This window comes from Epinephelus lanceolatus, chromosome 6 (assembly GCF_041903045.1).
Source record: "Epinephelus lanceolatus isolate andai-2023 chromosome 6, ASM4190304v1, whole genome shotgun sequence".
NCBI classification, from domain to species: Eukaryota; Metazoa; Chordata; class Actinopteri; order Perciformes; family Serranidae; genus Epinephelus; species Epinephelus lanceolatus.
The window spans coordinates 2597230-2741408 of record NC_135739.1 but is presented as its reverse complement, the minus strand read 5'-3'; the positions used below and the strand labels follow the sequence as shown (position 1 = coordinate 2741408).

Here is a 144179-nt window from a genome sequence, read left to right as displayed (position 1 = left end):
TTGTGACCACAGAGCTGCTGCTATTGGTGACTAAAAACAAACCTGTCATGTTTTTGACACATGCAGCATACCAGTTCCCTAACATGAAACATGCACACAACATTAAATACTTCTTCTGATATGACTGAATCTGGTTATGCAATGCAATTGATAACAGTAGGGGATAGCACATTATGCATTTTATGGCTCACTATAACAGAATATTAGTGTTTTTTGAGGATACAAACATCTAAGATTTCAATGATAATATGACTTCCTAACTGGATATTCCGACAGTAATGTGTTGGACTTGTGTTCTACTGCAGTTTCAAATGTTTTTTAAGCCTTGGTTTATGTTCCCTGCTCAATATCTTTCATTTAATTCTTTGTTTCCTTTGTCCTTCAGATCTTCCAGAGCGCCCTAAAAACATTTCATGCATCTACAAGGTCAAAGATAAAGATAAGGGAGTCGTGCTCTGCACTTGGAACAGAGGACGAGATACTTTCTTGAGGAATAGTTCAGTGCTGGGGTGAGTTTTCAACAACAAAACAATCATATATTGTTTGTATCTACTGTCAAATGAAACTCGGCTTTGTTTGTTTCAGGGTGAGAACTGCATCTAGAAACGGCACAGATGAACCAGTGTGGTACAAAGCCTCCAGTAAGGGAACTGATTCATTGTCAGCTAGTTTCGACGTGTCCAGCTCTGTCCAGCTGATCTCTGTGTGGGTCCGAGCCGAAAATCCGCTCGGCACTGCAGAGTCCATCACCATCAACTACACACTCAGTGACATTGGTAAGACGGCAGCATGTTATCAGTCACCCAGTCACGTGTGTGACTGGATGCGTGGCAACTTCTGCACAGAGAGCGAGCTGTGTTTCATTAGATTAAATGAAACCACAATGATACTGTGACTGGAACTTGAACGCAGCTTTGCAGTGAGATGTGTCCTTTCATGCTCTAATCTTTATTTTTATCATGGTTGATTATCTCCCTCCATCCTCCCTTCTCCTAAATGATGACTACCCCTGCCAGCCAGTAATGATGCAGTTGAATTATATCTTTTCAATCACTGCTTTTACAGCACAAATATATCAGAAAGTCATCTTGTGTGCCTTTTGCAGCCTGTCCTGTGACATTTGCTCAAGTTTTTTTGTCTTTATTTTATCTGACTACTCTTGGCAGTGATGCCATCGACTCCTGTTCTTGGCCAACCGGAGTGCTCTTCTCGAGACTGCATCATCAAAGTGGAGCAATCCATGAGGACTCAGTACCTGGAGATCCAACACAGAGCAGAGGCTCAGGCGTGGACATCTTCTCCATACTCAGTAAGACGTCTTAACTCTTCAGATAGATGCAGATTTCAAACATTTGGGAAGTGCCTTGCACTTGAATATATGCGAGATGTATTGCAGAAGGAAACTTAAAATGATTGTTAGGATTTTAAGGTGGCGTTTTAGGAGGTATTTGTCTATAGTCAGTGTATTACCTACAATAGATGAGTTCAGCCAGCCCCCAGTTTGGAGAAGCAGACAGGATTACTGCCATAGAAGCTAAGCAATGGGGGCAGCAGCAAAACGTATTTTAGTCACCTAAAAAAATTAATATCAGTTTACGTGTACACTATATTATGAATATTCTAACTGCTTTACCTTAGCGTCAGACAGCCTTTCTGACGGGAAGTCATTATCTATGCATAGAAGCCATCCCTGGTGTAAAATGTGTGTGGGTTGCTAATTTGTCCTGTAGGGGGTCACTACTCTGTCATGGGTGTCTGTCAGTATAGGTCAGTATAGTGTTGCTAGACGGAGAAGCACACACAGTTTTTCGACCGCAACGCTGGGCCACGTCAAGTCAGGTGTAGCCTACGCTGCTCAGTGTGATGGTGAAAATTTGTACCTTTGGATGTTTTATGGACAGAGATTCACGGATGTTTGCATGTTTACATTCAAGAGAAATACATTATGCATCAAAGAAGGAGACAAGGTGGACTCTTTGTTGTCACTCAATGAGCAGCAGTCGGTTAGGTCAGGCGAGTGCGTCAGTTAGTAAGTAGCCTGTCTATGCAGCCCCTCAGTGGCTTTAAGTTTAAGCTTAGCTGCCACACTACGCTCTCTTCAAAGCCACCTGACTCCTTTGACAAAAACAGTAATTTTACCTCACAGAACTAGGGCTGTACCCAAATATTCGGATATTCGAATATTCTATGGGTAGGTATTCATTATGAAAATTTGGTATTTGATATTCGTTTTTTTATTACTTTTTCTTTTTAATTACCTTTTTTTTTTAACATTTTTTTTGGTGCTAAATGTAGTTGTTTTGTTGTTGGTAAATGTAGGTTATCAATAAAAATCAAAACTTTTAAATTGCATTGTTAAAAATGTGAAAATATAGTATAGCCTACCAACGGAGCTTGTGTGCACGGCACGCTTGAGCGCATCCGTCTGAGGCTGTGGATCAATGCCAAGTTTTACCACTTTATCACTATTCCCTCTAACTTGTAGCTGTTTTTTCGTCATCTTTTGAATTTAATATGAATTATGAACCCTTTTTGTCAACATTTGTTTCCCCCGTTTTGTACAATAAATTATTGTTTAAAGTTTGAACAAGTTTCTTTTGGAGTGCGTGACACAAGTGTGTTTTGAAAACGACCGCGGACTGTCACCTGCTCAACTCGTCAGTACCTTCGGATGCCATGACAGTAATAGCCAATAATGTCAAAATATCATTTACAGACTGATTTAACATACGATCACTGCTGCCCGACCTGCAGGTCCATTTGCGGGTCCCATGGGTTACGGGTCAACCCGTGCATCACTACTCAGCTCAGTCTATAAAGGCTGTACACAACAGTAAGGCTATAGACATTATATTCTATTCAGGCCGGCAGAACCAGCAGCGCATCGGCTCTACAGTGCACGGCACTGCTGATTAACCATTTTATTGCAGCACAGAGTGTCTGCCAGCAACCAATTACTTGCAGAGGCTTCCTACAACTTGTTTCAACAGATCCGATTTAATCAGCAGACAAATTAAACAGGATGATTAGCCAATGTGAAAATCAAAAGAACGCATAGAATAATGTACTGAAGGAGACTGTTGTGCCATCACATTTTTTTGTGGTTTGAGAGCAAAGATCCGGTCGCCGCTGTGCAAAACTCCGCAATACAATTAGGTCCGAAAACCCCGGTGTAGATTTTGCAGTTGCCCCCTGTCGTCAACAGTACATAATTTAGCTTCTGTGCCAGTCTTCCTGTCTGCTTCTCTAAACTGTGTTTCACATATGTTGATGCAACCTCTAAAAACATCCAACAAAGACTTTTTCCTGGGGAAAGTGAATTCTTGTAACATTTCCTCCGAGATTAATTTGATCTAATTTGTTTTAACCTTTTGTAGACCTGTTGTTGCATGGTTTGGAAATCTTTACTGTCCAATAACAACCTTAGAAGTCTTGTTAAACTGGTGAGTCAGATTTCAGAGAAGAATTTATGAAAGGCAGGTCCTTATAAGGGCGAAGGCTATATTGAACTGCTAGGACCTTTCACTCCTGGATGAGTTGAAGCTTTTCCCCTCAGGACGTTGTTGGGAGTACCAAAGGATTTCAACTCTCCGTCATCTGAATGTGTTTAACAGCAAAACACACCCAGGCTGCAGTCTTTGTACTTCCCTTGCACACTTTCACATTTGCACTCTTGTACATATGTCACCTATTTGGTGTGAAATTCCATTTCCCTGCTTTACCTCTATGATTGATTGTGTTAGTGTGTCATAGATGTGGTCTTTTGTATTCTGTTTATATGTACACTGGCTGCAAAACAAATTTCTGCTAGGGAGACAGCAAAGCTCACTCTAAACCTTGAACCCCAAGCCCTTTGAAGACATAACAGACACTGCGTGATATGACCTCACAGGTCCTCTGCTGATTCAAAATGAAACGGAGATGTGAGTGTCAGGATGATGTGCACAGTGTTGCACAACTCCCAAAAAGAAGCTGAAATTTGTGAAACTTGTGCTTTATCGGGTGTTCTTACAGTCTGATCATACATGGCACTTTAAGCCAGGCATACATCTTTGTTTAAGCAGGTTTAAATCAATTAAAATGACTTAAATTATTCTAAATTTGGCTTACAGGGTGTGCAGATGAGTGTGGTCCAGGTTAGTTCCTCTCTGGAGCCATACACGTTGTACCATTTCAGAGCCAGATCCAAATTCAGCACCGGCCTGTGGAGTCAATGGAGCGCAAACATTTCCAGCTGGACTCAAGAGGAAGGTAAGCAAACCTCCTGCATTAACCTGCAGCTACTGAGGGCTGTTCAAAGAGCCTGACTTAGTGTATTTTTGCACTTCCTGAGTGAACGCATCACTGATTCTGTCTACATGCACACAGTTAGATCTGAAGGGAGTATCTGTGGTGTCTAATCTCTGAAAGCTATCAGATGACACAGTAATGTTTCCTTTCTTTCGTTTTTTGAGGCAGTTATCAGCTCACCGCTGACTGTCTGCAGGGTACATACAAGCCACTGAAACATCCATTCATTAAACAGATAACACACAGTACGCACAGTAGCTCCTGCTGAGATTATAACAATATATTATAAGTTAACTGTACTTGAGTTTAACGTCCAGCCAGGGTGAAGAAAAGTGACGGTAGTGATGCTTCATAGCAAATATTGTAATACTGATGGTGTGAAGATATGAAGGTCTACCAGGTTTACATGATATGAATGTGCAGTAGTGACAAATCATCATCTTTCCTCGAACAACTAGCAGCAGCAGACGTCAGAGCAGAGCTGAGGAGACAGTCAATCAATCAATCAATTCAATCAATTTTATTTATAAAGCCCAATATCACAAATCACAATTTGCCTCACAGGGCTTTACAGCATACAACATCCCTCTGTCCTTATGACCCTCACAGCGGATAAGGAAAAACTCCCCAAAAAAACCCTTTAACGGAGAAAAAAAACGGTAGAAACCTCAGGAAGAGCAACTGAGGAGGGATCCCTCTTCCAGGACGGACAGACGTGCAATAGATGTCGTACAGAACAGATCAACATAAAAAATTAACAGTAATCCGCATGACACAATGAGACAGAGAGAGAGAGAGAGAGAGAGAGAGATGCAGGTAATGACAGTAGGTTACAACAACATTAATGAAAGTAATAATATTGTAGTTATAGTTCTGGCTACTGTGGTACAATATGTTGAAAGTATGTATTAATATCTGACAGTATACTTGTGTGACAATAATCATATGTGTATAATAACAGTAGAAGTATGACTAATGACTAATGATGGCAGCAGCAGCAGCAGGAGGCATCTGGCAGGACCACGGCAGCAGCACAACCACACACGTCACGCTGTCCAGGCACCGCTGCGATATGAGTTAATCTGAGAGACAGTGGAGCACAAAGGCTCCGGAGAAGAAGCCGAGTTAGTGACATCCAGAATGGCCGAGTTAGCAAGATGCAGTAATAGAATACAAGAGAGAAGGAGAGAGAGAGAGAGAGAGAGAGAGAAGGAGAGAAGGTGCCCGGTGTATTATAGGGGGGTCCTCCAGCAGACTAGGCCTAAGTCAGCCTAACTAGGGGCTGGTACAGGGCAAGCCTGAGCCAGCCCTAACTATAAGCTTTATCAAAGAGGAAAGTCTTAAGTCTAGTCTTAAATGTGGAGACGGTGTCTGCCTCCCGGACCGTAACAGGAAGATGATTCCACAGGAGAGGAGCCTGATAGCTGAAGGCTCTGGCTCCTGATCTGCTTTTGGAGACTTTAGGGACCACGAGTAACCCTGCGCTCTCAGAGCGCAGGGTTACTCGTGGGATAATATGGCACTATGAGCTCACTAAGATATGACGGAGCTTGACCATTTAGAGCTTTATAAGTTAACAGTAGGATTTTAAATTCAGTTCTGGATTTTACAGGGAGCCAGTGCAGAGAAGCTAAAACAGGAGAAATATGATCTCGTTTCTTAGTTCCTGTTAGTACACGTGCTGCTGCATTCTGAATTAGCTGGAGAGTTTTTAAGGACTTACTAGAGCTACCTGATAATAGAGAGTTACAATAATCCAGCCTAGAGGTAACAAAAGCATGGACCAATTTTTCTGCATCTTTTCGGGTCAGGATAGGCCTAATTTTCGCAATATTACGCAGATGAAAAAATGCAGTCTGTGAGGTTTGTTTTAAATGAGAATTAAAAGACAAATTTTGATCAAATGTTACTCCGAGGTTTCTTACGGTAGTGCTAGAGGCCAGAGCAATGCCATCTAGAGAAACTATGTCATCAGATAAAGAGTCTCTGAGTTGTTTGGGGCCAAGAACAATAACTTCAGTTTTGTCTGAATTTAACATCAGGAAATTGGTGCTCATCAGGTTTTTATGTTTTTAAGGCAGTTATGGAGTTTAGTTAATTGATTACTTTCTTCTGGCTTCATCGATAAATACAACTGTGTATCATCCGCATAACAATGGAAATTTATAGAGTGATTTCTAATGATGTTACCTAAAGGAAGCATATATAGAGTAAATAGGATTGGTCCGAGCACAGAACCTTGCGGAACTCCAAAACAAACTTTGGTACGTAAGGATGATTCATTACGAACGTCAACAAACTGAAAACGATCAGATAAATAAGATTTAAACCAGCTTAGTGCAGAACCTTTTAGGCCAATTAAGTGATCCAGTCTCTGTAGCAGAATTTGATGGTCAATTGTGTCAAACGCTGCACTAAGATCTAATAAAACAAGTACAGAGACGAGTCCTTTGTCTGAAGCAATCAGAAGGTCATTTGTAATTTTAACTAGAGCTGTCTCAGTGCTATGATGCACTCTAAATCCTGACTGAAATTCCTCAAATAAATTATTATCATGGAGAAAATCACACAGCTGGTCTGCGACTACTTTCTCAAGGATCTTTGACATAAAGGGAAGATTAGATATTGGTCTATAGTTGGCTAACACCTCTGGATCCAGGGTGGACTTTTTTAGTAGAAGTTTAATTACAGCTACCTTAAAAGACTGTGGTACATAGCCTGTTAATAAGGATATATTGATCATATCTAATAGTGTTAACTGAAGGTAAGACCTCCTTAAGTAGCCTAGTTGGGATGGGGTCTAAGAGACACGTTGATGATTTAGATGAAGAAATCACTGCGGTCAATTCTTGAAGAGAAATTGGGGAGAAGCAATCTAAATATATATTAGGTCTTACAGCTGTGTTTGAGGTTAGATAGGTACTATCTGAGGACAAGAGGTCATGAATTTTGCCTCTAATAGTTAGAATTTTGTCATTAAAAAAGCTCATAAAATCATTACTGCTAAGGGCTAAAGGAATACAAGGCTCAATAGAGCTGTGACTCTCAGTCAGCCTGGCTACAGTGCTGAAAAGAAACCTGGGGTTGTTCTTATTGTCTTCTATTAATGCTGAGTAATAGTTTGCTCTGGCATTGCGGAGGCCCCTCTTATAAGTTTTGAGACTGTCTGTCCAGATTAAACGAGATTCAGTCTTGGTAAAGGGTATTCACATTTTCTTCAGTGCACTGAACATGTGAATGACACTTGTATGTCTGTCTTCCTCATTATCCTGGACAATAGTACAATAGTGTCAAAGCCACACATGTGACTTCTGATCTTTTAGCCAGCCGCTGGTTTCGTCCAGGACAGTATGGGAACACCTCACAGAGATTTGAAACATGATTGAGGAAGCTGATGTACCACAATAAACAATTAGATGTCTTGTGAAAGTAATAACATCCTTTAATTGACGTGCAGTTGTGAGCAGGTGCTGATTTCAAATCTTCACCCTTTGTTGTTGTTTTTTAAATTGGCTTTTAGCTATTTATTGTTATTGTACTGCTGTATGTGTAGAACTGAGAACAATAACTGCGTCAGTTAATCGTTTACTCTAAATACATTTTTCCTTAAAACCAAATGTGTAAGGCATTGGCAGGACCATTGTGGTGAAGAGGGAGCTGAGCCAGAAGGCGAAGCTTTTGATTTACTGGTCCATCTACATCCCAACCCTCACCTATGGTCATGAGCTCTGGGTAGTGACTGAAAGAATGAGGTCACAGATACAAGCGGCTGAAATGAGTTTCCTCTGTAGGGTGTCTGGGCTCAGCCTTAGAGATAGGGGGAGGAGTCAGACATCCGGAGGGAGCTCGGAATAGAGCCGCTGCTCCTTCATGTTGAGGTGGTTCAACATCTGATCAGGATCCTCCTGGGCGCCTCCTGTTAGAGGTGTTCTGGGCACGTCCCACTGGTAGGAGGCCCCGGGGCAGACCCAGAACACACTGGAGGGATTATATATCTCATCTGGCCTGGGAACACCTTGAGGTCCTCCAGGAGGAGCTGGAAAGTGTAGCTGAGGAGAGGGACGTCTGGGGTGCTTTGATCAGCCTGCTGCCTCTGTGAACCGGTTTCAGTTAAGCGGTTGAAAATGGATGAATTGATGAAGTGAAGATTTCTCTCTTTGCGGATTTAATTTGATGTTACTTACTGTATGTTTAGGGTCACTGAGACCCCAGAGAGGTTTGACTCCCTGTGCGGCCTCCTATGAATACACTGTTGTAAAACCCCAATAACAGAAACCCTAATAGATTAATTTGAAGGGTAGTGCTGACTAAAAAGTACAGTCAATTCTAATCACATCCATAGAGTGTATGAACTTCAATTATATCTAACCAGACTTCACAGTCGGGCTCCTCAAACAGAACATCAGGGTTACCCTGCAACATCCAGCATTTCTGCAACATTTGGAGGTGAACTATGTTGTTTCTTGCATTGCAGCAGTGTAACTTATATTTAGGTCTCAGTTTTCCCACAGCACCAAAACTCACCAGCAGGGAAGCGTTCTACACACACATCATGTGACCTTAAAGTAACTCTGACAATATGAGCAACAACGATTTGTTCACTGTCATGGATGTTTATCAAGCTACCTTCAAGTACTTGTATTTGATTCCCATTTTTTTATTATCATGTTTAAAGGTCCAGTGTGTAGAATTAGTGCCATCTAATGGTGAGGTTGCAAATTGCATGTAGGGGATCTATGGTGGCTGACGCAAAGGCCCGAAGCGCCCTATCTAGAGTGGTTGGTTTGTCCATTCTGGGCTGCTCTAGAAACAACATAGCAGACTATGTGGACAAGAACCCACTTGCTGTGTAGATATCACAGCAAGGTTCATTCTAAGGTAACGAAACGCAGATAGCACAAGGCTTCTTGGAAGTATTACTCATCGCAGTCACACTGGAACTCATATAGGAAATGTAACAGAGCTGCAGACTGGTTGTTCGTCACTTGTAAAGGATTCTTTACGCATGTCTTTTCACTCATTGATTGATAAAAAACAACAACACCCAATTTGTGTCTGTTAAGTCAAGTAATACGAGGTTTAGTGTCTCCTCAGTCCCTCCAGGATGTTATGATGCTGTGATTGCAACAATTAGCGCAAATGCAGCCAGTCTCCGAATTCTGCACATGCCCGCAATATTGTCCAATCACTTTCATATCTATGACTGCATCACTACTATTTTTGCAATTTTCACTTTTCCCCACACTTTCACTGCAAGAAAAAAAGCCTATAAATGTTGCAACATGCATCACAATCTTTAGAAAAGCTTCATTTCAGGCTGCAAAAACATCCCGGAGGGACTGTCTAATGTATGATTTCAGGATTATGTCCAGTGACTGATTGTTTTATTGTTTCAGTTCCGGCCAAAGAGTTGGATGTGTGGTGTGCTGAACCCCTCTCTGATTTTAAATCCCTGAGAGTTTATTGGAAGGTAAGTTTTAAATCAAAAGTGAAAGCTTTCCAGTCGTTTGAATTCTGAATGACTGTAAATGATAGTACACGTAACACTGTCGTACAGTTTCGTGTGTTTGAAAGTTTGTAGCCCACGTGTTCCCTCTCCCCATTCTCACTCTGCGTGGGCGTGCGGTGTTGTTGCCATAGTAACACATTCTGATCTTCCTGCTTCACTACTACTTCCTGCACAAATTAAAGGTCATCCCTTGACCACTTCTGAGGTGTGACACCCTCACACACACACACTCACACATCCCTACCCTCCACACACACACACATACACTCATTTAATGTCACGTAAAGACAGCAAGAGATAAGTGAAACCTGACGGCAGACACTACAGTTTCAGTTTACAAGAAAAGAGGAGCTGAACAGAAATGATGTGTCCTTCGTGCTGTTCTCTCAGTGTGTTGATTTTAAGCATCTTAGAGCCAATCGTCCACATTACTGCTCATGTTCTTCACCAGAGGTCAATACATGGTGCCAAACTCAATCACTCACTTTAAAACATCTCTGTGACTGCAGGAGCTGAACGTTTCCATCGCTAGAGGGAAAATCATAGAGTACAAAGTGAGAGTTGACAGCCAAAGCTTTGGACTGATCTTCATCACTAACATTAGCGCCAACACCAGGAATTATTCAGTCCCGTTCTGTGCCGACTGTGAAGTCACAGTGTGGGCGTGTAACTCCAAAGGGCCGTCACCTCCAGCCAGAATTACAGCCCATCACACAAAAGGTAAAAAAAAACAAAGAGCAAACTTTGTATGAATGCTTGTGTAATGACGTAATGTTGTCAAAAGGTTACAGACAAATATGAGATGCATCAGTAACACTAAGGGTGAAGTCAGTGTCTGGATGATTCTCTCTTGCAGTGAATGTAATGCAGTTCGAGCCCCCTCAGGATGTGCAGGTATCTGCCGACAGCCAAAGTGTCACCATCTCCTGGAGGAAGCCTGACACTGCACCGCTTGACGCAGTGTACGTGGTGGAGTGGTACCCAGAGGGCCACAAGCTGGAGGAGCTCAGATGGGTCAGGCTGGGCAGAAATGACAACCATGCTGTTGTTACAGGTGGGACACGTACAGTTACAGTAAATACTTTTTCCACCTCCTGTTTCTCCTGTTGCTCACTGTTGTACTGAAAATCACCATCTGTCTTTATGCAGATATTAAACCTTTTGAATGCTACGAGGGAGCAGTGCATGTTCTCTATAATGGGAGCTCAGTGAGCAGGACCAGGTTTACAGGTGTCAGCACTTTGCAGTCAGGTAAGATCTATAGGAAGACTTCATACAGAAAATCACCATTTGTGTATCAATCACTTATCCTGTGATACACTGAATTCAATTCAATGGATCTTTATTTATCCCGAAGGAAATTCTTGTGCCAGATAATGCTCCAAGTTACAGTAACACTACAGTAACCACAATTTGAATGATTCAAAACCAGTACCAACCAGAAAACTAGTGGGGCCCTCGGGTCAGGGTGACACACTGGGGCCAGTTTTAGAACAATGGAGTATTAAATAACTGGTAAAATACACAAATATACAAGATAGAAGTGTTTTCAATGAGCAAAAGCAAAAAATAGTTGTTGTTGAAAAGTAGTAATGCTCATCGTATTAATTGATAGTGCACCTAATGTAGGTGAATGTTGTTGTCAGTGTCCTTTATTTCAGCTCTGCTCCCTACAGCAAACATCTGTTACCAAACTCTCACACATCGTGTACAGTATAACCGAGGTCTCATTTCCCCAGCCGTATGCTCAGACTTTATTTGCTGAAACCTTGCTGTTTAAAACACTTGTGCAAATGAGTAGTGCACGTGGCAGGCATGTGCATTTGAACTCTGTGCGTGTGTTCCACTGAGCAGAGTTTTAACGGGCATGAGACTGTTTTGCAGAAGTTCTTTTAAATAGTAAGGTTTTTGAGAACATGTTTTTGGGAAGTACTGAGCGGTGTTGTAGTCCTCAAGATCAGTCATGATCTTGTGACCACCTTTTGAAGGTCTTGTCACAGTCTCTACCTCATTTTTTCTCAGTCCCTCGGTCTCAGACAAAGAGGACTCAGAATTCTTTTCCAAGACTGGTCAGGACCACAACTGCAGGATATCACTAAACTGCCTGTGTAAAGAAGAAGTGTTGAATGAAGATGGTGAAGTGGATTTTAGCTACTTAGAGTTCCCACAAGGCACGGTGGTGCAGTGGTTTGCATTGTCGCCTCACAGTGAGATGGGGTGGGGCCTTGTGGGCCTTCTGTGTGGAGTTTGCATGTTCTCCCCATGTCAACATGGGTTTTTTCTGGGTGCTTCCTCCCACAGTCCAAAGACATGCAGGTTAATTGGTGACTCTAAATTGTCCGTAGGTGTGAATGTGAGTGTGAATGGTTGTCTGTCTCTATGGGCTCTAGTTTCCCGGCGCGGCGCAGGGTAGCGAACCCCGCACAGAGCTAGTTCCGAGCAGCGCAACCCGAGCCGCACTCAGTTTGGTAGTTTGGCAGACTGAGGTGCGCTGAGATGGGTGTGGCGGCGCAGCAGGGGGAGGTGTCGACAGATCCAGCTTGGCGCAGTGACAGTTTCGTGCCAAAAGGCTTCGCCGAAGGTGCGCTAAAAGCTCGCCAGCTGAAACCAGGTCTACTGTCAGCGCAGGCAGAGCGCAGCTGGTATAAGCCGAAGTTTGGCTGACCGGCGGACAGTGCGCACACGTCACCAAAACCTCACAGGCAGGTTTCCAGAATATCAGGCACATTAACAATGCAATAAATACCCAAAAACCACTATTCAATGCAACTATCTGCAATCAGCACATAAATGTATCTCTATATCGACTGTCCCGTCATATCTGATGTCAGATCAAAGGGGATTGGCACGTTTGGCATGTTTGGCACGTGTAATGGAAACCCAACCTGATTTGATTAACACAGCTGCAAACTAATGAGTTCACATCCCTCTCAGCCAACCACAAACAGCCACAGCATCAGATAGGGAGTATATATTCAGCATCTGTCATCTTAGAAAAGTCAAAAGAAAAGAAACAGAGTGAGACTGCGAGAGAGAAAGAGAGAGCACATTGATTTACAATTGTGGTGACCTCCTCCCAGGCTACCTTTGCATCATCAGCCCGTGGAGGTCTGCTCGCAGTTCCGTATATTCGGACACTGTGAGCTTGGACGACCTGGACCAAAACATCAGTTTCCTCCTGGGAGAAGTTTGGCCGTCTGACACTGCTGCTCTCTTCTGCCATGACGAATAGAGTAAACTCTCATTACACCTTCGTGCGGCGCATTTAAGGGCGAGGAGAGGGGCTCATTTGATTCGTGTGATGTGTGTAAAACCCACTCCACGCCTTCTCTCCTCCCTCTTTCCAACTTGCGCCGGTAGGAGGGACGGAGGTGGGAAAGAGGAGTAGCTCGGTGTGCCAAACTTACAAAATCCGCCTGGCTACACCCAGTTGGCGAAGCGCAGGTGCGCTGTGCCCTCGCCTCGCCCGGTCTGCGAAACTAGAGGCCTATGTGTCAGCCCTGTGATAGTCTGGTGACCTGTTCAGGGTGAACCCTGCCTCTCACCCAGTGTCAGCTGGGATAGGCTCCAGCACACCTGCGACCCCTAACAGGATAAGCAGTTACAGAAAATGAATGAATGAATGAATTCCCACATGCAAAATTCCCCTCTGCACTTCTCTCTGATTGGTTTATCATGGTACACATATATAGTCTACAGCAGTGGTTCCCAACTGGTGTGGCCACAGGGTCCAGATTTAGTAATTAGTTCAAGGTCCACATAGTTTAATACATTCAGCATCATCCTTGCATTTGGTCATGTTGTCTAGCTAGTTTTCTGTCTCTGTCAAGTATCTTTCCTTTAGTCACTCACTCTACAGCAGGAAACAGCACTACAAAATAAAAGCTCACTGTTCTTAAAGTAAAGTGTGTTTTTTGCAAACTTGACACATTCACGAGTCACTTGTGGTCCATTCAAAATGAACCACTGGTTACAGTATATTACTGTAAAAGAGGTCATTTGTCTTTATGGGAATGTGGATCTTTTAGATCAATTTTAAGGAGTGTTGGTGGTTTGCATGTTCCACATTTTATCATATGTGTGTCATGCAGTGTCGGACTCACACTGGTGTGGTCTTAGTCGTGACTCAACCCCTCAAAGCCTTGGTCTTGTCTCCATATTGATACACTCTGGTCTTGGTCTTGGCTTGGTTTCAATTTAGGTGGTCCTGATGACAATATTGGTACTGAGCACACAACTGGATAACTGAGAACTGGGTTATACTGTACACACTGTGTGAGCTTGTAATAATCATGTTTTATATAGATTTGCCCCCCCTTTACTCCAATTCATCAAGAGTTTTCTTCCTTCATGGATTTCTCATTCACTGTGGAGGCATGCGAGAAAAACAAAGTGTTCTTCGTGAATTCAGTGTAACACTGCTGTACAAATAATCATATGATGGGTGAAGTATTCCTTTAACAGTCTTGATTCAATAGTTTAGGAATTGTTTGAAATATTCCTTCGTCATCCATCCTGTTGAGTCTTTTTGGGCTTTACTTGTTGTTTGCAGTTCCAGCAGTTGTTCCATCGGTCCAAGAGACTGTTGAGGGAAACGAGGTGACAGTGACCTGGAACGATATTCCCAGGGGTCAGCGTGGAGGTTGTGTCACCAAGTATACCATCTATTTAGAAAACGACAGCGGATACCAGCAGGCTTGTAAGATTCATTTAGCTTTATTGAAACTTGTTGTACACTGAGATGATGGCATGGTCTGTGTAGCGTGTACTCTTTGGGTGCAGACAATCACATGAGTAACTTCAGCCTCTGCTGTGTGTATATGACTGTGTGTTTCAGACTCTATACCAGCATCAGAGAGGAGGCATGTAATCAAAGACCTGTCTCCAGCTGTCTACAGCCTGTGGATGACTGCTTCAACTGCTGAAGGAGAAGGAACTGCAAGTCCAAATGTCAAGTTCTTCATCCAGCGTGAGCAGCTTTCCAAGTTTCTTTAAAACAATAGTTTTGTTTTAGTTCCTAATGTCATAAAAAAATGTCATACTATACTATGACGTTTTTTTAATGATATTTTGAGAACATGCTATACTATGACGTTTTTTATGATATTTTGATGACATACTATACTATGACGTTTTTTATGATATTTGGACGACATACTATACTATGACATTTTTTATGATATTTTGACGACATACTATACTATAACGTTTTTTATGATACTATGAAGTTTTTCTTGATTTTTGACAACATGCTATCCTATGATGTTTTTTCATGATTTTTGATGACGTACTACACTATGAAGTTTTTCATGATTTGTGACGACATATTATACTATGACGTCATAGTATAGTATGTTGTCCAAATATCATAAAAAACGTCATAGTATAGTATGTCGTCCAAATATCATAAAAAAACGTCATAGTATAGTATGTCGTCCAAATATCATAAAAAACGTCATAGTATAGTATGTCGTCCAAATATCATAAAAAACGTCATAGTATAGTATGTCGTCCAAATATCATAAAAAAACGTCATAGTATAGTATGTCGTCAAAATATCATAAAAAAAACGTCATAGTATAGTATGTCGTCAAAATATCATAAAAAACGTCACAGTATAGTATGTCGTCCAAATAAAATATCATAAAAAACGTCATAGTATAGTATGTTGTCCAAATATCATAAAAAACGTCATAGTATAGTATGTCGTCCAAATATCATAAAAAAAGGTCATAGTATAGTATGTCGTCCAAATATCATAAAAAAACGTCATAGTATAGTATGTCGTCCAAATATCATAAAAAACGTCATAGTATAGTATGTTGTCCTAATGTCATAAAAAAATGTCATACTATACTATGACGTTTTTTTAATTATATTTTGAGAACATACTATACTATGACGTTTTTTATGATATTTTGATGACATACTATACTATGACGTTTTTATGATATTTGGACGACATACTATACTATGACATTTTTTATGATATTTTGACGACATACTATACTATAACGTTTTTTATGATACTATGAAGTTTTTCTTGATTTTTGACAACATGCTATCCTATGATGTTTTTTCATGATTTTTGATGACGTACTACACTATGAAGTTTTTCATGATTTGTGACGACATATTATACTATAACGTCATAGTATAGTATGTCGTCCAAATATCATAAAAAACGTCATAGTATGTCGTCCAAATATCATAAAAAAAAGTCATAGTATAGTATGTCGTCAAAATATCATAAAAAACATCATAGTATAGTATGTCGTCAAAATATCATAAAAAAACGTCATAGTATAGTATGTCGTCCAAATATCATAAAAAACGTCATAGTATAGTATGTCGTCCAAATAAAATATCATAAAAAACGTCACAGTATAGTATGTTGTCCAAATATCATAAAAAACGTCATAGTATAGTATGTCGTCCAAATAAAATATCATAAAAAACGTCATAGTATAGTATGTCGTCAAAATATCATAAAAAACGTCATAGTATAGTATGTCGTCAAAATATCATAAAAAACGTCATAGTATAGTATAGTATGTCGTCAAAATATCATAAAAAACGTCATAGTATAGTATGTCGTCAAAATATCATAAAAAACGTCATAGTATAGTATGTCGTCAAAATATCATAAAAAACGTCATAGTATAGTATGTCGTCAAAATATCATAAAAAAACGTCATAGTATAGTATGTCGTCCAAATATCATAAAAAACGTCATAGTATAGTATGTCGTCCAAATAAAATATCATAAAAAACGTCATAGTATAGTATGTTGTCCAAATATCATAAAAAACGTCATAGTATAGTATGTTGTCCAAATATCATAAAAAACGTCATAGTATAGTATGTCGTCCAAATATCATAAAAAACGTCATAGTATAGTATGTCGTCCAAATATCATAAAAAAACGTCATAGTATAGTATGTCATCAAAATATCATAAAAAAACGTCATAGTATAGTATGTCGTCAAAATATAAAAAAACGTCATAGTATAGTATGTCGTCCAAATATCATAAAAAAACGTCATAGTATAGTATGTCATCAAAATATCATAAAAAACGTCATAGTATAGTATGTCATCAAAATATAAAAAAACGTCATAGTATAGTATGTCGTCCAAATATCATAAAAAAACGTCATAGTATAGTATGTCATCAAAATATCATAAAAAAACGTCATAGTATAGTATGTCATCAAAATATCATAAAAAAACGTCATAGTATAGTATGTCGTCCAAATATCATAAAAAACGTCATAGTATAGTATGTCGTCAAAATATCATAAAAAAACGTCATAGTATAGTATGTCGTCCAAATATCATAAAAAACGTCATAGTATAGTATGTCGTCAAAATATCATAAAAAAACGTCATAGTATAGTATGTCGTCAAAATATCATAAAAAAACGTCATAGTATAGTATGTCGTCAAAATATCATAAAAAAACGTCATAGTATAGTATGTCATCAAAATATCATAAAAAACGTCATAGTATAGCATGTCATCAAAATATCATAAAAAAACGTCATAGTATAGTATGTCATCAAAATATCATAAAAAAACGTCATAGTATAGCATGTCATCAAAATATCATAAAAAAACGTCATAGTATAGTATGTCATCAAAATATCATAAAAAACGTCATAGTATAGTATGTCATCAAAATATCATAAAAAAACGTCATAGTATAGTATGTCATCAAAATATCATAAAAAAACGTCATAGTATAGTATGTCGTCCAAATATCATAAAAAACGTCATAGTATAGTATGTCGTCAAAATATCATAAAAAAACGTCATAGTATAGTATGTCGTCCAAATATCATAAAAAACGTCATAGTATAGTATGTCGTCAAAATATCATAAAAAAACGTCATAGTATAGTATGTCATCAAAATATCATAAAAAAACGTCATAGTATAGTATGTCGTCCAAATATCATAAAAAACGTCATAGTATAGTATGTCGTCAAAATATCATAAAAAAACGTCATAGTATAGTATGTCGTCAAAATATCATAAAAAAACGTCATAGTATAGTATGTCGTCAAAATATCATAAAAAAACGTCATAGTATAGTATGTCATCAAAATATAAAAAAATCATAGTATAGTATGTCATCGAAATTTTTTTAGAACTGCTGATCGAGGATCTTTGTTTCAAAATGCTTTAAAATGTTCAGTTTAGTTGTTAAATTCCTAAAAAGTTATCCTGAGGAGTTGGATCTCAAAATGTCCCCACCCCACCTGAAAGTCATGACAATGACAACTCTTTATGTCAAACAATTTAATAAAAAAAAACATATATGCGGTTGTTTTGCCTGGTTTATTCCTCTCAACAGCCTTTTTGCAGCAGAGGTGTCAAATGTATATGCTGCGTCTTACATCTCTTTTTTTCACTGTCACTTTTGCAGAGGAGACCCAACTGTCCCCCCTGATCGTGTGTGCAGTCGCCGCCCCGATCGCGATGATTCTGGTGTGTTTGTGCCACTGTTCTGCGGTGAAGGAAAGGTAGGACACCAACAGCAGCTCTATGTGGATTTATCAGTGAAAGCAACTCACAAGCTCAAAGCTTTTATTGTTTGTTCATTTACAGTTGTGCAGAAACACATAACCATTGTTGTCACAGAAATGTTGCAGCAATAAAAATACATAATTACACTGCCATTAAACCTGCCATGCTATATTGCAACCCCCCCCCCCCCCCCCCCTCCCCCTCAGGTTCTGGGTGTATTTCCAGTGCCTCATGCTCGATAATGTGCCAGATCCTGCAAACAGCAAGTGGGCCAAAGAGTGTACCCAGGAGAAGGTAATGTGGATCAGATACAAACAACTGTAAGTTACAACTCACTGTTCGTAGTTTAATCCTGAACTTCTCTTCAAAACAGGGCAAGATGAACCTCCAGCTGCAGCTGAGCAACTCCACTGTAACCGAAGAGGAGCAAGAGCCCATCCTGGTGGAGGTGGAGGAGCTGCCCCAGCAGAACAGTGACAAATGCACATCTATGGGCACCTCCTCGCAGCTGCCCTCACAAACCAGCCTGAGCCCCACAGCAGAGCCGGCCACACTGCTCTACCCTCTGACCACCTACATCAAGAGCTTCTCCCACGACTCAGACAGCTCCGACCATACGCAGACCTCTCTGGACACCAACACGACCGTGGACTACATCTCATCACACGGCCCGGGAAATATAGACGAGGAGGATCAGGAGGAGGACGAGTTTGAAGAAATGCTGGATTTCTTCCCCAGTCAGAACATCTTTGTAGAGCCACTGCGGTTTGAGGGGAAGTTGACTCTGAACGCGGTCAGAATTGACTGCAGTGACTTCTTACAGGACAGTTAGTGTTCACCTGAAACCAGAACTCTTTGATGAGACGAGGTTTAGTGAAGACAGGACGCAGTGGCCGGAGGTGGCGACTGGATCCCGCTTTCTTTCAACACCAACTACCTCCTTCCTCACTGAAAACTGTAACAAAAAGCTCTGGCTGAAGTCGTCCAGAGCAGCTGTGCACTGATCATTTCTGACTGGAAAAATACTTATTTCATGCATTACAATTGTCTTCTCTTCAGAGCAGCGTCGGACACACTAATGCCATGAGCGGAATGAACACAGTACAGTTTGCACGACAGAGTATATCAGATATTGTCATTTGTGCCTGTCTAAAGCAAACAGTTTGAAAACATATAACACAAACATCCATATGCTGGCAGCACTCATTGGCCAGTACCAGGACCCTGAAACTCAAGCCGCTAAATTGAATTCAGCTCTCATTCATTTTATTATTTGCAGCTGTTTTTTTCCTACTGTAACATATCAAACCTCATGCATACTCTTATCATAGCGTGCATCTATGCTACCTCAGTCTTAGCTCATCTAAAACAGGAGAAAGGTACGTTTGTTAGTGGTGCATGTGGGTGATATTGGTGACAGATGATTGGTTACTATTTTGCTAAAGATCAAACTCAAGATAAATCAATTCTAACACTCTTATCTGCATTTTTAAATATCTGAAAACAAGTGTTTGCAGCCATGCTAGCAGCTCTGTGAGACTGGACACAGCTAAATGCTAACATGCTGATGCTGAAGAGGTATAATTCTCTTGGTTTAGCGTGTTAGCATGCTACACTGTGTCGGTTAGAGCTCACACTGCAAAGCACAGCAACCTTTTGTAGCTATTTGGCTGTAAGTTTACATTTTGAGCTGATGATGGCGCCACATGATCACCAAAGTTATCCTGCAGTTGAGCTTGAATGTTCCAGATTTCACCTTATTCCACGCAGAAGCTGTTTGCAAATTATCTTTAAACCAAAAATGACAACCTGCTGGTGGCGACAGATACACAGGTAGAAAAATCAGGGGATTGTTTTTACTATATTTGCACTGATGCATCTCAGGTATGTGGGCACAGGGACGCTGCTGTGCTGTATATTGTTTTTTGTACATAGTGTTAAATAGTCTATGTTGCATCAGCTGAACTCAGAAAAACGCTTTCTGACTCTGCTTTGCACAAAGATCTACATTAGAATTACAAGCTTGATTTGATTTAAATCACCAAAGTAGGGTTCATCCTCTGGGGACCATAAATGCCTGTAAAAAATGTTGTTGCAAAAAAGATTCTATGTATAGTATTTTTCTTTGGTCGCTTTAATTGCTTCATTTAGTCACACAGCTGTAATGAGAATGATTTGTTAATTTTAATGTGCAAATAAAGTGATTTAATCTCTGTTTGATTATCTGTCTCTTCTGGTGGAAAACGTGCTGGTCTGAAACAGGGTAAACTGACTGACCTGAGGCCTGTACATCTTAGCCAGGATATCTTTTCATCATCTGGTTTGACAAACCTGTCACATCGGCCGTCTGAATAAACCGTGCAACAAAGCTGTTATCAACTAGTTCAGTCAACTGAGTTGTTGTGTGTTCATGTGAAAGAGGCGGGGGTGTTGATTACGAGCGACATCATCAAAAGCACTAGTGAAGGAGGCTGCTTCATATCTTACTATATAATGAGGAAAACTCTGTGTGTGTGTGTGTGTTCCACATTTTTCTCCTCACTGACTTGGTCAATCCATGTGAAATTTGGCACAGTGGTAGAGGGTCATGGGAGGATACCAATGAAGCAATATTACATCAATTGGCCAAAGGGGGGCGCTATAGCAACCCATTGAAATGTCAAACTTTGAATGGGCATATCTCATGCCCCGTATGTGGTAGAGACATGAAACTTTGCACAGAGATGCCTCTCCTCATGAGGAACACATTTGCCTCAAGAACCCATAACTTCCGCTTATATATAGATTTTCCGCCATTTTGAATTTTTTGAAAAACACTTCAAATGGATCTCTTCCTAGGAAGTTTGAGCGATCTGCATGAAACTGGGTGAACATAATCTAGGGACCAATATCTAAAGTTCCCTCTTGGCAAAAGTTGGAAAACTTACTAAAACTGAGCTTCTATAAGGCAATGAATATTGCGGAGGGCGTGGCTCATCACATAAAGGTGTATAACATCTCAAGGGTTTCACCCATCACCACGCAACTTTGTAGGCATATGACCACACATAATCTGAGGGGACCCCTCCATTATTGACCCCATCAAACAAAATGGGGGCGCTAGAGAGCTCATTTCTTATCTAGGCCTAACCGCCATATGGATTTTTACTAAACTTGGTAGATATGTAGAACAGGACGCCTCAAGGTGACTGGAGAAATTTAACTCTAATTGGCAACTGGGTGGCGCTATAACAACAGAAAAATGCTTCAAAATGGCTAAAATGCGACCGATCGCTGTGGCTCCCCCTGTGGACCAATGTTGGTGTTTTCTAATTTTTGGTATCAATCAATCAGTCAATCAATTTTATTTATAAAGCCCAATATCACAAATCACAATTTGCCTCACAGGGCTTTACAGCATACAACATCCCTCTGTCCTTATGACCCTCACAACGGATAAGGAAAAACTCCCCAAAAAAACCCCTTTAACGGGGAAAAAAAACGGTAGAAACCTCAGGAAGAGCAACTGAGGAGGGATCCCTCTTCCAGGACGGACAGACGTGCAATAGATGTCGTATAGAACAGATCAGCATAATAAATTAACAGTAATCCGCATGACACAATGAGACAGAGAGAGAGAGAGAGAGAGAGAGAGAGATGCAGGTAATGACAGTAGCTTACAACAACATTATTGAAAGTAATAATATTGTAGTTATAGTTCTGGCTACTGTGGTACAATATGTTGAAAGTATGTATTAATATCTGGCAGTATACACGTGTGACAATAGTCATATGTGTATAATAACAGTAGAAGTATGACTAATGACTAATGATGGCAGCAGCAGCAGCAGGAGGCATCTGGCAGGACCACGGCAGCAGCACAACCACACACGTCACACTGTCCAGGCACCGCTGTGATATGAGTTATTCTGAGAGACAGTGGAGCACAAAGGCTCCGGAGAAGAAGCCGAGTTAGTGACATCCAGAATGGCCGAGTTAGCAAGATGCAGTAATAGAATACGAGAGAGAAGGAGAGAGAGAGAGAGAGAGAGAGAGAGAGAGAGAGAGAGAGAGAGAGAAGGAGAGAAGGTGCCCGGTGTATTATAGGGGGGTCCTCCAGCAGACTAGGCCTAAGTCAGCCTAACTAGGGGCTGGTACAGGGCAAGCCTGAGCCAGCCCTAACTATAAGCTTTATCAAAGTGGAAAGTCTTAAGTCTAGTCTTAAATGTGGAGACGGTGTCTGCCTCCCGGACCGTAACAGGAAGATGATTCCACAGGAGAGGAGCCTGATAGCTGAAGGCTCTGGCTCCTGATCTACTTTTGGAGACTTTAGGGACCACGAGTAACCCTGCGTTCTCAGAGCGCAGTGTTCTGGTGGGATAATATGGCACTATGAGCTCACTAAGATATGACGGAGCTTGACCATTTAGAGCTTTATAAGTTAACAGTAGGATTTTAAATTCAATTCTGGATTTTACAGGGAGCCAGTGCAGAGAGGCTAAAACAGGAGAAATATGATCTCGTTTCTTAGTTCCTGTTAGTACACGTGCTGCTGCATTCTGAATTAGCTGGAGAGTTTTTAAGGACTTACTAGAGCTACCTGATAATAGAGAGTTACAGTAATCCAGCCTTGAGGTAACAAAAGCGTGGACCAATTTTTCTGCATCTTTTCGGGTCAGGATAGGCCTAATTTTCGCAATATTACGCAGATGAAAAAATGCAGTCCGTGAGGTTTGTTTTAAATGAGAATTAAAAGACAAATCTTGATCAAATATTACTCCGAGGTTTCTTACGGTAGTGCTAGAGGCCAGAGCAATGCCATCTAGAGAAACTATGTCATCAGATAAAGAGTCTCTGAGTTGTTTGCGGCCAAGAACAATAACTTCAGTTTTGTCTGAATTTAACATCAGGAAGTTGGTGCTCATCCAAGTTTTTATGTCTTTAAGGCAGTTATGGAGTTTAGTTAATTGATTACTTTCTTCTGGCTTCATCGATAAATACAACTGTGTATCATCCGCATAACAATGGAAATTTATAGAGTGATTTCTAATGATGTTACCTAAAGGAAGCACATATAGAGTAAATAGGATTGGTCCGAGCACAGAACCTTGCGGAACTCCAAAACAAACTTTGGTACGTAAGGATGATTCATTACGAACGTCAACAAATTGAAAACGATCAGATAAATAAGATTTAAACCAGCTTAGTGCAGAACCTTTTAGGCCAATTAAGTGATCCAGTCTCTGCAGTAGAATTTGATGGTCAATTGTGTCAAACGCCGCACTAAGATCTAATAAAACAAGTACAGAGACGAGTCCTTTGTCTGAAGCAATCAGAAGGTCATTTGTAATTTTAACTAGAGCTGTCTCAGTGCTATGATGCACTCTAAATCCTGACTGAAATTCCTCAAATAAATTATTATCCTGGAGAAAATCACACAGCTGGTCTGCGACTACTTTCTCAAGGATCTTTGACATAAAGGGAAGATTAGATATTGGTCTATAGTTGGCTAACACCTCTGGATCCAGGGTGGGCTTTTTTAGTAGAGGTTTAATTACAGCTACCTTAAAAGACTGTGGTACATAGCCTGTTAATAGGGATATATTGATCATATCTAATATATGAGTGTTAACTAAAGGAAAGACCTCCTTAAGTAGCCTAGTTGGGATGGGGTCTAAGAGACACGTTGATGATTTAGATGAAGAAATCACTGCGGTCAATTCTTGAAGAGAAATTGGGGAGAAGCAATCTAAATATATATTAGGTCTTACAGCTGTGTTTGAGGTTAGATAGGTACTATCTGAGGACAGGAGGTCATGAATTTTGTCATTAAAAAAGCTCATAAAATCATTACTGCTAAGGGCTAAAGTCATGGTATGGTATGCTGTACATAATCACGGAAACTGTCAGTGTGTCATTCTGTCTGTCCCACGTTTTTCTACTCACTGACGTGGTCAATCTATGTGAAACTGCACATAGGCATTGAGGACTGGCATAGGTAGAAGGTGACAAAGCTACCAATGGCTATGGACTAGTGATGAGATGAAACGGTACTGAACGTGTCTTTGACGGCGAGACAGTAAAATGTCAGTGGCGTGGGGTGTAAAAAAAACTGTTATCCTGCAAGAGAAAATGTTGAAACATTGAAAATGCAATCCAGAAATTCACAGCTCACTGTACTTAAATTACATGTCAGTATCTCTACGTTATATTTGGCGTTAGTATAGAGTATATTTTGCTATTTAGTTGGATGATGTATGATGGAATGTGTCACATTAACACTTAAAACTAACACCAGAGTGTTTCTGCTGTTGAAGTAAAGAGTGGAAAAGTAGTTCATGACTGATGACGTCTGTCTGAGTGAAATGTTGCATTTCTAATAACTAAAGCTGATTAACATTGTGTGGATTAATTTACTTGTAAATCGTCTTTCTTTCCAGGTGTCTCATTATTTTGAGCTGCAGTGATTGATTTAGAGCATAAAATAACATCACTGTGGACTAAAATAAACTAAAATAGACCTGAAATGAAATGATTTTAGTGACCAGTGACAACAAGTCAGCAGAATCCTCACATGCACTTTGTTATTCAGTATTATTCCAGATGACAAAATTCTAAAGTTGTTGAGGGTCGTGTAAACAGCATATTTTGTTAGATGGGTATTTTGAAGTAGGCTTTCTTACAAATGGAGTATTTTCCAATTAAGACGTGGGATATGCCGATATTACTGAGGTTTTAGGAGCATTCTTTGGACATGTACAGTGCTTTCAGAGCATGCGTCTCAGTTTAAGTTTTTCCTGTAGTTTGTAATCGGTCTACAACGCGTAGTGTGCAAACCAACTAACAGTTTGCAAAGCTGGGGCTGCGATATAAGATGCAACACACCTACTTTTAAACATTTTTAAAGACTATATAGTTTTGGCATATGCCCATCGCTGACATTCTCAAGGTGTTTAAAGAGAGGCTGTGTTCACTGTAGAGTGATACCACCACCAATAGAAAACTTAATAAAAATCTAATTTTGGCAGAATCACAACAGCTCAGGGAGCTCACCTGGTTTGTGTTGACATGAAAAACAACACGTTAGGACATGTTGACTGAATTATGCAGAGCTGCATCTAAAAAGTATGAATGGAATATTTATCTCCATCTCCATATCTATAGCCACTCCTAGTTTACAGGAGTATTGTAGGCGTTTTTCTTTCAGAATACGGGCAAAAACCAGAATATTTTGTGCGTGTAAACTGATCGTGTCTCTGGATCCAGACCTTCGAGTCGAGCTTGCACACACAAAAAAAATCCTGAAGCAGGAGACCATTTAACAAGCTTGCTTAAGTAAAGACACGTGTAAACGCTCACTCTGAACAGAGCGAGGGTACTCGGAGATCACGCGTGTGGATTATATGCAGTTGTGAGCAGAGAAGCAAGCAGTAAACATTTTCAGATCCACTTTGCCTGGGTTCAAGTTAACATTTAAAAAAGTGACAGTGCAAAAGATTTATCGACCATCTTTATTTACCGACAGAGGTCTCTAATAGCAGGGCTAGAATTCACACATTTGTGGAGCACTTCAGTTGTTCCACACAATGAACAACTGTATTTCTTTCAGAGCAATTATGCAGTGGTGCCACTGTGGAAGCTACAGGGCAAGTCAACAGTGGAGGAAAATATCAGCACAGAACAGACTGCAAAAACAAACTGAAGCTGGGCTGATTTTACACCTGTGGAAGGATGCTCGAGGGGAGTGTGTAAACAGCTGGAGAAGGTCTGAAGGCTTCCAGACGACTAAACCCACGTCTCAACTGTGTGAAGACACTTCCTCTCCAAATCACTCTTCAAAGTAAAAACAAAGGCATTAATTGACTTGCACATGGCTGGTAATCAAAGATGAAATGAGCAGGGAGGAAGAGAGATCAGATGGTGAGTAACACCCCAAATACATCAGAAATCAGAACACATGAAGTAACTTTCAGCTTCAAATTAATCCATGTGACAAATATCTCGGGATCAATGCAAATTTAGGAGAGTAATCACCAATGAGTTCCTCCAAAATGACCTAATGTTCCTCCTTCAGAACATTTCAGTACAAAAAAACCTTAATACAGATTCAGGCTCCATTTCATCAATGCATTCAAATGTAGGCAGCAACGCTTGACCAAAGATCAAGGTGTGTCCTATTTGCACCATGTGAAATACAGTCTCTGAAAGTATTTATGAAAATAGTTAAGATTTACAGGCCGAAGATCATAGAAGAATAGACCTCCTGTATAAAATATAAAACAATACCCCAGTGCTAAAGAAAAAACTCAGTAAATCTCAATGAGTGAAGCTGCAACTTCAGAAATACCTGGTGCAGCAGAGCTTATGAGCTTGGGTTGGAGCTCCACAGTGCTTATTTCAAAGCGAGCAAGCAATGGCTTCACACCAAGCTTAAGACACCCTTCTTATGCTTACACTTCGAAATGCATATTTTCAAGCAGCAATTACAAAAATTTATCAATGGACAATGCATAACCTCTGAAAAAAATACTGTATGAAAACATCCCTGCTACTTTGTTTCCAAGTACAAAACCTCTACCAATAAGTTGCTCCAGAGTAGCAAGAAGTCCTTTTCTTTTTTTGTTATTTTTTTTTTTGTTAATTTCTGTTTTTTTTTTTCCATCTTCGTTTTGTTTTTATTGGGTAAAACTCAGTCCTCAAGTTGAGTGCCATAGTTAATGACAGTCTTCTCCATCATTTCACTTTGCTGAAGGATCCAGGAACATGCAAGCCTCGTAGTGGAGGTGCTCAGGGGGCTCCTGTAGGCCTGAGGGACAGCAGCCGGGGCTTAGGCCAAGGCTGGGAAGGCCTCTGGGTCGTCCACGTTGGGCACAGACACAGATGACTGAGGGAAAGCAGACACGAAGGAGGAGTTAGAATATGCAAAGCATGAAAATGTTGATAAATCAGATGATAAAATACAGACAGATGCAGACAAACAATTAGGGCTGCAACTAACGATTATTTTCATTGTTGACTAATCTGTCGATTATTTCTTCGATTAGACGACTAATCATTTCATCGAAAAATGTGTTAAAAAGTTGAAAAATGTCGGTCTGTCTCTCCCAAACCCCAAAATTACGTCATCTAATGTCTTGTTTTGTACTCATGCCAAAGGGTTTTAGTTCACTGTCATGGGAGAGTGTGTAAAGCTGCCAATATCTGAACATAAGAAGCTGCAGTAAGAGTATTTTGGGTACTTTTATAGTACTTTTCTATGAAAAATGACTCAAACCGATTAGTCGACTACTAAAATAGTCACCGATTATTTTAATAGTCGATTAGTCATCGATTAGTCGACTAATCGTGGCAGCCCTAATCTCAATATTATGCTGTGTCAGGGTGTCTACATCTTCAGACAGTTTAATGCTTCAAAGACCACTTTAATCCAAATTTAGGAGAGGTCATGTTTTACTTAATTAAGCGTCGCAGCACTGCAGGCCAGCAGTATACATGTGGTCTTACGCAGAGATAAGTGTTAGAGTTAAGTTAATCTGCATTTTGCCGACAGGTACGTGCAAGTATGAAGTTAAATGACAGTATTAAGTTTTTGTTTTTTTTTTAATAGATTTGTAACATTAGAAACATGGACTTACACGTAAAAGCTTCGCTCATTTTCACAAAAAGAATTAAAATTAGATAAAATATTTGAAGCAGTTGAGACCTCACAAATTAAGGTTTAATGTTAAACCCTAAACACAGGTTTTGAGTATTTTCTCGAGTGTCTTGCCTTTTTAGTTATACTGCTTAATTTTATCTTTATTTTTACTTGTACATATTGTTTTGTATTGTATTATTATTCCAGTTTAGCTTTCTTGAGCTCTTAAATTGTAAGACATTATACTAGGTGAGAGGGAAACAGCACTTCGATTCTCTGCATGTCCTGCATGTAATTGGCAATAAAAACCTTCTGAACTTAAACTTTAAGACTATTTAATGACTTTTAAAGACTTACTGTTATACAATTAAATTTAAGAGTTGATTCTAAAAACATTGTAAATTTTTTTTTTATATTGTTTATATTTGTTTTCTTACTTTGTTTACCAAAAAAATCTTGCAAGCACTTTTATTTCATACTCAGACTGCACAGAAAGTGGTGCTATGATGTTTGATGTTAGAGACTTAAATCAATACATGTGGATCCCACTGATTTGACTGCTCTACAACTTTTTGTGCATATGATGGTTTTCTCTTAAACTATGACAGTTTTTCCAAAAATCATATTGGGGGGTGGGGGGTGGGGGGAAATCAACGTGTAACCATTATGATACGCATCATATTGTGAGACTGTTGACGATACAGTTTATTAGCTGCTGGAGAGTTGAATTTCCCTTCAGGGATGAATTAAGTTCTTTCTAGTCTCTTCTATTATCAGTGCAGATACTTGGGTGCTAACACACAGCAGCTAAGCTTCCCGTCACATGATCTACCTTGTCAGTCCTTCCTCCACGGGCCGGCCTAGTGGCTTCGTCCCTGGGAGCACCACCGGGTGCACCACCGCGTCCGCGGCCTCCCCGGCCACCACGTGGTCCACCGCGTCCACGACCTGGACGGCCTAAGTCTCCAAAATTGATCTCCAGCTGGGACGTAATGTCATTTGCTGGCTTCCGGAAGTGGTGCTCCTCCTCAGGCTGATTTGAAAAAAAGGTAAAAGCAAATTATAATTCATGTGTATCTAAAACGTTGGTTTATTTAGTTTGTGTAAGATTTGAGTTCCGAGAGCGTGCAAGAAGAGAAGAGATTGTACCTTGTGCTCCTCCCCTGGAGACTCAATCAGGTCTTCTTTCTTATCCTGTGTTGGAAAATAAGCAAAACATTAAAACAACATTCACCTTTCGCTCCATCTGCCATCCTTACTGACTCAATGTGGCTCTGGACTCACTTGTAAATGCCATCAGTGTACGTCTGGCCTGAGTAAGAGCAGTAAACATTTGCCAATTGAACAGTTTCAATCTGAATTCTTCTACGTGTTGAATTAAAGTGCAGAGTGAAGGTGTGACAAGTGTTTCCCGCACAGAGAGATGAGAGCCAAACTATGAGTCAGTGACTGATGTTAGTTTTGCTTTCAACTGTCTTAATTTCTAGTCTGTTGCCTAATACGGTCTCTGCATGACATCTCTCTTACAAATACTGAAACAAACAAGAGTCAAATAAATTTGCACTCATGTCAGGAAGCGACAACGTTCACCTAGACCTGTGGCTGGAGTGGAATATGTGACGTGCAGGTGTTAACGACCTTTGGCATATTTTTTAGCAGCTAATTTAGACAGTGACACTTGTGGTAAGTCTGACCACTCTAAAGTCATTCACAGGAAACTGATACAAGACCTGCCTCTCTGATCTGCATGAACAGACAGCTTTGACAACACAGATCGATTGTTGGGGTTGCTGCATTTATCTAGTACGGTGTACAAAGTCAAGTCTACCAAACTCATCGCCAATATGAAATATGGATGTATTGAGCACGAGCAGAGCCATAACTTTGACTCACCTCTGCCTTTGACTTGTGCAGCACAAATCCTTTGTTCCAATCAGCTCCCTCATTGGCCTTGCGGATGTTGAACTCCACCTTGGCCCGCTCCTTGTCCTGCATGGCTTTCCATTCATCCAGAGTCATCTCCTTGGGGCCTTCTTCCTTCACTTCCTCAACCTCATTCTCCCTTCAACACACACACAGATGCACAGTATCACAGAATTAATGTTTCATATAAATTCAGGCTGGTGGAACAAAAGTGACTTTGCAGCCCAAACAAAATCTAAAGCCCCTTTCCCACTGAACAAAAACCCACCAACACCCGTTCACATCTGGCTTTTGTATTTAAAGGTTACAATCGGCAATCACTCCCAGGCCAAATGACTCTGCAGTGGTCACATGAGTATTTATCTGCTCAAGCATCAATCAGCTCTTATCAGCAGTGATGGAAATACAACACTCAGATGGCTGTGCTTATTTTAGCCCCTACGCTTAAACAAAGCACTGGACGGCCACAAACACTGTCTGTCTCCATCCAAGCACTCAAACATCATTTGAAATGTAGTTTAAAGGGATAGTGCACCCAAAAATGAAAATTCAGCCATTATCTACTCACCCATATGCCGAGGGAGGCTCAGGTGAAGTTTTAGAGTCCTCACATCTCTTGCAGAGATCCAAGGGGAGAGGAGGTAGCAACACAACTCCACCTAATGGAGGCTGACGGCGCCCCAGATTCAAACGTCCAAAAACACATAATTGAAACCACAAAATATCTCCATACTGCTCGTCCGTAGTGATCCAAGTGTCCTGAAGCCCCAACATAAAAAGTTGTTTGGAAAAATGTTATTTGAACTCTGATTTTAGCCTCACTGTAGCCTGTAGCTCTGACTGCCTCTCTGTGCACTGCGTTGACGTGTGTGCGCTTGTGCGAGACATGGGCACCGCCTTCATGTGTGTTCATGTGCTTTCACTGGTCTCACACACAAGCGCACACACATGAGCTCGGTGCACAGAGAGGCAGTCAGAGCTACAGGCTACAATGAGGCTAAAAACAGAGTTCAGATGACATTTTTCCAAACAACTTTTTATGTCGGGGCTTCAGGACACTTGGATCACTACGGACGAGCAGTATGGAGATATTTTGTGGTTTCAATTATGTGTTTTTGGACGTTTGAATCTGGGGCGCTGTCAGCCTCCATTAGGTGGAGTTGTGTTGCTACCTCCTCTCCCCTTGGATCTCTGCAAGTGATGTGAGGACTCTAAAACTTGACCTGAGCCTCCCTCAGCATATGGGTGAGTAGATAATGGCTGAATTTTCATTTCTGGGTGCACTATCCCTTTAATCATTCATTCATTTTCCGTAACCACTTATCCTGTTGGGGGTTTTTGGTGTGTGTGTGTGTGTGTGTGTGTGTGTGTGTAGCCTATCCTAGCTGACATTGGGCAAGAGGCGGGGTACACTGGACAGACTCTGCAGGGCTCATCTTTGATAAATTACAGCAAAATCAAAATCTCTTCAATTTATTCTTTGGAATAAATAAAAACAAAACACCAACTTACTTGTTCTCAGAGTCGGCAGGTGGATGCTCCTCTCCTTCGGGGTTCTCTTCAGTGACGTTTGATTGGTCAAGCTCGCTGTTAAGAAAATAAAATCTCATAAGGCTTGGTATTGAGAACCAGGGAAATGCTATGAATAAATATAATTTGTCATTGTGCTTACTGATTGCTAAAGTTTGGACCTTGTTGTGGACGACATGTTGGGCAAGCTACATAATATATTAATTTTACTGTTTAACTAAAAAGAATGAGGAAATTAAAATCATAATATTCACTTTATGACAACTATTTACGGCAGCATAAATATTGGCTTCAGCCAAAAAGTCTTATTTAACACAAAGCCATGCAATAAATCCTTCATGAAGGTTATAATGTTGAATCTTTCGACAGGTACTGATTCATCTTCATTCATTGTGTATTTAACTCTGCTGTAGTTTGTGGTGTTGTTGAATTGTACTGCATTATACGCAGGTGTTTCTAATATTTAGTCCTCTCTATTTAATGAATGACTGCAGACTGATCATTAGTGACAGTATCACACAGCACAGTTAAAACACCACAGACTGAATTCTCCAAAATGACCGTGATGCTGAATCAACACCTCCAAAACAGATTAAACAAAAACTGATTATCAGGAAGAATTTATTAAAGGATTCCTGCATTAATTTTAGTGCCAAGTTAACTGGCAACTGAGCACATTTTGACTTATTTTCTTTAAATGATTTAACTATTTGGAATAATGCGCTGTACAAACAAAACACACCTATGATATGCATTCACTGTCCCCAAGACATACAGTAGGAGAAACCTATTGCATGCATGCAATTCTGTTCTCAGTAAGGAAGTGTTCATGTGTTCTGTTCCTTCCCATCCTTCAATCATGTAAAGTTTCTGTAGTTTTGCTGGTATAAAAACTTACTTAAGTTCATCCTTGACGGTGCCCCAGTTGTGAGATCCACTTCCACCACGCTTCTCCTCACCTTTCAGACTACTGGAAGAACATTAGCTTTAGCCACGATTACGGAACAAGCACTATATGAAAACACACGCCACCTTCTTCAGCACACCTGGCGCACATTAAGAATATTTACATTTATGTTAGGTCAATATAAGAAGCGAAAAAGTACTTACGATCGGTCACTGCCACTGTGTCTATCGAATTCACGTTTTCCTCTGGAGTCAAAGCCATCGTTGCGACCCATGCCGCGGCCTCTGCCTCCTCGGCCGCCTCTGCCACCGCCCCGTCCTCTCATCGGCCTGTCGCCAATGGGTCTAAGGAGAGGGACAATCAACATGGTTAAATCCCTGTCACAGCTTGGGGCAAAGGCAAGGCATTTATAGGCTTTATTTCTAATTTGTAAATTCACTTGAGTTTTCTTTCCGTAAGGTGACAAAGTGGACAGCACAGTTACCAGAAAATGACAATACTTAGCAGAAAACCAGCACATTCATGCAACAGGTGTCATTAATTAACTTCAGTTAATTGAGATGATTAACATTAAAATCTACTGGAAAATAAGTGATTATGGCCTTTATATAAAGTTTGATGTTGGCAGTTGGTCGATATCTACATTTGGACATTTGACTTCTGTTTTTTGTGGCTGTTTTTTTTTTTTTTTTGGAATTTTACACAAGTTAACTGATGAGATAAAGAGCTGTATGCGCCTATAGTACTCTGGGCAAAACTCTAATAAGCCTTATCATTGTAAGCAACGCCTTTAACAGTTGCTGCCCATACCCCACCCCCAATGACTGCTGCTTTTGCCTCATGTTAAGCTAGAAAACACAGAGTCAAAACAGGTGTAACCGTAGTGGATTCGCTGTACTTTATTCATTTATAGTTGTCTATTTAAAATCATATTCTGATTAGAATATAAACTCACTTTTCCACAGAGAATTCGCCGCCCTCAGGCTTCTCACCACCTTCACCAGCAGGCCTCTCAAAGCGCCGTGGTGGCCGCCTGTCCACTGGCCGTCTGTCTGTAGGGGGGCGCCCCTCTCCCTGGCCGCCCTGGGGTCTGGAGCCATCGCCCTCCGGCTTGCGGCCCATTCTCCTCATGCCGGCACCTAGGATTGACCACAACAGGAGGATTAGAGGACCAACAGCACTGTTAGACCAGGACCCACTGTGGAGCCCCAGACAAGAGAAAGAAGAGGAGGTGATTGTTCTGTTGAAATGGAGCAAATAATTCCAATTAACGCACAGAATTTAAGAACTAAGGCAGCCTGTAGGGTCCATTTTTTAAAGACGTGCAACTTTCTTCTGTCTGCATTTAACCTCATCATCGAGGAGTGCACAAAAGTCACATAACTTAACACAGAGGTGAGTAAAGTTGTGTTACAAAAGCATGATCGCTCATTACTTCCTGGTCTGATTGAAAAGTGTGCTGATCAGTCAAATCACCCGGTCACTGTCACTGTGGCTGGAATGAACGCTTAGATAGTATTTAACCCTGCATGGCACAAGCATGGTCGACTGTCAGCAGCCCAGTGTGACACAACAAGTCCCACCCATTGCCAGCGACCAAAATAGACACACTCCACAGCAGCAGCTGGGTGCACCATAGTCAGCGCACCTGTCTCATCTTCTCTCGAGCAAACAGATATGAGACCACTTGGCAAACCCGCAGGAAGATAATGGTCAACTCACTGCTTCAATTCTGCCTGTCACTTAATAAATCTAGATCAATATAAACACGCTGCAACAGCGAAGTGTACAGTTTGAGCTGTCTTTATAGGCTACAGGATAAAATTTATATAATAACGTCCATATAAACTAAATAGCAGCGATATGAAACTAAAAGGACTGAGGCGGGTCGATCACATGCACTGAGCATGTATTGTGCGCCAATGGGAAGTGGCAGTTTGGAGGCTGCGCTTTTAACACGCCCCACACTACAACCACGAGGTGCATCACCATGAGAGCTGAGCTGCTCCTAATGTTTGACAAATACACCTGCAAATCCACCGCGGTAACGTTAGCGCACTGACCTCACGTTACTTTGACATGTTGTGAGTCCATGTGGAGTATTTTACTAAACCGAAGAGGCCAAATCTCAAACTATTTTAAACCCAGTAAAAACGACCTAGTTTTGAACAACTCTGGGTGAAATGTGCAACAAGTGAGCTGACTGGAAGCCGCCACTTTATGGAGTATTGATAACATTTAAACACCTGGAGGCCACTTTGCCTCGTTAGCCAGGCTTTCGGGTTCTGCCTGTTCAACAAGGCCGGTGGGGGTGGGGGACAAGCCAAAACAAGTTAGCCTGCAAACTGTGTTTAACCGAATAAGTAAAGTCCCGATGCATCAACACGTTTGAATACATGTCACCGTCCCGACACAGTGACAGCAGACAGCGGCACAAAAGCAGCCATGCGGACCTCATGTCACGGCGGCTTATGAACCACTGCTAGCTAGGAACAAGCAACTTAGCCCGTTAGCCTCAACATTTCTCCTGCTGCTTCACGAAGCGCTGAAACACACAAATATATCTCACCATCTTTCTTGAGTGGGACGGGTGCCTGGGTCTCCTCCTTCTTGTCAGTCAGTGGGGTCTTTCTGTCTTTTTGGGACTCCTTTTTCGGCTGCTTGGCAGCCTGTGCTGCCGTCTTGGCGGCACCAGGAGCAGGAGCCTCCTTCTTCTTCACTTCGGCTTGCTTCAGCAGCTCAAATGGATCCGACTCATCGTCAAATAACTGGTCGAACCGATTGGTTATGGCACAACCAAAACCTTCTTGCATTTGTCCGGGCATGATGGCGCCCCTTCAGCAGGATTTTCCTCCGATTCTACGAGGCTTGGTGCGAACACTTCGCTAGATGAAGCCACAAGATGGCTGGGAAAAGGACCTTCTTCTCTTCCGGCGCGATAGACATCCGGGACCTTAGTATTGGCGCGGGTGGGGCGTGTAGTTCTTTTTGGAAATGAATGCGGTTGACTTAAATGCGTCATAGACCAATTTTAAACTACACTACCCACAATGCCAGTCTCTCTAGTGTTGCTAGCCCTGTTAGCCACTGTAAAGACAAGCATGGGCTCCCTCACACACTCTTGTTTTGATCCCCTTAGAAAAAACATGGCTTTTTAACAGCTGGCGAAAACAGTTTGTCGGGTTTAAACTAAAGCGAGTTGCACTGATGCACGAGCCCTGTTTGATACACACATGATACCTTATCAGACATGTGAAGGAGACAGCAGGTGCATCTTCATCTAAGTGGGAGGATGAGCTGTGAGAAAAGTTCAACATGGTACTCAGTAACTTCTCACTAAATACACAGTGTTGTTGGGAAGTAACTAGCTGCATGTAACTAAGTTAGAAAATAAATGTAATCAGTTGCAGTTACTGAGAAAACATCTGTAGCCTAATAAAGAAAGTGCTGCACCAAACATCACAATAAGGCACCAACAGAACACTGTGCCTGTGTGATTATGGTGTGATTACACTAAATTACCAAAAGTAAATAGACTTTTCTGTCCGTACAGCCTGCTGTGTGTGGGTTACCTTTGGGATTTACATGTTCAAATATTAAAGTTGAGTTGGAAATTCAGGTGTCCACATACTTCACACTGACAGTGTGCATATATCTCGTATGGTAATGAAAAACATTACAGCCTGGAGGTTTGATAATAATGTACTTCAATGTCACACACTAACATTAAACAACTGGAGCCTCAGGTTTTACAAACTATTCATATGTTGTAAGACTCACAGTTTCAAAACTATATATCTTCAAAAAGGGTCACTTTTATTGTCTCAAAGAAATGTTAAAAATGATCCAGATACAATGAGAAGGGCGGGAAAAAAATTCTTTGGCTTCAGTTTATGTAAGCAAATTATTTTAAATATAATTTGAAAACGAATGAAAAAAATGTTCTAAATTTGCGTTTAAATAAAAAGATGATAATAAAATAAAATAATGCTGCCACTTCCTCCTGGTGATGACATGTGACTTCATCACAGCCACAAACTGTTGTGCCTGCTGCCAGTACATCCAACAGGCTCAGGGGCAGCTTCATCCCACAGGTAATGATAATATTAATTATATCTGCTGTGCAGCGATGGGTCGGGTCCGGCATTTTTAGGCAATTCTGAGCAACAAGCAGAAGAATTGGAAGACATTTAGGAATTTAGCAACACAATGTGCCGTTTGCATCAGCTGAGGCTTGAACTCACAACCTCTGAAACTAAGAATCAATTTCTATCTCACTGAGCTAATTAATCAGTGACAATTCATGTGTAGCTTCACTAATTGACTAAGCCAGATGTGCAGGTTTAGCAGCCGTCCATGCATGGAAAAGCAGATTTCAAACCACTGTAAAAAATTCACTTATCAAAACAAAAATCTGAAAATACACATATTGCATCTAGACAGCATGGAGATGTTGGTAATTTGTTTGTAACAATGATTGATTTGCTCCATAAGTGAAACACTGATGTTTAAAATTGCCATTTTTACATTGACTCCAATTGTTCACATTAGAGCAAAATTCAAAATGCTGTCAAAAATTCAGTTTTTGAGATAAAATTCTGAAATTTGCCACACATCATCTACCATGACTCTAGAATTTTGTCTTTTTTTCATGAACGTTGAAGATTTATTTAGCAAGAATTTATATGTTTACAGTACCGTTTACAGTCAAACATTTTGATGCACTGTAGGCTCAATTTTTTGATAAATCAAAAATCTGAGAAACATAGTTTGTGTAGGACAGTCTGAAGATGCTCTGTAGCAAGTTTGGTGTCAATTGAGCAAAAATTGTGGGAGGAGATAGGTTTAAGAAGTTTTACAGTTTTTGAAAAAAAAAACAGAGTGATGAACTTCATAATTTTTAATAGGTTTAAATGTACAAAAGTTTCTTCAGTATTTGGGGCTACAGTTTGATGAAAGTTGTGAAGTTGTAGCACGTATGGTTGATTTGTTATGAATTTTCAAAGTTTTGAACTTTAGACGCTTGCTGTAGCGCCACCATCAGGACTATTGGCTTGAGTTTACAGCTGAGGATATCTGGCATGAGACTGGGTCCTGGCAGCTTAGCTGCCCAGACCCTAATAATAATAATGATAATAATGATAATAATAATAATGAGAAGAAGAAGAAGAAGATATATTTTATTAATTTGCAGGGGAAATTCAGTTTTCTCACTCTGTTGTCACACACACACACACACACACACACACACACACAAAAACAGGACCTGAACATGCATTAAATGAGGAGATGTCAGAGTGAGGGGCTGCTCATGGACAGGCGTTCCAAGCAGTTGGGGGTTTGGTGTCTTGCTCACGGGCACCTCATCAGCGCCCATGAGGTGAACTGGCACCTCTCCAGCCACCAGTCCACGCTCCATATTTGGTGACCCTCTGGTTCCCAACCTAAGTCCCTATGATGGACTGAACTACTGCTGTCCCAAAATTACAGTTACAAATCAAGACATTGGTGATTGCAAATATGTGTACCTTAGAATAACATTATTCTGTTGCTTTGCATCCTTTCACCAATGGCTGCTTTTGGCAAACCCTCTTTCCTGACCTTCTCAGCTTTATTGCCTAGTGTAAACATTTAGTAGAAAAGTAATCAAAAGTAATCAAATGCAATAAGTTACATTACTTTGTAACTAGTAATATGTAACTTTTACATTTCAAAAGTAATCTTGGGCAGTGCAAAGCTTGTTTACCAGCAGTGAAACTGCAGCAGGCATTTATGATTCTTGGTGTTCCTGACAAGACATCTGCAGGTTAGTTAATGTAACTGCAGTCAGTCGCATGAGACGTTAATCAAAAATGTAACAAGTTAAATTAATTTCTTAAAGGAATGGATTACTGAACGGGGTCCAAAATGTCAGGGCCCCCCCGGCCTCCACCCGCAAGATGTCACTCAAAGAGACACATACCGATCAGAGACTTAAAATAACCACAGAGAAACATGAAATGCTACAAAGAGACACAAAACAATTATAAAGACACACAAAAACAACTACAAAGAGACACAAAAACTTTCACAAAGCAACAAAATAAACACAAACACAACACAAAACCAATACAAAGAAACACAACATGACTTCAAAGAGACACAAAGTGACAACAAAAAGACACAAAATCACCACAGAGACACAACTTAATTACCAGATGAAACAAAACAACTACAATGAAACACAAAACAACTACAAAGACACACAAATTAATTACAAAGCAACAAAATGACTACAAAAAGACAAAAAATACTACAAAGAAACACAACATGACTTCAAAGAGATACAAAACAACTACAAAGAGACACAAAGTGACAACAAAAAGACACAAAATTACCAGAGACACAGCTTGACTACAAAGTGAAACAAAACAACTACAGACACAAAAACAATCAAAAAGCAACAAAATAAATACAAACACAACACAAAACCAATACAAAGAAACACAACATGACTTCAAAGAGATACAAAACAACTACAAAGACACACAAAAACAACTACAAAGAGACAAAAAGTGACAACAAAAAGACACAAAATCACCAGAGAGACACAACTTGACTACCAAGTGAAACAAAACAACTACAAAGAGACACAAAAACAATCACAAAGCAACAAAATAAACACAAACACAACACAAAACCAATACAAAGAAACACAACATGACCACAAAGAGACACAAAACAACTACAGAGAGACAAAACATACTACAAAGAGACACAAAATGACTACAATGAAACACAAATCAATTACAAAGAGACACAAAACAACCACAGAGACACAACATGACTACAACGAGACACAAAACAACTACAACGAAACACAAATCAATTACAAAGAGACACAAAACAACCACAAAGAGACACAAAACAACCACAACAAGACACAAAAAAACTACAACGAGACACAAAACAACCACAACGAGACACAAAACAACTACAACGAAACACAAATGAGTTACAAAGAGACACAAAACAACTACAACGAAACACAAATCAGTTACAAAGAGACACAACATGACTACAACGAGACACAAAACAACTACAACGAAACACAAATCAATTACAAAGAGACACAACATGACAACGAGACACAAAACAACTACAACGAAACACAAATCAATTACAAAGAGACACAAAACAACCACAAAGAGACACAAAACAACCACAACAAGACACAAAAAAACTACAACGAGACACAAAACAACCACAACGAGACACAAAACAACTACAACGAAACACAAATCAGTTACAAAGAGACACAAAACAACTACAACGAAACACAAATCAGTTACAAAGAGACACAACATGACTACAACGAGACACAAAACAACTACAACGAAACACAAATCAATTACAAAGAGACACAACATGACAACGAGACACAAAACAACTACAACGAAACACAAATCAATTACAAAGAGACACAACATGACAACGAGACACAAAACAACTACAGCGAAACACAAATCAATTACAAAGAGACACAAAACAACCACAACGAGACACAAAACAACTACAACGAAACACAAATCAATTACAAAGAGACACAAAACAACTACAACGAACCACAAATCAATTACAAAGAGACACAAAACAACTACAACGAAACACAAATCAATTACAAAGAGACACAAAATGACAACGAGACACAAAACAACCACAAAGTGACACAACATGACTACAGAGACAGAAAAACAACCATAATGAAATAAAATAACTACAAGACAATAAACAACTACAAAGACACACAAAAACAGCCACAAAGAGACTTTGCAAAGACACACAAATGAAATGAAAAGAATCTCTCAATTTTTCCAAACTGACTACAACGTGACAGGAAACAAATTAAAAAAAGACACAAAATAACCTCAGTAAGACATAAACATTTCCTCAGAGACCCAAGCGATTATTAAAAGAGACAAAACCACAGAAAGATTCATATCAACAACAAAGAGATGTAAAACCACACACATCTTGCTCCAGCAGGAGAGGTGGAGGACAGAGAGCTTTACTTGCCAGTTGGATTTCAATGAAATAGAGATTTGTCTCTAATTATAAGGTCAATGGGATTTATTGATATATGTAGGCTAATTACAGTTTAGTTTTTGTGCAGAGTCCATTTTGTTTAATAACGTCAAAATGAGTTTATTCCGCCTACACTTGGATTGTTCTCTCACACATACTCTGAGTTCAGGGGGCAATAAACCCGATCATTTATTTTCTGCTTGTCACGTGACTGCACGAGGTGGCGCTGGACTGGTCCAACCCACCGGGTGATGCCAGTCGGACCGACAGTCCCTCCTGATCGCACCTTTGGGAACTCAGCCGGGTGTTTTTCCTGCGCGTCCGAAGATGACATCTCCAGTCACCAAAGCCATGATAGAGTCGTACGCGCTCATGGTCATGGTGATGGGCACGTTCTTCGTCTATCTGTGCGGCATGGTTTGGGCTTTTTGCAACCCGAAACTGAGTGGAGAGGAGGAGGAGGAGGAGGAGGAAGAGTGTGGGACGGGGAACCAAGCGGCGGCACACGGGGACCACTGCTGGCTTTGCGCTCCAAATCCTCCAGAGCGGAATTTCAGGTGCGCGCACGTGCCGGCACCGCCGTACACCGCGGAGGGGCTCACACAGACCACATATGTAAACTTCTGGGATGATACTGACAGTCTGCTGTCAGACTGCACCGCATTCTGCCGGGAGGATCATGGCATTAACAACCAAATCGGACAGAGTCCCTCCTGGAGCGCACAGGCTGAAAAGTTGGAGATCTGACCTGCCGTCTGTTTGTGTTGATCACCTCTTATGATTTAACTCTTTCCAAGGTGAATGGACTGAAAACAAGTGGACGAGAACAGTCAGTGCTCAGTGTTATTTTTTAATTTTATTTCAAACCATCACAACACACATACTCATGGCTCTTTGTTCTATAACAGACGCTTTAATTCATGCTGATAGAGTCACTGTGACTTGTTAATTAGTGCTGTGAATTCAGGCTTGCATGTTGCTGTGTCAGGACACAGTTATTTTTGTGAGGTCTGTCTCCCAGGTGACCGGCCAGACAGGAATAAAACACTCTCCATCCCAGAAGTGTGTCATACGCAAGATGATCCGGGTCCTGCAGGACTACTGTGACCTTGCTGCGGATTCTTTTTGTTTTTCCTTCAGTTTCTTTCTTACTTCAGTTTCAAGTTGCAGCAACTTCTCGTACAAAGCGTCTGATGTATCCAAGTCAATATCCATCTGCAAAGCAGAGCAGAAGACACAAAGTTATTACTATTTAAAGGTCCAGCGTGCAGGGTTTAGGAGGATATATTGGCAGAAATTGAATATAATATAACAAGTATGTTTTCTTTGGTTGATAATCACCTGAAATTAAAAATTGTGTTTTTGTTACCTTAGAATGAGCTGTTTATATCTATATAGACAGTGAGTCCTCATCCAAGGAGATTGCCAATGTTGCACTGACTCACGTTTCTACAGTAGCCCAGAACGGACAAATTAAACACTGGCTCTAGAGAGGGCCTTTCGCATTTTCACAATAGCAGTTAGCAGCCCCTCTGAAATGAGAGCACTGGAGTGTTTTTACCGGTTTAAATGACCATGTCTGTTTGTTTTAGAGAGGAAGAGACCTCTGCGGATAATTCAGCTCCCGGTAAAAACCTCCCGAACGTCTGGATGTAAAATTATCAGAGAAAAACGTGAGTACAAATTAGCAGGCTCTGGCTTGCAGATCATCTCCAATATACCAAAGAGCACAGCAGAAACACTGATTTGTAATTTGAAACCAGTTACTCAGTGTTTCAACCGGTTTAAATCACCGGGTCAGTTTGTTTCGGAGAGGAAGAGACCTCTGCGGATAATTCAGCTCTCCTCCTGAATGGACAGTATTTCTTCCTGTACCTTGCGTGACTGTGTGTAGTTGTTGCCCAGCCCAGATGTTAAGCTGTGGTACTTGGCTTGAGGGTCCAGTGATTCAGGCTTTTGCTTAAACAGCCAGAACTGCAAGAGAGAGCGGCAGTGATGAATTAATTTGTACTCAACGTGTGTAAAAATGTTCAAATGTTTTTTTACCCACCAGGGCTTCAGCTCCATTATAAGGGGTCAGGGTGAACGTGTTGGTGAAGATTCTTATCTGAGATCAGGGAAGAACAATTAGTTGAGATATGAGCAAATCATTTCAGGTGTGTGCGTGTTAACAGTTTGTACTCACAAGCCAGAAGACAGGCATGAGCAGCGTCCAGAGGAAGGCTGGGAAGGAGGGCAGGATACTGTAGGTCAGATTGGTCATCACAAAACCAGGACAAATGACAGATGAGTACAGACCCTAGAGAGCGTGACAAAATCAGGATCACAGTTACCAACATCATAGGAGATTAAAAAATAAATCAATAAAATAAGTTCGCCTGCAGGCACAGGTGATAAACAGCATGTGAGGTGTGTGTGAGCGCCGACCTGTTTGTTGTAGTGTGTGTTGAGCGCCAGGCTGAGCAGGTCGGAGGCGTATTTGGAGGAGCTATAAGGTTGGGTGCCTCTCTGGTGCTGTATGTCTTCAAGGTTAAAAGCTGAGCGATGAGCGTTACTGGAGGAGGTCCAGATCAGCTGGGACGTCGCGCCTGCTCTGCACAGAACTGGTTCCAGCTCCCTGATCTGGGCCGTAACAGGAGGACAACACAGCATTACAGCATTCATTCAGAGAAACATCCTAACTCGTCAGTCAGGGGAAACATCAGCAGTTTTCAACCTGGACCCAACTGTCCCACGTTTTTGTATCAACAGCCCTTCTTATACAGAGATCCCACGATAGGGCCGCATCGAAGTCCCTTCATGAGACCGTCGATGTTTTATTACACAGAACCAATCAATGGCGGCATCATGCCACCCCAGTGTGTGATTTTAGACAGCATGCCGGCATCCCGGAGGCAAAAGAGGCGTGACAGGCATGATAGGTGTGACATGTAACACGTGATCTTCACACAGACCTTACTGTTGTTCACTTAAGCCTAGTTCACATTACACAAGTTCACCCTGATTTTGTGTTGCAGAGACTATCGTAATCTTTTGAGCGTTCATACCGTATACTGACGTGTTTGTGTCATCGGGAGTCTCGCCAACTGTGTTACGACCTGTGTGTGCACACCACAAGATTTCTCCACAGACCCCTCGCCGACAGAGCCCCAGATAACGCGGTGACATCACCAAACTACAACTGCGACTTTACAAAAAAAACAAGCCCAAAGTCGCGGCTAATAAGCAGACCTGGCAACCCTGCGGTTTGTCCTCCTCACATTTCTTCCGTCCTCCTGCGTGCTGACGTGGGACGTATCCCGCCTCTCATTGGCTGATGCTCTTTGTCAGTCGCGTCAGACTTCTCCAGTTTTCTAGCATGCCAGATATCCAGTCCCAGTCGCAGACGAGGGGGCGACTTGCTCGTAGATTTGTCCACACATGAGGACTCGTCGTGGCAGACTATCTGCTGACTCACCTCCGACCCAAGATCCTCTGCGACGTCAAAATCACGGTGAAAATCGTGTAATGTGAACTAGGCTTTAGAGGACATTTTCAGCAGCTGTTCTTCTTCTTCAAGTTAGCTGCTAACTGCTGTTATCTACTTTTAAAATCTCCCAGCGTTGGATCGCACACATAACACGTCATCAAAGTGACACACTCGTCCTGTCCATAGCCCTATTCTATTGGCTGTCCCATTTAAAAACATATGACTCTTATTCCCTCCGTTGTCGGCTTAAAGGCAAGACAACTCAGTCCCCACATCATACCGTTTATAAAGAACGGTGAGGAGGAATAACAGCATGACATTCCCCCCTTGAACAGGCAGTGTAACAGGGACTTAAGTGACTAATTAAGACAAAAACATTTTGGGGAAGCGGCAAAACAGGCTGTAAATATAGCCACTCAAAGCATGTTTGCATTGTCAATGTATATCCACTAAAAGTACTTGTTTTTGCCACTGACAGGCTCAGATAGACGGAAAGGATCCCTACAGTGGAATGGTTTTCCTTACCTTTCACTGATCCGCTCTGTTTGTTATGTGTGACCAAGTCTCGCTCAAAGAGAAGTCTTGTTCTTAAATCTGGCTGACTATTCCACATTGTTGAAATCAGCTATACTCAGACAGGACATTGAAAATCTTTTGGATAACACTTAGCTACACTTTCTGCCCTCCAACAGAGCAAACTTTTCCCGACACTCCTCTCCCCAACTCTCACTAACGTTTCAGCTGTTGTTTTTTTGCAACAAGTTACCTCTCACAAGATTTCAGAACGAGACTTCTCCTTGAGCGAGACTTGGTCACAAAAACAAACAGACCATCCATGAATCCATTTTCAACCGCTTATCCGAAGCCAGGTCTCTGGGGCAGCAGGCCGAGCAAAGCACCCCAGACGTCCCTCTCCCCAGCAACACTTTCCAGCTCCTCCTGGAGGACCCCAAGGTGTTCCCAGGCCAGATGAGATATATAATCCCTCCAGTGTGTTCTGGGTCTGCCCCGGGGCCTCCTACCAGTGGGACGTGCCCAGAACACCTCTAACAGGAGGCGCCCAGGAGGATCCTGATCAGATGTTGAACCACCTCAACTGACCCCTTTCGATGTGAAGGAGCAGCGGCTCTACTCCGAGCTCCCTCCAGATGTCTAAGCTCCTCCCCCTATCTCTAAGGCTGAACCCTCTCTAAGGCTGAACCCTCAGCCTTAGAGAAGCTCATTCTTTCAGTCACCACCCAGAGCTCATGACCATAGGTGAGGGTTGGGATGGAGATGGACCAGTAAATCAAAAGCTTTGTTTCTGGCTCAGTTTCCTCTTCACAAAGACGGTCCGGCGCAGCGCCCGCATCACTGCAGATGCTGCGCCCAACTGCTGATCCATCTCACGCTCCCTTCTACCCTCACTTGTGAACAAGGCCCCCAGATACTTGAACTCCTCTGCCTGAGGCAGTTCTCCCAACCCTAAGGGGGCAATCCACCATTTTCCGGCAGAGAACCATGGCGTCAGACTTGGAGGTGCTGACTCTGACAAACAGACCAGCGAAAGGTAAAGAAAAACATTTCATTTCTTTAAAGGTTCATCTCTATAATGTTGTCAGACACTTGCAATAACAATCTGAGCCTGGCAGAGACAAAAACACTTTAAAAGGATGTAAACTGACTTCTCCAAATGCCCCGATATGTACAGTGAGCATTTTAATATGATAAGAAGGTAATCATCTTTAAACTTTACATTTTTTTGCCCCACTGGTGGTGAGAGTCTCTCAATTTTTCATCCATCCAACACTTTTGAAGCTGCATGGCTGATGATGCTCACAAACAAATCATACATTTCTTTCAATTTTACCCAACTATTTTATGATTTAATGCCTAGCTCTTGCATTTCCTGTCCATTTTCACTGGTCCAGATGCCATGTCTGAAAAACAGATGAGATTATTGTATCTATGGATAAGATCACACTGTAGACACTGTCATCTCTTCCCACATAGATACCACTAAAATTCCTGTCAAACTTCATTAAATGTTTCAAAAAGACCGTACAAACCCATGTGTCACTTCAGCAAAGACGGATTTCTATTCAAAGTCTAAACAGGAACTTTGAGACGGGTTCTCTGTGACAGCAATTTAATACACACCAGAATTCATCTGCAAACACACAGTAAGCAGAATCCTGTCTGCAGTGACCTTATGAACAGTACGCACTGTTAATTTTTAATGAGCATCGTTGCTAAGTGACAGACGGATCCTGTATCACCTATATTTATTCCAGCAAGGGTAAACAGCTGACAGGAATTCCTCTCCTTGCAGAAAACTGAAGGAAACTTTTGTTTTGTCTTTTGTCGTGTAGATCAAACCATGAAATGAGGTAATTCAGCAGCCAAAATAGCAGTCACTCACCAACAGGAAGTGACCAAAGAGGTTGGTCGCAAAAACTTCTTGCATGCCGTCAGGGGTGACACAGTCCTCCTGCGTCAGAATTCCCTCACCAGTGGCGAACATGGCGATGATGCGGCTGCAAAAAAAGATGTCATAGAAACTTGAGCTGTAGAAAAGCAGCACAGGAAATAAATGTTTGAAAGAAGAAGTTTTTAAAACGACACTGTACATAAAAAGGTCAAAGTATAAAAAGCAATCGATGCAGTCAGGTGTTACTGATGCACACATCACAGGAGATCATTGGCAGTCTTAGACTCTGAGGGCCCCGGGCAAAGAAGCCCATTGAGGTCAAATGGTAGCTAGAAGGGACTTTGGGTTTTTTGGGGGAAGCAGCAGTGTTTGGTGCATTTACAGGAGGTTTTAGGGGGTTACAGTTGTCATTGCCTGGTTTGCCTCGCTGCTAAAGATGCTGCATGTAAAATCAACAAAGTACCTGGAGAAGAGGCCTTTGAAAAAGGCTTTTACATCAAACTGTGGGTTTGGCATGATGCCTGCGTTCAGGTAGAGGTAGTCCAGCCGGTTATACCTGCAGCAGATAGTCAAAGTCACACATACTCACCTCGATAACACACAGAAAGCAATGTGTCGACAACATAACCTGATCAGTGCTGATAACTACATGAATATGTGCTGCTGTGAGTCCGTCCTCCCACCTGAGTTTGACCTCCTGAGCAGCAGAGAGGACAGAGGCGATGCTGCTGGTGTCCATCTGCAGCAGTGCCACCTGGGCTGAGGGGTGAGAGGTGAGGAGGGCGGAGCGAGCTGCCTGAGCACGCTGCATGTTCCTGCAGGCCAGACACAGCTGGAGACCCTCTGTGTCCTCAGAGAGGAGACGCTCACACAGCGCCAGGCCAATGCCACTGCAGGGACACACAGTGTTAACGTGGTGGGGAGTGACCCGGAACATGTGCTCAAGGTACTAAATGTGAGTTTTTCCATTTACTTAAACTTTAATTCAGAGGTAAATACTGTACTTTTTACTGCACTACAGTTATTTGATTACTTTGCATATTTAGATTCTAAATATAAAGTACAACAAGTTCAGAGACTATGGTAAATTATTATAGGTTGCCTCAGCACCTGCCTTCAGGACATCAGGAGTTGGATGAGCAGGAACTTTTTGAAGCTCAGTAGCAGCAGAAGTGAGGTCCTGCTCACTGGCTCCAGAAACACGCTGTCCAAAATCCAAAGCACCTTCGTCCCTCACATCATTATTGCTAACTTCCCCGTCCCCTTCTCCAGCCAGGTCAAGAGCCTCGTGTCATTCTGGACGACACTCTTTCATTCGAACCCCACATGAAAAATATTACCCAGACAGCTTCCTTCCACCTCCGCAACATTTCCAGACTCCGCCCATCACTGTCCCAGTCCAGCACTGAAGTCTTGGTCCACAGATTTGTCACATCTCATATTGACTATTGCAACGCAGTTCTCTCTGGAAACTCATTAACAGGCTTCAAATCATTCAAAACTCTGCTGCTGGATCATCACCTGCGCCATATCATCTGACCACATCACTGCCATTCTCATCCAACTACACTGGCTCCCTGTTCAGAACCAGAATGACCACAAAAACCTTCTGCTCACCTTCAAAGCCCTCCATAGCCGAGCCCCCACCTATCTCTCTGACCTCCTCCAGGAGTACACCTCCTCCCACTCCCTATACTCTTCCTCTGCTGATCTCCTGACCATCCCCACCTCACGCCTCAGCACCGTGGCTGCCAGGGCTTTCAGCTGCACTGCCTCCAGGCTCTGGAGCTCCCTACGTCTGCACATCCAACAGTCTGACGGCATAACATCCTTCAAATCCTGTCTCAAAACCCACCTGTTCAAACTGGATTGTGTGTGTGTGTGTGTGTGTGTGTGCCCAATTTGCATCTCTTGTTCTGTGTGTTATTTTATGCATTTTTGGGTGCACTATCCCTTTAAGGAGCTACATTTTGATGCTGATAGTATTTTCACACTGGGGTACTACTTTTACTTCTTTAGAAAATCTGAGTACTTCAAATGTCCATCACAACAGCCGAGACAAAGCATCTAGAGAGGAGACTTTAAATACAATACTGACCAAAATAAATCCACATACATGTACTGTATGTACAAATATTAACAGTACTGAATATGCAGTGTTTCTCAACATGCTATTATACAAACTTAACTTGTTGTGCAATGCAATTTTTCTCTTGTATCTATTATCTTGTTTCCCCCCTGTTGCTGCAGCTCACTGAAACTCACCAAACTAAACTAACTAAATTGCAATAAAGCATTTTAATGATACCGCCATTCAGACAAGGTCTCTATTGACGAGAAGAGTCAAATAAATAAATTAAATAATACAATATCCATACTTTGAATAATTACCAAAAGGTTAATAAAGGTACTGGTGGAAGAAGTACTCAGATATTTTTTGCTAAGATGCTCTGTCACAGGTAATAGTCCTGCAGATATAGTACCAAAAGTAAAAATATTCATCATGCATAATGGGCCATTTCACAATACATATAATTAATTATTAGATTGTAATTACTGATGCATTAATAAGTGTCACCAGTGTTACAGCTGGTGAAGGTGGGGGTAATTCAAACACTGATGGGTTGCTTAATCTATAACAATACGTCATCATTTATTAGTTCATTCATATTTTGTTTAGTAATTTAAAGTTATCAAACAAATGTAGTGGAGTAAACAGTACACTATTTGTCTCCAAACTGTGGTGAACATTATAAAGTAGCATTAAATGGCAGAAAGCCTCAAACCTGTACATGATGAGTTATGTATCTTTAATGTCTCGCGTCACTCACGATGCCGGACTTCAGGTTTATATTAAAACAATAAAGACGGTTATTACCTGTTTGCTCCCGTCACCAAAACCACCTTGTTCATTTTTTTCTGCTCCAAACTGGAAACAAACCTCAGACACAAAGTTTTTATCGCAGCATCAACAACTTGTCTGTCCGGTCCCGGAAGTGTTTCACCCCGATGGGAGTCACTCCTTCGCCCCGCCCCCTTCGTGCTGTGATTGGACACAGCAGCAGCACTCAGCCAATCAGAGCCTCACTCCAGTCGGCTCAGCTTCAGGCGCCGCCCACACGGTAATAATTAATATGTGCTTATGAATAAAGCAGCAGCTGTCAGACAGGTAGAGTTCCCTGTTTGAATTTTATTTGTATTTCGTCTATCAATGTACAACACTTGTTTATATAAAAACATTCTCACTGAAAAACATTTGAGTACAAATATGTAATAAAACCAATCATGAATCCTGTCAGGGTGCCATTACATTTTTACAGCTATACATCCGCCCCCACTTCTTTTATAACACAGAGGAATGTAAAAAAGGCTTCTTTTATCCGATGAGAGTCATCATGTGAGTGTCATATTTAATTTACATGTACAGATTTTTGTCCTTCCTAGATTGCAAAACACAGAAAGATAAAGATGGTTTCCACACAGAGGTTGAAACGAGCACGACTGAGTGTCTTTTATGACGCTAAGTGGGACAAAAGCCTCTGATAAGAGAGTTGAGCCTGTAAGTACAGCTGAAGTGGTGAAACAGTGGTTTGCAGGAAGAAGTTCAAGCTGTTAGTTATACACAGAAATATGGCAGAGAGAAGAGGAAAGAATCCAGCATACGTCAGTTTAGAAAAAAGAAACTGACAGTCGAAAACCTGCAGATGAATCATGAGCTGTGTTTCATGAGATAAGGGACTGTTTGTTATTTATGATGGCGCAAAAAGAGGGAGGCACATCAAATCATTTTTTATGCACGGGTGACCGCTGAGGGGAGGAACACACAACTTTAATAATTGCATTTTGTACTTATTTTAAATACGACCTGAACCCTAAAACCTGACAGCAGGGTTTTTTTAAAAAAATGCCAAAATTACATCATGTGTCGCAGCCACAACCTGTAAAAACAGGAATTATCGCCGCATTTTAAAAAATCTCTGACTGTCACTGTACATATTATGTGTGATGAACACCTGACAAACGCTTCCGTCAGGATGACGGAGCAAATCTACGCGTAAAATAATGACGTTTCATCAAATCACTGCGTCATATTCTGCAGGTCTCATTTAAAATGTCACCAAAAATAAACCATTTGTACAAAATGGATCCTGTAAAAAACAAAACAAATAAAATCCCATTCAATTCTGCACCCCTGCATTTATGACAGCGGTGTTAAACCAAGTCTATTTTATAAACAACAACAGCCTCTGAGCCACATTACTGATATTATTCCAGCTGCTGCGGCCACAGTCATCCAGGTCATTGCAGTGCTGTATCGCAGGCAAACGGACGTGCTTGAGTTTCACCTCTCATCCAAGAACCTTCATCAGTTCTGCTCCTGTAATCAGACAGCTTCCTTGATGCTTTTTCGAATTCCCGTTTCAGTCGAAGCGCATTCAGAACTGAAGTAGGGCTGCAACGATTAGTCGACTAATCGATGACTAATCAACTATTAAAATAATCGGTGACTATTTTAGTAGTCGACTAATCGGTTTGAGTCATTTTTCATAGATAAGTACTATAAAAGTACCCAAAATACTCTTACTGCAGCTTTTTACGTTCAGATATTGGCAGCTTTACACACTCTCCCATGACGGTGAACTAAAACCCTTTGGCATGAGTACAAAACAAGACATTAGATGACATAATTTTGGGGTTTGGGAGAGACAGACCGACATTTTTCAACATTTTAACACATTTTTCGATGAAATGATTAGTCGACTAATTGAAGAAATAATTGACAGATTAGTCAACAATGAAAATAATCGTTAGTGGCAGCCCTAAACTGAAGAAGCCTCTTGAATGAGAGGTGAAACTCAAGCACGTCCAGCTGCCTTCGATACAGCATTTAAGATGTTACGTGCACGTGGTTACGGTTTGTCTTTATACTCACATGTTGCTAATGCCGGCTGTGTGCGTGTTGTGATGTTTGTGTTTGTGTAGCTGTTTTGATGATAACTCTGACTCCCTCTGTGCTGTCTGCTCGTTGCGTTGGCGTGTGAATATAAAAAAATATGGTGGAGGGAGGCTCGTGCATTTTCCCCCGTCACTCAGGAAGACTCAAGGAAAAACGTTTGTAGCTCCAGAGATTAAAAGAAAATGCAGTCACATCCCAGCCACCCTCCTCCTCTGATTAATAACCAACAGTCCCTAATGTAAACTAATCTGAAGCAGTCACACTGTTCCAATCAAACACATCATTAACACTGAATATTCCTGTTTCCTCTGCATTTCTCATTTTAAAGGCGACACACTTTCTTTGTCCGCTGAGACAAACTATAAGCATCTGATGCATTAACTTGTTTGACACATTCAGCAACATCTTTTCCTCCATGATGCCGACTGTAAACATACTGTTGAACCCACACAGACCAAACCTGCACTCTCAATAAGCATCCTGCAACATCTGATCCATCATTAAAGTTTGTGATCAAAGCAAAAACAGTTTGCAGCGGGAGACGAACAAAAGAGAAAATCCTGTGTAGCAGTTTGTTTGGTGTTTAGATCGAAACGTGAGCTGGAAAGTTACTGAATCACATCAAACATGATACAAACAACTTAAAGAGAATATTAACCCACAAATATATCAACAAAACAAACACATATGAACATATAAATATTAATACAAAATATTGCTATTTGAGATTTAGACGTATCTGTTGAAAATACACAGTCATATACACTTCATGTTCAAATCACAGAAGGAAAACTGCAGGGAGATGAGATGACGGAGTGGCTGGATATTTCCTTGTTATTTCTAAAGGTGTGGAGTCTGTCTGAGAAACTGAGATGAAATACTTGGAATATAAAGTAACAGTGATGGTTGGCTGCACTTCCCCCTCTACATTCAAGCAGTCTTCCAAAAGAAAACACGAGAAAGCTCTTCGACAATGTTGCTATCAAACACCGTAACATGGGAGATCTGAACTCATATTAAAAAGGAAATTAAAATACATTTTCAAAAGTGCCGAATGTCACTTGCTACATTTAACTTTGGCTTCACCAACACGTCACAACCAAACCTTAATCACAATTCGGTGTGTGTTTCAGGGTTGGTGAATTATAAAACATAATACATTTTTCTAACAATACCTGTATGTCTATAAAACATCTTAGCCAACATGATTGTGCCAATTAAACTGACACACTAAAAGTCTCTGGTTGTCCATCTGTGTAGAGAGGAAGTCCATCAAACAGCGTTTCCCAAATCGCAGCTTGGAGCCCACAAGTGGCTCTCGCCTCGTTTCTCGACTGAAACAAGATAGCTTAAACCTGGATTGTGTCTGAATCATGGTCTCCTCTTGCTTTGCACCGTCTCCTCCAGAGATGAGCAGTCTAGGAATCACTGTCCTAAACATCGGCCCCGGCTTAAGGCTGCATTTCCGCGAGGGCTCGGTGTATTTCCTGGAAGGAGGGCCGTTCCTTTGTGTTCCTCCTCCAGCAGCCCAGCATGATCTTGTAGAGCGAGTCTGGACACAGCACCGGCTGAGGCAGGTAGATCTGCAGCACAGAGCACAAGAGGTTAAGCCGAGAGATTCACTGGTTTTTATGTGAAATAAAATGTTTGTAAGGACACTCACCTGTCTTTTCTGGTCCCTGAAAAACTCCCCCGTGTTTTCTATCACCTGCTCATCAGTGAGCTGAGAGTAGGGCTGCTCCTTGCAGAAGTTTAGTATCTCCCACAGGGTCACCCCAAACGCCCACACATCACTAGCTGTGGTGAACTTACCCTGCGCAACAAGAGACAGTGTCAACAGTGATTGTTAATATCACATAACAATATAGCACAAAATCAAGTTTTTTTTTAAAACTTAAATAAAGCTACATCTTTTGTTAAAGGAATACTATGCAGGAAATGTCTTTTACTGTATCACCAGTGAAAGTGAAAGCCGACCCCAGACTGAGTCTTTGTTTTTCCAGCACTGAGTCAAAAATGTTCACAGCTTCCTCTTAGACGTGTCCTGCCTACAGTCTGCCACCTGGTCGCTACCTCTTTATAAAGAGGCTAGCAAAACAAGTCTGATCTCCTACAGTCCCTGCTTAAACTAGAAAACCCTATTTCTATAATTATTTCAAACTGCTAGCTGCAGCTGCTTCATTTAACAAATAAAGTCTAAATATTGCTGCTCTTTCAATGACTCTATTACATATTGTATTTTAACACAGCTCTTATTGCTGTTGTGATCTGACGCTGTTGTCCTGTTTGTGTGTATGCTGCTGACCCTGTCTTGGCTCGGTCTCACTTTCAGATGAGGTTTTAATCTCATTCTCAATAAGCACCATGAGAGGAAAGTAAGACATTAGTGGCAAAGGACAGACTCTGCAGAAAAATACACCTGCACACACCTCTAGTGGGATGTCAGTGATTATAGAGAGGGACACAGGTGAAGTTGGGGACATGTTCCCACCACTTTCTGAAATGGCTGATTTTGTCCCCGTCACTTTTTAGAAGTGATTTGTTAAAAATGTTGTGAAACTAGTTTGCACCGAGAAATTATGTTAAATAATAAATGAGAACCCTTTGCAACATACAACGCAACGCAAATGTAAAATAATCAAATGTGCGTAGTGTAAGCTTTAGAGAAAATCCCTCCTCGCCAACTGATTCTAATATGACACAAAAACATCATCACCAATCAGTCACATGTACAAAAGCCTTGACACAAATCTTCTCGTCCAAGTTTCCATTCTTTCTCTATGAACATGACGACACATGAGAGGGTTTACAAGTTAATTAAACTGAAATGATCTGAACATTTAAAGAGGTTACTCCCCAAACAAAAGAGGATAGAAGACTAAATTATGCCCACAAGTGTTGACTCAGCACAGATAAATGAAATGAGGATCTGCAGTAGATTAAATATCTGAAAGTAATACAGAGTGCCTGAGAGCCTTACCACATTATATTCATCAGTATTTGTAGACTTGAATCGTCACCTGGTTCCTAAGTTTTTCTTTACTTAACAAAAGTTATTTCCACCATAAAGTGGTGCATCAAACTTCACCAGGATGCAGGAAATTAAGTGTGTGAATCTCCAATCTCTGCCCGTCTGTGCACCATTTTGTGTTTTTTCTGCAACCTCATACCAAACCCCCCCATTACATTGTCTGAAATCACAAATGTTGAAGACCATTTAAACATTTTTTTTTTATCTAAGCCCTCATGTCTCCAACACTTCTCAACGCTTCTCAACAGCCCGTGGAGAAGGACGACTCTTGTCTGAGTCCATACATTGTTTCATTCTGTTCTCCTGCAGAGTATAGCGTCAAGTATTGGTCCTTACCAGCAGGATGCTCTCCCATGACATCCAGCGTATCGGCAGTACCGCTCGGCCCTGGATGCGGTAGTAGTCACCACTGTACAGGTTTCTGCTCATGCCAAAGTCAGCTATCTTTATCGTGTAGTTTTTGCCCACCAGGCAATTCCGCGTGGCCAAGTCTCGATGAACAAAGTTTAGAGAGGAGAGGTACTTCATCCCCGACGCTATCTGAGCCGCCATGTAGATCAGATTATTGAAGCTGGAGAGCAAATAAACAGAGTCATGTGACGGGAACAGAACAACAGAATGACACACACAAATAGGTATATATATATATATATGTGTGTGTGTGTTCATCACCACTCACCTGACAGTAGGTGCGTTGCTGAGCAGAGCGAGTTGTCCCTCAGGCTCGTGGCGGGACAGAAACTGGTTGAGATCTCCGTTCTCCATGTACTCTGTGATCATACAGAGCGGGTCGCTGTAGATGCACACAGCCAGCAGGCGAATGATGTTGGGGTCCTTCAAACGTGACATGATCTTTATCTCTTTCAGGAAGTCGTTCCTGCCAAAACACAAAAAAAGGCGGGTGACTTAGTTCACACAGAGGAATCAGAATGATATAAACCTGACATTTTCATATCAACATTTATTTTCAGTTTCAGGTACAGGCTAAGAATGAGGTGTGTGGTGCAGATCACTCGAGCGTCTACCTTGCATTTTTGTTGGCGTCTGAACGAAGCATCTTCACAGCCACTAAAACTGGCTGGTCCTCGGAGATGTCGAATAGAAACTCTTTATTCATGAACTCCTGCATTCCCTCTGCTTCACACAGGTGCACCTGAGAGGAGGAAGATGAGGAAAGCAACACTTATAACATTTATTTGTTTGTGCTTCAAAGGTCTAGTGCGTAGGGTTTAGTGGCATCTAGCAGTGAGGACGAGGACATGTGCCACGTGTGAACTCCTGGTTACAATTCCTTCAGTGTTCATTGTTCAGGAAGTTTTTAGTGCGAGCTAAATTATCACCAGAGGTCTCTTCCTCTCCAAAACAAACAGACCAAGTGATTTAAACCAGTAAAATTTTGAATAAAACATTTTCATGTTACAAATCAGTGTTCTTCTGACGCTGTTCAGCTCATTGCGGGGGCCTATATAGAGCCAGTGTTTGGTTTGTCCGTTCTGGGCTACTGTAGACACATGCCGGTGCAACTGTTTATCGTCACGTTTCCAGCTGAACGATGCACCCTTCATTAAGGTGTAGGCTATAAATACAGCTGGAAGCTCTGGGACAAACTTCCCTCTCTGTGGTGGATGAAATAAAGTGTCCTAATTTTTCTTTACCATGGAGAAAAATAAAACGTACTCCCATTTTATGTGCTTCATACGCATTTAAATCACTTATATTGGACTTGTCATCCATGTGCTACTATTTACCTGGATTTTTCTATGTTAAACTTTTGTCACTAAAATAAATCAATCAATAAATAAACAGGACTAATACATAAATAATGAGGCTAAGTAAATAAATATATCAACAAATAAATAAATAAATATCACACATGAAGCTTATTTGGTGTCATTTCTCTTTTTCTTTTGGAAACATCTTCATGTTTTTTCACTCTGATGTTTATGAGCTACTCAGTTCCTGCAACTCTTTGCAGTAAAATAAACACGACAACCATTGTTCTATAGAGAAGGATATATTTGACCTTAAATACAATCGAAGCATTTCGGTTGTTAACGTCTGTAAGACAATATTTAATGTCAATCGTGTGTCGCGTGGAACTTCGAAATGTCTTCCATGACGAACACAAACATGGAGGGAGAGGGTGCACGGGGTGGTTTGGGAACAGATTCGCTCCCTGTGTAGATATAAATATCTCATTCTTACAAAACGAAAACATGATGATTCTTGTTTTCAGGTGATTGTACACAAAAGAAAATATAATTATAATATTCCGTTTCTGCCAATATGCCCCCTAACTCCTGCACACTGGACCTTCAGGATCATGTGAAAGTGTAAGAAAAGCTGCAGACGAATGGCAACGAGCACACACCTCTCCAAACTGTCCCTCTCCCAGCTTCTCTTTGAACGTGAGCAGCTTTCGTGGGAACTCCTCCACTGCCACATCCTTCCCCGACAGCAGGTCCATGGTCAGTGCAGGGATGGCGTACGTGTTGCCTCCGGTCACGCCTTGCAGGTTTACAATGTCTGCCTCTGCGTAGTGTGGAGCGCCATCCTGGACTGCGGTAGTGGTGGTGGATTTGGAGGCTGCGGTGCTCGTAGAAGCTGGAACACAATATGGAAACATGTCACTTTGAACATGAATAACCACGGATGTTTATTTGTATGCAGATGTGTGTGTTCACCTACCAGGCTCCTCTGAGCTCTGAGCGAACTCCGGCAGCTTGCATATGATGCGCGACGGCTCCTGATAGTCTGGGCCGAGGGGAAAGATGCGCTCGTAGGTGGAATTAGACTCCTGCTCGCTGGCTGTGCTCGACTGGTTGTGGTTGTAGGCGAACGTCTCGCTCTGTATTGACAAACTAGCAGTTAGTTCATCGTCCAGCATCCGGCGAGAGGCCTAAAATAAAGGACGCGGGGGTGAAGGAACAGATCTGACCAACTCCCGAAAGAAGGAAACTCTCAATGTCAACAGCAGAGGTGAGCTCACCTTCTCCAACATCTTCTGCCACACCTGCCTCCACAAGATGATGACGATGATGACCACCAGGATGAAGATGATGGCCACCAAACAGCCAATCAGAATCCGGGTGTTGCTGTCATCGACTTTGTGGGTAGGGTCGTCCTCTGGAGAGGGAACAGGGAGACACACCTTTTTAACACGGAGACAGCACCATACTGTATTTAAGTATTTGCTGATCCAGTAACTGAACTTAGTGATCGCTTTGATTTCATAATAATAATAATAATAACAATAAACTGTATTCATCCAGCACCTTTTAAAACACAGTTACAAAGTGCTTTACAAAACTGAATAAAAGACAAAGCAAATAAGATGAAGGCGATAAAAACAGAAAACACAAAACAGAGTGAAACACACAATAATACAGCAGTTCAAATAACCGAGAGGCAGTTTTAAATAAGTAGAATTTCTGAAGTGATTTAAAAGATGACACTGAGTTTGCAGCCCTGATCTCCTCCAGCAGGTCATCCCAAAGTCAAGAGCTCTGACTGCAAAGACTTTATCACCTCTGTGAATGAATCTAGACCTCTGAACAACAAGACGCGATGCATCTGAGGATTTCAGGGTGCCAGAGGGAACATAGAGTGATACAAGATCTGTCATATAACTTGGAGCGAGGCCTCTCAGGGCTTTGTAAGTAAGTATGTTTGTTGGAAAGGACTGATCTTATGCTGGAGATATTTCCGAGAAGGTGGAGGCTTGATTGAACTACCGAACTTACATGTTTGTCTAAACTGATCAAAAATGACACCAAAGTTTCTGCAGTGTGAAATTATTGAGCCACTGTCTGATATTTGAACCTGTTCTTGTCGTGTGATCAATATCTCTGTCTTGTCAGCATTAAGCTGCAGGAAATTTTGTCACATCCACTTGTGAATGTCACAAAGGCAATGTAGCAGGTTAACCATGTTTTGACATGGAAACAATAATAATAGTTAACATTTAAAGGATTTTTGTAAATGTGCTGCAAAAGCAGAATAATCCTGTCACTACTTGTGTAACTAGCGAAGTTAAAAATAGCCTCATTCCATTGAGGCGTCCCAAATTACAGAACCTGACACACCTGAATGGAAAAGAGCCAAGTCATTAATGTTATTAGTTCTACCTGTGCTTTTCCTGCTGTGACAAGCTGAGAGAAACCTCCTTTAAAGCGATTATCAGGAGCGTGGGACTGTTAGAGTAAATCAACCTTTTTATCTTTTTCTTTCACTCTCTTGTTTCTTGAAGCAGCAGAGACAGCAATGCAACTTCAGCCTCTCACATGACATCACAGGTATAACCGTGAGCACATAGACCAGACTTAATAAAGAAAAGCCAAACATCACTTCCACCCTCTCAGACCAATGTTGAAGGCCAAGTGGAAAGTGTGAAGAGCTGTTTCCCGCGTAGGTTCAGTGTTTTGAATGTTGACAGGAACGTGACAGTGTTATTTTACAGATCCTGACCGTCTCACTGATTTCTTGATTTTGTGATCTAAATGTGAAAAACAGGAGGCCAGGCAATCCTCTCTTTACAGCCTAACTAAAACCCAGAGTTTTGGCTGGAAATGTAATAAATGGTTTCAACCAGTAGAGGGCAGTCACCACGCATATTTAGAACAGGGTGTCCACAGGTTAAGACTTCAATTTAAGACTTTTTAATACCACTTTAAATGAAATTTAGACCAAACTTGTGATGGAAATACACATCAAAATTCAAAATGTACTCCTTCCAAGTACACACACTGCATGAATGAACAGTAAAAATGAGCCTGACGATACTCTCTGTGCTTAACGCTTTGCACCTGCGATTCCACCGCCCTGATCCCCATTTTACCACGTTTGAAACACCTTCGACACACAGCTCAGATTGCTTTGCAAACATTTCAAAGCACTGGCTTTAGTCACCACAGGTTTTTCCATAGCTTGCAAGGTCCTAGTTTAACAATGCAGACTCACTGCGTGATCTAAGGGCATCGAGGGGGCAAAAATAGTGGCATTGCGCACACACAGGTCGAAGTCTGGTACCCCGTCAAATAGTGTTTCCCTCCTGTTAAAATGATGTTTCCTAAAGATGCAATAACAAAAATTACATCGGTGATGTGACTAAAATACATTTAAAACCCATTTAATCTCAATTTGAGACAATACTTTTTAAGGTCTTTTATTTGTAAAGGTATTTTAAGACTCTTTAAGGACCCGTGGTCACCCTGTATAACACAATATGTAGAATCCAAAGACTTTGTCTAGGTTTGAACCTGGATCCACCAACAACACTAGATACACTTATACATTGTTCTTCAGCTGTAAAAAGGTGGTTTGAGGGTTTAGTTACACTTCAAGGAATTAAGGAATTTGTGTATGTTCCATGTACTCTTAGTTTAGCCCTCTACCTCATCCCTAATCTTAACATTTTATTGTGGTAATGTAGATGTATATTCCAGCACTTTTAAGGTCTGAAATTGGCACATTCTCTTACTGTGTTTTTTTGTTTTTATGCTGTCTTCCTGCAGAAAGAATTTCATCTTGTGGGACAGAAAAAGACCCGAACTGAAATGTTCTCTTACTGCTGATACGCTGACGGCATTTTTATGATGACATCACATCCATTTTTATTCACGTCTGCGAGGTAACTTTGTCAAATGCTCAGAAAAGGTTCTTGACAACAAAAGTTGACATATTGTTATTTGTTATTCGTCATTCATGTCCAGCCTGGTCTCGCTCCCAGGGTGTCAAAATACGCCACTTGGGGAATTTCTAGACAGCGTCATTATTGTGACGTGAGGCGTGTGTGTGTGTGAGACCCTCCAGGCTTTCCACTATCCAGTATAAACCCATTGCTTTATATTACACGCCCAGAGCATCGGACGTAGTTTAAAGAGTGTGAAAGTCGACTGAGGGTAGGCGGGAGAGGAGGTGGATGGGTCTGACAAACACAGGACTTGGACCCAGGAGACCGATGGTTGGGACCATCAAACAACATGAGTTGCAGCGTTTGTGCCACTCAAAGCTGACATCCACAATATTTTCCTAAATAAAATTAAGTAGTATTGTTGCCTAAATTGAACCACTGACCCCTTCTGCATCAGGATACAATGCAAAGTGCTGCTCCAGGCGTCATTTTCTTTTCATGTTTTTTTGGCCCACTTGCCCAGCGTTTTTCAGGGACAATGTTCACAACGAACAGCGACCAGTAAGTCGGTCGGTAAGTAAGTAAGTATGAAGTGGAAATAAGAGGTGTAAGACTTCACAGGGGTTACCATGGTTACGCATTCGCAGCTTGCGAGGAGACTCTCAGGAAGTGGCGAGGCAATAGAGCTCAGTGCAAATGGCTTCTCCAGGCATCATTTTAGGAACACTGGGACCTCCGCCCAAGCAGCAAAACACGACAAGTAGGGATGAGGTCACATCGGCATGCCACAGTATCATTATTATTATTATTATTATTATTATTATTAAATGTGCAGGTCTTAATCAAGTGTGTGGAGCGCTGGTGGACTCAAAAAAAAAAAAAACCTTCTCGGACGCTTCTACGGCAGATTAAACATGATGCAGTGCCTCATAGGTCGTTATACGTGCTAGAATTTACTGTGTGCTGGAGCCATCTTTGATTTTTTTCACCTGCCCATCAGACAGCTGCCAGTCCGCCACTGGTGTGGAGTGATCACTAACCTGGTTGTATGTTGGGTGGTATTCCTGTCTTGGGTGGAGCCAGTGTTGTGTTGTACATGGCTGTATCTGAAAGGTCAGACGGCACAGAGCTGGTCAGAAATTTAAGAGACTTTAATAGTTACTTTCTATTCCAAAGTCATACACCACTTTTATACAGAACTTCCAAATACGTGCAGAAGTATATGAATCTTAAAGTGTTAAAACTAGACAGATATACCACACACACAGTTCTTCGGTCTGTACCTGACTGGAAGGTGATCTCGCTGAACAACATCCAGGCATCAGCAAAGTAGAACTGGCACTTGATGGCACTGGCCATGTGATTGGCCAGGTTGACGGTGACGAAACGGGCGCTGGGATTCTTCTCGTCCTCCACGGGGCTGAAGGTGAGCGGCGTGGCCTCCCAGTCTGCCTCAGAGCGGAAGTAACACACCACCTGGCGGAAGGCCTTGACACGCCGTGAGTACATGTTGTTGCAGTGGACCTAGACACACACACAGACACATCGGGAGACTTTTAAAGCTCATGAGAGACGTAAAAAACACGACACTATGAGCTGTAATTATCAGGAGCCTCACCTTCATGGTGGTGAAGTTACGTATGCGGTCAAACTCAAACATGATTTCAACGTATCCACTGGGGAAGCTCTCGTTAGTCCAGCCCACATAATCGTACCCAGGCCACACATTATAGACGTGACTGTGTGTAAAATCATCCAGGCCACACACTCCATCCGTCAGCTGGCCCAAACCCTCCGTCATACTGAGAAACAAAGAAGAGGAACATTCTTTAAATTCAAAGTAAGCACTTCTGTTAAAAGCAGTTTTTACAGTGCAGCTAATCAACACTAGGTGGCAGCATTGTAAAACCAATTCTGTCTCCTGCTGTTGGCTGTGACATCGTAATAAAGGCCATTTTCTTTTCCCCCTGCACTGTCGCCTCCACTGTCTGTGTCATGGAGGACATTATTCACCATCCAAACACGACTGTCAACAACAGACTGATTGGTTCATTCCGGGTTCTAAACTTTGTAAGCACGGTTGACTCAGTCATTCCCATGAGGTATTGCCTAACTAAGTAAACCACCATGACCCACTCACCACCGCCTGTCTCTTTGCTCTCACCATGGTGACGGGGCAACAACAAGGTGAGGGGGAAAAAGCACAGATGAAGGATAAGAGCGATGATGAAGCATTGTAGTGGTGTGTGGAAAAAGAGAGGAGGGGGGAATTAAGGACAAACAGAAACACACACACATACATACACACACACACACACCTGTGGATGACAGCTCCGTCGTAGACAGAGTCGTTGAGATACGCAGGGTAAGAAGGCAAGTTCATCTGTTCTCCTGCTGGAGCGTTGTACGACACGAGACCATCTGTGAAGCAAAGGCAGTTGTTCATTCATACATATATACAATAATAACTCAATAACTCAAAACATTTTCTGTGAGTCCATCGTGCCAGGCTCATGCTGTGCAGAGCGGCATGGCTCAAAACCACAGGAGTCTGTTTCAAAATTGTAGTTGATATTTTTAAGATGCCTACAGCGACCCAACATGCCAAGTTGAATTACAGAGAAATATTTACTAAATAATGTACCAGTCATGGGTGGAATTTTCCATCATATGAAATACAAAAAAAGAAATGTGATATTAGATTTCTTAAATGAAGCGCTGGAACAAGTCTGAGCACAATATACAGTATATGTGATGTTATGAAGAAATGTTATTTGATATAAATGTTATTGATGTCCTTATTAACAGCAAGAAAGCACAAGAAATCTACAATATGAATGAAACTGCACTGTAACGCTTTAAAACCTGAGCAAAGTTTCTTTTAAAAACATGGGAAGAATGCGATGAGCAACATGAGAGGAAGACATGATCAAAAAAAAATTGCAATAAATTTGTAAAGAGAAAATTAAAAACAAAGAAATTAGTTGGAAAAAAAAGAAAGCAAAAATCAAACAAGGAAATGACCTTAAAAGACTGCTTAAAAATTATAATAATTCTGTAACATAATTTTTATAATCAAATAAATAAATAATATATAATAAATATTAAATAATATTCAATAAATTTTAAAATAATTTTCTGAATCTTGTTTTTTTTTGCAATTTGTGGGACATTTCTTCAATCAAATCACACCAACTTGCCGTCAGGATTCAAATGTTTAAATATTTGCAAAAGGTGCCTGAGAGTAAAAAAAGTGATGTTGCTCTAGGTTTCAAAGGGTTAAGTGGCACCAGTGGTGCTATGACGCTCTTAAAACTGCCATTGTTTGCTTGTTTTTATTTTGTCTCTTTTTCCTCTTCTGCTGCTTAGATTAGATCACAAATTTCACCAGATTTCCAAACTCAACATTTGACATTTCAGCACGTCATGCATTTTCAAGGGAAACGTGAAGAAATATTGTACATTTATTAGGCTAAACAATTTTGTTAACAGGACCTGTGAAACCTACCTGACAAACCCTCGAAATATATTGAACTTTTCAAAAACCTTCTCTTTGTGCTCAAATAGTCTAAATCAGCGTTAAATTTAAAAGGGAACTATACGCCCATTTTCAGAATTCATACATGTTACTCCTATGGTCTAACACATATTAGCAAACTTGAATAATTCTCTCCCAAATCCAAAAACTAGAGTGCTAAAACTCAAAGTCTGTTATCACCTTCATATCCCTCGTCTCTAAAGTTTTTGGTTAGATGCCTTAAATAAGGTCTGTGTTTAACACAAGCTTAAAAGACTTTCACGTTTTGCTCTACAACATAAAAAGCGTCAGTAAATACCCCACTCGAGAACTTTGCTGCTTCTATTGTCTTAAAAAAGGTGGTTGCTAACAACTGGCTAAATGAGAGTGTCATCACGCCTAATATGGCTTTGCAGCCTTGTTGCGGTGGTGACGTTGAGATCATGGGACTGAAGTGTAGCTGGTTTAAAGCTTAATGTTAGCTTTTCACTTCTGGTGATTGCATTTACGCTTCAAAAATCATAAAAGTGGTGTTAATTTGTGAAGATCAACAAGATAATTGAAGATTATCTTGCTGATCAAAACATTTAAGTATTATGTTTTTCTTAAAAACAGATTATTTTCTGCAATTATCCAAAATCCAGTGGAAAAATCCCATTGGCTTTTTGTCAAGGGAACCAGAACAACAATAACTTCCGGGTTGGCCTCCAAATAAACGTCCTCCTCACAGGACTCTAAAGAATAAAGCTCAGTTGGGTATAGAAAAAGAAAACAAACATTTTGTGGGTCCATATAATCGGTCTCTAATTTGAGAGTTTGAGACTTCTCTGTTTTCTAAGAGAGAATAGCTCGTGTTCAAACATATCAAGCTTTTGTAGGCGTGGAAATAACACCGTGGAGTTCTTAAGGAGGTCTACTTGATGCATGGCATGTACAAGATCATTTAAGATAAGTATGTGTGCACAAAATGCACATGATTTGGATCAGAGGAATGTTGTAAAATTTGAGGTCAAAGTGAAAATATAAAAGGAAAGTACAGCTCCCTGGATGGAAGCAGCAATTAACACTCACCAAATGCACACATATTAGTTATTAAATATTTAGCCACTGATATGATTTATTGTAGTGTACATCATTGTAAACAGCTGTGTCCTGCTTGTATAAAAAGGTGAATCAGCTGATCCTCTCTATCTTTATGAGCTCAAAGATAAGGTGGTGCCTCAGCTCAGCTCATCTTTGCTCTTGTCAGCCCTCACATATCATATCTTGTCTTTTTTTTCCTTTTCCACCTCAGCCACCCGTCTTACCGAGCCATTCACAGCCGTAGAGCTCCACTCTCATGCAGACGTTCATGGAGTGGTCTGTGACGGGCATGAAGCGGACGAAGCGAGCGATGATGGGCGGCTCGAGGTCCTTCAGTACAATGTCATAGGCGTTCCTGTTTCCTTCAATCACCTGCAGGTAATAGTAATAATAATAATAATAATAATAAGAAGAAGAATCAATTCATTCGGCATAGTGCATTTTAGACCAAAAACAAAAGTCACAAGATAAAGAGTCAAAGAAAGGACCATAAACCTAGAAAAAAATACAGGCAACTGAGGAGCCTAAAAGAAACACATCAAGAACGGGCACTAGACATCTCAGGGTGGGACAAAGGCCATTTTGAAAAGACAAGTCTTCAGTTGATCATAAAAGGTTTCGAAGGAGACAGCAGACAGTATATCTAATGGAAAAGAGTCCCTGAGCGTTCCAGTATTTCTCAGTACAGGTTAGTGATTTAATATGATGATCAAAATGCAAAGTCTGATCAAAAATAATGACAAGATGTCTTAAACTTAACCGTTTGGCTGAGGAAAGGGACCTAATACTGTGGACTATACTATCTTAAACAATTATCAGAACCTTCTTCTTATCTGTGTCAATCTGTACGAAGTTGTTAGACATCCAGTTCTTAAAGGCAATCAAACTGTTGTGCAAAATTGCTAATGACGTGCCCTAGTGGAAGCATATATATGGCAAATAGCATAGGACCCAAGATGGAACCCTGAGGTACACCACAGGAAAGAGCTGCAGTATCAGACCAGGAGAGACCAAGCAACACACATTTACATCACATTAGAGAAAATCGATTTATTGTGTTAGTCCAACTAAAACCAGACCCGTAAAACACATGTAAACATGTTAGTCCGACTGAAATCGTACTAAATCGAATTTCTCAAAGTCAGACTAATGCACCCAGATAATACGATTGGGAGTCAAATTCCTCCTGCATGTATACAGTCAATCAGACCCAAACTGGCCGAGGCGCTCTGAGCATGCTCCACAGTTTCCGCCCCGGGCTTTGACCCGGAAGTCCAATGGCATTAAATGTGTAAGAGAAGAAGAAGCCAGTAACAACATGGAGAAATCTACATCCAGAGCCGTGACTTTTTGGACGGACCAAATGTACAGAGCTGTAAAGTTGTCCACCATGGTAGCAGTTAGCTGCTAGCTAACCGTAGCTAACGTGTTTGTCCATTGTTTGGTCTGTGACGTAATAGGTCAACAGGAAAAAGGTCCAATACTAACAAGCTGAAAGGGGGCATATCTCCACCTATCGTAGAGGAGTCGCACATACTTGGCTCAATAAATGGATTCCCCTCCCGTGCTTGTATACTGGGACAAGGACAGCAGTCCAATTAAATGGCCCAGTTAAGCTGTAACTGTGATTAAGTAAACTGTGCATGTAAATGTACTGAGGATATGAGAGGACAACCAGTTCAGGGCACTCCCAGAGACAAACAAACCTTGACCTCATGAAGAAGCTCAATAATGACTTCCCTCTATCATTTATAGATAACAAAGAATTAATGAATCAGTCCTATACTATCTCTATTACAACCATAAACACAGTCATAGCACATATTAACAATGACAGGCTGTAAAAGCATGAACTGAAGACAGGTGATGAGTATCAGTACACGAGGCATCTTTATCAGAGGTTTGTTATAAACTAAAGATTATACAGTGACATCCAAGCCAAGAAAACCTGGGTTACACCACAGACAGTGTAAAGTGCTGTCTGATAGGTCGACGTACCTGCTTGCCCTGCCTGTTTCTCCACGAGATCCAGCGGCTTCCATCGCGACTGTACTTAATCTTGTACATCTGGGCGAACTCATTACCGATGCCTCCCGCGTGGCGACCCTGGGTGCCTACAAGGGTGATGAAGTGGAGCGAGCGCAGGTCAATCTGGAGAAACTCCTTCAGGCTGTCTGGCTCCACTGTTATCTCTGGACACCACGCGCCATCGCCCTCCTCAAAGTCCAGCCTGGGAGAGACACACAGCGAGAGGAAAGGAGGTTGAGGGAGAGGATGAAATAACGTCGGTAGATGTTCATATTAGAATTACAGCAGGAAAGAGGAAGAGAGAGAGGGGGAAGAAAAACTAGGACAGGATGGAGAGGAAAAGGTGAGAGGAAAGTTAAAGTGAGTGCGGTGGTGGATTTCAGTTCTTAGAGCATGTTGTAAAAACATCTCGGTGGAAGCCTGCGTCGTAAATTCATCTTAAAGTGTTAATTTTGGGCGAGGGGCTGGCAGCAGCGAGGGGGAGCAAGGCGAGACTGAAAACACAGCCGAGGATGGATGGGAAAGTGTATTACATCATTATCCTGATGCTTACTGAAGGCCACCCAAGTGTTTCTGCACACACATTCACACAAAAGCCTCCTTAATCATGTGGCTGTAAGCAGAACTGATACCCCAGTTTGTGGCTTACTGCAAATAAACAGGCACCTTGCAGGATAACCCGCCCACACACACACACTCATTATCAGGGTAAACATACTATGAAGCATGTGTGTGAGTGTGTGTCTGTGAATGAAAGACCTACCTGCCATATCTAGCAGCGGTGGATTCGGACCACTGGCTGGAGGCAGAGATGTCCTCGTCCTGTATCTGCCCTCCTGACATGCCCAGAGGATACCGACACACACCTGAGACACAACAACATGTCGGATTAAAACACCAGAAGAAATGCACAGCTGAGCGGATGAATATGGAAGCTGTGATGAAGGGCAACACATGAACACATCACTCAGAGAAAAACAAAACGAATCTGGATGAGAATGATCCAGATGTGTTGCTCTCCAGGATCAGATCATCCATTTTACTTCTGCTCTAGTTTTTCAAAGACACACTGGATTGAATCAGCCTGATCCACATACAAACTTTTTAAGATCACCAAATCTGGATAACTAGTGTTTTAATGGAACGACACATCACAATGTAGGCAGTCTGCCAACAAACACACCTATCATTGTAGGTAACTTTAAATATTTTTTTGTTTGATATTGACAGCTATGTGGGGATTATTTTATGTTTTTTTTTTTTTTTAATTTTCAAATTAACATATACAGAGTACTAATAAAGGAAACACAGAACCAATAAGGATGAAAAAACAACCCCACCCACCCATCAACACAAGAACAAAGAAAGCCAGGCCCGACAAAGGGAATCCAAAAGGGAGGAAAAAGAGACAAAAAACTGAAAATGATGACATGAATTCACTTGTGTGACATAAGTAGGGCAGTATAGCATGTTTCATTACAATTTTTCAGCTTCCATATTTGGCACAAAAGATAAAAATGGTTGCCAAAGTGTAAAAAATAATAATACATAACATCCTTAATCCAGTGTCCACATGTTGGAGGTGAAGAGTCCTTCCATTTACACAGGATGAGCCTTCTCAGCCACGTCCACTTGAGCTCTATATGTATATATATATATATATATATATTTGACCAATTATAAAGTTTTATTACATTTTGCTCTTAAAATCCATCCTGAATCCACCCCTCTGCCTGGCTCAGGATAATCCAGATTTTTTGGATCATCTTCCAATCCTTTAAAATGTTTTGAACTACACATACTGAAAGTTTGATCCAAATCAAAACCAAGACTGGATCACATGGTCTAATTCTAATCCTTTCTTTCTTTTGAACAACTCATTTTCAAGATTTCATCTAATCCTAGAGATTACCTCTGAACAGCTGGACCCTGATGTTTCTTTGGCCACCCTCATCCTGCATTTTACCAAGAGAGGGAAGTCACTAATTACATGAGCTGTTGCAAATGAGTAGCTTTTTTGTTTAGCAGTGTTTTTTTCGGTCCAATCTGAAGCAGTAATTCTATTCTAATTTACTGTTAGTCCATTTTTGATTGTAGTTTTGGACTAGATAGACCATGGCACATTCAGGAAGATATAATATTTATTTTTTTCCATCTTTTTCTTAGTAAGCAACTTGTGAGAATGATTTCACATAAAGGAAAGATGGTTATCAGTTTGGTAGACGTCAGGTTCTGTAAATGTCCTCTAGTTATTATTGTGCCCAAATTTCACTGCCTGCGCTACATCTGGATATTTTACTCTATTTCATTTTTCTCTTTTTTTATATAATGCTTGAAATAATGTTCAGAAGTTGGCTGTAATATGGGCCTGTTGCAGAAAGTATTATTATTTTTGATAAGTTGTTTTGTTAGTTATTCAAGGGCACTCAGACAGCATCAAACAACGTCAAAATACGTCCACTAAAAGTGCATTTTTTTCACACAGATAGGCTCGGATTGTTAGTATAATTATCTGACAACATAACGGAAAGGAGAAATGAACGTCTGTGTTTACCTTTAGCTGGATTCAGACATGTTCCTCTGCCTGTTGCTACTCCCTCTCTCTCCTCGTCCGACTCTGTGTCCGTGTACTCCGTGTTCAAATAAATACAGGCGGTCGTCAAATTCAAATGGCTCATCCACATCCAGTTGGTCAAAATTGGGTAAAAATTCGGACAGTTTTGTTGTGGCAAGTCAAAACACTCACTCAGAGTGAAAGTCTGGCTCTGAAATCTCACGTCTTGCGAGATTTGAGTTGTTGCAGGAAGTTACCGCTAGAGTGACCTTACAAACGCAAGGAGTTACTCTGTTTGGAGTAGTCATGGCTGAATTTTTACTCGATTTTGACCAACTGGATCTGGATGAGCCATTTGAATTTGATGAGCGCCAAATTTATTTGAACACGGAGTACACGGACACAGAGCTCATTGAAATTGAAGAGCGGACGAGGAGAGAGAGGGAGCAGCAACAGGCAGAGGAACATGTCCAAATCCAGCTAAAGGTAAACACACACATTCATTTCTCCTTTCCGTTATGTTTTCGGATAATTATACTAACAATCCGAGCCTATCTGTGTGAAAAAAATGCACTTTTAGTGGACGTATTTTGACGTTGTTTGACGCTGTCTGAGTGCCCTATTATTTAATATAGCGCGCTCACGGGCTGCAGGCAGGTCAGCCCTAGCTTCATACTGGAGAAATGTCACATATTGAACATCCTATCACTCATTTAGACAAAAGAAGATCTGAAAATAGGGCCCAGGTTGAAAAAACATTAGTTCCCCTTTAAGTGTTGCATGACTTGCATGGGGGATCTTTCTTTACATTTACTGAAGTAAGTAAAGTAAGTAAAGTTCTCTTACTTCTACTTACTCATGTCTGTAACAATGCCTCTGTTTAAACAGGATATTCTTTCCACCCCTGGTATTTAAAGCTACCTGGATTATCACCCTCTGAAACACGCAGCTCCCCTCACTCCTCTCAGACCAACCACAGGGCTGGTCGGCGTTGAACATTTGAAACTGTACTCAAACATTCACCAGACGCTCACAGACATTTCTAAGACAGAACTACTTAATCCCCAGCTTCTGTCAAGAAACCTGCAAAAAGTGATGGATAGTGCTGGATGTCGGGGTGGGGTGTGGTAATGTGAGAGGACTGAACACACACATACACACACCCACACAACTACACACTCCTTGCACTCAAATTGTGGTTGCTTTATTGAAATAATAAGCTGGATCCATTTAGTGTCTCTGCCAGTCCAAACAGTGCTGGTATCAAGCACATGTACAGGAGTTGGTTACTGTGTGTGTGTGTGTGTGTGTGTGTGTGTGTGTGTGTGTGGTAAAGCTGGCAGGTCTCAGCCCATCACGCCCCCACTGTGTGGTCAATAGAAGCAATATGCCCTCTGTTTCCTGTTTTCCCGTCCACCCCCTCATGTCTCCTCTCTGTCCTCCTGTGTGGTCTCTCCCCTCTCTCTCTTTTCTTCTGTCCCCCCTTCAGTGGCGAGAGGTGATAAAAGTTAACAGCATGATTTAGAAAGTCTTCATCTCATTTAGGCCCAGCTGGCTAGCGGCTAACTGAGCATGACACAGCCAACATGGTATCTATTAACTTTTACGAGGCTCTGAGTGAATCTACTGATTTCTGGGTGTTTCCAGGAGCAAAAATGAAAGGGCACTTTACCGTCGCACATTATCTACAGGGTTGGGCTGATGTTGTGTTTTTGGCCGAACACTGATAACTTCACCTAACAGGATATGACCGCAAGTTAGCCTCATTTATGGATGAAAGAGCCTTTGGAAAAACTTGATTCCTGTGCACGTGATAGCGTGGGGCTTTGAGTGGAGCTGGAGTCGGAAGTTAAAGGGAGACTGACCCCGTTCGCCTGGCCCCTTGTCTCACAGAAAAACCTTTGAGAAGATGCCAGCAACAGCAGAGCTCGAGGTTCAAGGCCTTCTCTGTCCCCCTCTCGCTCTTTCTTTCCTCCTTCTTCTCTCTTCCTCTTTTCTTGATCTCCTCCAAATATTTGCTTAAAAGTCAAGATGTGAAAATCCCCCGAAGGTTTGGGACCGATGACCTGATATGCCGCTCACATGTCTGTGCACACAAAACCAGGCGTAGATGCAACCACACGCACGCACGCAGGTTTTTCTACTTGGCAGTGACACAGTGACAGCTTGAAGGAGGCACAAACAAAAACTCTTCCAGATGTCCGCACTCGCCTCCTCTGTCCTTTCATCTTGTCCTCTCTAACCTTTGTTCCACGCTGCCCCCTTCACTGCAGCCCTCGTCACTTATCCCCAAATGTTTACACCCCTCCACTCCTGTTTCCCTCCTCGCACTGGATCGCCTCAGCTGTAAGCAGACCACATCAACAGAAAAAACTCTTCTCATATTCTCGGCATATTAGCGGTATCCTTGGCTGCATCATTACGAAACCATTTTAATGATAGGTGCGGCGCTCAGACTGCACGTATGATAGCTGTAGTAAAACACAAATCTTCAGAAACTGCTTCAAGAGAAACAGCAGAGATCTCCAATAAACGATTTCAAATCGAAACAGGGCAGGATAAGATGACAAGAAATGTCAACGTTTGAAAATGGAAAAGCTGGAATCATAATCGCTGGCTTGATGTTGTATCTGTCTTTGGTGCAGCCTGGTGCAGAGGGTCATGGGGTTTGAAGTGGCTGCCGTTCCTGAAGAGCAGCACATGAGTCTCATTCACAGAGAGGTACAGAGTGTAAACAGACATCAAGATGCAGCGCTGCGGACTCATTTTCAGGGGAAGTTGCTACAGACAGGTCGCTGTTGCTATAAGCTGCTAAATAACGTGATGTCATTGTGTCATGACGTCAGTATGAATACATAGTGACATTACTCAAATTGACTGGCCATCTCGGCAAAAAATATGATTTAGCATTTGTTAGAGTCTTTATTTTTTAAGATCAGAAATGGGGATGCACAATATTGGATTTTTTGCCCATAAGTCATTTCCTGTTTGCACCATCGCTTTGTAATGTAAATGTAATGTAAATTTCCCTACTGTGGGACAAATACAGGATTATCTCACCTCACCTCGCCTCACCTCACCTCTTCCCTTCCTAATTTTAGTGATCATCAAGTCTCTTCTATAGTGGAATTAACATCATGTTATGCATGCATACTCTTATCCTGATGGCCCACCAGCAGATGGAAACATGAAATACAATAGTTCTCAATGTATATAATTTTCATGCATTGCGCAAAATAAGAAAAAACACATTGGCCGACACTAATAGTTCATATTAAAGACACTATCGGCCAATATTGATGATGTGCTGCAATTGTGCATCCCTAATCAGAATTGTTTATTTGAAACACATCATAGCTTTGTTTTATTCTTTTTTTTGTCTCATTACATTATAAAATCTATGATAAAACCACACGTCAGCAGTTGTAGCCTTGCTGAAATTACTGGTTCTTGGTCTAAAGATGCACCACATGGACTAAATCCAAACTATACAGGCTAGTTAATAACATGTCGGGCAGGAAATCCAAAGAGTGGGATCATTTTGAGAAGGTGAAGGACGAACCCAAGGTGATATGTAAACTCATCTTCATTGGTCGACTACAAACATGACGTATCATCTGAAACATGGAAGTAGCTACATGCCCATTAGCCCACAGCGCCATTAACAGGCGGCTCGCTCAGTGTGTGACGTGCACTTGGAGATAAAATATAGGCCTATATTAATGAAGGTTCATTAGTACGGTTTGTATTTCTCTGTAATGTAGCACAGTGTTAACAATGTTACTGATACTATTCTTTCTCACACCTTCAACTCAAACCACCAAAATATATCATTTAATCCTTACATTCATATCAGAAACATGCAGGAGACTAGTCCACTGATGGACCCTGATGAGGACTGTTGGTCCACTGATGGACCCTGATGAGGACTGTTGGTCCACTAGGAACAGTCTTAGCCGGGGGCAGCCCTATAAATAACTGTAACCAGTTAAGTTCACTTAAAATTGATTCCACTAACACATAAAAGATGCATTTTGGAGAGGAAAGGGTAGACTGAGAAGTTCTAAATCTAGCAACAGAATTGCTAAACTGGCATCACTGTCAAGACAAAGAAAGAGATGACCGCAGTGCATCATCTTCTACGCCCACGGTCTCACACACTGAGATGACACATTGTCATAAAGACAAAAAGTACTCTTGGTAGAAACGCTGGGATGAGTGTGTTTATGGCATGTGGTATGAGCTGGTGGCATAAATTGTGTAATTTTTCTCTGAAGTCTTGCCAGGAAGATACGGTGACACACACACACAGACGATGCAACATCACTTTGGGAAAAACACTGAAAATTGCCTGGGACATAATTGATGAAAATAGGAGTCATTATCAGAGTCTTTAACCACATCCTCGAGAGAGTCAGAGAGACGGCTCTCAGTGTATATCGTGCCGGATGTGTGACCACTCTTCCAAATGTTGGTTTTTGCTGTGTTTATTTATCTACCCAACCCACTCAGAGGTGACCCTTGGGGTGAGCAATGGGGGCAGGCCAGTGTGTTCCTTTGGACGCACACACACACAGATCTAGCCCCCCTACTCACACATACATCAACACCACCCATCAGACTCAACGTTTGGCCACAGTATCTAAAAATATCAACCTAGAAAAAGGTGGAAAAATACCAGCCTTGTGTGGCGGAGGAAAGGAGAGAGAGATGAAGGAGTAATGGACCAAACCCTCTCTCTCTCACCTCTTGATTTTACCGCACCCTGACGACTGAAAGGCAGGTTTGTTCTGCAGTGTTTGCTGTCCAACCGCTGGCTCCAAACACACACACACACACACACACACACACACACACACACACACACACACACGCTCTGTAGTCATGCAAGTTGATGTTCACATCTGCTACATAATACCTGTCTGCTGAGGGAGGTTTTGGTCGTGTTGCTCATAAATGTATAGTCTGCTTTACTACATGTATTATCTACAGTGTGACCACGAGTGGAAATTACAGGATTAAAACTCAAGATCTTTTTGATTCAGTTGCTTTAAAGCTGCACTAATCAATATTTTTAAGTTAACAATTAATCGACTACATGTAATAAGAGAGGGGTTGCTTGTAGTGACAAACTCACAGAAACCTATCAAACATGAAAAAATGCTGGCATTGCAAACCATTACTTTTGTACCTTATTATGTAGCTGACACGGGGGCACAATCCCCGCTGAAAAAAGAAGTGACGTCTCTTTAAAAAAACATAGTTTTCTTTGTATCCTGGCAGGAAACGCAGCAATGTCTCAATAAAAAACAACAGCTATTTGTTGCACTATTTCAGCAGGAAACACAGTGATGTCTTGGTGAAAGACAACTGTTTTGCATCGCACTGTCCCAGCAGAAAACGTAGTGATGACTTGGTAAAAAAACAATCGCTTGTCGTCGCACTATCCTGGCAGAAAACAGAGATGGCTGTAAAAAAACAACCACTTTTTGTTGCACTATCCTGGCAGAATACGCAGCAATGACTCAGCAAAAGACAACTGCTTTCAATGGCACTAACCCCACTGGAAAAACAGTGACAGGTCACTAAAAAAAAAAAACTTTAGGTGCTTAACAAGCCGCATGAAAAGCAGCGAGGTGTCACTTAAACACAACTGGTGTTGTTGTTTGTTGGTCAGCTGCCTCAGTGACATGTCATCCACCAATCCCCCATCACCTGATACAAAGTCAGTTCAGATGCTACGTCACTTTAGTAATGTTGATATGATACGTGAGACACATGCAAATGTGTTCGGTGTAGGGTTGTCATGTGAACCAATACTTCGGTACCAAGTCGATGCCAACATGCAAAAAATACGTCGGTACCTGTTTTTTTTTCGTTACCGTACGTACCGGATACAACTTTGCCCTCAGCGGGCCGTGTTGATTCCTGTCAGAACTGACGGGGGCAGTATACGTGCGTCAGCCGGTGCCGAGGACGAGCGCCGAAGACGAACACCTGTTCTCCATCGTCTTTGCTAGAAACAATGGCTTCTACAAGTGCTAGAGCTTAGATCGGGCCCAAAAAATCCAGCCCGACCCCATCTGAGCCCGTGCATGTTCTGTCCGAGCCCGGCCCTTTAACAGTAATTATGAGCCCGAGCCAGGTTTAAACCCGACTTTTTTAAAGGATATGAACGTGGACATTGGAGGCTGACTCTCGTCTTTTTTTCCATGGCAAGCCTTTGTCATGTGCCTCTTAAGTGTCGAGGTCCCCGTCTTTTTGTTGTCATATACCAGCATCGCGCTGCACTTGGTACATTAGACGAAGCTGACACACACGTTGTCACCGTCGATCACTCACGTGCGCAGCCAGTGGCGCATGTGAGAATAAGAATTGTGAAAAGTCACTGGTATTGGTATCGACTACTGAAATTCTGGTATCGTGACAAGCCTAGTTCGGTGTTAGCAAAAATGTTCGTGGTTGGCAAAAACGTACAATGCCAACATTTCCTTCTGGCGAGTGGGCTGCTGTACTCCATTGTTGTGGTTTTACGGCCTGTGACTTTAATTTTCTGATTCACTCTCGCCAGCATTTAGCAGCTAAAGAGGCAGATATTTCACTCAGGAGCCACAAAAAAATAAATAAATAAAGGTAAATTAGCCCATCAACATTACTTGATCTTTATAAAGGTCTAAAGGAGCTTTCATTAATATGATTCATAACAAGGTGGCGACTCTGCAGTGGGCTCTTTATAATTATTTTGTACGTTAATTTTGCAGCACTGGTGGTGAAAGCAAAATAATCTGTCCACACTCTATTAAATCCTCTATATTTCTCCAAGACTTTTACTTTTCGGGATTTAGGATCCATAGCTAGCCTTGCTACAGAGACTCCAGGCTAACCACTGCTACTGAAGTTTAGTAAAACTTAGAGGAAAAGGCACCCGATTGTGGACATAAGGAGAATGTTTCTTCTCCTTACTCCCACTGAATGGCCACAAGTGAAATACTTTGATATTTACACCTATTTGATTAAATTACCTGGTAAGATGATCATTTATGCTAACAGCTAGCTTCAACCTCTGCTGTTGTCCGGCCAAATTAGCAGCTGTAACTTAGTTATGAGTGTCAGGATCACCCAGTTTTCCTGCTGATGCCTCACATGTTATTGCCTGTATCCCCCTTTGCCTTCCCAAAAGATCAGTTTTTGGTTTGGCAGCTTAGAAAAACCCATTTCCAGGTTCTTTACCCTGTAGGTAGCGCATCCAGACACAAAACACCTTTTAGGTATTTTTCTGTTGGTTGCGAAAAGACAGAAGTGACAAGGAGGCACCTTCACACGATGCAAAGTTAACGCAGATCTATTAACAGCAGTTATAACTAACTATATAATGTTTATCTGTGCCATGTTAAAACATAGCATAATGTTAAAATGTTATAACATCAGAGGCAGATTTCTTCTTTCAAAATCTAGTCTTGCTGTAAAGTTAATACAGAGATGTGTACTTTTTTTTCTGATCCATTAAGTCATTCACTCGTTCTTTCATTCAAGGTTTACTCTAAACATCCCCACAGGAAGAAGCCCACACAATAACAGTACTGCTTGATATTTGGCCGCTCTGCACAGGCCTCCGCTCATGTCCACACCTCCTCCCCCTCCACAGTGAAATAAAGTTCGCCCACTCACGAGTAAAATGGGAAAGACAGGGATGGTATAACTCCATTGCTTGGGAATTTTAAACAGGGGAAAGTTGGCATCACTCAACATCTCAGCTCGACTAAATTCAGCCATGAATATTTCCAGACTGTGGAAAAATGAATCTCTTCTCAATGCAGCAGAACTAAAGCATTAGACAGAATTATGGGTGGATATATCCTGCTTCCATATATTAGAGCAGGTTCAGATTTAAGCTTTTAGTGACACTGGAAGTGATCATTCTAAAAAATCATCGTTGGTGGTTTTTGAGTGTATGTAAGTATCCCTCGGGTCAGATTACAGATACACAACTTTGTCTTTAATGGTGAACTTGTTGAACTTTGACCATGATCAGATGCACAAACAGTCCTTTCCATGACTTATGAGTGGTCAAATACTGGGAAACACACACCACACACACACAGCCACACACACATATATACACACACACACACACACACACACACACACAAGTGCCGGGGAGAAAGACAGAGCCTATTTCAATGGACTTTCCTGCTGTCAGAATGTCTGGTATGCATTAGCCACAGACTCCAGTGGGATAGCTGGATCCACAGTATGCGTGTGCATGCGGATATATGCATGCGAGCAGGCACACAAACACACACATGCACACACACACACTCACTCACTCACAAAAACACAGTAAGAAGAGAGACGAGCAAAGAAAGTCACTCCCACAAGGGTCAAACTCTCAAATACTTAATTAAGTGTAGTTGAGAAGATGCCTCATAAAACATCCACAGTGAAAAGTGTCGGTGCTGAATGACTCTATAGAAAACGTTTAAAGCTCCTATATTACACACACATCTGGTCACATAGGTCAGAAATGTAGCTATTAATATATATATGTGTGAGGAGACATATGCATGAAGTTAACCACAGCATGCACACACTATTTGACTTGAAACTCCGTCTATAAACTCTCTCTGTGATCTCTATCTCGCTCACCCTCGCTATTTCTTTCCTCGCTTTTTTGAAACTCCCCATAAAACTCTCCACTCTCTCTGATTTTGTTCGCTTTGGCACAAAGAACAAATGAATGTCAAACAGGGGAAGACAGAATTTGTGTGTGTGTGTATTTGTATGTTGAGCCCTTTAACATTTAATCTAGAAGCGATTTAGTTTTCACTCGTGGAAACCCCAATGTCATTTTGACATTAGGGCTGAGCCGATTACTGGGATGAAACCAGTAACTGCTGTGGATAATGTGCTTTTACGTACGAGTACGTAAAAGTACGAGTATCATCCACGTTAAATATGTCAACATCCGTTAGCTCAAAGCTCAATTCAGAGATGATCCTGTCAATAGATTCCTAATAAATAATAAATAAATAAACTTCTGATCAACCCATATCAATCTCAGGTTTTCATAACAACTTCTGGTTCGGCCACACCCATTTTCACTACAAACTCCACCCCCTTCTGTTTTAACTCCGCCCATTCCAAGTACAGACATGGATACAGATGATTTAGTAGATTTACAGACATATAACGGCTCATCCCTATCTGACATGTTGAAATGTTAATTTCAAGTATCTGTGAAACAATTTTGACACTTTACAAATATATTTTCAGATGTAGAAATTACATTTTGACTAGACGACAAATAATAGTAGTAATAATAGATATAAGTAATGCTTTTTCACTACTAAGAAAAATATGACAACATTACAAATATGTACAGTTGAATTTCAACATGCTGAAAAGGGATCATGACTAATGGAGATATCAGCATTTCTGATATGTCCGTCCGACTTTTAAATTAGCATAACCATTTTGAATATGTAGCCGAAATTAGCAATGTCAATAAATATCTATAATAACATTTTTGACAAACAGGAATTCATTTTTTGACAATTTATGCAATAATTCTAACAAGTTAAGCAATACGTGAGAGGCTGATGTACAATACTGCACAGTTTGTGTTTTTAAGTTGTTGTTTTTAATGGTGTATGTTTTTTATTTCTTCTGGACTACTAATGTAAGGCAGCGATACCTGTGCAGCTCCTGAGTCCAAGACAAATATCCTACAGGGACAACAAAATATACCGTATCGCATTGAATCGTATCGTATCGTGTAAAAGGAATTGTAGATCTCTTAAACCAAATTGTTACTAGTATGAAAGTAATTTCTGATATCTGAAATTACGTTCTTAGTAGTTAAATTCCAAGCTGACATATCAATAACTTAATTTTGACTAGAATCAGTTCTACTTAGGGCTGGGTGATATGACCAAAATCTCATATCCCGATAACAATACCTATCCCGATATAGCACATTTTAATCCAGTGAATAAAAAGTTGTCCGGCATGCCAAACTCTGCCATGAGGGAGTACAAAAACATTACTAGTACAAGAGGAGAACATTTCTCCTCGTTTGTTGATATTACGATGAGTCGGGCAACCGAATTATTTTAAAGAAGACGAGAGAAAGAGAGAGAGAGAGAGAGAGAGAGAGAGCGAGCAGCTGTAGTCGAGCAAGCTAGAGTGAAGAGAGGGAGCGCTGGTAGCGAGAAAGCTGGTGAATCAGATCAATAAAACGTCCAAATGATGAAAATATTGCCTTAAAAAGTGTAATTTGCATCACAACGATATAAACCATAGAGCACAATATGAAACGACAGACATTTTTCTCTCGTCACACGATATATATCGTCATATCGCACAGACCTAGTTCTACTTAAAGGCATCTACAATTAATTTCTGTCTAGCCAACATGCTAATTCTTGATAGCAGGAGGGGAAATGTTCTTTGTAGATATCTGTAACTTTATTGCAACTAATCACCTTTTATCTTTATGAAAACTCCATCACATATGTATAATTTAATTTTGATGTGTTATAATTTTATCAATAAATGTAATTTTGACTGGTTGCAATTCTACTTAATGATATCTACAACTCAATACTACCTCGTGAAACTGTTAAATCACGATATCAACAATTAAATTCCTACAAGTGGAAATATTCATTGCAAATATCTATATTGTTTTTTCCATTACAGATATCCTAAATGGTATTCTAGATATGTAAAATTCAATTCTGACTAGTCAACATTACATTGTGGATATGTTGGCTCAGAAGTCTAACTAGTATTAAACAGGGGTGGGAATCAGCAGAGGATCCATGATGCAATATTATTGCTACCTAAAGTTTAATTTGTATGTGTAATATTAATAATTTATATAATGAAGAAAATCAATACTTGTTACTGTGTGACAATACAATATTGCCACACAAAGATATCATGATACTATGCTGTATCAATTCTTTCCACTAAAGCCACTGTTGATCTTTACAGTCACTGTTTCCACCACTGGTTAAATGTTAAAAGGTCTTTCTCCAGTATTTCACTCACTGAAGACGAGAATGACTCATAGTTTGGGCTCCAGAAAAAAAGTTTGTTTTCTTCTTTAAAAAGTAACGTTTGTACTTTTGATTCAGCAGCAGCCTGGCATCACAACCTCGTGTTCGTTTTTATTTTCATACACTCTCAAAAAGTAATTGGATTTTCAGTTGTATAACAGCATGGAAAATAATGTCATAAGTTTTATTTTGAAAGTGGAAGTGGGGTGGAGTGAGGCGGGAGGATGTGGAAGTGATGGAGCGTTTTTTTTTTTTTTTCCACTGTTATTTCTTTCTTTTTAAACACAGCTTGGCAGAGTGAGGTCAGAGTGACCCGTGCACTCTGTGTTGAACCTTTCTGACAGAAACCATCATTAATGACCGTTTAGTTGTGAGCGCATGACATTCATTATCCTTTCAACAATGAGGAAAACTCAGCGTGATGACAGAAGCTCTGAGACTGAAGTCATAAACAGGAGCCAGATCAGAGTTTTTACTGGCAGATATCTGCAGTATTTCTACTATTTCAACAACAACACGACGTCTCTCTTTGGTTCCTCTTTAACTCTGTCTCTGCCCACGAAATGTTGCTACTCCATTTCCTTGTTAAAAAATTATTGGGCCCTTTTTTTATTGGCATCACAAAAACCACCCGTACAGTGGAGGGAGAGCTGGAGAAAGGCGTGCATGCCACGATCAAAGAGGCCAAACCAGAGAGAGGGGACCACACGGCTCCCACAAAGCAGCACTTATCCAAAATCGGACTCAGTCGCAGTCTGGACTGGACTGGAGCACCAAACTCAACAAACACTACCCAAAACTCACAAAACTCATTTTATATGTATTCACAAACTCTCAAATATGATCTCACTGCAGTCAGAATGAGTATTAGAGGGGAAACATGAGAGGAGGGAGATTTCTTTACTTTTTATTCTGCATCATTAAAATAAAGATGCACGTCAAGGATCAAGTCAAACTTTCAGTGTCAGCGTCAGGCAAAGGTGATGTGAATCAGATTTCCTGCATTTCTACGTACGTTTAGGGACTACAGAAACAGAAACGAAATCTGGAATACAATTAAGTTGATCATTGTGCTTAATTCTGCCAGAATGCATCTCAATACACTAAGAATGAAACTCCTTTCTCATTTCTTTGAACTACATCAGAATCCAATGGCTGGTCAAACAGTGAAGTATTAGGCACAATACTGGTGGTTAAAAAATCCCCAGTGGAAATTACACATCAAGTCCCGGACATAGAAACAAATAAGTCATAGCAGGAGGGGTTTTTTGCATTTTGAGAATAAAGTAAATGCCTCGTGATAGACTATAACACGTCCTATCCATATTGCACACAGGTGTAGCCATCAATAACCTCACATCTGTCGACTGCCAGACATTTCAGTTTGCATGAATGTGGCCACCTCCCCCAAGTTTGTGTGGTATCGCCTTCTGAAAGGATGAAAGGACGCAGTTTTCACCACAGTCTCCTCAAAATCCTCATCACCATAACCATATACACTAACACTTGTAGCTGGATTTATTCTCAAAAGTTTGACTTTAATCTTGAAATATAAAGATTTCTCTCAAAAGTTCCACTTTATTCTCAACATCTCAACTTCAACTCCAGATGCAACAAAATTCTGTTTTCCTATTATTTATTTATTCTTATGCCCAGCGCTAATATTCAATGTTAGACTTTATTCTTATTTCCACTTTATTTTTGTGTAAGCTTCAGAAGTGCAGTTAATTCATATACTTGAGTTAAAGGTAAGTTACGTGCACAAAGGTTACTGTTTACATATTTACATGTTTGAATACTCTCATCAGTGACTTTAAACCAGGGTGCCTTCCAAATCACATACTTTTCTTTTTACTTTCAGTAGGTGCTGCAGCTGCCCTTTAAAAGTACATAATGTTGCATGCAGCATGCAAACAGTCTTCCCAGCTTCTGATTGGTTTATTCAGTGACATGTGACCCAGGAACAAGGAAGAGTTGTCGTGAGGCTGATGAAGTGTGTAAACTCCTCTCTTCATTTTTTCCCTTACACCTCGGACTGGTTGCACCAAACACCGTAAGTTTTCTACTCAAGTATGACACTTAAGACTTAATTTCTCCTCAACTGCAGGACTTACACAGTTGCACAGAATCCCTTAAAAGGTTTCCTTAGTTAAGGAAAACAACTGTATGAAGAAGCAACAAAAATGAATTCATTCAAATCTAAAGTGTAAAAACAAAAGTATATCCATCAGGTTCTCCTGGTCGCAGAACACTCTTCTCAGGGTGTGTTGTTTTTTTAATTTATCACCATAAACACTTAAATGAACATTTCAAGGAAACCTTAAGAAGAAGACTTAAGGGTGTTTGTGCAACTGATTTTATTCTGATTCAGATTTTAACTAGGACTTGAGGGAAAATCTTAAGGTGTTTTGTGCAACTGGCCCCTGACTTTTAATCTAGTGCCAATTGACATTTGTAGTTTTTAATCAAATGTCGTAACAAATATTGGATGGATTGCCATGAAATTTGGTACACATAGTTATTTCCCCTTAGCAGGGATGGAAACCTTAGCTAGGACTAAAAGGAAAATCTTAACTTAAGGTGTTTTGTGCAACCGGCAAACACCTAAATCATAGCACAGAAGAAAACAGTTTGGCGTCTCGTGGCGGCACAGACCTGGGTTGACCTGTGATGTGACGGCTCCTAACAGGTAGAGGAGGATGAGCAGGAGGAAGTGAACGTCCCACAGCTTCATCCCAAACACAGAGACTTCCAATCTGAAAGAGAAGACGGACACAGCAGGTTACACAAATGTGCGATACACACTTCAAGAAGGTTAAGACAGTGAACAACAGCTCAGTGTGTTAGCATGAACACATCTTATTTTATATTCACTCCTCTGTATTCATGGGAACCAAACATTTGTTTGCATATACAAGAGGAAAATACCAGCTTAATTGGAAGCATGTTTTTATTCCACTCAATAAAAGACACAATAATTCCCACCAAACTGGAATTTCCATTTCTTTAGTGCTTTATCACTCTATGAGAGAAGGCCTATTAAATTCTGACAGTGGTGATATTTCAATATCAGCCACACAAGACAGAAGAGTCTCAGTTCATATGCAATTAAAATGGAGCTTTTTTTATTTTATAATTTGACAGAGTTCACACTAATTGTCGGAACAAATGATGAATGAATGAATGATGGAGGAAGGGGAGAAAGAGACGTTGAGACTCTGAGTCACAGACATGACTTCAGCTGGACAGACGCAGCGCCAACAAGCCGCCTCCAACTGACCACTTAGCAGAGTAGAACAACCAGTTTCAACTTGTTTCTGTCCACATTTCATTTGATGTGACTTCACAAAAGTAGAGTTAAAAAAATGGGCAAACCCTTGGTCACTTCACATGCAGCTTTTTTTGTTAAATGCAGACAATGGGATGAGGACGTGTTGGGTTTTTAGCCACATTAGCAAAAGCTTCCACTTAGTTTGCTTAACTTGGACAGCTTGGTGTAGTTATCTGATCATGACCGAGTTAACTACTTGGAGAAACCAGCTGGGGCACTTTTACTGCTGCTCAAAGTCTGTGTTATATAACTGGCTTTTATTGTTCACACCATGTTAATCACGTCTTATGTAACAAAACTGTGCAGCAAGTGAGACGCTTTGATGTTAGCGGAGAAAACTCCAGGAATCAAGTATTAATTTTTTAGTAAAAGGGCGGGTCCATCTGTGTTCTTTTCTGTGGTTTGCAAATGGAAACTCCCACTCAACCGGTCTCAAGAAGCGGTGACGTCGGTTACAGTGCTGATCCCCCACTCACCCCCCACACACAGTGTTCACTGAGAGTGAGCATGCAGAGTGAGAAAAGTGTTAGCTCCAGGATTTGAGCTTGGAGGTGGAACATGATGCCATTATATCTTTTTTAACCAGGTGACAGATTCAGTGTAATACTGCATTTGTACTGTAAGAACACTAATGATCCACAGTGAGTCCTGCGGTCCGTATGCTCCCAGTGTGGAGGAGCAGACAGGAGTATCGAGACACAGAAGCTTAGCGAGGTAGCCTACTGCTGTGGACGCCATGTTAGCTCAGCTCCTGAAGTCACAAAATAACAAACTAACTAACCGCTCAGCATCAGTGGTGATTAGTAACTCATGTTCTCCATCCATCCATCCATCCATCCATCCATCCATCTTCATCCACTTATCTGGGGCTGGGTCACGGGGGCAGCAGGCCAAGCAAAGCACCCCAGACGTCCCTCTCCCCAGCAACACTTTCCAGCTCCTCCTGGGGGACCCCGAGGTGTTCCCAGGCCAGACGAGATATGCAATCCCTCCAGCGTGTTCTGGCTCTGCCTCCTACCAGTGGGACGTGCCCCGAACACCTCAAGCGGAAGGCGCCCAGGAGGATCCTGATCAGATGCCTAAAACACCTCAACTGACCCCTTTCGAAGCGAAGGAGCAGCGGCTCAACTCCGAGCTCCCTTCGGATGTCCAAGCTCCTCAAAACTGAGCATAGCCTTAATTCAGGCCGGACACGATGTCAAGCTCAGCTCACATCCCAGCTACATCAGCTGATTTCAAACAGCCCAGTCAACTGATGGAGCAGCTGACTGATGGAGGGAGGCAGCTGATAGATCACATGATTCCTTTCTATGCAAGCAATTGGCAAATCTCATTCAGGGCGCCCTATTTGAACTGATCTGGCCTGCCTACTGTTGCTGCTTCCTCTGCAAGCTGCTTTGCAACATGCCTCCACCCCAGCTCCTTCTGTTCCCAGGGGGTTTTTGCTGCTGCTCTCCCTCCCCCTGTAGGCGCATGGAAGGGCAGGGAGGTAGGGAGGTCTCTGCCTCAGGCTTTCCTCATTTGCATGTGGAAGGGCAGGGAGGTGTGCTCTCTGGCGCGTGAATGAGGCTTTCTACGTGGGCCTGAGGAAAGACAGAGGGGCCCCAGAACAGAGCCATACTGCCAAATATAATACTGTAAATGGAAACAAGGTTTTCCTTGACTATAGTGTTCCCGACTGAATTACTGTTTCTGCCAAAGGAGTCTGGTGGCTGAGGACAGGAACAGCAGCAAAACATATTTTAGCCTCCTAAAAAAAGGATCACGTAAAAAAAACCACAACATCAGTTTAAGTGTACACCAGGGATACTCAACTTGCACTGCCCAGGGGCCACTTTTGCAAAATGAAACAAGGTCAGGGGCCAGTCAGCAGCCCTGCACATGTAAGCAGGGGTGTTTCTAGGATTTTACAAAGCGAACTTCATTGTGTTAAAGGATAACTTCGGTATTTTTCAACCTGGGCCCTATTTCCCCATGTGTATGTGTGCGTATGATTCATGGGTACAACTCGTTCTAAAATTGGTTCAGTATTGAGGGAGGCGGATGCACCCGGGAGCCGCGAAACGAGCTAAAACAGTAACGGGGGCAAATGCGTCCCGTATAAGTTTGCGCATTAAAAGCGCTTTTTTTCACCACTGACCGGTTCAGATCACCAGTGTTATCTCTGTAAATAGCATACTAAGCTTTTCCCTTACCTCTGGGCTGTGTGATGTCACGAATTTTGCTCCACTGTGTCTGTAGCTCTCTCTACTCGTGGGACAGCTGTTTTCTTGAGGAAGAGGTGTTTCGGGATTGGATGTCTTCTCTTCTTCGGCTGGCAGTAGTCATCTTGGGAGAAGTGAGCACTGCAGACCCGATGGTCTGCAAGGCGCAGTGTCTGGACAGGAGTGTTAGCATCCATTTGTAGCACAACTAGCCACAACTTCAGCATCTCGCCATCCGACAAAGGCAGCCTATGAAAGCTGTATGCGGTGTTGCGCGACATCCTGTTCTTGCAATTCGGATAAGCACAAACACGAACCATTGTTTTCAATCGATGCAGTAAAACTCTCAGCTGTACTCCGGGACAACCAGCGCCACTCGGAGCAGCGCTCAGCATGGCTCCTCTGTTTTCTTCTGGCAACAAGCAAAGCTCTCGCGAGATGACGTCACAGCCCAGAGGTAAGGGAAACGCTTAGTATGCTATTTACAGAGATAGCACTGGCGATATGAACCGGTCAGTGGCGAAAAAAAGCACTTTTAATGCGCAAACTTATATGGGACGCATTTGCCCCTGTTACCGTTTTAGCTCATTTCACGGCTCCCGGCTGCATCCGCCTCCCTCAGTACTGAACCAATTTTAGAACGAGTTGTACCTATGTATCATACACACACATACACATGGGGGAATAGGGCCCAGGTTGAAAAATACCGAAGTTATCCTTTAAGACTTCTGGCGGTAGACGCCTGGCTTTGGCTAATCAAATGGAAGGGGGTGGCATCACAGAAGCAGAAAGACGGTGAGCAGGAGCTGATAATGTTCGTGTCTGAACAGCCAGAGTAGCACAACATAGCGCTAGCAATTTATAAGGCCAACAAATGTATTTCTACTAAATTTCAAATGACTATCAATTGTCCAAATACATAGAAATTTAATGAATGATTTATATTGTCTAGTCTTGCTGCATTGTGCAGATATTTACACGCCACCATCTAGCTTGCACTTCCAATGTTCACTGAAGCACCTGGCCTTCATCACAGCCTTGGAAGCTTTTTTGGGGAAAGGCGGTTGTCAAGAAAAGCAGTTTAATGCAGTGGTTCCCAACTGGTCCGGCCTTGGGGTCCCAATTTCTCCTCAGTCATCAGTTCATGGTCCACACAGTTTAATACATTCAGCATCGTACTTGTGTTTGACCATGTTGTCGAGCTATTTTACTGTCTCTGTCAAGTAGCTGTCTGTTAGTCACTCACTCTACAGCAGGAAACAGCACTTCAAAATAAAAGCTCTGTGCAGGAAATTCACTGTATTTCAAAAATAATGTGTTTTTTACAAACTTGACAAATGTCAGAGTCACTTGCGGTCCATTCAGAATGGACCCGTGAACCACTTTTGGACCACCAGTTGGGATTTACTGGTTTAATGTATATTAAAAGTACAAAAAAAAAAACAGAAAATGGTAGGGGAACCACCCAGCACCCTACTGAGGACTAGATTTGAGTATCAAACCTGAAGATGAGTATCAGTGGGTATGCTATATTTAGATCATTTTACAGCTTTACCTTGCTGTCAGAAAACCCTTTCTGATGGTGAACTGAAGCTACTGGTCGACTTTATTGTTTAGTTTGTCTGTTATTATGTGACTCATGGAACTGAACCAACATGACATCCACAGCAGTACGGCGGTCAATATTACAACAACACGTCACATGGGGAAAAAGATTTCAGAGGGGCTGAAACACATTTACTTCGACCAAATTCTCAATACATCAGGAGCACTACTGGAAAGTTACAGCACCATATAAAAACCAAAATACAATGGAGCAGCCAATACTTTTGTGCTTTTTAGCCTCTATCTTACGATCTGGTATTTTTATTGCCGTGCAGGCGACAGGCTTTGTGCTACAACTCCAATGTAAATATTAAAAGACATCAATAAAGCAGGGTTATCTAAACCCAATTACACATGACACAAAACAAAACTACCAGAGCACTGTGGGAATTTTGATACATGAGTCTGTGTGTGTGTGTGTGTGTGTGTATCAGACGTTTCCTGGTGTTCATCGCCGGCCAAAAACAACATTTTCCTGACGTTTCCACACTGAAATAACAGAAGGATCAGCAGCACGCCGCTCAGAGCTGCAGAGCTCCAGTCTGGTCAATGGGACAAGTCTACAGTCGAGGCCTTCATTCACATACTGTTCTATCTGCTGTCACTGTGCTATATTATTATTCCGAAAATACAATCTCCATGCCTGCCTCTCGTTGCTTGTGTTCAACAGGGGGTCTCCACCAGCAGTATCTTTGTCTGCCAACGCTCCAGTTCTGTCCATACTAACCTCTGACATATATGAAGTGCAGGTTCACGTATGTGCTGCACTCTCTGGGAAACAAATCCAGACCTGTTGATTTTGATCTCATGCCAAACGTTACTCTATTTTTTGACCAGCAGGCCTGATTCTATAAAGATACTTGATACTGAGGAACTATTTCCTCAGCTTGGATTGGAAAATATGAAAAATTAGGAAAGCACTGCTGTTTTTTTCCCCCCAGTCTCTTGAATTAAGAGCTAAATGCTAAAGCGGTGGACCTTCAAGGCAGCCCTGTAGTAAAAATGACCTCAAACTACTCTCGTGTGACCAGCGCTAATCATCCGCCTACTGAATTTTGTGACAGTAATTAAGGTCTGACTCACCTCTTTCATTGTGTCTTAACACATAATCCCTTTGCTTTCCTTACTTCCATTTCCTGCAGCTTCAGATTACAGTCACTTCCCACTGAGGCGCCTTTACGGAGCTTAACTCCTCTCTGCTTTTCATAGCTAATGAAACACAAACACCTGATGGCTTGTGTGCATTTGGAAGTCTAAAAATGTGTTTACCATGTGCTGAAGAGCATTTATATAAAGACCGCTTGTGCTGTTTTGGGGAGGAGAACTGACCTTTGGTTCTACATTTGGAGACTCTCAGAGGACCATAATGGTGTGTTTGCATGTTTTAGCCCATTTACTGCAAATCACATACATTTTACATTACTGCTCAACGATTTCCAGAGCATGCTATAACTGTTGATGTGGGTCAGTCTCTCTGTCATTTTTGGTCCTGAGTGAAATCTATTCAAAACTACTGGATTGATTATAATAAAACATTATATCATGCACGTGCATGGTTTTGAGAGGATGAATACAGCTGCACCTTGAAATCAGTAATAAAACATAATGTCATGCTTTCATTTTTAGTTTAAGTTAACATTCGAATTCATTCAAATGATAGCAGAAGCTAACAGACCATATAAACTCTCCACAGTATGAACAGTGGTTACATGAGCCTCAAAACCAGACACAACTCAGCCCTGAGCCGAGTTCACAGCTCCACCTTTAAGTACCAGATCTGTGTGCTAGGTACCCCAAAAGAGGGGGGACCAAACATGGGGACAGTAAAGAGCGGTTCTGTTGGTACCATCCACAACTTTTCACTGTAAGAGAAGAAGTCAGGATAACACAATGAAGCACAAAGGCTCATTTCCATTGAGGTCCCTCTGGGTAAACATACTCGTCACACTGTCAGGGTAACATATACCCAGTCTTTTCCAAGTGCATTAGATGACTTTAGGGTGTGGACATTATACTTGTCAGAACTGACATGTAGTCATTGTGAAAGGTATACTATAAACCAGTGGTTCCCAACTAGTCCAGCAATGGGATCCAGATTTGTCCTTAGTTATTAGTTCAAGGTTCAGACAGTTAAAAATATTCAGTGTCATGTATTGGCCATGTCGTCGAGCTAGCTTGCCGTCTCTGTCATGTCGTTGTCAAAATAAAACTCTGTGCCGGAAATTCCCTGCACTTCAAAATAAAGTGTGTTTTTTACAAACTTGACGTGTTTGTGAGTCACTTGTGGTCCATTCAGAATCGACCCATGACCCACTTTTGGACCACGACCCACTGCAATAAACAATGATAAATCTATGATCGTGTGTCGGTGCGAACATTTTGTTTTCAGTAGAATGCATGCAACGTAAACATATTTGTCAGCTTTAATGTGAAAGGAGAACGCAGAAAATCATCAAAGAATATTCCTTCTTGTCGCTTCATCCCCGACCTGAAAAGGCTTCTAAATGTTGCCTTCACATGTAACCTGTTTGGTCTGTTGAGGTGTGAATGCACCCTATGTGACGAGCACCAAACCGATGCATGAACACATCCATCTGGTACAAACACAATCACTGCTTTAGCTGCAGTGCTGCACAAAACTCTGCCATAACATTAAGACTCCTAAATATCAACTGTAATGGATTAGTGATCTCTGAGAACCACTTTCCTGTGTTTACGTCATATTGCTCTCCTCCCCTGGATCCAGCTGTGCTCTCTATACCTGTATGGAGTGAACAGCTGTTATTCCACCACTGGACTCTGTTATAGTAACATCACATCAGTCAGCAGCGCCGGAATCACAGGCACAGGTTCACAGTTCTGGAAACTTCTCTCCATTCTCGTCTTACAGGAACACAGCAGGAAAATCTTATTCATGTCCTATCTCAGCTTAAAAAAGTGTCTACTCCGGAATATTTTCATTTTCTCTTTCAAAGACATATTTTAAGCTTTTAAGGGAAAAATGTATAAGCTTGTAAACACATTGTCAAATCATCTGAAGGTTTAACTTTCTGTGTGTATATTTCAAAAAGTGCCCGTAGCATTTTATTGATCACCCTCTTGCTGTCATTAAACCTGAGTTTTTCCACACTGTCATATTTCATGTACATGCAACTCACTGTTTGAAAAGTGCTCTTTAAAATTTGATTTCAACAGCTACACTTTGTATTACAGTATTTTTCTGGACTGAAAACACAAGCAGTAACGGGAAAAGAGAGATGGGGGAACTGGAGACAGAGGACCACAATGAGGACCAGCTGCACAAACCCCTCAGTGGTGGATTTATTCTCACAGCTCCTGAGAGACGGAGCAGGAAAAAGACAGGAGATCTAGGTCACACATAGAGCAGCATTTCCCACCTGTTATACTGTAAGAGCAGAGCACAAAGAGATATACAGTAGGAGGACACACTATCGGCCAGTGATGCTGAAGTCATGCCTCAGAGTTGTGTAAAAATAAATCCTCTCATGTGCACTGTGTCTGACATTTTACTGCTAATTACACAATTCGACCGGCAGACATTAACAGGCAAAGTTTGGTTTGGATATCACTGGTGTGAGGTAAAGTCTGCTCTCTGCTGTAACCATGGCGCCCAGGTAAACTGGGTCCACCTTCTTTTTGACTAGTGGTGAACTCACACTCTGCTAACTAACAAACCAGTGCAGGCAGTCCAACATAAACTGGAACCAGGAGAGCTACTGGGGAAACTAGGAGGGGACAAAGTTGGAGGAGAAGTGCAGTATATGTAAAGATGCCTGGGCTTCAGCATGAGGGCCTTCAAAACAGGGCACAAGTATTTTACACAAACACCTGTAGTAATGCAGGGTCAAGTGTAAGGAGAAGGTTCAGAGATCTACAAGGATTGTAGTGAGACTAATGTTGCATTTCTGGCCTCTGAATATAACGCGATGACAAAATATATTACTATTAATATGTTCACTGATGATGGATTTTCCCTTCAAACTGTATTTTTGCACAACATTTTGCAAACACATAAAAAAGGCATTCAACCCCGACCCCATCACTGCCATCTTTGGGTGTCCCAAATCAGAGGTGACCTTAAGAATCAACAAAGTCTCCCTCATTTATACAACGGATTAGAGAGATGATGAGCACTCTTAAATTAGAAAACGTAAGATATTCACTAGAAAGATCCCAGAAAAAGTTTTATACAACCTGGTCCCCTTTTATAAGATATGAAGGAATCCTGTGCTTTGCTTGAGTTAAACCTTAATATCAGAGCATACTGATGCCCCTTTAACTACTATAATTATAGAGTTGAGACACAATCTGACCACTTTGTAAACTCACATCTTGCAGAGGAGTTAAACTTTGCTCCAGAGTGGGAGACATCAGCTGTATCTCTTTAGTGTCACCAATTAACCTGCATGTCTCTGGACTGTGGGAGGAAGCCGGAGTACCCAGAGGAAACCCATGCTGACACAGGGAGAACACGCTCCGCACTGAAGGGATCGGAAACCCTCTTGCTGTGAGGTGACAATGCTAACCACTGCATCAACATGCTGCCATTCGACTGACATGTGTGTGTGTGTATAAATATATATATATATATATATTTTTTTTTTCCACCAACTCTTTTTATTGATAGTTTTGTCATATTTCAAACAAAAATTTCTCAATTTGTTTTGACAACATTTTCTTGAGACACAGACGAGGCGAACAAGAAAGATATAAAAAAAGAAAAAGAAAAGTACATATATATCTCTTTCTCAAAAAAAAAATCAGGAGTCGACTATATGAGTATATATACACATTATTTAGCCATATATGGAAAAGAAATATTCGATACAAGAAAAAAGTGTATATAAAAACAAATATATATATCCCCACCCACCCCCACAAGAAAAAAATAAGAAAGAAAAAACAAATAAATAAATGATAATAATAATAATAATAATAATAAAAGGAAAAAATAAAAAAAATAAAAAAGGAGGAAATAATAATAATAATAATAAAAAAATAATAATAAAAATAATCAACAGCATACACAGTCTTCATCACAGTCCTCCCTACAGGAGAAATGTTGTTGGGCGACAAGTGGTACAGTTGGGTGCCACTAGAAAAAAGAAAAGAGTACAGTGGTACCAAATTCTCAGCCCACGCAGAGATGCAAACAGCTCACACCCAAAAGTTATAAGTTAGTATAAATATATTTTGATATATATAAAGATCTTCCCATATCTTGTTTAACCCACGTGTGCCCTCAGGATTTTGTCCTTACTAATTAGCAAATGTTAGCATAATAACATGCTAAAGTAGGATGGTGAGCATAATAACATTATACCCGCGTAACATCTGAATGTTAGCATTGGCTATCTTCAAACACACATACAGTCTGCAGACTCTTTAGTCAAGTCCTAAATTCACCCTGATGTGTAAAACCCTAAACTGACTCTGATGTCATATCTTTCATACAGCTAACCTTCATCAAATCTGCACCACAACACAGCTCACTCCAGGGTCACACTTCCAAAATAAACCAAAGTCAGGTCAACTGACACTTTGAAAGGCGTTCAGAGAGGGAATAACAGTAAACTTGAGCTGAGAGTGTTTAAAGCAATCAAAACATGGTCCTTTAAAGTAGAGAAGTATGTTTGACACGTTTCAAAGGTCCAGGGGAGCATTTCATCATCAGACGCAAAGTGCTCCACATTGATCTGTTCAGATCCAAACATCTGTAGGACAAACATGAGAAGAAATGTAAGACTTCACCAGCTTGTTAGTAGAGAGAGTGATGGAGACGTAACAGAGATCCAACCTTTACTGTGCCATACCACCAGTGATGAGGAAAACATTTTCTCCAGGTCAGTCTTGACTGATCTACTAAATGGTAGAAGCTCTTAAGCACCTGCCCAAGGACAGAGTTACAACAGAAACTTAAATTACCAATGACATTCATTCAGTTTTTTGTGCATCACACGTCATACAGCATCACATATTATCACAGCACCTTGGAGAAAGAGATGTTGTGTAATGTTACGTAACCCTTGGTCTAGACTCATCTACAAGGCCCTCACTTATCTTAACCTCCAGACAAGTGTCAACGACTCACACACGACAGAGAACAAATCGTACATTAATGACGACATTCATAGCCGCATTTCTACATTTTTTCCACAAGATCCAGACTATATGTTCTAAATGTCTGTGGAATAACTCATAAAGGAAAGTTGGCCTCACAAAGCGCTGCATATTTCACTGAGGGACATAAAATAAAAGAAAACACTTTTCTGTCCCTTAGTTGAGACCACGGCTCCTGTGGGCAGCAGCTCCATTTGCCCCATCAGTGTCAGTGTGAGTTAACAAGAATACAATAAAGGCTTCAACGGAATTACAGCTGAACAACATATTATTTTTGTATTGTCAACTCGATTTCAACTTGCACGATACACGTCACAAAAGACTGCAATACTGCACTCAGGGCTTATAATGAGTTAAACCTGGTTAAAGGACACATTCACACTGGTGCTATTTGGTCCGCTTTAAACGAACCCTGGTGCGCTTCCACGGATAGTTCAGTTCATTTGGAGTTGTGTGAACACTCATTCGAACTCTGGTGCAGCCCAAACGAGCGAACCCTGGTCCGCTTGAAAACTGGGGATCTCGGTTCACTTGCAAGTGAACCCTGGTGCGGTTCGCTTACAGTGGGAAATGCAAACGGGCTATCCAGCAAACCAAAGACAGGAAGTGAACCAAAGAGAGGAAGTGATGTAGAGCGCAGTGCATTTTGGGTAGGAAAAAAAAAACAAAGCCAACAGCGTGAACCAGGAGAAGCAGAGGTTAAAAAAAAAAAAAAAAAAAAAAAAAAAAAAAGGACAAAGTTGGAAAATGTCTCGTGAGGAGGTGCAGGTGCTTAATGATACATGGTCAGAGGACTATATTCCATGTTTTTGTGGTGACCAAGCCGGCTGATGGGGATGGATTTCCGTTTCCAGTCGTGGCCAATCAATGAGCTGTGTTTCGGCCGGTCGTTTCGGGCAATACTGCCCCCAAACGAGCAGCTGTTGTAACTGCGTGACGTTGTCCAGGCTGTTTGGTCCGCTTTAAAAAGTGCAGTGTGAAAGTGAAGTGAACCAAATGAAGGTTCAATGTGAATGTGCCCTAAGGGAGTATCAGTAGAAAACTGCACTTTAAAATGTAGCAATTATTTGTTTTTTGTTTTTGGTGCCATTTCTGCTCAGTTCAGTGTTCAATTTATTCAATAACAGAACGCTGGAAATGATTTCCTTTCATTTTTTTTTAACTCAAGCATTATTAACATCCCTCTGCATTTCTTGTCGGTATGCCCCGCCACATATGCGAGTGACATCAGTCGACAGAGAACAAACATGGACCTGAGCTACTACCCGGAGACGCAACTGAAAATGATCAATTTAAATGCTAACAATATGCTTACTTTTCTAAGTCCAATATAACAGAAGACCATCTTTCTAAATAAATGTCCATCCTGAGTTGCAGCCTCACGGTTTGTTTTCCATACAATTCACAGCCACAAGTCTTGAGGTCCATTGGTCCAAAGAAAGTGGGCGGGGCTTAAGCCAGTGTATTCTAATAAGTTCATGGGCTATTAGCACAAGAGCTCTAAGCAAATATAATTTGTTTTTCTCCAACCCCCTTAATGACACATTGCCTTAAATCAACTCATGTGGTTCAAATGGCTGGTCTAAGTTCAAAATTTCTCCTATTTCCTTTTTTACCTTTTCCCAATAAACTTAATTTAGAACAGTCCCAAAAAATGTGGGCGAAGTCTCCTCTTAAGCCACGCTGTCTCCAGCAGAGAGGACTAGAATTACTGTCATAGTTGGATATTGCTATTGGCATTTTAAAAAAGTCGCCCTTCAATTGGGCGGTTAAGTGCTGAAAAATTCCACACCTTCATTTAGTTTGGTTCACTTTCACACTGCACTTTTTAAAGCGGACCAAACCGCCTGGACAACGTCACGCAGTTACAACAGCTGCTCGTTTGGGGGTATTGCCCGAAACGACCACTGACCAGGAAGAAAAAAAAGCACGAGGAAGAAGAAAACCCGGCTCATCGATTGGCCAGGACCGGAAACGGAAATCCATCCCCTTCAGCCGGCTTGGTCACCACAACAACACCAAACACCAAAATGCACTGCGCTCTACGTCACTTCCTCTCATTGGTTCGCTGGATAGTCTGTTTGCATTTCCCACTGTAAGCAAACTGCACCAGGATTCAGTTGCAAGTGAACCGAGACCCCAGTTTTCAAGCGGACCAGGGTTCGCTTGTTTGGTCCGCACCAGAGTTCGAATGAGCGTTCACACCAATCCAAGCGAACCAAACTATCCATTGAAGCGGACCAGGGTTCGTTTAAAGCGGACCAAATAGCACCAGTGTGAAGGTGTCCTAATTCTCAACTTCCAACCGAACTCTTTCAACAACGATAATACATATATAATACATCATTTTTAATACCTTCATACCCTTTGAAGATTTTACTGGGGCATACGTTATATGGCGGTATTAGTCTGTGGTGCCAGAACTTCATTCTGACAAACAAATGCAACTTTATGTTTGAAAAGTGGATATTGTTCTTTAAAAATTTATTTCAACAGTTACACCTTGCAGTATTTTTCTGAACTGGAAAACACAAACAGTAACGGTAAGAGAGATGGAGGGGACTACTGTATCACCGTACTGTCAGAATATCCTGGTATACCATAATACTGTGATACTGCTCAAGCCTTCATGCTGATATTCAGCTTTCTTACATATTTGTGATTTTCTGTCGTTTATGCTCGTCTTTGCGTCCACTTCCTGCTTTGTTTTGAAAAGCGTTTGCACTGTATTTAGTGTTTCTATTAGTGTCTGAGTTTTCCCGCCTTTGTCAATGACCTCATGTGTTTCACCTGTGTCTTGTTCCACTCACCTGTGTGTATAGTAATCAACCCTTGTGTATTTAGAGCTCAGTGTTTCCCCCATTCAGTTGCCAGATTATCATCGTTGCCCCAGTGTGTTCATACTTTCACGCCTTTTCCTCGTGTTTGATTTCTTGGGTTTTTGAATGCTTGGATTTATGGACTTTTGTGTGATTTCCCTGAATGGACTTTTCTGCCTTTGGTGACTGCCTTCGCATGTTTGACCCCTGACCCCCCTGGATTTGTGTTCTCATTGTGTTTAATGTTTTCCTCTGCAAATGAGTCCCAGTCTTGTACTAGATTGTGACAATATTAAATACTTTCTTTATATCATGCCGCCCTACATGGGAAACATGAAATAAATTCAAGAAATTAAAACATAAATTATCAACAGTTAGACCTACTTTTCTGTATCTGCCAATCTTTTCATAACAAACAGTATATCACAGCATGACAGCCATTTACAGCCCTGTTACTGTCTCCCAGAGGATCACATATAAAAACAAAACCATATGTGGTAAACGTTACCGAATGTGGCAGCAAATGACCGTATCTACTGTATCAGTGGGAGTTATGGCGTGTTGTTTTACACTTAACACAATATCTAACACTCAGACTAATATCTGTCTGTAGATGTTTTCACAGATCTGTTAAAGTGCTCCATCACAGCACCATTCAGACTGGACAGAGCAAACTCTGACTGGACCTCATCTGAATTCAGACAGGTTATTATAAACACAAGATGTTGATACGCAGAGTTTATTGTGTCAATTTGGAGCAGAACGAACCTGAAAAGACTTTCGACTTGAGTTTCTCCGTCTGGGGGAAAGTGCCCCATAAAAATCAGCTCCCTCATGGCTAGTTCAGGAAGTGGTGAAGGACAGATACTCCCCTCAGACACTAACGAGCTCTGTACTGGACTGTACTTTTTTTTTTATCAGCAGCACAAATTTAACGCATAGGAGATCCACCGAGGAGTTTCCAAATTTGTATAACTCACAGGAAAAGCCATAAATAGCTATTCTCCCGCTCATCCACCTCTTCCTCGTCTTACAACCCCAAAAACACTCTCATGTGTTCACTAAGAGCTCACTGCTGTGTCCTCCGGGTGTTTTATTTTGTTTTCCCAGGCTCTCTTGTTTGCATAAATAAATCAGATTTTCTTTGGAGGGTCGAGCCCAGCACACAGAGTAATGTTGGTGTACCACCAGGTTCCTGCACCCTGGGAAAGCCTGCAAAGTCAACACGCAGGTTTACCTGGCTCTGTTCCCTGCCTCTGTCTCTATCACACACACACACAAACACACACAGCAGTGTCAACACTTTGGGGATTTACATGAGCCTCCGCAGAGGAGTGAGCAACTAGCAGAGGCTAAAAAGGGTCAAGAACATGTGAACGCTTCATCATCCAGCCGCCAAAGACTGTCTGAGAGGTCTACTTAGAGGATAACATCTCATTCTTAATCACAGCACTCACACACAGGTCACCATTTCTGTTAAACTGTGTGACTTCAGATGTGAAATGTTACTACAATATTTCACATTATGTGAGAAACAATGTTACAGGTTAAATTACACGTTAAACATCTTCTGTTTTATATTTTCTATCAAAATGTTGGATTCTTGCTTTTTCATCTAGCTACAACTCATCTAGTTGATGAATGTCAATTATAATTGTTGTTACACTGCGTGATTGTGAAGAGATTCTCCAGTCCATCTTTCCAGACTGAAAGCTAGTTTATGTTTTTGAACTAGATAAAACTAAGACAGTCCACAGACATGCTCTGAGCTGAATGCTAATGCCAGCATGCTATCATGCTCACGACAAGTTTCAAGTTCTTTATCGTCATTAGTACTACTGTTACAGACAAACAGTCGCTGGAAATTAAATCTTCGCTCTCAGGCTCCCGCCAACAACGCTCATTAAATAATCCTGCAGGTAAGTTGTGCGTAATTAAAATAGGGACTCAATTTATAAAGTGAAATAATGGTAATCTGTGTTAGGTGCAGAATGAAAAAATGAATAAACTGAATGTGAACAGGACATAAAGTGTCTATGTATAACCGAGATATGTGTATGTGCATACAGAGATGTAACCAGGCTGTATATCAGATAAAGTGGCAGCACACAGGTAAATGCTGATATGCTGACGTTTAGCTGTCACATTGTTCACCACGTTCACCATCTAGCTACATTTATAACATGCCAACATTTGCTAATTAGCACTAACATAAAGTAAAGCTGAGGCTGATGGGAGTGTTATTAGTCTTGCAGATATTTGGTCACAGAGGAGGTTGTGGGTGTTCTGTAGCGACCCATAGCTGGTTTTCCAGCGGGGACAGTGCCATGAAGATTATTCTTCTTTCTGCTCCCTTTCATTCAGATTTGGGAATGTTGTGTTTATATTGTATTGTTTTTTTTTCCTTTTCTTTTTTTTTCAATTTTTTTGGAGACAAAAAACAGCCACTCCTTCATTTATTTATTTTTATTTCATTCACTGAAATGGTGAGCTTATGTGCCTAAACATAACCTCACGAGTTTCAACATATCCACTACATCAGTGGTTCCCAACTGGTGAGTCGGGGTCCAAAAGTGGGTCCTGGGTCCATTCTGAATGGACCACAAGTGAAACGAAAGTTTGTAAAAAACACAGTTTATTTTGAAGTACAATGAATTTCCAGCACAGAGCTTTTATTTTGAAGTGCTGTTTCCTGTTGTAGAGTGAGTGACTAACAGACAGCTACTCAACAGATACAGCAATTTACCTTGATAGTATGACGCTGAATATATTAAAGCTGTGTGGGCCTTGAACTAATGACTAAAGAGAAATCTGGACCCCATGGCTGGACCAGTTGGGAACCACTGCACGACATAATAAGGAACTTAAATTGCCAACATCAATTGTTGCAAATGGATTAAAAAAGATATAATTCTGACATGAAGATGGCGCTAAGTAAAATATTAAAAATCCTGATAAATCTTTTGGCTACAAATCCACAAGAAACGCTGAGGTTAAAAATTCTAAGGTAACCAATCAGCCAATTAAAGCTACTTGACACTTCCCTGTATTTGGGGAAAATATGTCAGATGATGTGATGGTTTAAAGGTATGCCACATGGTTGATTACACCTCTAAACAAAGATCAAGGATTGAAGTTAGCTTTTAGCTCTACCTGGTGCCATAAATGTACTGCATGAGGCGTTCAGGGGCCTGGTGGTAAAGACCCATACCGTTTAACCACAACATCCGCGGTTGAGATGCAGATGGGGAAATCTGGGCCCCCCGAAAAAAGTATTTCCCCTGTTGAATAACCAATGAATGATGGCAAACACTGGGTATGAGCTGCTGAAGAAAGGCAGATCTTGTTTGCACAGTTAAATAATATCAAAACCAAAATTTACTCAGCTCAGATCTACTTCCTAAACCTGACATCGTGCCCAGGCTTCATAGCTACAACCTGCATATACAGTATATATAAAGGTGTGTGTGTGTGTGTGTTTATGTGGCCTGATTGCTTAACAGTGTGCCCGTATGCTGTGCACCGTAACCATCCACATGTGCTCTCTATTATATCCTCCTGTTTCTCCCTGAAGGCTGTAACACAGCATCACAGATATTTTATTTTTATGGGAATGCATGAAATCCGAATCACATTTCCCAATCAGACCCAGGTGGAGCCATGTAAACACACGGCCGTAAAATCCGAGAATGAGGAGCGTGCACATGCATGCAGGCCTGCACACACAGACACACGCACTCATACATGTAATTAAATTTTCTTAACTGGAAGAGAAACGTGCACAGAAAACAATCGTCTATTGTCTGGGTCAGATGTGACACCTGGGGAGAAATGTTCCAGTCTACATGCTTAATTGTAGGATACCTTACACCACATATGCACATGTAATGATATACAAGGCACATTTTGAGCGCTGCTCCACAATACAGTGGGTAAAAACAAGACCCTGCTGCGTCAGCAATAGTTTTACGGTAACATGAAACCAAAAGCTGAAAAGTTAAGGTCATCTACTGCTTCACAGGCCGGACTGCAGATACTTAAATCCATCTGGTGACTCTTGTATGAAGCAGAGGTGAAGGTTTCTCTTTAACACTGTAACTGTTTCTGCTGGTGTTCAACAGTCTCCAGCAGGAGCACACACACCTGCTGCAGCTCCTCACTGACGGTGCCATTAGGGACCTATTAGTCGCCTGAGGGCATGAACTGTTCACACCAGTGCGCAGGTGCTCGTAAAAGCTGCCAGCTGATGCTAAGTGGCCACAAGGGAGAAAGAAAGTGGGAAACTGCAGGAGAGGCTGTATTTTATCTTCCTGCCAGATCAACCAAATATTTAATCTACCTGCAAGACCCACCAAATATTTCAACAAAGGCTCGTAACTGCTCATTGTGACTATCGTGCAATGACAGGGGGGTGTGTTTGTTATGTAAGGAGAGGAGCCGAAAAATCTCTGACTGGAAATCCATTTTGATTGAATATCCAGGCCCTGAACTTTACAGCTACACTGTCAGATTGGAAAAACACCGCTCCACGCCAACAAGTTTTTTTTTTTTTCCATTTCCCCCATTAAAGGAGAGGTCCATCCCCTGCACGCTGCTTAAATCAAAAGCATTTGTGCATTCAGCTAAGACGAGAAGTGCTTTCTTCGATTTCAACAGAGAAAATGACACCTGTGGTCTGAAACTACGCAAATAAAGAGTTAACGAATACCAGCATCTCATTATAATATGCATTCACCACTCGTTGAACTACGTGAAGGAGCTTCTGTCTTCTCTTCTACTCTGTTTGCAGTACAAAAGCATCATCAGCTAAATGCCTTTATGAACGTTCAAGTAAAATCTTACTGTTGGAGCTGGTTGAGATGAAGCTAGTAGGGTCAGACCCCCTCAAAAAGGTCACAGTACAAATCTGAGGCGTCACTATGTGGTAAATGTCCCAGTGAAATGAAAGTTAGAGCGACTTTAGCTTCTGTTCTGTGACATATTTCCCAGTGAAACAGAATATTTGAGTGGTGCACAGTTAACAACAGAGATTTAAATCTAATCCTTCGCATTTGATTGTGTGGCTCAACAGTGGGTGGGCTTAGAGTTCAGCATGATACAGAGCTACAGCTGCTGAGTGGCTCCACAGACACCTCCCTCGCTGTCAGATCAGGAGCAGGATGAGGGAGAAATTAATGAATTAGACAACCATCACATTGTTTTGGAAATGAAAACTAAGGACATCCAAACACACATCTCTTCCTATCGCTACATGGTTTCACAGAAAGAGCAAACAGGGACTTTGATGGATAAGTACTCTGATACAGATTTTTTACACATATTTGGCGCATAACAAGAGATAAAGCATCAACACAGGGACACGGGATTATTTCATGGGGACTTTAATGGAATGGGAATTTTTTAAAACGGTTCTGCTATGCAAATTAGTGTCCATTGTATATGGACTTTTTTGTAAATATTGAAGAGTCACTAAAATCAGGGGAGTTTAGAGGGCAGATGCCACTTGACGATGAGCCTTAGTCGGCTCTAAAGGCCCTGACACACCAAGCCGACGGTCGGCCATCGATGAGCGTCTGTCACCCTAGTTTTTGCAGTGTGTTCCGCACCGTTGGCTTTTTGGCCGATTGAGCATGTTGAATCGGCGGCGGAGCTTGTCGGTGAGAGAGATCACTCTGATTGGCTGTTCAGGGTTTATTTCCTCGCCCCTGTATTGAGTGAATCTGCCTGTAGTGAAACCGGGGCTAACCGGTGCTTCCTCCTCAGGCTCCACTTCACTCAGCTGCCCCACAGACCCGCTGCTTCTTCACACTTTAACCTGAATAACAAACCGGAGCCAGCTGGGAGCGGCTAGCGGCACCGAGCCCTGGTTTGTTATTCAGGTTAAAGTGGGAAGAAGCAGCGGATTTATCAGGCAGCTGAGTGAAGTGGAGCCTGCGGAGGAAACACCGGGACCGTCTGGATGTAATAGTCCGTGGAGGTGCTGCGGTGCTCGGCTGCACAGATAGGAAACCCTTCGGCTGACAGGATGTACCACTCTCTCACTCCGCTCTCTCTCACGCAGGCGCAGAACGTACGTGCTACTTGGCTGTCGGATGTAGTCCGTGTAGTGTGTTCAAACGCAACTGACACAGGGCGACGTAAGGTGACGTAGACGAAAAGTCGCCGCTAATTCTTTGATGTCGATTTGGTGTGTCCGCACCTTTAAGCTGCAACCAGCAGCTCTATAGTTCACTTTGTCAGCTGGTTTGTCGGGTGACAATGAAAGTGGCCTATCGCAAAAAGGTGCATTACTTCCAAACGGATTCACAGACTGGTCCAAGATTCTGTGAAAAGGTTGGTCATGAACAACAGCAACCTCCAGGGCTGAAAACTGAAGCCAACGTGAAAGTGCCAAACACTATAGCTCCTCTGATGGCCACTTGAGGCTGGCTCCAGAAGCTTAGAAGAAACCAACCTCGTAGACCCCCCATGTTAAAAAGCCCAACTCTACAGCTGAATTAACACGTTTACAGCCTGGAACGAAAACAGTTTGAGTCTCATAGCTAATTTCAACATAGATGACAAATGTATGGGGGTTCATTTTTATATAACTCAGCCGTCTACATTCTGTTAAGGCTAAAAGTCATGCATAAGTAAGGGCGGCCTGCTTTGAGTTACAGGCTGTCATCACTACAGTCTGTGAGTCAGTACCAGTCCTCGCCCCTGAGCACAGCTCCACCCTCTCGTCTGAATATGGTCACTTCTGGCTCCAATAAAACAAGACAGCAACGGCTAAAATGCGGAAGTCAAGGCTTCAAAACAGCAGTCCACAAACCAACGGATGATGTCACGGTGGCTACGTCCATAATTTCATACAGTCTATGATCAAGAGCTAAAGGACAGCTGATTAAAGCAACTCTTGCGTTTCTTGCATTTCACACAGCACTTAGAAAAAAAATTGAACATCCACAACTCCACCTCCCTCCAAAGTCCCAAACCCTTCCTCCATTACGTCTATGATAGACGTAGGCGTTGGCAATGTAACGTTAGATACACGGAAGAGGAGAGCGAGTGTAACGTTACAACCAAGACAGTCAACCCCGGAGTTTTAAAACTCAACCGGAGTCAGTGATGACTGATGAGTTTTAGACTAAGGTTACAGTGCTAACGTTAGATAGAAGCCTTAACGTTACTAGTAAGTGGAAATGCACAAGGAAGATAACGTTAATGTGTCAGAGGCTACGCTACAGTAGGCTAACGTTAACCATTAGCAACTGGATGCTGTGTTGTCATATATAACGTTATATGTTATATTAGAAGCAAACTAAACGTAATGTTACCTGTCCCGCACAGTCAAACGCAACCTTGGAGTTTTGAAACTTATCCGGGGTCAGTGATGACTGATGAGTTTTATAATATAACGTAAACACTAACGTTAGATAGTACTGGTGACTGGCAATGAACAAGGAGGCGAGGCTCAGGCAACGTTAGGCTACAGTAGGCTAACTGTTAGCAACTGGATGCTGTGTTGTCATATATAACGTTATAGCCTATATTACATTAGACGCAAACTAAAAACGATGTTACGCGAGTGGTTACGTCAGTCGGAGGCCTCCACGTGGGGAAGATAGACAGGACACTCGGCCAATCAATGATTGGTCGGAGTTTTCTTAGAACCATATGAGAATGGTATAATTATGAGGTTTTATCTCTGGTGGAATTCACTTACATGTTAGTGTGCTATCAGCTTATTAATAGCATTTTAACCTAAACAAAGAAAAGTGTAAAAGTTCCACAAAGGTAAGTGTTGCTTTAACTGTTCATGCCAACTGGCAACAAGGAGCAATGTGTGGACACATGCATGTACAGCGTCACAGCTATTGTAGTTGTGATTCACAAGCTGAAAAGGATGGAGATGACTGGTTTTATATTTAAAAATGTATTTTATAAGGAAATTTTAATCTGAGGGTTCAGCGTCTTGACCAAGGACTCTTCGACAGGTCAACTGCTAGGGCCTCGGACCTTCCAATTGGTGGACAACTGCTCTACCTCCTGAGCTGCAAATGTGGAGTAATGAAATAATCGTACCCTCTGAAATGTCGTGAAAGGATCTGAAAATGGCATTTGAGTAAATGTACATTTTCTACCACTGATAACATGTTACTCCACTCCACAGACATTCAAATTACAAAACAACAACAGAGCAGATAGTAAGAGTTCTATAAAAGGCCGATGTCATCCGTACAGGCCGATACGTCGGCAGTGACAACTCACTCACTGCCCAGGCTGTCATTTGCACACAGTGACAGCCTGCAGCACGTCATGAGGTCCTTTTGATGTTGAAATATTACCTCGGATTTTCCTTGACAGCCTGTAATTAGTGAAGACGGGGGGGAAGTGAGAGATGGCGAGGTGGAGGGACAAACAGACAAACAAAAAGGGACTGACTTGTAAACAGGAGCGAGAGAATGAGGACTGACCGAGGCCACATGTGCAAACACAGAGGAGGATTTGACTACTGTGTGCTAATGTGTATGTGCATCCATCTTCTAGCTCCCTCTACAATTATTTGGTTTCTGGTGATTCGAGCAGCCTTCTCTGTAATCCGGATCAAAGCAACAACCTCATATTAACTTTATTATTTGACAATGGAAAATATCAGAGAAGCAATGCAACTTTTGTCATATTTCCTGTCACCATCTCATCTGAGTGCAGACCTCAAACAAGTAGCTCAAGCTCAGAAATAAGAGGCACAAATGCGTCTGCTTTAAGCTACGAGTAACCTAATCTCCCTCAAACACTAGGTGATGAGTGGGGCGCTGGTTTGGGCAGGGTCGAAGTTCAAGCACGTGCGGGATGCAAAGTCAACAGTGCAGTATTTAAGGGATGATGTTCCCTGAAATGCCTCTATTTATACCAAATTACAGCATGCACGTCAACGAGCGAGTGCACAGCTGGTTCTCTCTTGCCAGAGGCATTGATTTGAAAACACTTCCAATCAAACAACGTCTGCCTCGAGTTACAGCTAAGCTAAGTAAGCACCGAGTGCCTCCAGTGCAGTGTTTTGAATGGGGGGTTGAAATTACAGCCTTTGCTGTGGTGTGTGATTAGGGTCTGTATGTGAGGATGTCAGTCAGCCTCCAAACTCTGGAGGGGAGGGTTGCTAATTGAAATGACATGTCAGAAAGATGCAGTGATAACACACTCCTAATGTGGTTACTCTATACTCTCTTATTCTATCTGCGCCTGAGTGTGTGTGTGTTTTAGCCTATATATATATGTGTGTGTGTATGTGTGCATCAGATATCAAATTACAGCCGGATAATAGAGTGATGGCCTGGGATCAAATCCCCCTCGAACGTTGTCTCCCTCTCTGTTTTCCAACTGTCTGGACAAATAAAAAACTCTGAATGTGAGTACATTATCCGCTCCCCTCTGACATCCACCGCAGGCATTTTCATATATTCCCCGTCTTAAGCAATAACTCCTCCACTCTGCGCTGACAAAGAGCTTATTTACCCTGATAAAGATGGTTTCCTATTTACACATCCAGCCAACAGAGCACACAACAAAAAGATCTCAAAGGAAAACTCTTACACTGTCATAAATGGTCAGCCTGTGGCGATCAGAGGTTCCCCAACTTAATTTGTGGTCAAGTTTTGTAATTTCACTTTTTGTTTTCATCAGCTTGCTTTGTCTACTTGTGCTTCCATTACTTCATTGTTCCCCAGAATGCAGCACTGCACAGAGAAGAGTCTGCAGAGTCTGAAGTGAGGAAAGATAAGTTACAAACCTCTTTAGAATTATCACATATCATGGCCCTGTTCTGCATTCTGTTTTACTGATCATTCAGCCAGATAGAGACACATCACACATTACTGCAGATGAGGAAAATACGCTGATGTGACACTTCCATTTTGTAACTTGTCCAAAGCACATTCAGAGAGTTTTAACAGCGTTTAAGCATTTTAAACGAACACTTCATCCACAAAACGCCCATTTTGCTTATCAATTACTCATCTTGTGTGAAGTTGAATTCCTGAAGAAAGACTCCAAAGTGAACAAAGAAATATTCTTGAAGAACTGAAATCATCAGGCTCTGTATTAAACAGTAGCAGAACTAAATCAAAACCTCAGTTTACAAACTCAGCTCAGACAGTATAATCCAACTCTCATTTATCCAGTCATATGCTCAGTACTTCCCAAACACATGCATTCTCCCTAAAACCTTACCATGTGAAACTGGCACAGAAGAGTAGCGCGCCTGCATTGTTTTAGGGCGTCTAAAGATATAAACAAATTTAATTAATGACTTTTTAAGTGCTTTTTAATACCATTTTAAGTTCAATGTAAGACCAAACTTGTGATCGAAACACATACCAAAAGTGAAAATGTATTTTTTCCAAGTAAACACACTGATATTAGTTGAAGATGAACGCGAAGGTAAATGACACTGCACCTAAAATAAGCTCTCAATCAGCTCATGGTGCGACAACAGTGTTCGCTTTTAAAAGCAAACTAAAATCCTTTTTTCCACACGCTTTTAGTTCAGTTTTTAAGTGTATTTTTATTTGTTTTAGGAATTAGTATTATTGTTATTATCTTCCCTTTTCTAAGTATAATGATAATAATATCACCCTCTTGTTTGTTTGTTTTTATCATGTCCTGCTTGTTTTTATGTCTGTAATACTTTATTATCTTACATGACAGTTTATGTTTGTCATGTATGATGTATCTTAAGCATACTGAGTTAATGCTCGTCGTATGAAATGTGCTGTATAGATAAACTGATGATGATACTCTCTACGCTTACCTCTCATAAAAATAAACTAACGAGCAGTCTGGCTAACAGCGAGTTTAACGATGATTTAACTGACTGCTCCATCGAAATGCATCGAGTGGCATCGTGTGACGTGTTGTTGTGTCAAAGTCTGATACCCTGTCGTGTGTGTTTTTCTCCTGTTAAAATGATGTTTCCTGTCGTGCCAACATCAGAAATCCTCGCGGTGACGTGACTAAAAAAACAGACAGACACATCCAATCTGAATTTAAGACAACTTAATACATTTTAAAGCCTTTTAAAAGTAAATATGAATTGTGACTTCTTAAGGATGCCCTTTAAAGTGTTTTAAAGAGCAGGGTTTAAGCAAAAGTGCACGTTTGAGAAGTACTAAGTATGCGACTGGATAAATGAGACTTGAATACTGAATAAGTTGCGTTAAAGTTTGTAAACGGATGTTTTAATATAGTTTTACTGTTATTAAATGTGGCCCACCATCTTTGGATTCTTCGTTCACTGTGGAGGCATGAGAGAAAAACAAAGTTTTCTTCCTGAATTCAATGAAGCACAGGGAGAGTAATTAATATACATATTGTCATTTACATTGACTGAAGTATTCCTTAAATGAAGATTCTCTCTCTCTCAAGCATCCAGCCAGTTACTAGTGATATAAATAATAATAATTGCAAATGTCCCACAACAAGTCACCAGAGTAAAACGTCACGCCTGCAGACTTCTTTTTTAACAACTTCTATTTGATTAAAATGATGTAGACTTGTGAAAAGGAGGAAATAAATTTATGGAGCAGCTGCAAAACAACTTATGTTTGTGATTTTACCGCACTAAAGGACATAAAATTAATCTGAAAATGAGTTGATACATTTTCATTAGACAGAAAATGAGTCGCACTTAAGCTTTGAGGTCTATTATCCGCAGTAAGATCGACAACATCGACCAAAAACAGAGTGCAGCCATGTGTCCAGATAGAAAACACACACACACAGCCGCCTGACCTCAGGCTCACCTTCACCTCTCTGTAACAATTATTCCATTGATCAGAGTCACCTCTCCTGAGTCTGTCGCTGACTGTTCAAATGTCAGAGCTGTGAGCTCATACATACTCTTAACTCTTCACACGACTCTTCTGTGTCGAGTCCAGTCACCAAATAACTCCAACAAAGTAGAAAAGAGGCCTGTGTGTGGAACATCTATCGTCCACATGCCACAGGAGGACACCTACATACCACCTACGTAACACCTACATAGCACTGAGGAACACACACACACACACACAACCTCCATAAGCAGGACATGTCCCGCAGGGACGGGAATCTTTTTCAAAGCTGTAACTTGAGCATTCAACATTTCATCAGCTGACCGCAGTAAACCATAAATGAGTCAGTTGTTTAACTTTTCCAAAACAATACTCCTGACTACCCCGCCACAATAAAGCAAACAAAAATGTGCGCGAGCTTGATGCAAGACACTCAAATGAGAGTCACATCATTTTCACATTAGTTACACTTCTTCTGTTGCTTGTAAAAAGAAGAGCTCTGCACAATAGAAAGACATTTGAGCGATGCAGTAAACAAACTTCCAGACAGTCACACTTAAATCATTAAAACTCTGACGTGTCTACTGTGTGAACTTAGTGAGGAGGGCGCTCGACTTTATGCATCTGTAGAACAGAAAAGAAGATCTTGTTTGAAGGTTGAAGAGCTTCTGTTGGAGTTTTGATAACATCTAGAAAACTTCCTTCGTTCATATTCTTTCCCTAAACCCTGATTATCTGAAGTGATAACATGTTTAAATAAAAGAAAAGGATTTAATCACATCCAGCCACAGCAAGGCTTATAATGAGTTCAGTTTGAAACAGCTGGATCTGCAGCAGAGCAGAGAGGAGTTTGAATCTGGCATCGCTCTGCTCTGCTCTGCTCTGCTCTGCTGTCCACTCTTCTAGTCTGCCATGCAAACAGCAGCTACTCCACACAAAAGGTACATGGAGTTCAAACATGCAGCCAACGCTCCCAGTGTGAAATACTTTAAGGAAACTTTAAGGTACTCTCATGCAGGCTTACAGAAAGGTGGACAGAGTGCGAGGTCCCATTTTTACAGACCAAACAATGACACAAAGCAGGACGAGAGACACGGCAAAAAGTTTAACAGAAAAGGATGACTTACTTCTGAGACGTCTTATCCTTTCAGACCATTTGTTCAGAGATGGTTTTAGATTATTCCAGTGAGAGTCAAGACGGCTGGACGCTACAATCCGAGCCCTTCTCTCTCTCTCTCTCTCTCTCTCTCTCGCTCGCTGGCTCTCAGTCGCCTTCACCAGGGCTCGCTGGGCTGATGTAAGACACCCCTGCACATAGGAAAAAAAGATAGGGAGAGAGGAGAGAGAGAGAGAGAGAGAGAGAGAGAGAGAGGAAGAGAGGGGCAGGCAGGAAGAAAAAGACCTTCACATTCTGTGGATTCTTGGGAGCGAGCCAAAGTCCCAGAATTCCACATGCCACACATAAGGTTTCAATTAAGGCCGAATCCAACGCTCAATCAGAAAGCTTTCTTCCTCCTGAAAAGAGCCTTTCTTTTGACAGCGTGAGGCTGAGGTAACCGTAACTCAAGGTAACGTTACTTCTGCTGTCTCTGAGGTCACTTAATCACAGATTTATACAAAGTGTTTGTTGCTACTGTGCTGCATGCATGTTTAGTCTACAGCGCTGTAAATACACGACTTTATTATCATCATACTGCAGATCTGATGATCACATGAATAACTCCATCTTTGTTTGTGCTCGAAATACCAAACACGCAACTTTTTTTTTTATTAAACTCAGTGGCCCTAACACGCTGCGGTTTGTCCCAGCCTTAATCGTCAAACCAGATCCATGAAAAGTGTGAGTCAGGTGTCAGAGAGAGGTTGTCCTCTAATGGCGTCATAAAGTGTGTGTTTTGCTGCTGATGTGGCCGGAACGGTTTCACCACACAAAAGAAATTAAGGGTTTATTTGGAAATGTGACGGTTTCAATCAAAGACACTGCGAGTTTAGATTTTTCCTATTTAATGCAAAAGTTGCCTGTTATGTAGAACAAAAAATGACTTAAGTGTCAATAATAAAATAAATAAATACAGGAATAAATAAATATGGAAATAAATAAATTCATAAATAAAACAGGATTAAATAAATATGTAAAAAGGCTATAGAAAAATAAAAAAACAAACAAATAAATATAGAAATGCATTAATCAATACAGAAATAAAGAAATAAAAAGGCTTATCAACAAATTAAAAATGAATAATTAAATCCAGAAATGCATTAATCAATACAGAAATAAATAACTAAAGGAATAAATAAATAAAAATGTTTATAAATAAAATTTAAAAAAAAATGAACAAATAAATACAGAAATGCATTAATCAATACGGAAATAAATAAGTAAAAGAATAAATAATTATTGGAATAAATATGGAAATAAACAGATGAAGGAATGAATAAAAAAAACTGATAATTAAATAGCAGGCTACAGAATTTTTCTTATTTTTAATTTAACTTTTATCTTAATTTTTTCTACATTTTTGTACGACGACATTATTAATTTATGCATTTCTGTGTCTGTATGTAAAGGATGAATAAGATCCTAACCTCTGTATTTACTTATTTTTAATTTATTTATTATTTAATACCTTCCATATTTGTTTGTATTTATTAAAACATTGTTTTATTCATTAAAAGTTTTTCATCCTGAAGGGAAGTAACTGAGATTCATGGATTTTATTGTCTATTTAAAATGACATTTTCTTCCACTGACGTTGCCGTTTCAGGCATGTTAGCCCTCTAATGATGTTAATGTCAGTCTGTCTGTCCCCTGCTTTGATCCAGACTGAAATATTTCAACAACTATTGCACTGATTGTCATGAAACTTTGAGCAGACATTCATCTACGAGTATGAAGCCCTCTGACTTTGGTGATCTCTTGACTTTTGAGCTTCACATTTGTGACTTTGAGTAAATAGCCTCAACAGCTGTTGGACAGAATACCTTGTAATTTGAGTGACACATTAAAGTTTTCACGTAAAACTTAATTTCTGCCCTGGTGACATTATTTGTCCATACCTGCTAACAATGCCTGCAAAAGCTGGGCTGAGTGTTTACTGCAAAAGACATATGTTAGCATGCTAACACACTGAGCTAAGATGGTGAACATGTTAACCCTATGGGCCCTAGGCGTTTTTAGGGGTATTTTTACTGCCTTTACTTTTAAGCTCATATCACAGTCATTATAAAGGCTACATACACATGCTATATCTTGTTTTTTTCAGGACAATCTGGGCTATCCAGATTTGCCATCATTTCATGTCCTTCTGTGTGCCTGTATTTTATACTAATTTTTATATCAATGAAAAAAAACAAATCCGAGTGACTAAATTCTTACATTTTTACATGTATCTCACCATAGCAAGTTGGAAGTTGACATATTCTGCCATATATGAAGAGGGGAGACTCTCTGGAATCTGGCAATATAAGAACCATGATGCTGGGACATTCTGTCACTTCACAGCTGTCCAAAACATGTGGTTTGTGCCAGGTGGACATGATTGCCAGTATTTTTTCATTATTGCAATAAATTCCATTGACTCATTCACAAGTCAAAAATGTGTTTTATCTGAAAGAAACATGCAATATTTACATCTAAGATCATAGAAAAATAGTCAACCAAGTGCAATGATGTCCTCCAAGATAATATTTGCCACTTTGTTTGCAGTAAACAAAGTTTGTTGTTGTTTTTCAGTTTCAGTTATATATTGGGGGGCATTTTGGGCATTGGGAAGGGAACACGTGTCCCCCTCAATGTATATGGTGACTACGGCCCTGTCATGCATGCATAATTAGGCTGCAGTTGTCTGGGTGCGCAAAGGTGAAGTGCGCTGGTCTTGTCATACAAAGTTTGATGGAGTGTCAACTGGACAATATGGAGATATTTGCATCTTGAAAGCTGGACTACAAATGTGGATAGACAGGGAGAAACACACGCAAGCCTAAGACGTGGTAAGATACGATATTCCTCACTATATGAAGTGACTGATAACAAGATCTGTATAATGGATTGTAAAGAAATTCGGCAGGTTTTTATTTAATCTGGAGTTATAGCGTGATGGGATGACAGTGTGTGGTATCACTGGAAAGCTCTGTTCCTGCGCTTTCATGTGATATGCGTGACATTTCTGTGTGATGCTGCGTTCGCGAGTAATCCATCCAACAGTAATGTGTGTGCAGAGCTGTATGAAAGCTCTGTTATACATCTTTTAGTGTAATATTATCTTTTTTTGCTGTGAAAACATTGGACTACCGACAAGTGCTTGGCCATGTCGGGAAGCTTCAATTCCGCTGTTTCACGTGATATGCATGGCTTCTCACTATGACCCATGGTCGCGGAGAACATCAATAGAGAAGAACAGGTGTGAATTTGGACGCACTAACGTTATGCTTCGTTCAGGGGCCCATAGGGTTAAGCATTGTACCTGCTCAACATTAGACTGTTAGCATTATGACGTGTTGCTATGCTAGCGCAAAGAACCTAAAAATATAGGTAGAGTTTATAGTTTTCTTGTGCTAGCGTTAGCATTTAGCTAAAAGCACTGCTAGCATGACAGCAGACTCTCATTAGACACTGAGGAGCTCTGTAGTAGAATTTCTACAGTATGTCAGAGGTCCAGTGTGGAATATTTTAGGGGATATATTGGTAAAAATTTAATATAATACAACAAGTCTGTTGTCTTTAGTATATAATCACCGAAAACTAAGAATCTCTGAGCTGTCTTACCTTGGAATGAGCCACTATGTCCGCCATTTTGTTTCTACAGTAGCCTAGAGCGCTGAGCCGTTTTCGCATCGGCCACCGTAGTTCTGCTTCACATGCTTGGCACAACTCTGCAGCCTCACCGCGCCACTAAATGCCACTAAAACTCACATACTAGACCAGGGGTTGGCAATCTTTCTTACTTTAAGAGCCATTTCTGGCCAGAAAGGCACAAAAACTATCAAAATTACTAATAGATCTAAATGAACATTTGATAATATGCTTTACCCAGGGGCATAAATATAGACAGTGCAGGCAGTGCGGTTGCACTGGGGCTCAAGAAGTGGAGGGGCCTGTAGAAAGAGCGGGCCCCTGCAATGATTCAGATTGCTGACTTGAACGTACATCTGTGTTCAAAGAGGAAAGATTAAAAGAAAGGGACATTCTGAATGTAAAAATGATGCCATTTGCTATATATGTCCTCAAAAAGACAAACCATCTACATTATGGTTTACTTTATTTATTTATTTTAAATAGTCAGTATTTATCTAAAACATGTCTTTTCTACATAAGCTATAACATCTATAAATAAACTAGGGCTGCAACTAACTATTTTCATTGTCGACTAATCTGTTGATTATTTCTACGATTAGTCAACGAATCATTTTATTGAAAAATGTGTTAAAATGTTGAAAAATGTCAGTGTGTCTCTCCCAGTCCCCAAAATTACGTCATCTAAAGTCTTGTTTCGTACTCACACCAAAGGGTTTTAGTTCACTGTCACGGGAGAGTGTGTAAAGCTGCCAGTATTTGAACAGAAGAAGCTGCAATAAGAGTATTTTGGGGTACTTTTATAGTACTTTTCTATGAAAAATGACTCAAACCGATTAGTCGACTACTAAAATAGTCACCAATTATTTTAATAGTCGATTAGTCATCAATTAGTCAACTAATGTTGCAGCCCTAAAATAAACAATAAAACTATTCCATTAAATGATTAATTTTCTTTGATGTTTTTGTTGAATGTGCAGTGGTGACTGCTGGGTAATGTGTATGTTGATGTCTGATGTCAAGGATCTATTTCTGTCAAGACAACACATGCACAGTAGTGTGCACTGGGGCCCATACACCACTGGTTTCACCACAAAGTGGCTCTACACCGGGCTATTTATGATTATTTGGTGCTTTAACGTTGTAGCTTTGCAGTAAAAGCAAACAAATCGGTGCACACACCATTAAATGCTCTGTTTTCTGGGTTTGGAATCCATAGCTAGCCTAGACTGAGGTTCATGAAAATTTTGAGCATTTATCCAGTGTAAAAGCTACACATTTTTCTAAATGAAGAAATGAGAGTCACTTTAGGCCTACAACACTGATAAATGAAAATTACAGTCTTAAAAAAACGTTATTAATTTGCGTATAACTTTTTGTTAAAGCCAGAGGAAGCCACTGGAGAGGAGCAAGAGCTCCATGTGGCTCTGGAGCCGCAGGTTGCCTACCAATGCACAAGACTGTTAAATCTGTGCAAAGATCAACAAGCAGACTGGGACACATTCAAAGTGTTTTTCTGTTGAAGCACCCATACTGCAGTTATTTTGCATCGTAATACAGTAATGGAGCTGGAGAGTAAGAAAGAAAGTGAGTCAGAAAGGAGCCACAGAGAATATTTCCTGCATAGCGGCAGCAGCAGCAGCAGTGTTGCATGCTCTGGCCCATCTTAAACATAAACCATGTGCTGGAAACTCTGATTCAAGACACCAGCAGCTATAATGCAAAAAACACACTCTGCAGACAGAGGCAAGTGAAACTCACACACTCACACAGTGTGCGCTGATTTGTCCAAAAATGTACCAATGCTTATTTCTAAAAGGAAATGTTTATATGCCACAACACACTGTACTGTAAATATGTAGCCTGTATGTGCACAGGTCATCAAACACACACACACAGAACATTTTCCAATTAGGAAATTTCTTTAATAAAGGTGATAGAAATCATAGCATCTCTTAAAGCTGAATAATATCTAATCTTCAGTGATTACAAGCAGAAAGAAGCAGATATTATAAATACCCCCCACAGCCCACAGTACCATGTACCTTGATTACATGCTAGTAAGAAACATCTTTATGATCACTTCATCTCAGTCAGATGTTGTATAAAAATCATCAGGTAAAATGAGTAGATGGTCATTTCCACCTATAGAGCATCTATCATATAAAAATAAGTCTCATAAGCAAAATAAATAGATGCACCCGAAGACTGCTTCATCCAGTCGGTGTGACAGGGATCTCGTCCTTCATCTCGTGCTGCGTTCAAGTACTCTTCAAAACAAACATGAACTAAGTGTGACTTCAACATACAAGGCAAAGAAAACCTGGCGCTGAAAAGTAAACGATGACACTTCATCTGGCTCGTCCATTCATTCTGAAGAGGACGGCCTCTTTCGTGAACACATGCACGCAGACATTTGTTATTGCACAGCGATGACATCACAGTTTCTCCCCGCAAACGTTGAGAGACAAAGGGAGGTTGGTCTTTGGGTTGTCTCTCTCTCTCTAGCTTCATTGTCTAAACTCCGTTCTTCACCAGCTCCTGGACTCCGTTCTCGTCGATCATCAGGTTTGGATGAAACTCTCGTCCCTTCACCAGCTCCTCGAGACCCTGAAAGCAGTAAACACCATCAGGATATTGTTAGTGGGTGCACGGAGTGTTTCAGGTCGGCAGCAGGAGCAGAACATCTGGAGTTTCCATTTAACACAGTAGGCCTCGCCTCCTTACCTCTCCCCCGTAGGACACCAGTGGGGAGATCTCACATTTGATTGGCAGGTCTGTTCCGTCCTTCAGGCTGCGTTGGAAAAAGGAGGAATTCAGGGAGGATCAGAAGAAGAAAACAGCCAAACAGAGTGAGTGATCATCTCATGAAAAGGCAGAGGGACTGTAGTTGAGAGACGCAGCTGTACGTCCTCGACACAGCTGTTCTTCTACTGCGGCTTGTGATTAGAGTTCAAAAGGCAGAGAATTAGAGCCTCATCATTCCCAGACGTGACCAGTGATTAGCCCTCTGACCCGTAACAAACTTCCTCTAGAAGAAAACAGATGAGTGGCAGGTAATGTGGCTGTGTCTCATCCCAGTGCTCCTGAAAACCCAAAGAACAAAACTGGGAGAACCTGCCACCACATTGCCCTCACTCAGCTTGTTTAATTCTAGATAATCATTACAGACAACAATCACTAATCACACATCAGGTGTTTTCTGAGCAGCTGCTCACACAGCTGTATCATTAGAATAAAGGAAAAGTTGTAAGAGTGAAGAAAAAGCCCTTTAACTAAGAGCCAGAATAACATTCATGGGCGCCATGAATGTTACTGAAGCACATGCTCAGTTAGGCCCAGTCTACACGCATACAGATATTAATAAAAACAGATATTTTTCCCGTCTGTTTTAAAAATTGATGTTCACACAACGGTCGTTTTACAAAATATCTGCCCGTGCTAGAACGCTCACTGACGTTAGCTGTCTTCAGCAGTCTCCCCATGTCACAGAGATAGTAACATGTACAGGCTAACCACGGGCCGCTGGGCACATATATGGAACAGCCCCACCACTTCTACAACACAGGAGCAAGACACACTGACTTTGTGTTTGTTATGCATCCATTTGTGGTTTTGTGTCATTTTCCCGTGGTTGTTTTGAGTCTCTTCGAGGTAAGGAGGTAGCAACACAACTCCACCTAATGGAGGCTGACAGCGCCCCAGATTCAAACGTCCAAAAACACATAATTGAAACCACAAAATATCTCCATACTGCTTGTCTGTAGTGATCCAAGTGTCCTGAAGCCCCGACACAAAAAGTTGTTTGGAAAAACGTCATTTGAACTCAGTTTTTAGCCTCATTGTAGCCTGTAGCTCTAACAGGACACTTGGATCACTACGGACGAGCAGTATGGAGATATTTTGTGGTTTCAATGATGTGTTTTTGGACGTTTGAATCTGGGGCGCCGTCAGCCTCCATTAGGTGGAGTTGTGTTGCTACCTCCTCTCCCCTTGGATCTCTGCAAGGGATGTGAGGACTCTAAAACTTCACCTGAGCCTCCCTCGGCATATGGGTGAGTAGATAATGGCTGAATTTTCATTTTTGGGTGCACTATCCCTTTAATGATACTTGTTACCTGGAGAGGTTGGAAAAAGGTATACGTTTCTTCCCTGTTCCAAAATCAAACCCTGTAAAGTGTAGGGTTAGCTAGCTAGCTACTGAAGATACAGCCTACTGAATGTATACACATGCTGCTTTTGCTTTGTAATGATTATAACAGTGAAACAAAGCCCGACCCTGCTGTACAGGAACCAGTGAAGGGAAGCAGGGAAACTTTGCTGATATTCAACCAGCTGTGTGGCATCACATTGTGTGCACATGTTGACTGACAGCTTGACAAACCACCACAAAGGGACGGGTCTTAGCAAAAGGTCAATTTTGTGTCTCTTTATGGTTGTTTTGCCTGATTTTGTAGTTATTGTGTGTCTTTGCAGCTCCTTTGCATCTCTTTGAGGTCATTTTGAGTCTCTTCCTGGTCAGTATGTGTTAATTGGAGAGACATTGTGCAGGTGGAGGCCAGAGGGGGCCCTGACACTTTAGGCCCTGAGGCCTGTTCAATAATCCATTCATGAGGCTTAGGTTAGCTTGTTCAAAACACCTACTGGAGATCACATCATGTTGATTCCCATTCAATACAAACATGAATGAGCTCACTCAAAGATACAGGTGATGCTCTGGACATTCAAAAGTGTTCTGTGCACTCTTCATTGACAACAATCTCACTATCTGCTAGTTCAACCTCATCCAAAACCGTCATTTCTGGTGGACTTAAAACCGCGGTCAATGAGGATGCGCCAGCTGAGTGGATTACATCGTTTCCCAAATGCTCCATTTTACAGTTTGGAAAAATCTGCTCTCCAGAAGTAAAAACAAATCTTACTTTCAGTGACCTAACGCGATCCTTCCACACATACGGAAACCTTGTTAGGATTTTTAGTGCCGCTAGATAGTCAAGTTTGATCGTCCTCTCGGCGCTCTCAGTGACCTAGAACTACGATTGCGTGTGAACGAGAGGCCAAAATGTGGAAGAAATATCCATTTCCAAAAATATTTGTACAAATGTAGACAGGGCCTTATTATTACGTCTAGGGAAAAAAGCAGGTGGATTTAAACTCAGAGGCCGACGAGGAAGCAATAAAGCTGGCTTTGTCGTAACTATTTCACAGACAAATCAACAGGTTTGTCATCAATTGCAGAGTTGTCAGAGTTTACCAGAAAGTGAGACCAGTGCCCATTACCCAGCATGCAATACAGTATGTGTATTAGTAGCAACCATCTGAGGGGAAAATGATCTGTCAGCAGGTCATTATGACTGTACATCATCTGATCAGGACACTGTGTTTTCAGTCATCTAAACTGATCCTTGCTGTCACTTCCTTCATCACAGCTGACTGTTAAGAGACAGAAAAATGGCTGCCGCCTGGCATGCGTCCACAAAGGCTCCTCTTTTCAGTGGTAATGAAGGAGAGGGGATCAGGAGCAATGTTATATAGTGTTAACACATCTGAGCGAGCAGGAAAGAAAGCCAAAACCCCATCACCATGCACTCAGTACTGCAGGGGGATAATAATTACTTTCTGTTGCCATCATCTGTGACACTGCCTGCTGCTCCGTCTCTGGAAACATTGCACGGGACACACAGGAGCAAACCAAGCATGAGGGAGGAGGGGAAGTGAGAGTGTGAGGCTAAAAGAATATAACACAAACAAACAAACAAACAAACAAAGCCAATGCATTTGTACACAAAGTGTGGGGAGTGACATCGAAGACCCCGTTTCTGTGTTCATGCCAAACATGGTGTGTGTGTGTGAATCGTGGGAAGTGAAAGCATGATGCTGTGTTTCAGCAGGCTGGCTGCGGTCACCTGGGTATGGCGGGCACATGTCTGCCGTTTTCGTCGATAAAGTGGCCCCCGGCGTTGAGCACCCAGCGGTGGTGGAGGGACATGAGGGCGTGTCTGGCTGTGGTGGGCGTGTCCTTTGCATCCTGACTGTCTGCATTCTTCAGCGGGGAGAACTCGTCCTCGCGCAGCACCTCGTACACCACAAATGTCCTGTTGCAGACGCACAGCAGCACATCAGCACACAGGCAAACGCAGCAAAGGTACCCAATAAAGGTATAACATTCAGCCCTTAGATTTATAACTAGACACAGCTGTGGCACTCATCACTGTTTGCTCTATCAGCAACTGGGATGGCGTTCTTTTTCTAATAGAAGGAACCAGCATGTTTTTATTTACATAAATTCCTATTTTCTTTCTACTGAACTACACCTGCCAACAGTATCACACCGTACAGAAGGAAGCGTGCATCTACTCATGGAGGAGAGGCTCCTGCTCCTGACAGTGCAAGATGTAAATGTTAATAGCATCGTCCTTCACTGAGCTGTAAAGGCCCTGACACACCAAGTCGACGGTCGACCAAAGTCGGGCCGTTGGTGAGCGTCTGTCACCCTAGTTTTTGTGGTGTGTCCAGCACCATCGGCACTTCGGTGTTGGCGGATTTTTGGCCAATTGAGCATGTTGAATTGGTGGCGGAGCTTGTCAGTTAGAGAGATCACTCTGATTGGCAGTTCAGGTTTCATTTCCTCGCCCCTGTAGCGAGTGAATCTGCCTGTAGTGAAACCGGGGCTAACCGGTGCTTCCTCCTCAGGCTCCACTTCACTCAGCTGCCCCACAGACCCGCTGCTTCTTCCCACTTTAACCTGAATAACAAATCAGAGATGTGAGGCTAGCGGAGCGTTAGCCGCAGCATGACCGGAGGGACGCACAGCCAGTTAGCCTCCGCTAGTCTCTGAGCTAGCCCCGGCTCTCTGTTTGGATCCAACCGGAGCACCGAGCCCTGGTTTGTTATTCAGGTTAAAGTGGGAAGAAGCAGCGGGTTTATCAGGCAGCTGAGTGAAGTGGAGCCTGCGGAGGAAACACCGGGACCGTCTGGATGTAATAGTCCGTGGAGGTGCTGCGGTGCTCGGCTGCACAGATAGGAAACCCCTCGGCTGACAGGATGTACCACTCTCTCACTCCGCTCTCTCTCACGCAGGCGCAGAACGTACGTGCTACTTGGCCGTCGGATGTAGTCCGTGTAGTGTGTTCAAATGCAACTGACACAGGGCGACGTGAGGCGACGTAGACGACGCAACAGTTGGCTTTCATTGCTGCTAGTTCTTTGGTGTCGGTTTGGTATGTTCGCACCTTAATGTTAGCTAGCTCAGAGATGCTAGGTGAGCTAGTAGTAGATGCACGCTTCCTTCTGCGCAGTGATACAATTGGCGGGTGTAGTTTAGTGGAAAGAAAATACTTCCTACATGAAACTGCTCACAACAAGGTCTGTGGATTATCTTGAATAACCAGGTCATGATTTCTGGACAGACATTGCTGTTGAGTTTTTCAAATGTATTTTTATTGGCGTTCTGAGCACCACAAGCTGAGCGCCATCTTGTTCTATTATACTGGAGCGAAGGCAGACATCCCTACTGCCAATATCTCCAACACTAAGCAACACACCCCAAACAATCTAAACTGATTAGTAGCACTACAGGTGAGGAGAAAACTACACATTTTGTTTTATTTTGAGGTGAACTTTCCCTTGTAAAGCTGAAATGATTCGTTGATATGAAGAAGATAAATCAGAAGTTGAGGTATTATTAAGAAAACTGGACACCTCACTCCAAGACGGCACCCCTTTCATTGCAATGAAGGTTGCACACTGGGTTTTTCTGAGTTTCTGAATGGATCAAACTCCGGTCCTACATCATTTTACAGTCGGAAAAATGTATCTTTTGATTTACAGCCATTGTTTTGTAATGATTGTGTGACTGATGCCAGTGTGCGTCATGTGATCCTACAACATGGAGTGTGACCACAGCGCCAAAATGTTGATCCAAACTAATCACATAACAAGGCCAAGTGCCTGAGTCAGAAATGATGTGTTACATAGCAGAAGCAAATAAAATCACCATTATGGATATGATCAGAGCTTCTAACACAACATATGGCACATGTGGCACACACAACACACTGTAAGACTCTCAGCCAAACTACAGAGAAAGAACAGAAAAGGGCAGAACTTTTTAAAAATCTGGTTGCAAAGTGAGTCAGCCCATCTGGATTCTGCTAAAGCCGCCAGACTGCCAGTTTGGGCACGACTGTAATCCATCTCCACAGCAGCACAGAAAACTACTTCTCATCCTTTTTACTTTGAAATACAACGAATAAACCTGGAAGGAAGCTGGACGTGTCTGCAGTGTTTTTCCATCGGTCAATCATTACAGGAATCCTTTCATTAGATGTATAGTTCTATTAGTAGTGACGTGACTCAAGGCTGATGTCATGCAGCCGTGGAGGAGGTGGAATGAGTGAACAGCTCATAAACCTCCATCTTCCTGCAGGGAGCTTGGCAGGCTCAGTCTGCTGGACCAGACCTTGGAGCAATGACAGGACTGGGGCTGGTGGATGGGGATCAGGACTGGAAAAAGGGGGTTGGTTCATGCATGGAAGGACAGATCAAGGACCAGTCAAAGGCAGAGCCCAGAAGCCTGCCAGGAGAACATATGCAATCCAGCCACCTCTCATAAGGAGCATAAGATATTCATTGTACTCTCAGTACTTTAAGGCCTTTTACTTTGAGGTGATCGGCTGTCTGCTGACGCTGTCACACACACTCTGTGCCCTCTGTGGAAAAAATGCACTGTAACTCACTTGGCAAACTGGAAGATGTCAAAGACAAACTTTTCCATTTTAATTCCATTTGGTTTGTCTGGTTTGATTAGCTGACCCTCCGCGTTCACATAAGGGATCTTCTTCTGGGCCACGTGGTGCTGCAGCTTTGGCTCGTACTTCCTGATGTATAAACAGAGAGAAAAGACGCTGGTTCACTGCAGCACATTTACTTTATAACGGTGCAGAGCTACTGTTCTCACTGCACGAAACAACAGCTGCTTGAGAGAGAAGAGCACAAAGTGTGTGTGCACAGTGTGGATTAGTCTTACTGCACTATGTCTCTGAGGAAGGAGAAGCTGAAGAAGTGATTGGCCACGTTTCCTGCGTTGAACATCAGTCGGCCGTCAGCGCTGCGCTTCTCAGCAGTTGCCAGGGTGATTTCGCTGTACTCCACCACCTGATAAAGCCCGTCCACCTTGCAGACCACACCCACTGCCTCTGTTGGATTGGTTTTCTCCACCACCTGCAAACAAGGACACAAGAAGATTTTTGTTGATGCAAATTGCTGACGAAAAAACTGTAAAACTAAACTATTAACACATCAAATCCATATGTCAGCTTTAACCCACTGAGACACATTTTTCTTGTCTTTTTTTGGGGGGGTAATGGGGATCTTTAAGGGGCGATAGCAGGTCAACAGGTAATGCAACTGAATATTAATTTGAGATGCAGCTGAGCTGTGTTTGTCATTTTTGTCTTGTCATAAATATGTAAAAAACACTGTGTTCTGGTTACTCACCTATTTAAACTCTAAAGTTTGATTTGATTTGATTTTTATTTGTCTCAAACAAGCACAAGCATAAAAACAGGCAGTAAATGTGATAAAAAAAAATGGCACACTGTGATAACGTGCAAGTTCGAGAAGGGGCTGAAGGAAGCAGAGCTTATCATGTTCAGCCCCCCCTTACATTGTCATATAAGCACATACATAATTGATAAATCTGTAGAATCTTAAAAATTTAAAACATTTAATCTTTAATATGAAATAGAGCCCTGCTTATACACATACAAGGCTAAATAAAATCCTTTCTAAAAAAGTATAAGGTACAAAATTAGCAGTCCAGTTCTTTATAGCTGACCAAGAGTGATTGTTTGTAGTTGTGTTTAAATTGTTTTAAGTTAATGCACATTTTTGTGTCCTCGTCTAGTTTATTCCACAGTTTTACACCACAGACAGAGATGCACATACTTAAGTTTAGAGTGTGTCAGGGCTTTGAACATTATGATGGCAGTATATCGATCAATAAAACTTTATTTATGGCACCTTTCATACAAACACAATGCAACTCAAAGTGATTCACACAATAAAAACAATAAAACACGCACATAAGGCAAAGACTGTCATGGTAGAGACTAACAATTTTAAATCAGTCAATAAATAAGTTAAAATGAATAAATAACAAAATTAAATAATATGCAAGCTAGAAAAAAACAGCTAAATACACAATAATGATAAATACAAAATTTTAAAAAAAGACATTATGTTCAATTATAAGTCCGGATAAAAGGGTAGGTCCTGAGTTTGCTTTTAAAAACATCAACACTCAGGTCTTCAGGCTGCTCCACAGACGTGGACCATAGTTATGAAACGACGCCTCACTGTGAGTTTTTGTTCTAACTAGCTGTTTCTTAATATTTGAACAAAACTCAAAAACGGCTCTAAGGATCAGATTTTCTTAAGTGTACTTCACTCTGTACAGCCAACGAGTTACAGTCTGCACTGAATGAAAAAAAAAACCCTCTCCCCATCTGCTGGTAGCTAATGACAGAGCGGAGTCCTGATGAGGGGGTTGGTAAATGGGGTGGAGTGAGGGGTAGGGGTGGTGGTGGTGAAGCCACATGAACTGTAGTGGAGCTTAGTAATTTATGACGGGAGGGTGGGACTGTGCTCTGATCTGATCCTTCCATCTCCGCTCCACCGCACAGAAGTGGAAGCACAACTGTGATGAAATGTGAGCGTGATGAGTTGGATGAAGTCGCCATGGCATTAAGAACATTTTTCTAAATCTAAGTATGGAAGGCCTGGCAGCAATGGTTAGTCACAGATGTATGAATAAGTCTATGATCATATCCTATTGCTCAAGAGCGACATCTTGACCTCATCATCATCACTCATTTAAGCATCAGTCAACAAAAGCTTTTGTCTTGCTGGTTGCATGTCGGCTCTCTCCAGTTTATATTGGTGGCAACCGTGACAACAACTGCTCAAACATCTTTTACAACCAGCTGATATTACCAGGCCAATCAGTCACGTCCAGCTTCACTCTGGATTGTTTTTACAGTATTGTCGGCATTTTTTCCAGGCGAATTTCCGTCACATGCAGGATCTTGTCACTAAGATCTGGGAATGGTGTTGCATTTCATCTCCCAGCCACTATTTTTCATCAGCAGCAACTTCCAGGGCTGAAAATTTAAGCCAACATGAGAGTAGACTCACAAGTCAGTCTTTAGACGCTTTGCTTAACTAAAGACTGATGACTTTCTCCCTGATTTTGTGTTTAGATGGGCAGATACAATTTCAGAGTTTAAAAAAACTCCCTACGTTGCAGAACCAATAGTAAATCTGCAGGGCGGTCCTTCGGTGGCTCGCTGAACTCTTGTGCTCGTAAACATAGTCCCACTAGAAACACGTGTAGCGGTACAAAATGGCTCACGTCGCTGTAAGTCCTTCATTTCCACAATCTTGTGGACTGAGCGCACGTTTGATGAAACAGAGTTAAATCTCTTGGCATCCATTTTCAAGCTCTCTGTGTGTTTGTTTCCTTGCGGATGAGAAAAGGGGGAGCGCACATTTCCGAGAAGGCGTGTCCTTTTCAAAAATGCAAGAGGCGTTGCTTTGTTGCCGGCCGTTTTCTCCGGTGTGTTAAACACACTTTAGAAAGGAGTGTCCCCAGACTATCAGAAGGCGGAGATCTCTGATTGTCTGGTGGCGAGACTAACACCAGAGTGCCAAAAACTGCAGTTCTTAAAATGGCCACTTGAGGCTGGCTCAAAAAGCGAGTCAGTCCCCTCTGACTTCACAGCCGAAATGTTTACAGCCTGGTACATAAACCTGATTTGAGCAGTTTAGCTAATTTCCCTGTTGATGACAACTATATGGGAGTGAATTTGATATAACTCACGTTTCATATTAAGGCTCACTTATTTAAGGTAGTTACGCATAATTAATGGCATGGCCACTTTAAGGGTCAGGATGTCTGTGAGTCAGATCCACCCAGCTCCACCGTCTCGTATGAATATGGTCATTTCTGGCTCCAAAAACGGCAGGCTGGCGATGGCCAGATTCAAAACAAGAGTCCACAGATGGGTGACATCACAGTGGCCATGTCTTCTCTTCACTGGTCATCAGTTTAATACAGAATACATAGAATCCATAAAAAAGTGCTAAGGATTCATACTTAAAGTGTACGTACCACCATCGCCAATTTTCTGTCTCCAAAATGTTCGTAAGCATGGGTCAAAGTTTCTCCCATCAAGTCTGTTTTTATTGATCACAACTTCTCCGTGAGAAGTGGCGTACGCCTCTTACAGGCCTCCCTAATCCCCAATCCACCTCCCAGCCGTTCAGATCTGCTGACCAATCACTGCTCTAAATTCCTCAAACCCAGGTAAAAACAAAAGTGATTGAGCATTTTCAGTTAAAATTATTCTTCCCCCTCTACTAAAACATTTACAGCCCGTCTTAAGACCCATCTCTTTCCTTCAGCCTCAGGATGATGACACGCCTGACACATGTACTTTCAGTATTTTATTTGTTTGTGCGATGCTATTTCTGTGTTATGATTCTGTCAAAATATTGTATTCTCTTATTAATCTTACTAACATTCTCCAACTTAAGACTGTTTTTATTTGATGGTTCCTGTGTTTTGCTTCGTGAGGCACTTTGGTCAACATTTGCTGTTTTTAAATGTGCTCTCTAAATAAATCTGATTTAACATGTTCATTATTTTATACAGAATGGGCTGCAGGATGTCTAACAACATATAGCATATGACATGTCTACAGTAATAATAACTATCATTGTTATTATCTGTATAGCACTCATCTAAGCAGGGTTACAAAGTGCTTCACAAAGTGCACAGAAATACGACAACAAAACAATACAAAGGAAATAAAACACAAAAGTTACAAATCAAAAAGTACAAATCAGACATTAAAAGAGAAAGTTTTCCTATAAAATGTTTTAAGCAATGATTTAAAAACGGGTAATGTGTTAGCTGCCCCAATCTCCTCAGGCAGAGAATTCCAAAGCCTCTGGGCCTCAATAGTCAAATCCCGGTCACCTTTAGTTACCTGCCTCGATGACTCAGGTGATGACTTCAAGCACAGGTTAGCTCAGCCATATAACTGGGGGTTAAATCATGTTGAGCTTTTAAAGTTATTGACAGAATCTTAAAATCAGTTTTCCAGTTATCTGGCAACCAGCGGAGGGAAGCGAGAATCATTGTGATATGTGACCTACGATTTGTCCCAGTTTAAATACGAGCTACAGCGTTCTGCACCAGTTGAAGCGGAGCTACTGGAGATTTACTGAGGCATGTAAACAGTGTGTTACAGTCGTCGAGATGCGAGAATGCAAAAGCATGAGTAAGTTTTTCGAGGTCAGGAAAAGACACAGCTGATTTGATCACACAATGCGATTACTGAGGGTGTTGTTGTCCTTTAGGAATCCAACAAGATCAATGTTTCTTGTTTTGTATATAGTTTATCATTGTTAATCTTTCCCTGTTATGCTGCAGGACCAAGAGATGTACATTTTGATTTTAGCCATATATAATGCCATGTGTTGCTTTATATCATCTTTCTTAATGAATTAAATATGTGAGAGAGGACGAGTCACTGTAACAGCAAAAAGGGAGAAGCTGGTAAAACTAGCTCTGCCGGTAAATTTTCTTCCTGAATGTGTCTTAAACTGATGAACCCGTTCTGTGAGACACATCCCAACTATTTATGTCATGCACAGTATGTTGCCTGTACTGACACTACCAAACAAAATGAGGGGATTATGGGGGAAAAAAGGGGGTTGGGGAGTTAGAATTAATCATGAATGTGTTTATCCACTAGTGGAAAAAAGTTTCCAGTTCAACCGTTGTACCCTGAAAAGCTTTTTCCTTCCCAAAAGGAAAGCATACTCTGTCCAGAGAAACTGTTTCGGAAAAAGTGTCATCTCCACATCACACTGGTGTTATCTGAGACCATGATGAAGAGTGAGGAACAGTTCTGGGCTCAACCCTCAAGTTTCCTAGAAAGCTGTGATGAATTTGTTGCTCCGTGAGACTACAGCAGGAGACACAGTGGGCTGTATCGCCACCCAGTGGTGAGCTGTGGAAGGTGCAGCTGCCTATAAAGTGACAGTTAAACTGTAGAGAGGGCAGACGACCACGCCTTTTAATACAAGGCACTTCTGGAATTTAAAACTAGACTGACTGATCAGACTGGATCACAATCAACCCTCAAGGTTTAGACATTTGTTCACTTGTAACAATCTTACACTCTTATTACACACACCAGTATTTGTATAACTAATATGGACTTTTTTCACCCTGTTCGATTATAATCATTGCGTGCGTGCATCCTTACAATATTATCGTTACTTCCTGGTCTGATTAAAGGTAACTGAGCTCATCAGTGCTGCAGGTGCACTATAATGAGCAACGTTATGACAGGAACAACCAGCTGCTGTGTCAACCTTTGATAATCTTTCCTCTCTTCAAGTGCAGCTTCTGACATGTCATTCTTAAAAAGTCACACTATGAAACCACAACTTTAAGATCTTTAAAGGTGCAATGTGTAATGCCTGGCCGCAGGCTCCAAAACAATAGGGGGCAGAATTTTAGCTCCATATGGATCAATTAACACTGCTGTTTATGTCAGTTTACGTCTGGTTCCCAACCAAAAGTGGATCCCGGGTCTTTTCTGAATGGACCACAAGTGACTCTGAAACACGTCAAGTTTGTAAAAAAAACACCTTATTTTTAAGTACAGTGAATTTCTGGCAGAGAGCTTTTATTTTGAAGTGCTGTCTCCTGTTTGACTACTAAACAACCACTCAACAGAGACGGCTAACTAGCTCGACAACATGTATTAAACTGCGTGAACCTTGAACTAATGACTAAGGTGAAATCTGGACCAGTTGGGAACCACTGGTTTATGTTATATCTTGCTTAACTCAATTTTAGCAAGAAAACGGTCGCATCAAAATGATAAATTGACACAATTTGCAATGTTTTTCAGTACAGTTTGTATTGTCATTAGTTACATCGTCTGTCTTTGTGTGTCACCTGGATTTTCAACAGTTTTTGCCCAAAAAGCAACAAATATTTGGTTTCTGACCTCAGATTATCTGGCTCGGGACACATTAAAGTTTGGGTTTGAGCATTCTCGGAACTCATCGGCTGTATTCGGCGTTTGACTTCAGAGTTTGCAGTGACACCAATTATGTTCCGACTCGTTAGTTCACCGCACGGAGCGTTTTACCTGGCAACAACTGCAGCCGGCTCAAACGTGACTGGTCAATATCACGCGGACTACAAACAGCCTACAACCGGAAACCAGGGCTCTTCCGCTCTTCTTCAGGAGGCAAGATCTCCGGGGTTTGCCTACAGACTCTACATTCACTGAATGTAGAGTCTGTATATAGAGACTAGGGTTTAAGTAACACCTGCATTGAGAAAACAATTTAAGACAGTAAGCCTGAAAGCTAGCTTAGCCAAGCTAGTTTAGCTTGGCTGTATAACAGCCTGAAGTAGCTGACCTAACAACACCAGTATCGTGGATTTCGGACCTCAGATTGTCTGAACTCGGACGTTTCTTGGCCTTGCCTGGATCGTGAGCACGGACCTTGCCTAAACGGGCTTGGTGAGTGTGCTAGCTACCTTGGCCCCGGCCATGTTGACGCAGGTAGCCATTGTGAACTTTGCCCAGTGCAGTGTGTATGTGGTTGACCAAACTGTGTCTGCAGGAAGTACAAACAAACAAGATGGGACCAAAGAAGGTTTTTCCAATTACAGAAGAGGAAGCTGAGGACATAAAAAGATGGCTGACCTTTATGTCAGGAGAGATCACAGGTATCTCCAAACAACAAAACTAACACTGGACTTGACCTCTGTTCTCTCATGGTGGACTGAGGGCAAACTGGACGCTACAGTGACTCATTATTGCCTCTCAAGGTACAAGTGAAACAGGACAGGCTGGGGGCTAGGTGAACAGTTCCTTCTTCACATCATGTTGATAATGTTAGTTCATTTTGTGAATGTATTAAACTAAAATTCTGGCTATATCTTACACATTGCACCTTTGAAAAAAAAACAAACAGTGGACCCTAATCTCTGATAATTTACTTTCATACATTAGAACTGCTGAAAGAAGATGTGTAATTAGAGGCAGACGTATTTGAAATCCTTAAAAGGTGCTGCTAACACTGTAAATCATAAAAGAAGACACAAAGAGCAGGAGGTGTGACCAACCTTAGCTCCACAGTCCGCTCCCTTCTTCACACAGAAACCAATAAAGGAGGGGTCTGCTACTTTGACCAGGATGTTGTCTACGCAGTACACATGGATGAATCCAATCCCCCTGCGCTCCATGTCATCCAGGATGCCCTGGTTCCCCAGAGCTCTGTAAAGACCCCCGTTCCCATCTGAAATACAGACACAGAGGCACTGAAACACAGACGAACTTCACTTGCCAAATAAGACACAACAACACCGGGATCAGAGCCAAAAGTCACAAATAAAAAAAAGCAAAAAAGGGTAAACTTACCTGGGGCCATGGAGAGCTTTGCTTTGTTTTCCATAATGATCTTGCCATTGTAGTCCATGGCTGGCAGCATGCCCTGCTGAAAGAAGATGATGTTGCTCTTGTCCAGGCCAAAATAGTTGTGTCGTGAGAAGTATTCCCTGGTGGAATCCATCGTCCTGCCACTGGTCATGATGTACCTGATGGCAACACAGAAGAAACTTAGTTGGGGCTACAACTAACGATTCTTTCATAATCGATGATTTCCTTTATTGATTGTTGTGTCAATAAAATGTCAGAAAATACTGAAACATGTCCTGTGTGATTTCCCAGAGCCCAAGGTGACATCTGCAAATGGTTTGTTTTATCTTAACAGATCATCTCTGACAGATACCAGTTCATCAGCATAAACGACTGCAAATCTCCCACTGTTCCCCTCTCCCAAGGTGTTCCCCAAGGTTCAGGTCTTGGCCCCCTTCTCTTCATCCTGTACATTTTCCCCCTTGGTCAAATAATCTGCCGTCATGGACTTCAGTTTCACCGACAACATTCAGCTCCACATCTCCACCAAAGCCATCCATCCTGCCACTCACTCTACCCTCACCAACTGCGTCACTGAAATAAAATCCTGGCTTCAAACCAACTTCCTAAAACTTCAGATCAGAATCAGAGGTCATCATCATCAGCCCCAAATCTCCTCTCAAAGCCACCCATAACTTCTCCCTCTTCATTGACGGCTCCACTCCCTATGTCCGTGACCTTGGTGTCAGTTTCGATCCAACCCTCTCCTTTGACCAACATATCAAACCTTCTTCCACCTCGGGAACATTTCCAGCCTCCGTCCATCCCTCTCCTTTTCAGCCCAAAGACTCTGATTCACTCATTTGTCACTTCCAGACTTGATTACTGCAACAGTCTCCTCTATGGTTCATTATCCAAAACTCTCAAGAAACTTCAGTGTATCCAGAACTCTGCTGCTCTTCTTCTGGCACACTCTTGTACCCGTGACCGCATCACCCCCATCCTTCCTAACCTCCACTGGCTCCCCATCCCCCAGCGTATCCACTTCAAACTCCTCACTGTCACCTACAAAGCTCTCCACAACCTGGCTCCCCCCTACCTGTCTGAGCTCCTCCACTGGCACACTCCCTCCCACACTCTCAAGTCTGCTGATGCCAACCCCCTATTGTTCTTGTTCTCGGTAAAGCATCTTTGAGTCTCCAGAAAACCGCTTTATAAATCTATTATTAACAACAGTCAAAAAATCCAAAGCTATTCAGTTTATTATCATGTGCAAAAAACGAAAAGCAACAAATTCTCACATTTAAGAAGCATAAACCAGCAAATGTTTGACTTTTTAGCTTAAAAAAAATCACTAAAATGATTATTCAATTATCAAAACAGTTGTCAGTCGACTACTTTAATAACCGACTAATCATTGTAGCTCTAAACTTTTTGCTGATTATTTGTTTTCCTTATACATTACGTGTGAAACAGCTGAGAGAAGAGGGGATACATGCAAAAGAAAACTATTCCAAGTAAAGACGCTGTAGGAAATGTCTTCAGCCGCTGTTCACAAAAACAAGACTGACGCCACCCCAAACCCAGAAACATAAAGTTTAAGTTTATGACAGACAATTAAACTGTAACAACTTCCTTACAGAATCAGACCTGCTGAGGATTATATCATGACCTAGTCCAGTGACTGTTAAAGCCCTAACTGCAGTGTTACGTAGACTTTATGCACTGTACTGCCTTCTTGTTATCTCCATCTTTCATACTGTCAAACTGTCCTTTGATCTGCTCCACGGGGAACTAATCCTTTTCCAGTAATATAACTTCCTTGACTGAGTTTCCTTTGACCCAGTTAATCATCATGTTAACACAACTAGGACAACTGGTTTCAGCTCTCGTTACGAAAACAGACACAGTATTTCTTTTCTTCAAATAAAGCAGCGATTTAACCGACGGGCTCACTGACTAAAATGCCTCAGTCATCTCTTCCTAAATAACCTCCCAGAGCACAACATGATGTCTTACCAGGCAATACAGCACTTGACTTTGTGCTTCTGCTCAGCCAGCTGTTGCAGCTTCAATATGCGCTCGGCCTGGATCTGAAAGAGGGTTTTGTGGGACGGCAGCCCCACGTCGTACATGCCTTTGGGGTAAGAGACCCCAAGTCTGGTTCCCTGGCCTCCAGCCAGCAGCAGGACCGCCACTTTACTCTGAGAGATGCATTTCAGACCTGAAGGAGCACAGAGCACAACAATTTGAATTTACATCGACAACAGCAAGAATATGTGTAGTATTTAGGGGCGTGAATCACAAGTTTCAGCACAATACGATGTATCAACTCTTTGGACAATGATGTCACAAAGTCTGCCACTCCACGATTTTGATTCAATTCAGGGGCCTGCGATCAATACAAGACAAGATCACTTAATATGCTCATTGTCTTTGTCTTGGCTGCCTGCCGCTAGCTGGGTTTCCACCCAAATGTAGCACAAATTTTAACCAAATTTCAGACGATTAGCAAAAGAAAATGCAGATTTATTGAATTTTCCAACAACTACTGTACTGTATTGGGAGTTTGTTCATTGAGCAACAAGACAACCTAATTAAAAGAGCTCAAGTCAAACCTCAAACGAAGGAAATCAATGCATGTACAATAACAGAGCACACTGGACCATGGAAACAGCCCTGTGTGCATATATGTGTGTTAAAAGCCACTAATAGATGAGGAAGAGAGCCTGCAGTGCCCTATGAGATGACGTCATGAATGTACATCATCATTTATTTGCTGACTCTGTTTCCATAGCGCTTAGTCACATTTGCCTTTTATTGATACATCAACATTTCAACCTCGTACAAGCGTAAAAATTCCAAGATTTATCAAAAAATGTTGACGTTTCCACTCAAGATTTTTTATGTGCAAACTGAAAATGAACATAAAAAGAGGCGGATGAAAACTTGGGCTGTCCTAAATGCTTTGAGGCTTTGCAGCTTCGACTGTTGCCGTGGTGATCAACGTCCAAATCAGTATTCAAATGCATCTGGGTTGTTGTTTTGGTTAATTATACAGATATTACCCCAAAAAATACCACATAGCCCACGAAATTCATCCTTTATCCATTCATTTTCCAGATCCTCTTATCCTGTTAGGGGTCACGGGGGTGGAGCCTATCCCAGCTGACACTGGGTGAGAGGCAGGGTTCACCCTGGACAGGTCACCAGACTATCACAGGACTGACACATAGAGACAGACAACCATTCACACTCACATTCACACCTATGGACAATTTAGAGTCACCAGTTAACCTGCATGTCTTTGGACTGTGGGAGGAAGCTGGAGCACCTGGAGGAAACCCACGCTGACACAGGGAGAACATGCAGATTCTGAACAAGGGGCTCCCCCAACCTGGGTTCAAACCCTGAACCAAGAACCCTCTTGCTGTGAGGCGACAGTGCTAACCACTGCACCACTATGGTCTATGGCTGTAATTTATTTGATGTGATTATTGTACAATTCGGAGACGTTTTTGGTTCAATAAAAAAAGGAAAATTCTTTTAGTCCAATTTTTGTACAGCAAAGTTTATGAATGATGACCACAATTTTCGAAGCATCATATCTAATTCCGCCTGAGGCTTCAAAGCCCCAAAAATGGTATTGGGGACAGCCCCTAGTGTCTGTTTCAATGTTTAGGAAGAAGGTGTACTAAGGTATAAATGGGAATTCTAATATAAAGGCATATCTTGAAGATATGAATAAGTATCACTGATATTGGATTGTTGATCAATGAATGGATAAATCAATCCAGATCAATGTATCGTTACACCCCTTGTGCTATTAAGTGTATTTAAGATAGTGAAACACATCTAGGCGATCATCTCTATGCATGAGCACAATATCTAATCTCTACTGATGGTCATAGTGCATCCTGCCTTGTAAGGACCTCTTAGATAAATAATAACAGACGTCACCAAAAAAAGCTGATGAAATGGATTAATAAAATTTATTAAGCCATCACCAAACACTATAACTGCTCCTACAGGACTTTGGCAACATGATAAATTAGCCTTGAACTGGAATCTAATAACCCCACCTGAGTCTCTAATTGCCTTTATTATGGTCCACTGGTTTATAACAGTTCCAGTTTATCTTACATAAACTGCTGCTACGTGACAGCACTCTTTCTTCTTACCAGTGCCAGGAGACAAGGTTTATACCAGCGGACTGGGCGGGCCTGCTAGACTTTGACTACACACACACACACACACACACACACACACACACACACACACACACACCACACCCTGCACACTGATTTGGTACGAACAGAGCAGAGTGACCTCATGAATCAGGGTCAAACAGAAACACTATTTACGTCAGGCACAAATCAAGACCAGATGTTCTCTGCCTCCCGTCTCCACTGTCATCCTCCCCCAGGAAAAAACTAAGCAGACTCACTAAATGCTCGAGACCCCCACTGCAAGGCGGATTGCGCAAAACATAATGAACCACACAAGCTGACTTACTCATATTTCAAATCTACACAGAAGACTGGGGATGTTTGTGAGTTTATACAGACAGTTTCTGATGCTTCTCAGTGATTTCACAGAGTTTCATTAAAAACGTTGCTTTGGTCGGGGACGTCAATCATCCGAGAATACCAGAAGGCCCACTGTCACATCTCAGCATTAAAGCATCTGGGTTACCATGTGATGTTTTAAATCCCCTTTAGGCTTCTCAGTTTAATACCAGGAAATATTTCGTCTGCCTCACCTGTGAGACTTTACTGTGGACAGTTGCATAACAAGACTGCGAGGCGTCAGTCTTTCTTGGGAATAATTGTTCCTGCAGTTACGAAGCAAGAATGCAAATGTTCACGCTGACTGTATGACACTGTCATAAACTAAAAAATATCCTCTTTGTTTCCTCGTAGCATTACTCCAGTCAAATAAAAGTGTACAGAAAGGGATTGTATAAATGAATACACGGTGCTGGTTTTGACAGAGCTCACCTTCTAACTCCCAGTCTTTGAGACTCTCCCTGTCCCTCGTCACACTCCCCAGCACCTCCCGAGGCACCGGCTCCATGCGGGCGTCCATCTTCTCCTGTTTGCTGCTGCTGGACATCTCCATGGCCTTCTCAAAGAAGCCGTTGATCTCTTGAAAGTCCATCTGCTGCAGGTCACTGGTCAGCTCGACCTGCTCCTCGGGGCTCAGCTTGCTCCAAAACTGCAGGAGGTGAGACTGGCCGGCTTCAGCCAACCTCTGGGCGAGTCCGCTGGCGTTTGGGTCCATGATGAACAGTGCTTTTGATTAACTCTGCCACACTGGAACACAGATGAAAAGATGGGATGAGTGGTCACTAATGAGCAGAAAGATAGCTACTGAGGTCATGCTCTTGGACATATTTCTGAAAATTAAGAAGTTATAAAAGGCATCAAGAGGTGTTAACATTCAGCAATTAAACACACACTACACAAGTTGGGTTTTTAAATCTAAATCTGATTGTGTTCAGGCGTCTGTTTATTCATGTTTAAAAGGACTTTGGTTTCCCCCACCACAGTAACACACCTGGCATTTCGCCATACTGTGATAACATCCTGGTTTGTTTGATGACCAGTCAAAACTTTTTTTTATGTGGGTGGAGTTCATCTAAGGAAAACTACACTCATGGCCTCAGTATTTCTATTGTCTACGTCTTCTCCTGGCAGCTGCTGGTAAAACTAGCACAACCAGTATGACAGTTACATGACATCTTGTACTGAATCTCTATGTAAAGCTTTAATTGAGACAAGGACTGGAATGTTTAATTAGTCTGTGTGTGTGAGCCCACACCCACAGTGACCACACACACCCACAGTGATCAGCCTGCTGGACCAGGAAATCATCACAGCACTCCTGGAGGGGAACTTTGAGCCTTTGAATGGGATGCTGAGGGCTACACCAACAAAAGCCAATGCACTGCTTAAAGCAGACAGCTGTTAGATACAGTCACAGTATAATTGTGATTTAAAGTATTCATAATGCTTCCTATCTGTGTCTCCAGGAGGCTGTCTCGAGTCTTCAGTGTTGAAGCTGAAGCTGAGTTGAAGCTATCCTCACCAAAGCACAGAGGCTAACTGTTCTATCTCTTCACTCACAGCACAGGACAGTTAGCATTAGCACAGTGTAAAGACATAAGCTGCTATCACTGAGCTGTGCTCTTCACAATGAGTGTATTCGCAATGCAAACTGCATTTATCAGTCCCTGTGTTGAGCAGCAGCAGCAGCAGCAGCAGCAGCAGCACGCGACTGACAGCGCCACAGCACACACTAGCAGCTAACCGGCTAACAGTGATGCTAACAGTTAGCATAGCTCGGTGAAAACATAAAAGACGATATGACAGAAATATTAAACCCTCACCTCTCGCTGGTGCTCCTCTCGGCTCTGAGACCATTAATGCCACTCGGTGTGAGGTTTCTTGAACTGGTCTGGTCGCCTCCCACCCGGACTACACCTCCTGCTACGTCACGCTTGACGTGGCACCCGCGCGGCGACGACTAAGGAGCAGGAGTGCGGCCTTCAAGTACTCATCGTAAATTTGATTAATCCTCATGTTAGGAATGATTGTGACCGTGCCGTGAGTTACTCTCAATGTACTTACACAGAAATAGACATAACAAATCTATCTATCTATCTATCTATCTATCTATCTATCTATCTATCTATTTTACCTCACTCAGTGCTCTTTTCTGAAGTGTGGAAAGTGGTTATAAAATAGAGGAATCAAGTCCCAGTGTCCCCACAAATGTCATGGATTAAAATGAAAATTTGAAGATTTAAATTTAACATAATCTTCTAAAATCTTAATCCACACAAAATAAATAATAAACAATAAATAAGTGTAATAGGTAAGGTAATTATACTCATATAAAAAGAGCCATCCTGTGTATTTGAAGTCATTTAAAGACCTTTATATAACACTGTTGAGACACTTATATTCAAATATAACAACATCCTTTTCAACAACAGAAACAATATTTGTTTTTACCCACTTTCTTTTTTCTTTTTCCAAACAGGAAGTGTAAAACAGTAACAGAGTTACAGGTACAGCCATGGTAGGAGGGGGGAGTCAAACAGAATTGAAAATGATAGGCATGTACAGTACAGTCCAAGTAATTCTAATAATATCTAACTAGTCCATAGCCATTGGTAGCTTTGTCACCTTCTACCTATGCCAGTCCTCAATGCCTATGTGCAGTTTCACATAGATTGACCACGTCAGTGAGTAGAAAAACGTGGGACAGACAGAATGACTGACTGACAGAATGACACACTGACAGTTTCTGTGATTATGTACAGCATACCATACCATGACTTAGTCATACCAAACATTAGAAACAACACCAACATTGGTCCACAGGGGGAGCCACAGCGATCGGTCGCATTTTAGCCATTTTGAAGCATTTTTCTGTTGTTATAGCGCCACCCAGTTGCCAATTACAGTTAAATTTCTCCAGTCACCTTGAGGCGTCCTGTTCTACATATCTACCAAGTTTAGTAAAAATCCATATGGCGGTTAGGCCTAGATAAGAAATGAGCTCTCTAGCGCCCCCATTTTGTTTGATGGGGTCAATAATGGAGGGGTCCCCTCAGATTATGTGTGGTCATATGCCTACAAAGTTGCGTGGTGATGGGTGAAACCCTTGAGATGTTATACACCTTTATGTGATGAGCCACGCCCTCCGCAATATTCATTGCCTTATAGAAGCTCAGTTTTAGTAAGTTTTCCAACTTTTGCCAAGAGGGAACTTTAGATATTGGTCCCTAGATTATGTTCACCCAGTTTCATGCAGATCGCTCAAACTTCCTAGGAAGAGATCCATTTGAAGTGTTTTTCAAAAAATTCAAAATGGCTGAAAATCTATATAAGCGGAAGTTATGGGTTCTTGAGGCAAATGTGTTCCTCGTGAGGAGAGGCATCTCTGTGCAAAGTTTCATGTCTCTACCACATACGGGGCATGAGATATGCCCATTCAAAGTTTGACATTTCAATGGGTTGCTATAGCGCCCCCCTTTGGCCAATTGATGTAATATTGCTTCATTGGCATCCTCCCATGACCCTCTACCACTGTGCCAAATTTCACATGGATTGACCAAGTCAGTGAGCAGAAAAACGTGGAACAGACACACACACACAGAGTTTTCATCATTATATCGTAAGATCAGTTTGAAAATCAGTCAAATATGGAGTGTTTATTTGTGTGTGTGTGTGTGTGTGTGTGTGTGTGTGTGTGTGTGTGGGCACGCTCGTGCAAGGGGTAAAAAAATGGAAAAGTAAAATAAAATGATAAAATAGACGATGATGACAATGAAAATGTAAGACAATAGTGTCATGGTGGAGAGTGCAAAGGGTGCTGGAATAAATACAGTATTATTAGCGTACCAGGTTGCTTTATATCATTAATCTCTCAAGACAGATTTTTTACCGATGGATTTCCAGATTGCTTTATATCATACACTGTACATATTTTAGAGGCAGTTGGGTTTGGCAGGATACATAGCATGCTTACACCGTATTACTTCAATCAGAACAAGCCTACTCCTAATTAAACGCCCAGTCTCTTTCACTAGCCTGGTGTAGCTACATTTAACACAATTAGAGGCCTGGTCTGGTTGACAAGCAGGTTATTTCTTTTGAAGTTCTTTTGACGTATAAAACCAGATTGTTGACTAGCCACTTGAGTCATAAGTTCAGAATATGTGTCCATTCCTTGATTACCTGCTGAGTTATTTATAACTCATGTTATGTAGCTTCTCTGACTCAAAGAAACTACATGTCAGAGGTGGAGAGTGACTAAGGTTACATTAACTGAGCACAGTTTGCAGGTACTTGGTCACAGTAAGCTGTCACTGAATTTACAGTCACGTTGCAGAGCCTCATTGTGGCCACTGGAAGGCAGTGAATGCTTATGATTTTGTTTTTTAATTCACAAGACACACAAAACTCGATCCCAGTATAATATATGGACAGACCTAAACTCCTCAACTACGGGGTATTTGTGACAACAATGCCTTCTGCAAAAAAATAAAATAAAAATGAAATAATAATTTTGGTGTTTAGTGGTCCAGCATGGATTATTCAACTATTCAGGAATTATTTATAATGGTACAAACGTGGGCTATGAGGGACCATGCAAGCCACTCATTCTCCAGTTTACACTCTCATATAGCCAACGTGTGCTTTCATTTTCAAAAACCTTTATTTTCATATACATGATTCTTTGTCAGCGAACATAAACTGAGGGTTTCCACACAAGGACTCCACTGTGGTGACACTCGCTATGTAAATAATGTCCACAGCCTCTTGTGAACAAAATAATCCACCAATTCTCTCTTTGGGGGGGGGGGGGGGGGGGGGACATTCCTCCAGCTCTCACCACATACCGACCTCTGACCTTCACCCCACCCCACTGTGTGTGTGAGATTGGAAAAATGTCTGCACAAAGACAGACAGATAGTGATCATCAACACAGGCTGTGGCGTAGATGATCGGGGTATAATGATGGGATTCATTCAGATGCAAGTCCTTCATATTATATTTGAGAAGCTGGAACCATGAAATGTTTTTTGCACAAAAATTACTTAAACAATATTGAAAATAGTTGCCAGATAACTTTCTTATCAATCAACGAACCGTTTCAGCTGCACTTTAAATTATTAAATGACTGTAATGAGATAAAAGGTACTTTTTTCTGAAGCATGGTGGATTAGAAGTAGAAAGCGGCATGAGATTAAAATCCATCCATCCATTTTCAACCACTTATCCAAAGCCAGGCCACTTGTCTTGGGCAGCAGGCTGAGCAAAGTCTTCCAGACGCCCCTCTACCCAGCAACGCTTTCCTGCTCCTCCTGGGAACCCCGAGGCGAGTGTCTTTAGACTTGGCATAAAGTCAAACATGTTCTCAGTGGGTGTTGGCCTCTGTCCCTTGTCTCAAATTCTGTTTGTGATATTCATGGACAGGATCTTGAGGTGCAGCCGGGGGGAGGAAGGGGTCCAGTTTGGGGACCTCAGAATTGCATCTCTCCTTTATGCAGATGATGTGGTTCTGTTGGCTTCATCACACCGTGACCTCCAGCATGACCTGGGGGGTTTTGCAGCCGAGTGTGAAGCGGTCTGGATGAGAGTCAGCACCTCCAAATCTGAGGTCATGGTTCTCTGCTGGAAACCGGTGGATTGCCCCCTCTGGGTTGGGAGAGATTTACTGCCTAAAGCGAGGGAGTATCTCGGGGTCTTGTTCACAAGTGAGGGTAGAGTGGAGCATGAGATGAATCGGCGGTTTGGTGCGGTGTCTGCAGTGATGCAGGCGCTGTGCCAAACTGTCGTGGTGAAGAGGGAGCTGAGCCAGAAGGCAAAGCTTTTGATTTCCTGGTCCATCTACGTCCCAACCCTCACCTATGGTCATGAGCTCTGGGTAGTGACTGAAAGAACGAGATCAGGAATACAAGCGGCCAAAATGAGTTTCCTCCGTGGGGTGTCTGGGTTCAGCCTTAGAGATAGGGGGAAGAGCTCAGACATCCGGAGGGAGCTCGGAGTAGAGCCGCTGCTCCTTTGCGTCAAAAGGGGTCAGTTGAGGTGGTTTGGGCATCTGATCAGGATCCTCCTGGGTGCGTGCCTTTGTAGGTGTTCTGGGCACGTCCCGATGGTAGGAGGCCCCGGGGCAGACCCAGAACACACTGGAGGGATTACATATTCATCTGGCCTGGGAACGCCTCTGGGATTGAAATACTCAAGTAAATTATAAATACCTCAAATTTGTTCTTGAGTACAGTACTTGATGTACCTTCTGTAGAAAGATTGACTTGATGTCTGTAAGGGACATGTTATAAATATTAATGTATGTCTTTTTTTTTTTTTTTTAGAAACAAATCTTTATTATATGTTTTTTACGGAGGCATATTGCATTCACTTGACAAATTAAAAAAAAATCCTTTTTTATTGAGTAATTTTTTCAGTTTTCGGTGTAATTTTTTTCTGTTTTTCGCAGTATTTTTTTTTGTTTTTCGGGGTATTTTTTTTCTGTTTTTATGGGTTAAGAGAACAATGGAATAACAGACGCTTTCATTCCTTTCTTGAGAGCTCGATATAATGGAAACAGCCATGACCCGCTTGTGTAGTTTAATCCAGTTTTACTTTGTTTTGGGTTTGAGACACTGGGAGATACTCTTGTCTTTAAGTCATATAGATGGTGTTATCATTAGTTTGTCGACTTTACCCAGGCACCGGCACTTACAGGTGTCAGGTGGGAGCGTCTCCTCATTCAGGAAAAAAAATTACTAACCCCGAAAAACAGAAAAAAAAATATCCCGAAAAACAGAAAAAATTACCATGAAAAACAGAAAAAAAAATATCCCGAAAAACAGAAAAAATATCCCGAAAAACAGAAAAAAATACCCGGAAAAACAGAAAAAAATACCTGGAAAAACAGAAAAAAATTACCATGAAAAACAGAAAAAAATTACCACAAAAAACAGAAATTACCACGAAAAACAGAAAAAAATACCCTGAAAAACAGAAAAAAATTACCACGAAAAACAGAAAAAAAATACCCCAAAAAACAGAAAAAAATTACCACGAAAAACAGAAAAAAAATTACCCCGAAAAACAGAAAAAAATTACCACAAAAAATACCCCGAAAAACAGAAAAAAATACCCCGAAAAACAGAAAAAATTACCACAAAAAACAGAAAAAAATTACCACGAAAAACAGAAAAAAATTACCACGAAAAACAGAAAAAAAATTACCACAAAAAATACCCTGAAAAACAGAAAAAAATACCACGAAAAACAGAAAAAATACCTCAAAAAACAGAAAAAAATTACCACAAAAAACAGAAAAAATACCCTGAAAAACAGAAAAAATACCCCGAAAAACAGAAAAAAATTACCACGAAAAACAGAAAAAAATACCCCGAAAAACAGAAAAAAAATATCCCGAAAAACAGAAAAAATACCCTGAAAAACAGAAAAAAATACCACGAAAAACAGAAAAAATTACCACGAAAAACAGAAAAAAATACCCCGAAAAACAGAAAAAAATACCACGAAAAACAGAAAAAAATTACCACGAAAAACAGAAAAAAAATACCCCGAGAAACAGAAAAAAATAAATAAATTACTCAGGAAAAACAGAAAAAAATACTCAGGAAAACAGGGCTTTTTTTATTTGTCAAGTGAATGTATGTTTTTACACCTCAGTTACAAACATGGTAATTCATTTTGATAGACTGACGGTTCTGACGTCAGCCACAGGGGGGCGACATGACCGTGTGCGAGGCGGAAGCAGTTTCGTGTCAGCTGACACATTTTGTTTTGGTCCTCCTCCTCCCAGCTGAAGTCTAGCTAGCTCCCCATCATCCATCTGTGTCTCCACGGCCGCGTTTTCTTTCACAGCAGACAGACATGAAGAAGTTTTTCGAGGACATAAAGAAGGACATCAAGTTTAAATCTGCGGGACCCGGGAAGAAACTGACAGAGGACACCAGGTGACAAACATTTACCTGCTGCTACAGCGCTCGAGCTAGCCACACAGCTAGCTGGCTAACGGCTGCTAATAGCTAGCTGCTGGTCATTAATGGTTATTGAGCCACTGTTAGCATGTCATAAAGCTAACCAGAACTGATAAGTGATTTTCAGCGTATGTCAGGAGGTTTTTCGCGGGCTAACTGTCTCCTCCCGTCAGCCACTAGCTTATATAACATGATGTAAGGCGGCCAGCTAATTTCAGGGTAGCTAACAGTTAATCCCTGAACAATCTTATTTAGCTTCACTAGTACTTCAGACAACCGACCAACTACTGACCAGAAGAAGGCTGCCTGTTTCTCTGACGTGTGGATAGTGTTGTTGTTTGCATGGTTTGGGAGTTTATCGATGTTCCTCAGCTCAATATCATCTTGTCATGACACATCAGGGCCGTTTAAAGGCTTGCATGTCTTTAGCATTGCTATTTTTAACCAGGTCAGATGTTGAGTGTGTGTTTGTGAGTCAACATGTTGAGATCACCCACTTACAGCTAATAGCCTCCTGATGTTACACTCATTGGGTCCAAGCCCTCAGATTTGCCATGAAGACAGATCTCTTGACGTCAGACAATGATATCTCCACGTTGGTTGAATGATTTATTATCAATCAAACTGCATCTGAAACACCCATCTGCCTTTGTGCTTTTGCAGTTTGAACTGTGAAGATAGCCTCTACCAATCTCTAACAATGTTGCTTTACAACAAGAGACATATATAAATATTTATCATTATTTAAATCACTGGGAAGGCAGCTGTAAAGTGTGTTTAAGTGCTATACTAAGCGCTGGGGAGCAGAGGATCTTAGGGACAGAGATTTGAGGCCCAACGTGGAGCTACAACAACAACATGTCTCTTCTGTTCTCGTTACACTGTAGTACCAAGCCCGAGGTGGTGCAGGGCAGCTCCAGTGCCAGGCATAATCGCTATGCTCCCAGCGAAGGATCCCAGAGGGCTGGAGCTGCTGCCCTGGCCAGGATTGAGCAGCATCAGCGGCCGAAGGTCCACACCTCTCAGGACGCCATCAGGAACCAAGGTGAGACAAATTACACCTCATCTCACATTAGTGTTTCTTACATGAGAGGCTTGGGGTGGTTGAGCCCTAATTAAATCTGTATTTATGGGCTGATCTTTACTATCATGTCAATTTTACAAAGTAATATGAGCGTCAATCCAGTGCTGTTATCATTCAGAGAATTTGTCCTCAAATTGTCTGATAGTTGTGGTCTTCTGTTGTACAGTCAAAAACGGCTATCCTCTTATCTTGAAAACTACTTAGTCACCATAAAGGAGCCATTTTTAAAAGCTTGAATTTGCTTTGTAGAAAATACATATTATAGTACGGACTGCTGGACGGCTTGGATTACTTATTAATATCAGCCTGGTCCTGATGGTTTGAGGTTTTTATCAGTGCCTTTACAATCAGGTCGGATCATTTAGTTTTTCTCTGCGCTGCTTGTCGTAAAAGTAAAGTGGTTTTCACTTGGTTGCTGCTCATTCATTTACTTCTGGTGCCACAATATCAGCATTCACCCCCACATGAGGATTTGTCATTTTTCGAGTTTCACCTCTCAGAGTGTCAGAGCGTACTCGAGGCACAGATGAGGAGCAGAACGCTATCATTTTTCCCAACGACTTTCGATCAGTCTGGCTGCTTTTCCATAGAAACAACACACCCTGCGGTTCAGTGCTGGGTCTGACCTGTGTAACGGCAGCAACAGGAAGTTTGCTTCCACTCAGCTCTGCAGCAGCAGCTGGTCCTCTAGTCCATCGATCCGATCAGCTGTGTTCAATCCAACCACAGACTGATCGAAAGGAAGTCTTGACTGTGACGACCCCACGACTCTTAACTTAACAAACTGCTGCTGAGGAATAAAATCAAACTGTGCTGTGTTCACAGAGTTTGATTAAAGAATACAAATGTTGTTTTCTGTTGCTGGTGATCTCCTGCCATTTTAAGACACTGGTTATTAGAAAAAAGACATAATTGCATGTTTTTCTGTATTTGCTTGTAGTGAAAAGAGAACTGGAGGCGGAGGCAGCTGCACTGGCTGAGAAACAAAAGGCAGATGAAGCAGAGGTGTGTACGACGGTGATTTGTTTGGTTAAATCAAGGTTTCTAAAGTGACACCATTAAGATAACGCTTGGCTCACAGTGATCAATATTTAGTCTGACGATATTGGTGAATGACAATTCTTTCCAGGAAGCCAAAGTGCCGTTGAAAGATCCCGCCATTCTCTCAGTGTCAGGTGTGTATTTCACCTGTCCGCTAACTGGAGCCACGTTAACTAAGAGT

The 144179-nt window shown here is 41.5% G+C and overlaps 6 protein-coding genes across 11 annotated transcripts in view; 2 read left to right on the top strand and 4 right to left on the bottom strand.

Moving 5' to 3' along the window:
- The window catches only part of il12rb2 (interleukin 12 receptor, beta 2a), a 24604-nt gene extending 4055 nt beyond the window's left edge, over positions 1-20549 (top strand). Inside the window, exons 4-16 of the mRNA XM_033621328.2 lie at positions 386-509; positions 586-776; positions 1167-1309; positions 4113-4251; positions 9687-9760; positions 10309-10519; positions 10656-10853; positions 10949-11050; positions 14352-14498; positions 14637-14768; positions 18229-18325; positions 18536-18623; positions 18703-20549. Coding sequence (XP_033477219.1) covers positions 386-509; positions 586-776; positions 1167-1309; positions 4113-4251; positions 9687-9760; positions 10309-10519; positions 10656-10853; positions 10949-11050; positions 14352-14498; positions 14637-14768; positions 18229-18325; positions 18536-18623; positions 18703-19161 — 2105 coding nt within the window. The 3' untranslated portion in view covers positions 19162-20549. The remainder of the gene's footprint in view (positions 1-385; positions 510-585; positions 777-1166; positions 1310-4112; positions 4252-9686; positions 9761-10308; positions 10520-10655; positions 10854-10948; positions 11051-14351; positions 14499-14636; positions 14769-18228; positions 18326-18535; positions 18624-18702) is intronic.
- A 5251-nt stretch (positions 20550-25800) lies between these two features.
- Positions 25801-35242, bottom strand: serbp1a (SERPINE1 mRNA binding protein 1a). Of its 4 annotated transcripts, none has more exons than XM_033622247.2 (9): positions 34875-35242; positions 33261-33444; positions 32509-32649; positions 32297-32365; positions 31381-31455; positions 29839-30010; positions 29095-29139; positions 28778-28978; positions 25801-27192 (listed from the first exon to the last, which is right to left on the bottom strand). In XM_033622247.2, the coding sequence occupies exons 1-9, from the start codon at positions 35128-35130 to the stop codon at positions 27136-27138; spliced, it is 1200 nt and encodes a 399-aa protein (XP_033478138.1). In that variant the 5' UTR covers positions 35131-35242; the 3' UTR covers positions 25801-27135. The 4 variants fall into 4 exon arrangements, with proteins under 4 accessions (XP_033478138.1, XP_033478136.1, XP_033478139.1 ...); XM_033622245.2 differs by having other exon boundaries at positions 32297-32368; positions 34875-35241; XM_033622248.2 differs by having other exon boundaries at positions 29839-30007; positions 34875-35241.
- A 5956-nt stretch (positions 35243-41198) lies between these two features.
- Positions 41199-49273, bottom strand: hsd17b7 (hydroxysteroid (17-beta) dehydrogenase 7). Its single transcript, XM_033621088.2, has 9 exons — positions 49127-49273; positions 46932-47138; positions 46712-46804; positions 46240-46354; positions 42797-42991; positions 42555-42668; positions 42420-42476; positions 42245-42343; positions 41199-41584 (listed from the first exon to the last, which is right to left on the bottom strand). The coding sequence occupies exons 1-9, from the start codon at positions 49159-49161 to the stop codon at positions 41468-41470; spliced, it is 1032 nt and encodes a 343-aa protein (XP_033476979.2). The 5' UTR covers positions 49162-49273; the 3' UTR covers positions 41199-41467.
- A 145-nt stretch (positions 49274-49418) lies between these two features.
- On the bottom strand, positions 49419-109401 carry ddr2a (discoidin domain receptor tyrosine kinase 2a). Of its 2 annotated transcripts, none has more exons than XM_033622857.2 (17): positions 109154-109401; positions 82769-82869; positions 67260-67362; positions 66467-66698; positions 64693-64840; positions 62187-62289; positions 61487-61670; positions 61152-61392; positions 60909-60974; positions 57226-57362; positions 56925-57135; positions 56608-56840; positions 55262-55389; positions 54916-55113; positions 54573-54807; positions 52869-53018; positions 49419-52788 (listed from the first exon to the last, which is right to left on the bottom strand). In XM_033622857.2, exons 2-17 carry the CDS (start codon positions 82845-82847, stop codon positions 52657-52659), a joined length of 2580 nt encoding a protein of 859 aa, XP_033478748.2. In that variant the 5' UTR covers positions 82848-82869; positions 109154-109401; the 3' UTR covers positions 49419-52656. The 2 variants fall into 2 exon arrangements, with proteins under 2 accessions (XP_033478748.2, XP_033478750.2); XM_033622859.2 differs by having other exon boundaries at positions 56925-57084.
- A 5320-nt stretch (positions 109402-114721) lies between these two features.
- On the bottom strand, positions 114722-135849 carry uap1 (UDP-N-acetylglucosamine pyrophosphorylase 1). Of its 2 annotated transcripts, XM_033622605.2 has the most exons (11): positions 135727-135849; positions 134336-134650; positions 131355-131559; positions 129339-129514; positions 129044-129216; positions 121847-122040; positions 121557-121697; positions 118725-118913; positions 118435-118476; positions 115546-115612; positions 114722-115428 (listed from the first exon to the last, which is right to left on the bottom strand). In XM_033622605.2, exons 2-11 carry the CDS (start codon positions 134616-134618, stop codon positions 115336-115338), a joined length of 1563 nt encoding a protein of 520 aa, XP_033478496.1. In that variant the 5' UTR covers positions 134619-134650; positions 135727-135849; the 3' UTR covers positions 114722-115335. The 2 variants fall into 2 exon arrangements, with proteins under 2 accessions (XP_033478496.1, XP_033478497.1); XM_033622606.2 differs by lacking the exon at positions 118435-118476.
- A 5816-nt stretch (positions 135850-141665) lies between these two features.
- ubxn6 (UBX domain protein 6) overlaps positions 141666-144179 on the top strand; it is a 6449-nt gene continuing 3935 nt past the window's right edge. Inside the window, exons 1-4 of the mRNA XM_033622424.2 lie at positions 141666-141849; positions 142761-142918; positions 143898-143962; positions 144087-144179. The exon at positions 144087-144179 is cut by the window's right edge and continues 36 nt beyond it. Of these exons, the coding sequence (XP_033478315.1) occupies positions 141767-141849; positions 142761-142918; positions 143898-143962; positions 144087-144179 (399 nt within the window). The 5' untranslated portion in view covers positions 141666-141766. The remainder of the gene's footprint in view (positions 141850-142760; positions 142919-143897; positions 143963-144086) is intronic.

Excerpts from the sequence above, each read along its gene's own strand:
- serbp1a (XM_033622245.2), bottom strand. The coding sequence starts at position 35,130 with ATGCCCGGACAAATGCAAGAAGGTTTTGGTTGTGCCATAACCAATCGG. Across the intron at positions 33,445-34,874 it reads CGTCCCACTCAAGAAAGATG|GTGCCGGCATGAGGAGAATG; the intron begins GTGAGATATATT and ends GGTCAATCCTAG. Across the intron at positions 27,193-28,777 it reads GTGGAGGAAGGACTGACAAG|TCATCTGTGTCTGTGCCCAA; the intron begins GTAGATCATGTG and ends GCTTTCCCTCAG.
- uap1 (XM_033622605.2), bottom strand. The coding sequence starts at position 134,618 with ATGGACCCAAACGCCAGCGGACTCGCCCAGAGGTTGGCTGAAGCCGGC. Across the intron at positions 129,515-131,354 it reads GTCAAGTGCTGTATTGCCTG|GTACATCATGACCAGTGGCA; the intron begins GTAAGACATCAT and ends TGTTGCCATCAG. Across the intron at positions 122,041-129,043 it reads GAGCGGACTGTGGAGCTAAG|GTGGTGGAGAAAACCAATCC; the intron begins GTTGGTCACACC and ends CCTTGTTTGCAG.
- hsd17b7 (XM_033621088.2), bottom strand. The coding sequence starts at position 49,161 with ATGAACAAGGTGGTTTTGGTGACGGGAGCAAACAG. Across the intron at positions 47,139-49,126 it reads TTGGTGACGGGAGCAAACAG|TGGCATTGGCCTGGCGCTGT; the intron begins GTAATAACCGTC and ends GTGTCCCTGCAG. Across the intron at positions 42,477-42,554 it reads TCATGCCTGTCTTCTGGCTT|ATAAGAATCTTCACCAACAC; the intron begins GTGAGTACAAAC and ends CCCTGATCTCAG.
- ddr2a (XM_033622857.2), bottom strand. The coding sequence starts at position 82,847 with ATGAAGCTGTGGGACGTTCACTTCCTCCTGCTCATCCTCCTCTACCTG. Across the intron at positions 66,699-67,259 it reads ACCGCTGCTAGATATGGCAG|GCTGGACTTTGAGGAGGGCG; the intron begins GTAGGTCTTTCA and ends TGTCTCTCCCAG. Across the intron at positions 64,841-66,466 it reads GAAACAGGCAGGGCAAGCAG|GTGATTGAAGGAAACAGGAA; the intron begins GTACGTCGACCT and ends TATTACCTGCAG.